Raw genomic sequence first — 107150 nt, 5'->3', positions numbered from 1 at the left:
ATAAGCCCGACAATTTTGGGTTAGCTATCTTATATAAATTTCTCAATTCTAAACATAGCCCCCAATAATTTGTTATGGCCCTATTAGGTAAAAAGATATTTGAGGACAAAACTAATGATTTTATTCATATTAGAAAATTTCACTAGCCAATCCTCTAATATGATTTTATGGTAAAGAAAGGTTTAAATAATTGATTATGCTCAAAAAATTGAATTTGACAAAAATTGGGGGAGGAATTTTTTGAAATTAGAAGTTTGAAAATGAGTGGGGAATATTACATTTATGTCTTAAGGTTCTTGAAAATTGCATTTATAAACAATAAAAGTACAATAATAAATGATGTACATATCCTTATTGGTAATTTTATACAATTAAGTTGCAATCAGCTATCCACTTACTTATCGAACACTTTTATTGATACAACTTATACAATCAGCTAGTCAAACCAGTTAATATAATCAATTAACAACTATGAACTATTCGCTAATTCCTAAACTGGGTCAATACCTATCAAAGCCCTCGATATACCAAAATTATGGTTACAAAAACTCTTCGATACCAATCATAGCCATCAATATACCTAAGTGATCCTTATAACTCCCCTCTCAGATGTGCTTATCCCCCTTTCTCTTGAAAACATTAGTCTTACATTATGGTCGGTCTGAGATAATACTCCTCTGTTTCAAATTATAAGGCATTTTAGCTAGAAGAATTTGTTTCAAAATATAAGGCATTCTACAATATCAATGTAAGATTAAATGCAATTTTATATTATCAAGATAAGCTTATAGGTTATTTGGTATTATCAATATAATATTTAATGTCAATTCTTATTACCCATGCAAATCTAACTAAAATTAACTAAATTCTTAATCTATGTGCAAAAACCTTAAACGACTTATATTTTGAAACGGAGGGAGTATGTTCTAACTCCTAACTGTGACGAGCATTTTCTCAATACGGTCATCAATCTAGATTGCCATGCTAAACATACAAGGGATGCAGAGGAATCACGTTCCATCGACCAATACTCAAAACATTTGTGAAGAATATCATTGTACATTCCCATGGTAATGCAATTTATCCTAAAGTGACTACTTTCCTTCTTGAATTTTCATTCCCATTCCCATCCAATACCAACTTGTAGGTGGTAATGAGTGGTAATGAAAATTGCTTCCCCTTAGAGACAAAAAACAAGTTTAGGGGTGAGATTGCTTGCTAATGGAGAAAAAAAAGCCTCCCATGAAAATTTTATGGGTACTTACCTAATAAAATTAGGGTGTTGCTAAATGCAACCTCACTTTACTAACGCATCAATCAAAAAATTAGCAAAACGCATCAATCAAAAAATTAGCAAAACGCATCAATTTGCGCCAACCAGCCAGAATTTTTCAAAAAAATAAACCCTAGAACTAACCGATTTGCGCCAAAGTCATGAAATTTGGTTAAAAATCAAGACCCAATTCGCATTGCACGAAGCCAATAACACAATCACTCATGCAAATCTCCCCAAAAGATGGAGAATTGGATACAAATTATTCTTGAATCAGCCCCAATTTGTTCAACATCAGAAAAGGACGAAGAGGGAAGATGGAGAGATAGGAGTTGTTAGAGAGAGAAATGGGGAAATCGCCCCATATGATGGAGAATTGGGTACAAATTAATATTGAATCATAAACATCTTCAAGAGGACGAAGAAGAAGGAAAGAAGGAGGAGAGAGAGAGGAGTGGAGAGAGGAGTAGTTAGTGAGAGAAATGGATTTTAAGGTTAAGGGTATTTTAGATATTTTGTAGGGTTGTAGTAGTAAAGTGAGGTTGTATTTAGCAACCATGTAAAATTACACTTAAAATCCATTCGCATTACCGCAATTTATTAACGACTACCAAACGAGCCGATAGTATATTCCTCGTACATTCTCTTTCATACCTAATTATTCATATTTTACATATCGATTTTTTGATTTTTTTATATGGATTATATTCTTTGCATTTCGTTTTTAGGCTGTAAATTGTTAGTAAGTTTTCATAGACTTCATTAACAAAAGTTAGTTAGATAGAAATCATTCGTTAAAATTTATTAATTAGAATTTAGAAATCATTTACTTCATGTGTTTCAATTTAGTTATGATACTTTTAAAATTATGGACTTCTAGGCAATTTTTGGAGAGAAGAGAGATGGCAAAGGCTACGCATACACTCGATGTATGTGGGCCAAACTAGGGGTGCTTATCGAGCGAGCCGAGCCCGAATAGCACTGGGCTCGGCTCGAGCTCGTTTAAAATTTCCCAAGCTCGGCTCGGCTCGTAAGCTCGCCGAGCTTGGGAGATCCGAGCTCGAGCTCGGCTCGTGATGGAAATTTGGGGCTCGAGCTCGGCTCGCGAGCTCGTTTAGGCTCGGCTCGCGAGCTCGGCTTGGCTCGAAGTAGGTGAGCTTGTTCACTCACCCATCATATGCTTTTATAACTTGATTGCCCTCTTAGCATTGCTAAGATTTCAATGTGGGACTCCATGGTTTGTTAAAGAAATACAAACTCACTATCCCCATTTCAATGTGGAACTCCATGTTTTGTTTAAGATAAACAAACTCATTCTACATATGCTTATATAACTTGGAATCCCTCTTAGCATTGCTAAAATTTCAATGTGGGACTCCATGTTTTGTTAAGAAAAAAAACTCATTATACCCTTGTTTTGTTTACATATGCTTTTATAACTTGGAATCCCTCCTAGCATTGTTAAAATTTCAATGTGGGACTCCATGTTTTGCTAAAGAAAAAATTATCAAATATTTTAAGTATTAAAAAATCAACTATTCAAAAATATACTTCATTTCCTCTATGAAGAAAACAAAGTATAGTTTTTGTTTTCCAACCAAGGAGATACAAAATTAAACTTTAAGTTGAAGTAAGGAGTAGTAGCTATTTATAAAGAAAATAAGGTTGATCCTTGTTTTCTTAACCAATGTGGGACTTTAGTGCCTAGCGGAGTAGAGGTGAAGTTGGATCACAAATTAAAATATATAATTTGTAATCTAAATTAAAATATAAATTAGTATTAAATTTTTTTAATATAAAATATTTTTTAATATAAATATTTTTTTTAATATAAAATAATAAACAAGCTGCTCACGAGCTTTACGAGCCGAGCTTTGCCCAGCTCGGCTCGGCTCGTTTAAGTCTCGAGCCGAGCTTCAACGAGCCGAGCTTTGACCGAGCTTTGACCGAGCCGAGCCCGAGCTGCTCGCGAGCTTGTCAGGCTCATTATCACCCCTAGGCCAAACATACACTGGTGATGTGGCAGCTTTTTATTGGTGTTTGTGTTTAAGCCCAAATATGTATTTCCAAAATTTTTATTTGAATTTCAAATGAAAATTTCATTTCAAATTTCAAATCTGATTTTTTTTTTATGAAACAATTGATGCTCCTAATTTTTCAACTAACTTCTTATCTCTCCTTTTTTTTTTTTTTTTGAAGTAATTTTTTGGATTTTTTAACAAGAATAATACAAACTTTTACCCGTTCTCTCGCAATAATACAAACTTTTGATTATTTTTTAATAATACAAACTTTTGATCAAAATTCCTCCAGTAGGCCAATAACGGTCGTTAACTTGTTGTAGGAGGTAACAAGTTGAGGTGGTTCAGGTGGGTGGGGGGGGGAGGAGGGGAGGAGGGAGAAAGAAGAAAGATGATTTTGTAATTTTTTTTGACCTGTTTTACCGGTTACAAGTCAAATTGATCGATCTATTGGAGGAATTTTGATGTAAAGTTTGTATTATTAAAAATAATCAAAAGTTTGTATTATTGCGAGAGAACGAGCAAATTAAACATTTTTATTATTGTAGTTAAAAATCCTAATTTTTTTTGGGTTTGTTTTTCTCTATTCTCTCTCTTCTAATATTTTCATGTCCTTCATGTTATTGAATTCAATTATTTTCTTACAATGTATATATTTTTTATAATGTTTGAAAAATCTAATTTTGTTATTATTGTTCTACAATATAAATTTTCGTTTTGTATTATATGTATTTTTTTCTTTAAAGATATTGTTTCTTCATGTTTTGCTTAAAAAATTGTTTGTTTTTACGTAAATTCATATGAATTATATAATTTTCGAGAGATAATTTTTTTTAAATGATTTGTTCTTTGCTTTGTTTCAAAGATCTTTTTTATAAAGTTTCTTTGTTTAGATTTGTAGTAATTCTTTATTTAAAACAAAAAAAAAGAATCCTAATTTTTTATTCCTTTTGTTAAAAAAATAGAGTACAAAGTTTATTTTCCAACCAAGGAGGTACCAAATCAAACTCTAAATTGAGGTAAGGAGTAGTAGCTATTTATAAAAAAAATAAGTTTGGTGCTTGTTTTCTTAACCAATGTTGCGAGCCGCCCTGACTTGTTAACACCCCTAGGTGAGAGTAATGGGTTATAGGATGCCTGGTGATTCGAGATTTAGAGGGTTGATTTATATAGGTTTGATTAGGTTGTTGGAAAACAATAGGTTTTCAACAACTAGGTTTTCAAAAAGATTCTTATTGAAAAGATTTTATAAAAGATTTTAGATAAAGATAGACATTTTTGATAAAAGATACTTTGCAACTATTTTAAATGGGCTAGAAATTAGGTTTTAGAAATTGGGTTTTAGAAGTTGTGCTTTAATAAAACTATTTTAAAAGGTTTTTGAACATGTGCTTTTATAAAACTATATTATGAAAAACGTTTTCGAAGGTGCACTATTTTAAAATTATTTCAAAACATGTTTAGAAAGTGGGCAATTTTAAAACGTTTTGAAAAGTAGACTTAGTAAAGCTATTTATAAAAAAAAAAGTTTTCGAAAATGGGTCATTAAAATTAGAAAATAGATTAGGCTTAAAATATTTTATTTCAGGCTCGTTCTTTATTCATGCCTTGATACGGACCAATTAGAACGAGGTATTAATTATCATAGGTTAATCAGACACGATTATGTATCTACACCATGATGAAATGTCATTGTGAGGAAGCGGGTGCTCTGAATACTCTACCTCCTTTTATTGATTTAACTACTGAGATAACTATCTTCATTGAGGCTCTTACTCAACAGCAAGATGAACACAAGTTGTTTCAATTTTTGAATTGACTTGACAGTCTATAGAGCTCACAGAAGCAATATTCTCATGATGACTCCAATTCTTTCAATGGAAATTGTTGGTAAAGGGGCAGCGGGCTACAAGCAGCATACAAACACCTACATAATGCACTATGTGTAGCAAGAGTGGGCACACAAAGGAAAATTGTTGGTTTGTAGTGGGATTTCCAAAGAAGAAAGCAATAAACCAGACTCTGTCTTACAACAAAGGAAAAGGAAAAATCTCATATGGTCAGTAAAAATGGAGAAATGGTAAGCAATCTAGTGTTAAAGTGGTTCCAAATGCTCAAAATCAGAGTGACTACATGTCTATCTCTAGCAGCAACATTACAATTACTGCTCAACCGCTTGAGCAGCTTCTAAGACTCCTATCTACCCCATCATGAGGTGAAGATACTGAAGATGAGATGGATATACACTACTCAAGTATGGTTTTCTACTGATTCTATGAAAAATAGATGCTTGGATTATTATGGATTCTAGTGCATCAGATCAAATGACTAACACTTTATCTTTGTTAGAACATGCTATTGTCTTTAAAGACAATTCTTTGATTAATTTATCAACTAGTGAAACTTCCAAAATATCACACAGAATTATCATTCTTAAAAGCAATATAAGGTTGAATAATGTTCTATATATTCCAGCCTTCAAACATAAATATGTTATCTATGAACAAATTATGTGATATGAAGTGCAATGTCTTATTTCTTGGTAAGTATTGCTTGATCATAGTTTTTGTGACTGAGAAAATAAGAGGAGTAGGAAAGAGTGAAAATGGTCTTTATTATCTATTGAATGAACCAGTGGAGAAGACTCTTCAGAGAATCAAAGAACAAACAACTAATACCATTTAGGGAAATGGAAAGAAGGCAGTTATAAATGCTCAAAATTGCATTATGATTCCTAGTGTGATCAGAAATATCCCACAATTAAGAAAAGAAACTTTGTGGCATCACAACTTGGGCCATACCCTTATGAAAAAACTTGATATGAATGACTCCATTGATGTGAAGGGTGAATGCCAGGATGTATTTATCAAATGTCCTTTAGCTAAATTCACAAAATTGTCATTTGGTAATAGTTAGTCAAGGGAAGTGAATTGCTAGAAATGATGCATATGGATACATAGTAACCCTATAAAGTGAGCTACAAGGGAAAGCATAGATACTTTCTCACTTTGGTAAATGACTACTTAAGAGTGACATGGGTTCACCTACTGAAATTAAAATTAGATGCATTTAGTGCGATTGAGAATTTTGTGAACATGGTTAAGACTCAACTCGGGAAGAGTGTGAAAGTTATAAGGTCTGATAATGCATTGGATTTTGATGACAACAATGTAGACCTTAATTTGTAAAATTAGAAATAATTCATCAAACATCTTTCCCTGATAGGCCTCAACATAATGGTAGAGTTGAAAGAAGGCATAGAAATTTCTTTGTAATGGCAAGAGCATAGTCTACTTCCTCTCCACTTTCGGGGAGATTATTTGATAAAAGCAACTTATAAGTGTTGCTCATAAGGTTAAAATTTCATATGAAGTGTGCTATAGGAAGAAAACCAAGCTATAGCAGGGATGAAATGCTTTGGTCGTTTGGCCATGGCCTACGACCTTGAAAGGAAGAAGAAGTTTGTGCTAGGCGTACTCCATGTATTTTCATTGGATACTCAAACACACATAAGGGATACAAGCTTCATAATCTTACTACTTGAGTAGTCCTTTGTATCTAGAAATTGGAAATATCATGAAAACATATATCCATATCATATTTTGGGTTTGTTCATCTCATAAACCAAGAGTGAAAGTATGTGTGGAATGAATGCTTTGATGAAGAAAACATGTGATAAATGAGGAGATCACTGATGCTGAAAGTAGTGATGGTCCAGAACTTGATGGCACTGGAAACGATACTATATTCCTACTAAGGGATCTCTAAGAAGATCTAGAAGAGAACATAGAGCTCCTGCTTAGCATAGTGACTATCAAGTAAGAGCTAATTGTGTTCAAAGAGTGACTTAAACTCAAGTGACTAATCAATACACTTATTTTATGAGCAAAATAGAGAGAAAGCACAAGATCCCAAGTTCTTTAGAGTAGCTAAGCACAACTTCATTGGTTGAAAGCAATGAATTATGAAGAATTAGAAGCTATGGAGAGTACCAGTACCTGGGAAATAATAGATCTTCCTAAATGTAAGCATCCTATTGGGTGCAAGTGGTTGTATACAACTAAGTTTGATCCTCAGAGGCAAAGTTCTAGATACAAGTCTAGACTTGTAGTTCTTGGAAATAGGCAATAATATGGCCTAGAATATGGGAGAGTACTTTTGCCCCTGTGGTAAAATTGCCTACAGTTAGTCAATCCTTGTTGTTGCAGCAATACAAGGTTGGCATACACATCAGATGGATTTGAGAAATATTTTCCTACATGGAGATGTTGAAGAGACTGTGTATATGAAGTTACCATCTAGGTATGATAAGCAGGGGGTTCAGATTTGATGTTCATGGACTAAAAGAAGTTGTCACAACCAGCATTGACAATGTAATGGTGTGTAAGCTCCTGAACTTACTGTATGGGCTTAAACAAGCTCCAAGACAGTGGTTCACTAAGCTTGATCAACACTGAAATAAGATGGTTTTACATAATCTAGAGCTAACTATTCACTCTTTGTGAAGCAAGAAGGATCTATAATTACAGCGATCCTAGCTTATGTAGATGTTCTTATTCTTAATGGAAACAACATAACAAGCATTGATCAATCAAAGCAATTTTTTAACATTGAGTTCAAAATGAAAGATCTAGGAAACTTGAAATACTTCCTAGGAATTGAAGTTGATAGGAGTACTCAAGGCATTTTCTTGTCTCAAAATAAAATAATCACATACCTTCTTGAAGATTATGGATTAATGTAGTGCAAGCCTTTGAAACTTCCTATGGACACTCATGTGAAATAACTCACATCATCAAGAGGACCTCTCCATAATCCAGAGATATATCATAAACTCATAGGCAAGTTAATTTACTTAACTAATACTAGGCCAGACATTGCATATAATGTGCATGTCTTGAGCCAATTCATGCATGATCCGACCTATGTTCACTATCAAACTGCAAAAAGCGCCCTTAGATACCTAGTTGGATCAAGAGAGCAATGTTTTCTTATTGCAACTAAGTCTGCAACCCAATTTCAAGCTTATTGTGATAGTTAATGGACTGGTTGCACTAATATTGGAAGATCAACATATGGATTATCAATTTATCATGCTAGACAACTTTCCTCTTACATGGAAGTCTAAGAAATTAATAGTGTTGTTCCAAGGTCAATAGTTGAATTTGAATGCATGCCTCTTGCTATGACTGTATGTGAAGTAATATGGATTAAGCAGCTATTCAAGAATCTTAGGTGAAAAAACTTGAACACTAGTCCTATTCTTTTGTGATAATCAGGCAACCTTAGCTATTGCCTTTAATCATGTTCATCATGAGAAAACAAAGTGTGTGGTGTTATGTCCTAAAAATTTTGCTAAGCTGAATCTGCAGGATATACATCCGTCCTAGCTAGAAGTTATCAGGTAGCAGCTACAGCAAGCAGGAACGAAGGAAGTTGAATAAATTTGATTCAAAGAGCATTGGATACTGATCAAGATCAAGTCAAATAATGCTGTTGCGCCTACAAAATAGGGTTGACAAAGTCATTAAGCAGAAGTGGAGATACTCCTTGATATTAGGAGATCATGGCATCATATTAGGAGATTAGTTATGCAACGTAAACATGTAAAGCAACGTTATAATAAATGTATGGATATAAATAGGAGTGGAAGTATTGGGGAAAAGGCAGTTCATTAACATTGCTTACATTAGAACATTTCCATTTACTTTCACAAATATTTACAAATGTATTTAGTATAAGCTACAAGCTGCTAGCTGCTAGCTATAAGTTGTAATCTTCCTACATAGTGGATTGGTGGACTCAATTCCACCCGCGGTTTTTACCCTCTTCTTAGGGTTTTCCGCGTCACCATTTCTTGGTGTCTTTGTCTTTGCTTTGCATTCTCTTTCAATTTCGTAGCTAGTATCTTTAGTTGTTTGTAGCTGCATCTCCATTAGCTGTAGATCCTCAGCTAAGTTCTGCCTGATCAGAATTTGGCATAAACAGTTTGGCGCCCACCGTGGGGCTCTACAGCTAAACTCTCATCAAAATCTCAAAAAAAAGAAACACTTCAACCCAACTTTGAAATGGCTGACGATTCTGCTGAGGCAATGAAAGCGGCTTTGCTGAAGGCTCAGGAGGACCTTCACCGCACTCAATCTGAGGCCCAGCAGACCATTGACAGCCTCAGAAAGATTGGACTCTGTCAAAAGTAACAAAACACCCAAACAGCGTATCCGGAACATAATTCCTAAAGCGCTTATCTCGAAGATTCCGAGGCCAGCGAAGGTGAAGATGGAGCAGCTAGATCCGACGATGAAGCAGATGAAGCTGATCCCACAGCAGGAAAATGGCGCTCCTAGAATCTCAGAACAGGAAAATACTTCGCATGCTGACGAAGCTACCTGGAGCACCTACCCCTGTGGCTGAAGAATCTCCTGATGGCTACGCCCAATCCCCCTTCGTGGAAGAAATCGCAAGAGCCAGGATTCCCAAAAAGATCAACGTGACCCAGCCTCACAAGCTGTATGATGGAGCTGCGGATCCCTATGACCATGTGGCTCAATATAAACAGAAGATGTGGACTCTGTCCATTCCTGAGCATCTGCTAGAAGCCACCATGTGCAAGTCCTTCGGGGCCACCCTATCTGGACCTGCTTTACAATGGCTGATAAGTCTTAAGCCAGGTAGCATCAAAATTTTGCTGCTTTAATTAACAAGTTTTATATGCAGTTTGCAAGCAGCAGATCCTAGAGAAGCACACCGGCGACTTATACCGCATCACCCAGAAAGCCAATGAAGCTGTGAGGCAGTACCTGATCGATTCAACAAGGAAATGATCTCTGTCAAGAACCTGGATGTTCCCACAGCTATCGAAGCATTCAGGAGAGGACTAACCTATAAATCTAGATTGTATTATGAATTGACCAGGTACCCATGTGGCACATTCGAAGAGGTCAGGGCCAGAGCTATGGCTGAGATACGTGTCGAGGAGGACGAGGCGTCCAGGTACGTAGCGAGCCTAGCTAGATCGGAAATCCCAGAACCAGAAGAAGACTGATTGGCGCCATCAGCCATATCAGAAGCGCGAAAGTAATAACGTAGCCAGCAAGGCCACAGGTAAATCATCTAACAAGATTACCCTTCCATTGCTTCCTACTGTTTTAACGTGGATGCAGGAGGCGTAGTAAACGCATTAGAAAAGCTGGGAACCACAGTTAGGTGGCCTCGCAAAACGACAGACCAGACAGCGAGAAGGACACCACCAAGTGGTGTAGCTACCATGGCGACCATGGCCATCGAACAGAAGAATGCAATGCTCTCAAAAAGGAGGTGGCTGGCTGCTCAAGAAGGGCTATCTCGAGCACTTGATGGGGAAAAGGGGCAGCAAGAAGATAAAGCTGGCCCCAGCCAGCAACAGCCTCATCCGCCACCTGAGCCCCTGCACGATAAGGTAATCAATTCTATCTCTGGAGGTTCAGAAATATGTGGACTAACATACTCTGCAGCCAAGAGAGTCTCGAGAAGGTTCCAAAATGCACCTAGCCCGCTGAGGAGTGCTGAAGAGAAAAAGCTCAGAAGCATGACCATCAGCTTCGACGAAGAAGATGGAGATGAGAAGCTGATAATCATGACGGCCTCGTCGTTCTCTCACCGTCAGCAATTGCCTCATGAAGCGAGTCTTGATAGACAATGGCAGCTCAGCTAATATCATTTTCAAAAGTGCTCTAGAAAGCATGGGGCTGCAGGAAGCTGATATCCTCAGGAAAGCAACCGTTCTGTTCGGGTTCAATGGCGAGCCAGCTACAACGCTCGGAGAAATCGTATTGCCCACCTATGCAAAAGGAGTCAACCTCCAAACCAGGTTCAATGTGGTAGATTGTCCCTCAGCATACAACATCATAATGGGGACACCATGGATCCACAAAATGCGAGCTGTACCTTCACCTATCACCAGACTATTAATTCCCTACCAAGTGGGGAGTACAAGAAATCAGGGGCGATCGCAAGCTGGCTAGGGAATGCTATAGCATATCTCTAAAAGCAAAAAAGGAATCTATCTAGCAATTACAGCAAGGTCCAGCGCCAGCCAAGCCAACAGATCAAGATGTAGATGAAGTGGCGTTGGACCCAGCAAAGCCAGAGCAGACCGTGCAGATTGGGGCATCCCTGCCAGCTGAGGAGAGAACAGCGGATTATTGAATTCTTAAAGAAAAATGTAAGCTGTTTTGCGTGGAGCCATGAAGATGGTAGGCATTGAGCCTGACATCATCACCCATAAGCTAAACGTCGATCCAACTCAAAGCCCGTGAAGCAGAAAAGAAGGAAGTTTGCTCCAGAAAGAAAATGATAGTCAACGAGAGGTGGACAAGCTACTCAAAGCTGGCAAAATCCGAGAAGTCAAATATCCCGATGGCTAGCTAACGTGGTGGTTGTTGGAAAGAAAAATGGCAAATGGCGGGTGTGCATCGATTTTACAGATCTCAATAAGGCGTGCCCAAAGATCCATTCCCGCTGCCACATATTGATGCATTGTGGACGCTACAGCTGGCCATGAAAGGCTAACGTTCCTAGATGCGTACTCAGGTTACAATCAGATACTAATGGATCCTGCAGACCAAGAAAAGACCGCCTTCATGACTGAAAGAGGCATCTATTGCTTACAAGGTAATGCCCTTTGGGCTAAAAAATGCGGGTGCCACCTACCAGCGGCTAGTCAACAAGATGTTCGAGAAGCAGCTGGGGGACACGATGGAAGTCTATATAGATGACATGCTGGTCAAAACAAAGAAAGCAGAGGATCATGTGGACCACCTGCAAGAAACCTTTGAAGTCTTAAAGAAGTATGGGATGAACTCAATCCTAGCAAGTGTTCCTTGGTGTCCCAGCAGGCAAGTTTTTGGGCTACATAGTCACCCAGCGAGGAATAGAAGCCAATCCCAGCCAAGTGCAAGCACTAATCACATTCAGTCACCGCGAAACCTGAAAGAGGTCCAGAAGCTGACAGGAAGGGTAGCTGCACTGAACAGATTCATATCCAGATCATCCGACAAGTGCCACTTGTTTTACAACGTGCTAAAAAAGAATAAAGGATTCAACTGGACAGATGAGCATGAAGCTGCATTGCAGGATCTGAAGGCCTACCTGGCTCAACCTCCCCTATTATCAAAGCCATCCACAGGAGAGACTCTCCAGCTGTATCTAGCTGTTAGCAGCAAAGCGGTAAGTGCGGTACTAGCCAGGGAAGCTGAAAATCAACAACTCCCAGTTTATTACGTTAGCAAATCCTTGCTGGATGCTGAAACCAGGTACACATCACTTGAAAAGTTAGTGTTAGCTTTATATATGGCATCTCGTAAGTTGAGGCACTATTTTGAGTCTCACCCCATTCATGTTATGACTAATTACCCCATCAAAGCAGTATTACGAAAACCTGAGCATTCAGGGAGAATGGCCAAATGGGCCATATCCCTGAGTGCACATGACATTAGGTATCTACCCAGGACAGCTATAAAATCGCAAGCCCTAGCTGACTTTGTGGCAGACTTTAGCCCTGACTTAGCGCTACCGCTGAAGAAGAAGGCGCCACGTTAACAAAGTAGGTAAATCAGGCTCATGGCAGCTGTATGTGATGGATCTTCAAACTTCAGAGGGCTGGTCTAGGTATAGTGCTAAAGTCGCCACAAGGGGACATGATAGTACGCGCTATCTGCTGCGATTTTAAAGCTACCAACAATGAAGCTGAATATGAGGCCTTAATGCAGGTATGACACTAGCACATGATTTAAAAGCTAACAGTTTGCGTGTCTTCAGTGATTCGTTACTAATAGTAAGCCAGGTAAATGGAGAGTACGCAGCTAAAGACTCTAAAATGGCCTCTTACCTGAGCTAGCCAAAGACAAAGCCAAGTTATTCGAAGAGTTCAGCATAAACAGATCCCAAGGGACCAGAATACCAAGGCCGAGCCCTAGCTAACCTCGGATCAGCACTCAGAAAATGCGATTTCAAATCAATACCTATAGCCCACCTAGCTGAGCCAGCTATCAGCAAAGAGGTAAACATGGTGCAAACAGATGACAACCAGGCAGGAAGCACTAGCTGGACCCAGCCAATCATCGATTTTCTGGAGAGGGGCATCTTGCCAGAAGATAAGCTGGAAGCTAGGAAGCTGCGAATGAAAGCCACAAGATATCATGTTATTTCTGGCACTCTATTCAAAAGAGCTTGCGCCAGCTACGATCTATTACAAAGTGCTTAGAAAGACCAATGGGAGCCCACCTCAAGGAGTTCCATGAAGGTGAATGCGGTCTCATGCAGCTGGAAGAAGCTTATCAAACAAAATCCTAGCATACGGGTATTATTGGCCAACCATGCGTGCTGATGCTAAGAAGTATGTGCAAAAATGCGAAAGCTGCCAAAAACACGCAGGCATGACACATCAGCCAGCTGAGATATTGCACCCCACCTTAACACCCTGGCCTTTCATGAGGTGGGGCATGGACATTGTGGGGAAATTCCTGTAGCTCCAGGGCAAAAAGTTTTCATGTAGCACTCACGGACTACTTCTCAAATGGATCGAAGCTGGGGCATTCCAGCAGGTGAGAGATAAAGAAGTAATATCCTTTTTGCATACTAACATTATCTGCAGATTCGGGGTACCCAGCGAAATCATTTGTGATAACGGATCACAATTCATAAGTGACAAGACAAGGCAATTCTGTCACGAATGGAACATCAGCTTGATAACTTCCACACCTAGATATCCGCAAGCTAACGGACAAGCTGAGTCCAGCAATAAAGTAATTATCAATGGCATTAAGAGGCGCCTAAAAGCTAAGAAGGGAAGATGGGTAGAAGAGCTACCTAAGGTGCTGTGGGCAAACAGAACAACACCAAGAGGCGCCACAGGAAGAACTCCTTTTTCACTTGTGTATGGATGCGAGGCGGTGCTACCTGCGGAAGTAGCTGTCCCTACAGCTAGATATGGATTGATGACTCCTGAAGCCAACGACAAAGAGCTTAGCTACGACCTAGATTCCATCGAAGAATTGAGGGATAATGCATTAATACGAATGGCTGCACAACAGCAAATAGTGGCTCGTAGCTTCAACAAGAATGTCAAAGCTAAAGTATTCAAGGTAGGAGATTGGGTTCTAAGGAAAGTTTTCAGAATACCCAAGAGCAATGCAGGTAAGTTAGGGATCAGCTGGGAAGGCCCCTATCTAATCGATCAAGTAGTTGGAAAAGGAGCTTATCGCTAACTACTAAAGATGGAAAAGCATACCTAGAAGCTGGAACGCTTCTCACCTTAAGCTATATCATTTCTAACCTGGGGCACTACCAGGTTACTACGGGCCAAAGACGCCAGAATCTTTAAAGGCAACCACTGCTTTGCACAAAGCATTGGTCCACCAGGTAAACAACAACTTAATTTGTCTAACACTTAAGTATTTTATGCTCGTAGCAGCAAGCCATCTAAAGTCCACTTCATACGCAGGTAAACGCAAGGGGTTGCAGCACCCAGGTGGGTAGCTGGAATCTTGAGATCCAGCTACAAGGTCGTAGCACCAGCATCAAGCAGCTAAGGGTTAGTTCACCCAAACTTAGCTGATGGTCGTAGCACCAAGGAAACGGGCCCAACCTAAGTTGAACAACACTTACCCCAGGTAAATAAGTTGTTCTGATATCTAAGATCAAAAAGCATGCATGTAACTTAAGTATTTATCAAAGTATCAATAGCTAAGATCAAAAGGCAAAGCATAAGTTCAAACGATTAAATTGCTAAAAGGAAATATGTTCTTACAAAAACGCATTGCCCCCGTAGGCAATGGTAAAAGTGTCCAAGCTAATTAAAACTAAATGTTCCAGAAAGAAAGCTGATAAAGTCTAAGAAACTAAGAAGCTACGCTGGCATCATCACCAACAGTTCGTCCTTGCTAGCTGGAGCGCACCCTCTGGCTGGTTAAGAGTGGAGGAGATCCAGCTGTAGATTGTCTGAGTCATCTGCTTTCCACCAGTAGCTAGGCCTCCAAGGCAGCCATCGAGTCCAGCTTGAGGAACTGTCATATAAAAGTTGAACCCTTGTCTCCAGCTTCTTGAATTTATCAGGTATCAGCTTCGCAGTTTCATAATTTTTGCTTCAGCTTGAATGTCAAAGCCCTCTCCTCAGCTTCTCTACAGCTGCAGCAGGCGTGCATTTTCCTCTCCGCCTCAGCTATCTTCTCATCTTTTTCCAGCCTCTCTTTCTCCATTAATTTTTGCTCAGCAGCTAACTTGCTCTCAGGCATCCAGCCGGACTGTTTCTCCCTCTCCAGCTTAGCTTGGTGGCTCAAATTGTCCTTTTGCAGACGAGCCACCTTATCCTGAGGGTAGCAACAGTCCGCAAGCTGTCCCTGGCAGCTATGCAACTCTGGGAAAGCTGGCGAAGCAATAAAAATCATAAGTATAAGCGGCATTAATCATTTTCTTATTAAAGTAGGTCAAAAGATGTTACTAACCTGTAGGGATAGCTGGACAGCATGGTTCAGGATGACCTCAGGGTCCTGTCCCTTTAACCTCTTTTGTGCAGCTGGGAATACGAGCTTGTCAGCTGCAGGCCAGATCCCACCTTCTAGACCTTCTTCAGCTAGAAAGTCAGCAGGAAAGCTCACAAGGACCTCATCCCTAGGAGAATCAGTCGTGATGTCAATGGTGGTTGGGATGGAATGAGCGTAGGTTCTTGCGAGGAACTCTTTCAATCTGAGACTGCCCAGAAGAAGCAGCTGATCTCTTCCTATTCTTGAGCCTGTCCATTGCATCCTCGTCGGACAAGTTACTGGATCTTGCTGGAGCTGCATGAATGAGAAAAGGCCTAGTTATCTAAATTTGGACAAAGTAAACTAAATGCAACTAAAATTACCTGTCGACATCGAGTTAGTGCGAGAAGATGCTCTGGAATCTAAGGGTAGAACCTCGGTAGGAGCTGCGAAGGTGCGTTCCTCAACAGGAAACTTGAGCAGTTCAGGTAATCTCTCAGCTTGTTCAGGGATCTGGGAGATAACGGGGCCAAGACCTGCAAGAAAAACAAGGTAAGAACCTAGTTAATTCATTTTTAGGAGCAAAACGCAAATTGAACAGATAAGTACCTTTATTAGACCAACCCCCAACTAGATGGTTCCCAGCTTCGCCCAGCGAATCCTTCACTACGAAGAAATACCTAGTCTTCCATAGAGAGTCAGAAGCGATTGTGCCTTCTATCAATGGGGGGAGGGGAGCCTTAGCCCTAAAAGTTATGAAACCCTTGTTTGATTTTCTAACACTATAGGCGGTCAAAAGCTCGTTTAAAGAAAAGGGTTGTGCCATGTTTTAGTTAGGTCTCTAAAGTCGAGCAAGTTTTCCAAAAAGCCGGCATCAGCTGGCCAGGGGATAGGTGTAAAACCTCCATAAAGGACCTAGTGAGGGAGAAAACTCGTAATTATACCCTAGGTAGAAAGGATGTTCATAATAGCAAATGTAGTCTTCCGGGCAGATTTCAGGTCTGCATGTAGGAGTGGGGAGTATGATATGAGTATTTTCAGGGAAACCCCCTAAAACTTTGAGCACTTCTATATCTCGCTCAGTAACAGATGAAGCAACTCATCTATAGCTCTGCCCATCAGAAAAAGAGAAAGATCTAAAAGAAAATTCTTGAGGAAACAAACGAAAGAGAGAAGGTTTACCTGAGGAGAAAAGGAATTCGCAGAGAATAAAGTAAAGTTCAAGAAGGGCTGAGAGGTCTTTAAATACTGTAGCTCAACGGTAGCCTAAGCTAACGGATAAGTATTTAATGTTGCTTAAAATTTATCTTTCTATGTTGATAAGTAATCAATTATCTGATAGTTTTATCTTCTCCCAAGAAAATTATCTTTTCAAAAGGCTAGATGAGTTTATCTTTTAAAGTAGAAAATTTTTATCCACAAGCGTTTTTCCTCGAAGAAAAAGATAAAAATCTTCTAAGATAATACAAATTTATTTTTGAACTTTTTGCTAACAAGTATTTTGTTTTGGATGGTAACTTGCGATTTTAACTCAGTTGCGCCTAGGTTGGCATCACAAGTTAGGGGCAATGTTATGTCCTAAAAATTTTGCTAAGCTGAATCTGCAGGATATACATCCGTCCCAGCTAGAAGTTATCAGATAGCAGCTACAGCAAGCAGAAACAAAGGGAGTTGAATAAATTTGATTCAAAGAGCATTGGATACTGATCAAGATCAAGTCAAATAATGCTGTTGCGCCTACAAAATAGGGTTGACGAAGTCATTAAACAGAAGTGGAGATACTCCTTGATATTAGGAGATCATGGCATATTAGGAGATTAGTTATGCAACGTAAACATGTAAAGCAACGTTACAATAAATGGATGGATATAAATAGGAGTAGAAGTATTGGGGGAAAGGCAGTTCATTAACATCACTCACATAAGAACACTTCCCTTTACTTTCACAAATATTTACAAGTGTATTTAGTACAAGCTACAAGCTGCTAGCTGCTAGCTATAAGTTGTAATCTTCATACATAGTGGATTGGTGGACTCAATTCCACCCGCGGTTTTTACCCTCTTCTTGGGGTTTTCCGCGTCACCATTTCTTGGTGTCTTTGTCTTCTCTTTGCATCCTCTTTTAATTCCGTAGCTAGCATCCCTTGTTATTGCATCTCCATTAGCTGTAGATCCTCAGCTAAGTTCTGCCTGATCAGAATTTGGCATAAACATTTGGTAAGGAGCCCAAAAACAAATTTGTGCAACTCGGGGAATGTTCATGCAAAATTATTTATTTTTTCAAGAAGAAAAAGGACAAAAAGCCACCAAACTTCTTTGGTTGGTTATGCATTCGATTTTCATTTCTCCAACTACTAATTTTACTCTCTTCGACCATATGCATGAAATGGAAATTATCATTCAAGAGTACTCTTGTACCAAAATTCATGAGTTTGAAAATGACTATTTCAATCTTTTTCCACCATTAGCTGATTCCCACATGCTAGATGATACTCATAAGCGCCAATAGTAATGACCATAGAAATAATTAACTTAATTTGTCTAATTCTATGTTGCCATTATTATGTACATAATAATGTTAAGGTAAACTTTAAAACTTGAGTTGTACAGATAACCGAATTATCACTCTAAATTACCAAATTCATGGGAAGAAACAATTCTTTCTTGGCAAACTATGCAGTGGCATTCTTCGTCCATTATAATCAAAATTTTGAATTAAAGAACATTAATATGTGGTATGAGATCATGAAACGTTCTAGAAATAAGCCTTCAGATAACCTTCACAAATTTTACATGAAACATGATTTGACGAATGCATCAAAATTCAAAACCCAGTTTAATACAACTAAAAAAAATATGACTAAACAACAAACAGTTTGTTAGCAAACAAGAGAGATGACAACTGACACACACTCCCGGTCTATACCAATATCATCATATAAGTGGAATTACCTAAATGTCGTCCTTCAACCAAGAGGAAGCAATCCACAAGATAGTTAGGAGTGACAGCTAATACTCCTAACAAATTATCAGACTTTTAACAAACCCTCATTAGTCATGAAAAACCAAAATTCTGAGTAGGGCCCACACTATATTTCCAGCGCGGGTCTTTTTAAACCTCTGCCTCCTCAATCCTCACTTCCACAGTGCACACCCTTCCTTCCCATAACTTCCTACACTGAACTAAAATTTTTTTTTTGGCTTTTACATAACTTCTATCCATTTTTCTCCTCCGCCACAGCCGATTTCCGGCCGCTCAATTTTCTAGCATACCCACCACATTGTAATATTTTCTTTCTCTTACAGTTTTTTTACACTGTTTTATTCCTTTTTTTGCCACTATTTTTCATTTTTAAGAGTAAATATTTACAGCTAGCATAAAATTGAATGTGATTTATTATTTCTTTGTTTTCATTTATTTACTACATTTTTCGGTTTAAATGTGTTATTATTCAAGCCAAGTTTAAAGCTTTTTCTTCGGAGAACTTATGGGTATCCTGTTTTTTCTTTGTTTCTGTTTTTGTTTGATTTCTCTTTCATAAATTAGTATAGGAGTATTATTATTTATGTGTTATGTATATAAGTATCTGACAAAAAAATAATTAAATCTTTTGGAAAAACGCGTATCTGATCTTTTCATTGAATCCATTTTCTTGGGAAAGTTCAATTTTCTTGAAACCATTTTTTTGCTATTTTTGGGTTCATTTCTTCAACCCTTGATTTTTATCTTCAAATGTTAATAGGTTAGACTTTTGTTTTTACTGAATATACTCTATAACCCATTTCAATTTTCCATAATTCACTTAAATTAGAATGTGTTGAACACTCTTAAGAATACATTTTAGTCCTATAAATCTTTTTATCACTGAATTTTATACTTAAAGAAAATTCATTTTCACAGAAATCCCAGTAACAAATCTTAATTTCTGGTAATTTCTTTTGTTTTTTTTTTTTCACTAATTTTGATTTTCACAGAAATAAAATTATACCCAGTAGTTTTTTTTTATGTTTCTTTGTGAAAATGTTGAATATTAATGGTGATTTTTTTTTGGGTCTTAGGGAACATTTGATCAAAGGAATTGGGAAAAATGAAGCGACCATTTCATGGTATTATAAATGATTTTAATGGAAGATGGACATGTTACAAGCAAGATTGGCATGGAGGAATAAGATCTGGAATTGGGTAATTTTCTATTTTTTCAAATCCAATTTCTAACTCATATATATATATACATGAAAGTGTACTTTGTAAATTTTGAGTATATTGAAGTATTTAGTTTTATATAACCTATGATTTTGGAGTATAGGATACTGGCTCCAACTACCTACATTTTCTTTGCTTCTGCACTTCCTGTTATAGCCTTTGGGGAGCAACTCAACAGAGAAACAGGTGCTATACTTTTTCTTGTACAAGTTCAATAATTTTTGTTCAAGGAAATTTTTCTTAGTATTTTTGTTTAGGGAAAAAAATTGAGTTTTTTTGTGTGTTTTGGCATTATATTATGTATACATATATAGATGGAAGCTTGAGCGCGGTTGAGACATTAGCTTCAACAGCAATATGTGGGATCATTCACTCAATACTTGGTGGACAGCCACTTCTGATAGTAGGAGTTGCAGAACCAACTGTGATTATGTACTCTTATCTGTACAACTTTGCGAAAGGGCGGCCAGATTTGGGAGAACAACTCTATCTAGCTTGGGCAGGATGGTATAATTTCGATTTCTGTACATTGCATAAGCACATGATAATTTGGGTTTATGCAATTTCTTGTATCAGACAGTCTGACAAAAAAGGGATCAAAAGTTTGTCTATGAAAAAGTTATGCAATACTTTAAAAAGTTGAGCAAAATAGATACATAATGTTAGTGGCCTAATCTATTATATGGTGTAGTAGAAAACCAACTGTTAGGTTCAATGTTGCTTAACTTTTATATTGCCTTGAATCTTAGGGTTTGTGTATGGACCGGCCTTATATTGATTCTTCTTTCGATATTCAATGCTGCCACGATCATTAGTCGGTTCACAAGGGTTGCTGGGGAGCTCTTTGGCATGTTAATTACTGTTCTTTTCTTCCAAGAGGCTATCAAGGTACTTTCTACAACAAACTAATCTTATAAGGTGACCAAGCAACCTTAATTAGAACCTTAAACTTGTAAAACTGTTGTTTTCTTCACTTGAGTGTTAATGTTAGACATCTTGTAGGGAGTTGTAAGTGAATTTCATACTCCCAAAGATGAGGATATGCATCAAGAGAAATTCCAATTTCAGTGGCGATATGCAAATGGATTGCTTGGGGTAGTATTTACCTTTGGTGTTTTCATAATGTCCTTAAAGAGCCCTAGAGCGAGGTCATGGCGCTATGGTACAGGTCGTATGAGGGGCTTCATTGCAGATTATGGAGTTCCTTTGATGGTTGTGCTTTGGACCATTTTATCCTTCAGTGTTCCTTCTGGAATTCCGAAGGGAGTGCCTCGAAGGCTTTATAGTCCTCTGCCCTGGGAATCAGAATCTGTTTATCATTGGACTGTTGTGAAGGTAAATCATTCATTATGCAACTACCAAGTTTTATTGCTGTTTTTCTTATTGTTCTAGACTGAAATGGGAATGATACTTATCAAATTTTTGTTTTGTGGATCTGATTTTACTAAATGCAGGACATGTTCAAGGTACCCGTAGCATACATCTTTGCTGCAATCATCCCAGCTCTGATGGTAGCAGGACTGTACTTTTTTGACCATAGTGTTGCTTCACAACTAGCACAACAGAAAGAGTTCAATCTGAAAAAACCTTCTGCTTATCACTATGACATTTTGGTGCTTGGTTTTACGGTATGTTAAATCTTTAAATACCTACAAACCTTCCCATCTCAATGCAATTGATGGAGTGACTAATATCCATGTTCAATTATTTCACCATGTTATTATAGACTTTGCTTTGTGGAATAATCGGACTCCCTCCATCAAATGGAGTTCTTCCTCAATCTCCTATGCATACAAAGAGCCTCGCTGTTCTCAAGAGACAGGTAAATGTAGAACATCAAAGTGAATTTTTATAATATCATTGTTACAAACTTATCATAATTCAGTTACTTATATCATGTTGATGTGATATAATGGCAGTTGATGGGGAAGAAAATGGTACAATCTGCCAAAGACAGCATAAGGCAAAATGCTACCAGCAATGAAATATATGGCCAGATGCAAGATGTTTTCATCCAAATGGATCAAAATCCCGATGTAATATAGATATTTTATGAACTCTTTTCAAGCTTTGTATGAGAATAGGACCATGACAATTGTTGTGTGTTTTCAGCCACATGAAGTTGTGAGGGAGTTGGAAGATCTGAAACAGGCAGTTATGAAAGGAGATAGCAAAGAAGGAAAGGACAACAATACTTTTAAACTTGAACACATTAACAATTATTTGCCCGTTAGAGTCAACGAACAAAGAGTGAGCAACCTCTTACAGTCAGTTCTTGTAGGAGCTGCTATGTTTGCCATGCCTGTGATCAAGCTAGTACCCACCTCTGTTCTTTGGGGATACTTTGCATATATGGCTATTGATAGTCTCCCAGGAAGCCAGTTTTGGGAGAGAATTCTCCTCCTTTTCATTACACCTTCCAGACGATACAAGTAACTTCCCTTCCTTAACCTGAGTTTTATACTCCTATAGTCCTATATATATCATAGTGTTACTTTAGTTTTGATGTTTCTTGAAAACTAGTCAGGGTTTGAGAAACATGTTTTTCTGATGATCGAGTGTCATGGTTGTTACTTTGTGAACCTTCCACACTTGAAAACCGAAAACTAATAGTTGATGCTAAACAAATTTTTACATCATGTTGATTAACATACAATGGATGCAGGGTTTTGGAAGAACCTCATGCATCATTTGTGGAATCAGTGCCCTTCAAATCCATTGCTGCTTTCACTCTTTTCCAAATTGTATACTTGTTGATATGCTTTGGAATTACTTGGATACCAATTGCCGGAATTCTATTCCCCTTGCCGTTCTTCTTTCTCATAAGTGTACGACAACACATTCTACCAAAGTTTTTCCATGCATTTCATCTTCAAGAACTGGATGCTGCTGAGTATGAGGAAATTGCCGGTGCACCTAGACGTTGTCATAGCTTATCTTATAGGGTATGTGAGGAACATTCATTCAAGAAAAACAGATAACAAGAGCAATATTTTGATGTTATTTGGCTACAATTTTGTGTGTGTGTAGGAAAGTGAAGATTCAGAAGTCGGCGAGGGAGATGATTATGAGATACTAGATGAAATGACAACTAGCAGAGGGGAGTTCAAGATTAGAGCCATAAATTTTGATAATCCTCAAGTGAGAACTATACTTGTGTCCCTCTCTCTACACCCTATATTAGTAAATTATGCATGAATGAGAGCATTTCTTAACCTGTTGTATTCATTGAATCCTTCATTTCTGCCTTTTCAGATTCATCCTCAAGAGATTGTTCGTCCAGAATGAAAGAACAAGCAGTGCTACGCGACAGATGGAAAAAGGAGCGGCAAAGATGATGATAATGGTGAATGTTAGCTTCATTACAAAAGAAATGGAAGGACACTGCAATCTGCATACAAGAGCTTTTAGCTTGAAAAGGAGGATCAAACAAAAACTATGTCAAAATTCAAAGAGGAGAATATTCATAATCTTTTGGTCAGAATTCAGAATGGCCAGGAAAGTATACATATATACAGTCAAATATAACCAAGTTAGCAGAGCTTTAAGCTTTAAGCTTTAAGAATCATTGTAGAAAGACTAGTAGGAAACTGGGTGTAAAAAGTTTGTGCAATGTTTTTGCTGCAATAGTAAAAGGTAAGAATTTTGAAGGATTCAGTTTGGTTTAGTATCTACTAAGATTAGTAGGAATTTGAATTGGGAGTACAGACGAACAACAAACACAAAAGTTGTTACTGAATAATATTCGACGATTAAAACAATTGTTGCTTAGGGTGAATCCTGTGGAATTATCTCATTGTGAATTGAGACAAAGAAGGTTTGGATCCTTCTTTGATGATGTTTTTTGCTTGTAGCTCTGTTCCATGCACCACTGAGCTATGTCAAGTGAGTGAGTTTAAGGAATGAGATATGGGTGGGATTTGGATTCAACTCAGGAGCTCTGTTCCTGCTATTCCTGCCTTTAGTATCAATTGTATCAATTTGTAATTGTTTATTATTCTAGAATTTGAAAAATAATCCTACTCAAGTTTTAGAAAATTTTCAGTTTGTCATAAACTATACCCTTTGGTACTTATTCAAATACTTTCTTTATTATGTTGATCTAGCATTGAAGACAATTATTTCTATTATTAATATTTTGAAATAGATGTTATTTTGTTAAAGGTTAAGAGTTATTTTGAAAGTGTTATTATCTCTCTAATGATATTATTATTACATTTCCAGCAACTATTCTTATATTGTTGTATTACAAAGTTGGTAAATAATTCTAAGTCAAGTTTTAAGCCTTAGCAAGTTACGGGGCGTAACTTCTAAGGGGTAGAATGCGATAGAGTTTCGCACTTTTATCTTAAAACGTTTGGTTGTTTTATTATTATTTATAAGCCCACTTGTATAGTAAAGCTTGGTTGTATAAAACCTTTTACGAAAAGCAATGAGCAGTAGGGCAATATATTCATTCTTCCCTCCTTTCCTACATTTTCTTTTCCATCATCTTCAAAAGAGAGAATGAGAGGGAAAAAAAAACTATGGAAAAGCTACATCGTATACGCTTAGCCTCATTCACCCTTGTTTAACCATGACACTAGAAGAGATGAACCGTTTTCGAGACGACTACATGCAACGTCTGTTGAGCAAGAAAAAGCTTCACTTGCTACTTGATCTAGATCATACGTTGGTTCATACAATACTATTCGAGACATTAATGCCTATTGAAAGAAAAAGAATCGAAAAGATCGATGATGCGTACAAGATTTTTGATGGTAAGTATGTGATGAAGTTAAGGTCTGGTTTACGTGAGTTTCTTAAAGAAGTTAGTACAATGTTTGATGTGTCGATTTATACCATGGGAAGTCGGTTTTATGCGGAAGGAGCGATTAAGTTGCTTAAGATTGAGACTGTTTTTCCGAAAAATTCATGGGTGATTAGTAGGGAAGACTGCATCATAGACGGACAAAAAGCATTAGATGTTGTATTGTCGCACAAGAAAGTAGCTGTTATTGTGGACGATATAGAAGAAGTTTGGGAAGAGTCTTGTTTGAACAATCTGATAAAAATTCGTCGTTATAAGTTCTTTCCAGTTGAAGAGGGAATAGAGGAGTTAGACAATGAACTTGCTAGGATTTGAAACATTTTGAAGGCAGTTTATGGTGTTTTTTATGATGATAATGTTAAGGATTATGCTACGAGAAATGTTAATTGTTAGGGAACTTCTTTTGAAGGCAATTTTGGAGACAAAATAAACTTTTGGAGGAATGAACAATGACTTATCTTGGGGATAGATAAATTCTTAGTAGAAACTAATTTTAATTTTGGAGGATTAATTAGGTTTAGGAAGACGAATATAAACTTCATATTCCCCCTCTTTCCCCTCCTTTGCACTTCATTCCCCCATCACAAATCATAATGAGTAAGAGTAAGTTTAATGGTGTTTCTCAACTTTCCTTTTCCGTTCTATTACAAACTAAAGGTTTATATCACTCTTAACTGTTTAATAATTCAAAAGAATATTTTTCACAAATTTCAACCATTGATGAAACTAAACATTTTCAATCATAAAAGTAATAATAAAATAAGTCACAGGGAGAATATAATAAAACCATGAGTACTAAAATAGATAGTATAAATAAACCAGATTATAACACATGTCTATTCATCCTATAAACTCTTGTCTTAATGTCAATAAATAAAAGTCAATGGAGGCCAAAACAAAAGAGACATATTACTCAAATAGTGCTCTTACATTTTTATTTTTTTTACAGGATAAAATCAATATAATTAAAGCTGCTCTTTTCTTATCATCCTTAAGGCAAGATTGTGAGCTTTACTAATCTTGTTACGGCTAACATGTGGGATTCTAACATTTCCTAAATTACTAAGCATTCCATCTATATTCCTAATACTAGTTCTAATTGTCGTATTAGCGCTATTGAATTTATTTAACGAATTTACTAATTCTTTCCAGTCTGTCCAAATTTCGAAGCTTGTAATGTTGAACGTCTCCATATGTTTCAAGCTCGGTCTCAGAGCCTCAGCATCAGCTTGTAATGGGGAAGATGCGAAACTCCTTCCCCCTCCTTTCCTTTTCTCGTGGTTATTATGATTTAGGCTCCATCCATAAGCAGCTATCCAGGATAATAGAGATTATGCAAGAAGCAGATGACAAGCTGAAAGAAGCGTTAAGAAAAGCTTCGAAGATGATGGAAGTACGTAGGACATGTGAAAAGAAGAAGGAAGTTAACGAGAGAGAAAAGATCACAAAGATGGTTGATAAGTTGAATAAGATAGGAAGTAACTTATTATCATCGAATTCCAAGGACGATGACAAAGAACTAATACTGATCAAGCGAAAGCGAAAAAATAATAATGTTAATGTTGAATTTGTTGACGAAGAAAGGAAGAAGTTGATGAAAAGGCAACAAATAAGATTAGCTGAAAAGCAGAAAAGCAGAAAATTGAGAGTATGAAACAAACAATTTTCTTTGATGATGTTGTTAGTATTAAGAGAGACTTTGAGCATTTGATTGACTACCTTCCAACATGGTTCGATTGATCATAGCATTAGGTAATTAACAACTCAACTCACCTTTTACGTACTATAGTAGTTAAATAATATTTGTTTTTCTTAATCTTTTCATTTCAAACTTTACTTTTCTTTGATTTATTTGATCATAGGTCCAGTTCTTGTAATTTTCTAAACTCAATTGTGTCTTTTTCTTCCTTCTAAAAAAGCCAACTTCTGTACACTTACAGGTTTTTTGTTTATAAACAATTTTTGCCTTAAGGTGTAGAGAAGAAGACAATTTTTGACTCAATAGTTGTAGTATTATTTTGCCTATAGTGTAGACTGTTTTTTTTATGTTTTTGTAATTTCTAAACTCAATCGTGTCTTTTTCTGACTTCTCTACACTTATAGATTTCTTGTCTTTGAACAATTTTCGCCATAAGTGTAAAAGATATATTTTTTTCAACTTTTTCCCTTGTATTGAAAACCAAAGGTTTATATTACTTTTAATAATTCAAAAGAATATTTTTCACAAATTTCCGCCATTGATGAAACTAAACACTTTCAATCATAAAAGTAATAATAAAATAAGTAATAGGGAGAATATAATAAAACCTTGAGCTTATTAAATATTAGAACATTAAAATAGATAGTATAAAACCAGATTGTAACATATGGCTATTCATTAGCTCTTAGCTCAATGAAGTTAATTGTTGGGTTAGGGTTTATGGTTAGTGGTAGGATAGTGTTAGGATTAGAAGGCTTAGTTAGGGTTTAAGATTAATGACTAATTGAAATTAGAGGCTGGGAATTTGACTTTTTTGTACGTTCTAACAAAATTTAAATTTAGGTTGGTATATGCCCACAAAATTATGCTTTATTACCCTGATATATCTCTCCAAAAAAAACTCTTCCTGATATGCTTTATTACCCCCGATACATTTTCCCCTATTCGTTCCCATCACAATGATCAATAAGTTTAACGGTGGTTTGCTTATGCAAGAAGCAGATGACAAGCTGAAAGAAGCCTTAAGAAAAGCTTCGAAGAAGATGATGGAAGTACGGAGGACATGCGAAAAGAAGAAGGAAGTTAATGAGAGAGAAAAGATAACAGGGATTATGCAAGAAGCAGATGATAAGCTGAAAGAAGCGTTAACAAAAGCTTCAATGATGATGGAAGTACGTAGGACATGCAAAAAGAAAAAGGAAGTTAACGAGAGAGAAAAGATAACAAAGATGGTTGATAAGTTGAATAAGATAGGAAGTAACTTATTATCATCGATCGAATTCCAAGGGCGATGACAAAGAACTACTGATCAAGCGAAAGCGAAAAAATAATGTTAATGTTGAATTTGTTGATGAAGAAAGGAAGGAGAAGTTGATGAAAAGGCAACAAGTAAGCTAGGTTAGCTCAAAAGCAGAAGATTGAGAGTATGAAACAGACTATTTTCTTTGATGATGCTGTTAGTATTCAGAGACTTTGAGCATTTGATTGGCTACCCCCAACATGGTTCGATCGATCATTGCATTAGGTAATTAACAAACTAACTCAATTTAACACAGTAGTTAAATAATCTTTGTTTTTCTTAATCTTTTCATTTCAAACTTTACTTTTCTTTTATTTCTCTGATTTCTTTGATCATAGGTTCAGTTCTTGTAATTTTCTAAACTCAATTATGTCTTTTTCTTCATTCTTTAAAAAAAAAAAAAAAAGCCAACTTCTCTACCCTTACAGGTTTCTTGTCTTTGAACAATTTTTGCCTTAAAGTGTAGAGGAGAAGACAATTTCTTACTCAATAGTTGTAGTATTATTTTGCCCATAGTGTAGACGGTTTCTTTTATGTTTTTGTAATTTCTAAATTCAATTGTGTTTTTTTCTGACTTCTCTATAATTGTTTCTTGTCTTTGAACAATTTTTGAAGAGTATATTTTTTCTAACTTTCGTTTTCCCTTATCAATTGGTTTTACAAAAATAATTAAAAGAGACGGTCTAATTTTAATATAAAAGTAGACCTAGTAACTAAATGGATTAAACTAGTGACCGAAATAAATTAACCTAGTCACTATTGGGCTTTAATATTGGGCTTAGCATTGCCTAATTGTAATTTAAAAGTAGGCGGTCTCTTACAAGACAAACTCTTGGTTTTAATAAGTACAAGTACATTTTTATGTGTTATTTTCTTTTTTTTTTGCCATTTTTCACTTTAAAAGGTGACTTTTTTTATTTATTTTCCATTTTATCTGTCATGCTTAAGTTCGTGTCTTTGTTATAATTCTAGAATGGCAATATAGCTAGAGCAAACCCTTAGCAGTTTGGTCAATTTATATAAATATTCACAATCTATTTTACTTTGAATTTGTTGTCAAATATTTTACGAAGTATCACATGATGGTAAAAATCAAGTTTATGAACAATAGAATTCTACTACTCTAGTAAGTCTATAAGAGCTTAACCAGTTTATAGTAACTTGATTTGCAAGGATTCTATCTAGTCCAGCACAAAATCCGAATACAATCATATATAATTCACCTTTGTTAATCTTATAGACCGACTAAACAAAGCCTTAAATAAGAAGAAGCAGCTGAAATATGTTATCTACATTTAATTGATCTGATCTCCAAGATTCAAGAAAATAATAGAAACGAAAGCAATGGAAAGTTCAGCATCTTCTCCTTCATCTCCTGTCTATACACCATCATCACCTTCACCTTCGCCATCTCCTGAATACTCACCAGAATCACCCTCATATACACCTTCAACTCCAGAGTACTCGACAGCACAGTCCTATAAAGATTACTTACTACGTGATTCACCAGTACACCCATACATGTCGTCTACTGAATACTCTCCGCAGTCGTCGCCTTCATATATGCCGTCGTCTTCACCAGTTTATACTCCAGCAGAGTCCCCTGAATACTCGCCACAATCGCCATTCTATACACCATTGTCCCCTGAGTACTTGCCGCAATCGCCGTTGTCTCCTCAGTACACGCCAGAGTCTCCCGAGTACACACCGCAATCACCATACTATACACCGCCAGAGTCTCCTGAGTCCACGCCAGAGTCTCCTGTGTACACACCGCAATCACTATACTATACACCGCCAGAGTCTCCTGAGTACACGCCAGAGTCTCCTGAGTACACCCCAGAGTCTCCTGAGTACACGCCAGAGTCTCCTGAGTACACCCCAGAGTCTCCTGAGTACACGCCAGAAACTCCCGAGTACACGCCACAATCGCCATACTATACACCATTGTCTCCTGAGTACACGCCAGAGTCTCCTGAGCACACGCCGCAATCGCCATACATTTGATCGGATACCTCCAACATGGTACTGTTCAATCCATCATTGTATTAGGTAATTAACATCATTATTCATTATCATCTTTAATACGTAGGTAGTAGTTAAATCATCTTTGTTTTTCTTAATCTTTTCATTTCAAACTTTACTTTTCTTTCTTTGATTTCATTCATGTTTCTTTGTTTGTTTTTTTTTTACGTTTTCCTTTCCTCAAGCTTTTGTTTGTTTTTTTTTTTTTACGTTTTCCTTTCCTCAAGCTTTTTTTTTTGTTACATTTAGCTCTGATAAAACTCCATTATATCTTTTTCTTCATTTTTTTTTTAAAAAAAAAAAACAAAAGTTGACTTCTCTACCCTTATAGGTTTCTTGTCTTTGAACAATTTTTGCCTTAAAGTGTAGAGGAGAAGACAATTTTCGACTCTATAGTTGTATTTTCTGACTTCTCTACACTTCTAGGTTTCTTGTTTTTGAACAATTTTTGCCTTAAAGGGTAGAGAAGTCTATATTTTTACCAACTTTCTTTTTCCCTTATCAATTGGTTTTATTAAATACAAGTACATTTTTATGTGTTATTTTCTTCTTTTTTTTTTGTCATTTTTTACCTTAAAGGTGGCATTTTTTATTTCTGCAATTTTATCTTTCATGTTTAAGTTCTTGTCTTTGTTATAATTCCAGAATGGCAATAAATGTAGCTAGAGCAAACCCTTGGCAGTTTGGTCAATTTATATAAATATTCACAATCTATTTTACTTTGAATTTGTTGTCAAAAATCTGTAAATAACCCTTACTTTATCTAGTAATAAAGCTTGCAAGTAAAGTAAAACACACACACTTGACACTTTAATACCTTATGTTGACTCTAAATGTTGTGGTATGCCAAGGGAAGACACTGAGATTTCTTACTAAGTAACTACACTTTCATGGTGACTTTCGCTATTGTTTGGTTACTGGAGAAATACTTGAACATGTTGCCTAAAAAAATACCATATAAATAAATTGAAGAAAGTGCAAGTATAGTACCTCATCTATAATAAAAAAACCAATAATAATGGGAACTACTTGCACCTATTCATATAAAAAAAATACCGACAATGCTTGGATCAACTGGGTGGGAGTGGTTCTAGCTTAACCGATAAGGGAATGCAGCAGCATTGGTAGGGAGAGCTAACCCCCCTTCGGGGCCCGTCTCACGGCTCGATCGGACTAGACCGATTGTCAGCATGGGAAGGTACTCCTTTGAGACCAACAGTAGAGTATGCAATGAACATCCGAAAGGATGACCCAAGCATAATGTGGTGAAAATGCCTATTATGCTGGAAGTGTTAGGAATAAAGTGGAATGAATTAGTAGTCCAACTTGGTATATCCCAATGTTGACAAGTCAAGTACTGGTAAACATGCACTAAATAAAGTTTACTTGTAAGCTCATAAACATAAACATTCAAGTAAGGTGGGAATTTGATGACTGATTTGATGTTCTTTTTATGGATATTATATTGAATAACAAACTGCCATAGGTTTGGCTTGTACAAGCTATGAAAAAAAACTTTTTAACTCCGCCAATGAGTATTTACCACTCATTGCCGGTCCCAAGCCCGGATAAAAGGAGGAGGGTATTGCCAATTGCCATTCTTTTGTTTCTTTGTTATCTCACGTTGCTCTGTTGCACATTTATATATGGTTCTATGTCTGTCATAGGTCTGTGTTTGATTTATCTCTTTGAATTTTTATTGAACTCATATTCTGTCTGCACATAGCTACTGATTTGATTGGAAGGTTTAGTATTCAAACATGAGCGATGATTAGAGCCTGGATAGTTACTAACTGAACCTCGAAACTCTCTGTGATATTTAAGGATTGTATGTAGCAGAAAACCAACTGTTGGGTTCATGTAGCCTGGATAGTTTTTTTGTTTGTCTGTTTTGGCATTATATTATGTACACATATATAGATGGAAGCTTGAGCATGGTTGAGACATTACCTTCAACAGCAATATGTGGGATCATTCACTCAATACTTGGTGGACAGCCTCTTCTGATAGTAGGAGTTGCAGAACCAACTGTGATTATGTACTCTCATCTGTACAACTTTGCGAAAGGGCGGCCAGATTTGGGAAAACAACTCTATCTAGCTTGGGCAGGATGGTATAATTTCGATTTCTGTACATTGCATAAGCACATGATAATTTGGGTTTATGCATTTTCTTGTATCAGACAGTCTGACAAAAAACAGATCAAAAGTTTGTGTATGAAAAAGTTCTGCAATACATTTTAAAAAGTTGAGCAAAATAGATACATAATGTTAGTGGCCTAATCTATCATATGGTGTAGTACAAAACCAACTGTTAGGTTCAATATTGCCTTGAATCTTAGGGTTTGTGTATGGACCGGCCTTATATTGATTCTTCTTTCGATATTCAATGCTGCCACGATCATTAGTCGGTGCACAAGGGTTGCTGGGGAGCTCTTTGGCATGTTAATTACTGTTCTCTTCTTCCAAGAGGCTATCAAGGTACTTTCTACAACAAACTAATCTTATAAGGTGACCAAGCAACCTTAATTAGAACCTTAAACTTGTTTTATGGATCTGATTTTACTGAATGCAGGACATGTTCAAGGTGCCCATAGCATATATCTTTGCTGCAATCATCCCAGCTGTGATGGTAGCAGGACTGTACTTTTTTCGACCATAGTGTTGCTTCAGAACTAGCACAACAGAAAGAATTCAATCTGACAAAACCCACTCTAACTATAACAGAATATCAATTCTGTTATACTGTAAGTAACATTGTGAAGAACTTTTATTGAAAAGAAGAAAAGTAAGATAATAAGAGCAATATTATGATGTTATTTGGCTACAATTTTGTGTGTGTGTCAGTGTGTGTGTAGGAAAGAGAAGATTCAGAAGTCGACGAGGGAGATGATTATGAGATACTAGATGAAATGACAACTAGTAGAGGGAAGTTCAAGATTAGAGCCATGAATTTTGACAATCCTCAATTGAGAACTATACTTGTTTCCCTCTCCCTACGCTCTATATTGTGCAAAAATGACAGCATTTCTTGACCTGTTTGTATTCGTTGAATCCTTTGTTTCCGCCTTTTCAGATTCACCCTCAAGAGATTGTTCGTCCAGAATGAAAGAACAAGGAGTACTACGCGACAGATTGAAGAAGGAGCGCTAAGGATGATGATAATGGTGAATATTAGCTTCATTACGAAACAAATTGAAGGATACTCTGCACACAAGAGCTTTAACCTTGAAAACAAGGATCAAACAGAAACTATGTCAAAATTGAAAGAGGGGGATATTCATAATCTTTTGGTCAGAATTCAAATAGGCCAGGAATGTATACATATATAGAGTCAAATATAACCAAGTTAGCAAAGCTTTAAGCTTTAAGAATCATTGTAGAAAGATTAGTAGGAAACTGGGTGTAAAAAATTTGTGCAATGTTTTTACTGCAATAGTAAAAGGTAAGAATTTTGAAGGGTTCAGTTTGGTTTGGTATCTACTAAGATTAGTAGGAATTTGAATTTGGGGGTACAGACGAACAACAATACGTATAAGACATGATTACCCTCTTCATTAATTTACAGCCACCACATAAATTGCCCACCTAGTTCCCAAGTCACAACTTCCATCATCTTCAATTTTTTCCTTCTCTATACCTACTTCAGGCTCCACTTTTCTACCCCACAATACAATACGTAGGAAAAAGACCAGTTTTGTACTCCTAAAATCTCCTCATTCATCAACAAGATAAATTACACATTTACTGTCTGTCAAAAAGTTCAACCACAATCACAAAAGAGTTCTTCATGCAGGATTGTGCATGGCTGTTGCTTGAATAATAATTAGTAGTAATTATCAACTGGATAAAGATCATGTAGAGATGTTGAAGACAAAAATTCGAGCATAGGTGCACCAGAAGAATGTATTAGGCTTAAACTTTCTGATTCAGTCATCTGACTTTGCCAACTCTTAGATGTTCCATACATCCACTCATGACCAAATGAGTTATTAGGCTCCAAAATTAGTTCATCTACCTCTATGTTTCCTTCAAGCATGCTTAGCGCCTTTGACATTGTAGGTCTAAGCGATGGAGATGGATTAAGGCAGAGTAGCGCAACCTGAATGATCGTTGATGCTTCTTCTTCGTCGAAATTTACTCCCAATGTTGGATCTACTAGCTCCGTCAAGTTTCCTTTTCGTTGAAGAACAAAGGCCTGAGTAGGAATAAAATTAGATTTTGTTTATTCTAGCTAGTACTCTATATTTATCTCTTTGTTTTATCTCAAGCACCTATATTTGAATTTTGATCATCGGCACTTTAACATGGGTACATACACTTCTAGACTTTATTTTAGGACGTAATCATGATTTTTTTTTCTATAAAATAGCTACGTCTCATACGATCATACTTGGACACTTATGTAGAACCAATCAACTACAAATCTTCGTCAACTTTTGATTAATCTCTTGTTATGGTTTTGAGTTTTTGATTATATGTAGGAGAGATGTATGGGCTCCTGCAGATCTGTGGATCAACCTAGAGATACATTTTACGCTATATGAAAAAATTCATCTAGCCGTTTGATACCAAAAGAAAAAAAATTACCCAATCAAGTAGACAAAAAGGATCTCCACTTGGTTGAAATTTCATGTTGCTTCTTCCAGCTACTATTTCTAATGCGAGAACTCCAAAACTATAAACATCAGCCTTGTCTGTCAAGTAACCGCGCATTGCATATTCTGGAGCCATGTATCCTCTACAGGGAAAAAAAAAAGGAGGAAATCAGAAATCATGATGTTTTTAGAAATTTGAGGATAGGATAAAGTATCTAGCTAATATCGATCTAGTTTAAAGAGGCCAACTTACATTGTTCCAGCAACTCTAGTGCTAATATGAGTATTTTCTTCTTCATTGAGCTTGGCCAATCCAAAATCGGAGATTTTAGGGTTAAGGTCACGATCGAGCAATACATTGGTAGCTTTAATATCTCTATGAACAATTTTAAGTGTTGATTCGTCATGCAGGAAGGCCAAACCCCTAGCAATGCCTACACAAATCTTTTTCCTTGTTGGCCAGTTTAATCTCAACCGAACATTATTTGAACCTTCAGCTACAAAATGTTTCAATTAGAATCTTGCGAAATTATAATAAATTTAGGCCCTACTCACTTCACATGATTTATAGTGAACTAACTTTAGTTTTACTGATTAAAATGATTGTTAGTGACTATAACTTATTTCACTGATTGATGTTGATTTTTATAGAAGAAAACTGATTTTTACTTATTGAACTTGATTAATATTGATTCTGTAAATGTTATCTTATCTTGTTTACCTGTTTTTAATTTATTTATTCTGATTCTTATTGATTGAAAGTGATTTTTGCTTCATTTTTTTTTATGTTGAAGTGAATAGAGCCTTAACTATACAAAATAATAAACTTCTTACCAAATAATGCATGTCCAAGGTCATTGTTCTCCATATATTCATAAACCAAGAATAGTTGTCTTGTATCAACGCTACACCCATACAATCTTACAAGGTTTGGATGGAATAAAGTAGAAATTATGCCAATCTCATTCACAAATTCTCGGTTCCCTTGGGATGATGTAGAAGAAAGTTGTTTCACAGCAATACGAGTACCATCACCCAATTTTCCCTACAGAGAAAGATACAAGCTCTTATATAGTTTTTCGGATACCTATTCCATTGGTGTTTAAAAATTGTTGGTAATGGTAATAAATTTGGTGAAAGAAGCTTCATATAAATATGCATGGTAATGCTTGTCCATTCTCGAATACATTTTTAGTGATGGACTTTCATTAATTTGTTCATTGACATGGAATTATCCTTACAAATTACACATCGATGTGTTATCATTAATTACCATCATTCTTACCGGGTAAGGAATGAATTGGCTCATGCATCTCTTAAGTTGTCTATGAAAACAAGTGCAAGATAGATGTATGTACCTTGTACACACAACCAAATCCACCTTGTCCGATCTTGTTAGCAGCATTAAAGTTGTTACAAGCAGTCTTGATTTGTTTGTAAGAGTATAAACCAATTTTCGGATTTTGTCCAAGCAGATCTGAGCAAGACCAAGACACCATATCTTAGATTTTGTCTTTTAAGAGAAAACTTGTACAAGATTATTTTGTACGTTTAAGTAATGGCTCATATATATCCTACTTAACAAAGTTGATTGATTCAATACAGTAGGTATAGCAATTTAACAATGTTCAAAGTAGGTTTTGAAAAGAAAATCAAGAGGGACAAACCTTCTTAAGGCAACACACTGACTCACCTTGTTCCCTTAATGCTATTTCTGCCAAACGGCGCTTCCACCAACATATAGCAAGGACAATACCGAAGATACACAGTATAATCCCAATTAAGATCCACACAAGCATTCTCCAGTTAAAAGGAGGGTCGAATTCTACAAAGAGTAAGCAAGAAAGAATCTTATCAGTTAAATTAACCTTATTTGAGGCCATATATGGTTTAAACTATGCTAATGTAACTCATACAATATGTTACAGATGAAGATGTTTTGGTGAGTCATGTATAAACTATAATAACTTGCAACGGCAGATGCATACAAGAATGTTAAGTGGCAGGAAAAACAATTAAGAGTGAATTGTTATTGCGTTCAAGTGATCGATATACAAATTTTTTCAAAAATCTCAAATTAATAATGAATTTTTAAAAAATAATCATATTCAAGTATGCCTTTGTTCATAATGTGCATCCGTCCTTGGTCACTTGTTGAAATATCTACGAAAGAGCTTACTTAGATTAAAGTGATAGGGAAGTCCTAAAACCATGAATGCAGACCATCTAATTAAGAATGTGAGCAAGATGAGCAAGATCTCGAAAATGTTTAAGACGACCCTATGTGATTCACTACTCACCTGACTGTACCGAAATTGCGGAGATAAGAGGACCATAATTTCCTCTTACTGGTATCTGCCAGCTCCCTTTTCCTGCATAGTAGAAGCGAATTTCCACATAATTGGTAACAAATATATGTGGAAAAGACATTGTAAACGCCTTATTGGTTCCATTTGCCGCTTTCTCGATGTTAAAGTCCTTGACGACCAACTTCTCCTGCGTTAGATTCAATGCCTTTGTATTATGAAATGCTGCGAACGTAAAATATCGTAATACTATCTCTATTACTTTTTATTTTCAACCAAGTTTGACTTTCATATTTACCAACATTGTTGAAGCTATGATGTATAATGTACAACACATGCGAGTATCCAATATTAATAAAAGAAGAGAATGAGTTCATTTTATAAGGCAAAGGAGCTACTCCCCTTATTACCATATGGTTTTAAGGTTCAACTTCCTTAGTCTTGTGAAGTGGACTCTCTCTCCTTATGATGGATACGGCCAAGATCCATATTTAACATGGTATCAAAGCCATACTCACAGCTGGGACCGTTAATGTACTCTGGGCTAATTGTAAAAGGGACTTCACATGTGAGGGGAGTGTTGAAGCTATGATGTATAGCGTACAACACATGTCAGTGTCTCACATTCTTTCTCTTTGTGATGAGTGCGGCCTAGGCCCATATTTAACAGATACAAAGTGCAAAGTGTTCAGATAAATTTGCAAAGTTTTTTGTTGGAAACATACCTGAATATAAATATCAAAGAATCGTCGTCCGAGACTCCAAAATGAATTGTTGTTACGAAAGACAATCTCAGAGAAGTAAAGAGTTACAGTGTAGTTTCCTTTTGCTAGGCAACGAGCGTAGTAAGTCAGAGACGTAGCAGCAAGTCTGGCTTGCTTGTAAAGCTCTGTATCGTTCATTGTTAGTGTAGAATTGTCTTGCGCTATATAGTTAGCGAAAGGAAATCTAGGATTCCAAAACTCCCCACTACTACTGTATCCCCACTCTGCTTTTCTTGGAAGAAATTTTGCAGCACCTTCAAACTCATCATCTTGTTGAAAGGTAGTATTTCCAATTCTGGTTTCTTGTCCTCCACAATTGATATGCAACGAGTACCGAACTTCACAATGAGAACAAATTTTAACATAAATGTACAACTCTAAGCTCAAGTTGTAGAAAAGAGGTGAATAAATTGTTTCGAGGATGGAAAGGACCGGACTAATGGAACCTCATATCATACTTCCTCTATTCTGAAATAAATGAAACGCGATTCTCACATAAAAGAGAGAAGTGTCTCATTTATTTCATAAAGGAAGTACTATCATGCCTACATTTAGAGAACAACCAATAATTTACCTTTAGAACATTTTAAGCTTCTGATGCACACACTCGAATCTCTTTTTTGATTTTCATTATGAAAAGGCATACAGCAAAACGCATTAGATCAAACAAATATACTATGTATTATACTCCATGTCATGTGAACAAAATGAAAATTTTATTTTTGCTTACAAGTTTGATTCCCTTGCATTGCTTCTGTACAAGTTTCTGAATAGAAAGAAAGAAAAGAAAGAATTTAATTTTTCTTCATATGGAGGATACTAAAAGGATAATAGAATTTGCAACATGATATTGATAGTAATGGAATTAAATCACTTACAGAGTTACTTTCTCACAACGCGATGGTAAATAACTATCATCAAAATTGTTGTAAGAAAGATCTATACGGCTGAGACAAAAAAAAAAAAAAAAAAAAAAAAAAAAATCGAAGTTTTGAGAACGAAAACAAGTAAAAGAATAATGTACAGTGTACACATAAACAGAATGTTTCAAAATTTACTTCATTAATGCAGCAAAAAAAAAAAAGCCAACAATATAGAAGTATAATCATTGACGAAAGACCAAACCTACTGTCATCCGAGTCTGTGATCCAGCTTGGAACACCTCCAGATAACATATTGCTTGTCAGATACCTGACCATGAGTAATAGGCTGTCAGTTTAATTCTATTCAGTACATTTGAACAAAGATTGAATATGTTCCTCCAATAAATGAGAAATATGAACTCAGCATAACCAAATTTCAAGCAATAATGAAAATTTTGTCACATTTTATGTTCCATATTGTCATAAGCAATTTGTAATTCTTTGATTCCTCCGTAAGATCCATCATAATGAGGCACATTGAAGCAGACTGCCATCTACTGCATGACGGTAAAACAGCTATGGCGTGCATGCGATGCATGATATGAAAGAATTTGTCATATGTTACCATCTGGACAAGTTGCCTTCAGAAGAAAAGAAGTGCTTACATTAGTCTACGTTTTCGTGCATGATTATTAATAGTTTTAACTATGGTCTTTCTTTATTCATAGTAATCCCAACTATGAATGCTGTAATCTCAAAATGGTCTTTTATATCAAACTCTAATTGGCTAGATAATCAGAGGAAGTAACGTGAGAGATAAAGCGGAAAAAAAAACAAGCCATTGGTTAATTGGGATCGTACAGACAAGGCATATCCTATAATATCAGGGACTATAGTAGCAAGACTTCACATAGTTACGACTATTCATGTGATTTTTTCCTAAACAATATTGATTTGGTCATGATACCCACATAGCTGCTCAATCACGTCTATGGTTTGTTTAAGGATCTGTCTTAGTTGCTTACAGTTTTCGCAATAAGTACAGAAGTTGGAAACTATCTGGAATCCCTCCGGTGAAATTGTTGAAGCTAAGATCTCTACAAGACAGCAAGGAAGGTGTATAAATAGCACTTCAAAATAAAGCGAAGTAGATATATAAATCGAAAATCAACATTTAAAACAATCATATCCATTGCAAGAAAAAAAGGGGAGAGGAAATACAAGTGGATCAATTGCGGCATATATTGTCCTATATATGGGGGAATAACTCCTGTGATGTTGCAATTCCTTAGAACCCTGAAATAAAAAGCAACAATACATTCTCAAATTATGTTTCACTTTACAAAACATGTTATTTCTAAGAGGAAATAACCAATGTTACTCAGATTAAGTGTCTACTCAAATAGGGTGTCCAAGTGTGACTCGGCTATTTTATAGAAATAAAACAAGTTTTTAGTTTAAAAGGAAGTATTTAAGTGTTGTATCGTGTCCGAAACAACACACAATTCTTGAGGTGAATGAGGGGGTCGAAGTAAACATAGAATACCCACAATGTTGTCAATTTTCTCGAATTTTCCAAAGGTGGAAACTTAGAGCCATCTCCATTCAAGTCAGTGATTCTCCTGCAAAAAATATGGTCAAATACTCCACTTCATTAGTCGAGTGAATGAAAAGATTAAAAGCTAAAATTATAAAAACAAAATTTCTTACAATTCTTGTAGATCATGAAGAAGAAAAATACTAGGTGGTAATGGCCCTTCAAACCCACTACCTTGAATTTCTCTGCCAACACAACCATTAAGATGGGTTAGACCTTAGAACTATAGTTGGAACGTTGCGATTTGCAAGTTTTTTAAGTGAATCAACTTACAGGGCTCGAAGTTTGGTCCAATTCTGAAAATAATTAGGTAGTCGTCCACTGAAGTTGTTACTGCTTAATCGACTAAATATACACACACAAAAATTGGCATAAATAATCACAGCTTTTATTGATCTTCTCAAAATAATAACTTTTGATGATTAAATCGTATCAAAATAATCCAAAGTGTTGTTTTTTATAAATCTAAAATGACTCGTCAGGGACTAAAAAGTAACACTTGCATTATTTTGAGAAGGTCGCCAAAAACATGAGATTGTTTCCGAAATGATCAAAAGTTGGAATTATTATAGAAAGAACAAAGATAACATCTACGCTTCTCTAAACTTAATACGTACAGTTCTGTCAGATTATTAAGTTTCTTTAACTCAACTGGCAAGGATCCTGTAAGCATGTTGTCGCTTAGAGTTCTTCCATCCACAACATGATCAAAGAACACAGAAAGAAATTTAATAACAAGCATCAGCATACTGTATAATGTAGATGTCACAAGATAATATTTATATTTATATATATGATCATATAATAAGATGAAATTTGACCTACAGGTTGCTCAAGTTGATTAAATTCCCAAGCTGAGAAGGAACTGTTCCATTGAATTGATTGCTTTCCAGGCTTCTGATTATTTTAGGCACGCGACATGTTTAGCGAAAAATCAACAAAGTAATTAAGAAATAACCTAGATATATAGCTAGATTGTCAAAGAGATGGGAGCATACAAATATGTTAGGGTGCTTATGTTTCCCAAATAGTCTGGAATTCGTCCTGATAAACAATTCGCGAAAACGGACCTGAAACAACACATCCTTTTAGTATGACAGAATTTAAGCACAATCAATAACATTATTGGAGCATGAAAATGGCCAATTTCTTACAAGTATTCCAACTTTGTAGCAGTCCATTCTTGTGGGATTGTTCCCGTAAGAAGGCTTCTTGCAAGATCACTAAAAAAAGGTTAACAAATTGTTAAATCTCACCTTTAGATTTATATACATGAATCAGTATGCCAAAAAAGGTGCTTTTTAACAGAGGAATTATAGTGTGCTTACAAAGTCTTAAGGTGGGGAAGCTTTGCAAGAGATCTTGGAAGGACTCCTTTTAGACTCTGGCCTTTCCATGAACTGTTTTACAGAAGCAAAAATATGTATTTGCATTAGATCAATACACCTATTTAATTTTTACACGACAATCACCATTTAACGCCTTAAAATTTCATACTAACGCCCTAAATACGTATTTTTATATTGTATTTGTATATCTTTCATTTCTCTCCATTAAACTTTCCCTCTCTTTTCCCTCTTTCTCCCCTTCCCTCACTTCCCCTTCTTCCACCACCACCACCACCACGACCCACCACCATTACACCTCATATATTACACCTAAACCTAGCTAAACTTCAATTACATTCATACATTAATTATATGCACATATTCAGACATAAAAGCAAGATCTTCCATCTTTGCCCACCCTCATTCCTTCGACAAGAATATACTCAATTTTAGTTCTCTCACTGTCAAAGTACATAGCAATCAAACCATTCCCATCAAACAAATTCAAGTTAAACCCAACTCTATACACAGCATCATGAATCTGCAGACCAACCCACAAATTCTCTGACCCAGAACAAGCTTTCAAAGCACACGGGCATGTATAATCATCAGGTCTAACTGCAAGTCTAGACATACTCTTGAACACCCAAAGAACATCTTGGTAAATGGTACTGTTGATGGGTCACATAGCTCCTAATCATAACATTGAAAAGGATAACATTTCTCTCAGGACTTTTGTCGAACAGATGGCAGGCAACACCAAAAAATTGATTTAATTTCAATTTTAGGATTCTCAGCAGTCGGTAATAATGTCAAGCTCGTCGGAAAATTGGTGGTGGTGGTGGCGGCTCTAGTGGTGCAAATGTGCAATTCATAGAAGAAGGGGTACGGGAAGTGAGGGGAAAAGTAGGAAGAGGATATACCAATACTACAACAACAACAACTAAGCCTTATTCCCAAGGTGATTCAGGGTCGTCTAACATGAATCGTCAACTGAAATCATGACCAGAGGAGATGGCATCGTCAAGAGTGATAAAAGTTTTTTTTTTCTTTTTTGAAAACAAGGTTTACACCAAAAAGTGTTTAGAAGAGGTTTTCAGCAAAAGGTTTTAATACCACCACAATTGAGAAAAACAAATAAATGCAGTAATCAAACCCTTTCCTCCACTATAAAATACGTATTGGTATTTAGTAAGAAATTTTAGGGCGTTATTTTGCAACCCAGATAGTTTGAGTGGCTTACATGTTTGTGACATGCGATATGCCGTTGATGCATTCACAAGAGATTTGATTGACATAACTATGCTGTATTGGATCAACATGGGTATACCAGCATGTATCATTTCTGTCACAGGGATCTGTAGTACAGTTCCAGTCAGGCTTCTTTACTTCTCTAGCAATTTCACGAAGAGCAACCACTGCACACAAGTACATATACAGTATCAAACATATGCTGTGCACTTTATGTTTGGACACATCTCACTAAGCACAACTCTAGAGTTTACCAATCTACATTATACAGTATGCTGATGCTTGTTAATTTGTAATTAAATTTCTTTCTATGTTCTTTGATCATATTATATCTTTGAAAGCAATCGTTATTGTATGGACATATATGTGAAGGATTGTAAAAATATTTTAATAGGGTAATGTAAGATGGCCGTTGTGTTCACAAAAAAAAAAGAAAAAAAAAGAGCAATCGAAATAATATCCTTCGGAATATCATCCACACAAAGACATTTACCCATCTCTCAAGGTTGAAGATGAACTAAAATCAAGGCACGCACACGTACAGTTGCATCTAAGGGTGAAATGTTATGGAGGAAGATGGGAGTAGGGATGGCGGCAATGGGTTCAGGATCCTACCCAGATCCATCCAAACCCTACCCTAAAATTAGGGTATGGTTTTATTTTTTTGGACCCTATGATTAAGGGTAAGATATGGGTCTTGGTCCTATCGGGTAAGGGTAGGGTATGGGTCCACCCCTCAAATACTCATATCCTAATTCCTACCCATAGACCCATCTAAATAAAATATATATTTTTTATTTTTTTAAATTAAAATAAATATAGATATAAACATAATCTTTCAACTTCTAGTAGACTTCTTATAAATTAAAACTCTATCCCTCCCTCACTTAATAGCTGCAAATCTCACTTCTATCAAACTCACAGTCTCTCTCGCATAGAGTACACAATTTCCTGTGATGTTTTTTTTTAGAAATGAAGTAGAAGTATAGAACTAATAAAAGCTAATTGCAAAATTAATATATAAAATTGTGCTTAACGATTATATATACATGTGATCATGTAAGCGGATTTTTTTTTTTGTGTTGGACCCATTTTAGACCCTAGACCCTACCCAGACCTTATCGGACCCTACGGGTATGGGTGCGGGCCATAAAAAAATTACCCTATAGGTATGGGTCTACATCCAAAAATTAGGGTATGGGTATGGGTATGGGTATGGGTATGGGTATGGTATGGGTCTAGCCTTACCCTATCCAGATTATGCCCATTGCCACCCCTAGATGGGACAGGGATGGCAATGGCAGGGTCTGGGTAGGGTAAGGCTAGACCCATACCCATACCCTAATTTTTGGTTGTAGACGCATACCTTATCCATACCCATAGGGTAATTTTTTAGGACCCGTACCCATACCCGTAGGGTCCGATAGGGTCTGGGCAGGGTCTAGGGTCTAAAATGGGTCCAACACACAAAAAAAAATCCGCGTACATTATCACATGTATATATAATCGTTAAGCACAATTTTATATATTAATTTTGCAATTAGCTTCTACTAGTTCTACACTTCTACTTCATTATATTATTTATATAGTGAGAATTCAAAACTTTACCTGGCTCGGCTATTCGACTAACGATGATTGAATGGTCACCGGTGGAGAGTGATCAGAGACAGAGAGTAGACCAAGAAAGTGCGAGAGAGAGATGGTGAGTCTGCTAGACGTGAGATTTGCGGCTAGTAAGTGAGGGAGGGTAAGGGTTTTAATTTGTAGGAAGTTTGCTGGAAGTTGGAAGTTTATGTTTATATCTATATTTATTTTAATTTTAAAAAATAAAAAATATATATTTTATTTAGATGGGTCTATGGGTATGGTCTGGGTAGGGTCTGGGTATTTGAGAAGTGGACCCATACCCTACCCTTACCCGATAGGATCAAGACCCATACCCTACCCTTACCCATATGGTCCAAAAAATTAAGACCCATACCCTAATTTTAGGGTAGGGTCCTGGACCCATTGCCATCCCTAGATGGGAGTCACAGGCCAACCAACTTTTGAATTTTCTAAAAATTAAGGTTGAAAATGTAAATTTTTTAAAAAAATAGGTTAATTTTTATATATATTTAGCCTCTTTAAAAACCCAATTTATATCTCTAGTCCTCCTAAAATAATTTTTAATTCCGCCCCTGATTGTGTTGTAATATCTTCATAGTACTATATCAAGTTGTTATTCTTCCAACGAGAAATGAACATATTAAGTAAACAAATTCAGCTCAACAACATAAGATACTATTAGATTGTCTAATTTATGTGTGCGTAGATTAACTACTAGATAGATATAACTATCTCTACTACCAAATTAATATTGAGTTGCTAAATGTCATTCTTTAGTGATAACAATAAAAAAGACTCCTCCATTTTCTATTATTCTATTTCTTTCCATTTTGTTTGACACATTTTTTGAAGGAATGAGTTTAGTGTGAATCACGAAGTAGATAGTTGACTTCAAAAACAAGATTGGATATATTTTAGTATTTAATTATTTTAAGGAGTAAGATATTTTTGTAGATCACTAAGTAAATACTCCATCCGTCTCATAATATAATGCCTACTTCATTTTTGGTGGGCCAAATTTTAAAATCTTTGACCGAATATTCTCATTTGTATATATAAAAAAACATATTCATGTGGGATCTTGTTAGATTCGTCTCTATGTGTAGTTTCATAATATCAACTTTTTATATTTTTTGTTAATACGAAATTGAAGATATTAAAGATCAAAGTTACGTCTTGGAGACCGGGTAAAAAATAAACAAGCACTATATTATGAAACGGAGGAAGTAGATAAGTAATTAATTATTATATTGACCCGTTCTAGATAAGGAAATAAAAAATTATTTTAAAATATTCTAAAATGAAATATGAATAGAGTAGGAAATTGTTATTCGGATGTACTATACTCCCAATTCCCAAATCTAAATCCAAATCCAAATCCAAGTTCAAATCCGATCCATTTGTGAGAGATGCATTCAAACTTGTATAGTATATTTGACCAGTCGAGGAGCGTAAAAAGGCAAATTTAGTACGCATATAGATAGCCTTTCTGGCTTAATCTTGTCTATCTCCATCGATATAGTCCTTGATAGTGAAACCTCTTGATTGAGAGGCTATTGTATTAGAAATCCTAACTAATTCAACAAAGCTGAAAAGTCTATAATGGTGAAGTTGTTGATTTTGGATTATTCTGGGTTGAACTAAATGCTTTATTGAAAATTGAAATGTTCTCTACCCAGCCATAATAATGGATTGATTAATTTTTAATTGCACAACCTCGTTGAAAATCTAGATACGGCTAGAAGCATCACTTGACACTGTACGCATAAGGTTGTGACTGCACAAGATTGTGTATTGAAGTATCCCCTCCTGAAAACGTGTGGTAAATTATGATAGAGTATGAAACTATTTATGAGACTTTAATTTTAAAGTTGATCGCTTTTGGTTGAGTTGATAACTTGACAGTTGACACTTTAATGATTATAATAATTTCTTCCATTATATAATTAATCGGCTACTTTTTGTTCGTTTAATTTATTCAGCATTTCTGATATATAATGCAAGTTGGATTGGTGATATGAGATGATATATAACACGTACAAAAATGTTTATATCTCAATTCTCAACCATCTTGAAAACGACCTTCCTCATCATGTAAGTTATAATTAATCACCAATTACGAAGCATATATACCACCATAACTATTCATGTGTGATGTATCCATGGAGGCCTATTGTTACGAGGCTATGTGTATTGCTTAGAGTAAATTCGACTTTAGGGCAATGATACCTCGTCACGACGTGAAATTAGATAATCTTGTTCTATAATTTATTGCTAATAACAGTAATTTCTACAAGCGAGATGCAAGATGAAACATTAGATATAGGACAACTAATTAATCTCAACCCACCTACGCTACTTGTCCTACATACCCGTTCGTTCTACCTGGGTTAGGATTCTTTTGCATCTGTCGAAATACATATGATGGTGGAGTTTATAACATGCTTATGACCTTAACCTTCCCTGTTCGTATCCTTGATTCTAGTTTGATCTTCGATGCATGTCACTAGCTTAACCGGTATGTATGTGGAATTTTAATTATAGAATTAACAAAAACTATGTAATGATCTTAAAACTATTAATGTCTTAAAGTAGTACTGCATACAATCATAATTCAAAGGCAGAATTGACCTCAACCCCCTCAATTGTAGCTCGGTTGCACCCAACACCACCAACTACGACTAGTAGCCTAAACACCACTAACTATGGGGTGGGGGTGTATTCCAATACCATAAATGAGGTTGGATGGGAACCTAAAATGTTGTCGAAAAAGGTGGGTTTATGGTACAGACTGCACCCCACCCCCGTAGTTGGTGGTGTTTACTGTTTAGGCTACTACTCATAGTTGGTGGTGGTGTGTGCACCCAAGCTACAGTTCAGGGTGTTGAAGCCAATTTTACCTACATCAAAAGCTTGTTTCTTTCGTGCACCTGCAATCCAGGATCCATACATGAATTGTATGCTAAATTTAATGAGCAGAGGATAGAAAGTATGCATGCTATTATATGATGATGAAGTGCATCTAAACTAACACTTACAAACAGAAACTAGCTAGTGAAGTAAGCCAAAATTCTAACCTTCCTCAAGAGGTGTGTTTGGTGGACAAACATCTGCACATGAGATGAACGACGGAACAAGCAATAACAGTAACACAGAAAAGAATGGTAGCATCTTTAAAGAGGAATAACAACTCAAGCTTACCATGATTTCCAGGTGTGTACAAGTGTCTTTGTTTTGTTAAACTTCTTACGCTGCCAACAAGGAATTTTATAGTGCAAACTGTTTGGACTAATTTGCACCAAAATGATAAAAGTCAATCCGCCTTAAAATAAACAAAGATGTTATGTGCAACCCTAAATGTTAAATATATATAGATGGAGATATTATGTAATCATGAAACATTGATTACAACATCGGTCAACATGCAATGCATGTTATCATAAATTCAAACTGATATGCAAGCTAAGGTTACTTTAAGGACTCTAACTTTCACAACGTTAAGGGTTAAGGACCTCATCTTTTAATTATTAGAGGCAAAAGCTAACCAACGTTTCGCGGATGCTAGATAAAAAATACATTATTTTGCTTAATTATTTATATTTATATAAAATAATATAATAATATATAATTTCCTAAAAAAAAGCATAATTCATGAATGTTGGAGATTGGCTCCACCCAAACACCTCGGCTTAAAATAGGCCACTGATTTAGGATAAAGCTAGCTAGTCTTGATATGATCGGTGATCATCTCTACATTATAGTGATCTTTAGATTATTTTGGATTATCAAATTTTTCAAAGAAAACACACACACATACACACACATGTGCATGCTTGCAATTAATATTTAAAATATATAATTAAATAATTTTGTGAGCATGGTAATTACATCATTCAACTTTAATAAATGAAGTTTTGACAAAATTATAATTTTCATCCATTTGAGGTCTCTAACCCTAAACATTAAAACATGAGCTCCTTAACCCTAAGTTTAATAAAAAAATTAAATCCTTCAAGTAACACCCTTACCTCAAAACTATTAATATCAATATAGAAAATATATACTCCCTCTGTTTCAAAATATAAAGCATTCACGCATTACGAAAATTTGCTTTGACCACAAATATCTCTCAAATACGATAAATAAAAATTATAAAAATTATACAGTTACATTCGTCTTGAAAAATACTATAATAATATTATTTTTTAGAACGTTTTATCAACATAAATTGAGAGTAATTAACGGTCAAAGTTCAAACGGCCTCGAACATCGTGCGTGCCTTATATTGTGAAACGGAGGGAGTAAATGCTTATGGTTGATGCCTAGAGCTCCGTGTATCAAAACCATGAAATAAGTTTCACATTACAATTACGATTGATACAAAGATTTTAGATCAATTGCTACATATAGATTAATTAAGAAGTTGAAAAGGCTATAAATTATAGAAGGGAAAATTATACAAAGAAAAGGTTAGCTTTTGAAGTGAATTGAAATGAATTAAAATTGCGAGAGAAAACTAATTGAACTAACTGAATTTTTCTTAATTGAACCAAACTGAAATGAATTTTCATTAATTCGGTCCAAAAGAACAGAACTTTAGAAAGTATTTTTTTAGGGAGAGTTGGAAAGTATTTATACAAGAGTGCGTCTTAAGCTAGGGTATAGCATGTTACACTATAACTTATTGTGTAACAAAACTTCATACGTACATAATGACACATAATGACATGACTTCAAAAAATGACATGGAATATAAAAATAATGACATGAATTTGATGTCACTTTGTCATTTATTTCATGTCATTTGAGTTCATTTACAAAAAAAAAATGGTGGATTTTGAGTTGTTATACACGATAAGTTATGACATAACAATTACACCTAAGAATTTGTGTTTATGCAAAGAGAGAAACCGTTTTAAGTTTTTAAAGACTTTATTAATGAATGTGAAGTTTTTCTGAGATGAATGGTCTAATAGTCATATTAATAGATATTATTTTTGGTGAATTCATATTACTAGATATGAACATATGACAAACGCACAATCGTTCTCCAAGTTGCAAACAAACCACGAGTTGACAAACTGGCGAATCTTGACATAATGAATTAATTGTATTCGTGTATATGATGGACTTATGAGAGATCGCGATTTAGGGGCATTTCATCTAACAATATTTTGAAAATGATTATAAAATAAAGTTAACAAAGTGAGCTACACTGTTTTGTACGGTATGCTTTGCTTATATTTATTTCCATCTCTAAATAAATCGCAGTATTTGCAAAGGAGGCGTCTTTGAAAAGATTGAGTTCAATATGCCACGCAGTAGTTTTGTCAATCTCTATTATATAAGGGAAGGGGGAGCAACGGTGTCCTCTTTTGAAATGCCTAATTTGCCCCCCTTTTCTTTCTAAATTACAAAAGTAATGTCAAAATCAAAATCAACACTCAAAGAAAACTAACGAAAATTAATTTACAACACTCACTCACAAATCACTTAAAAGACTAAACTTTACAAATCACTCATACAATTGGGAAAATCACGTTATAAATGCAAATCACTCAAATAATCAGGAAACTTTATTAAAACTGAAAATTAATATACAAACTAAAATTAATAACCTAAAACGTCATTACATACAAAAACATTTTCAACAAATATTTACAAATCACTATTCTCAATAACCATTCACAATTACATACTCACAAAAGTTACCTATAAACACAAATCTGAGAAAAACATAATATTTTGACGGTGATATCACACATTCATCCATCGGCAATTTGCGAACTTCCAAAAAGGTACACAATTCTTTTAACCTTCAAAATTATTTCACATTAGTTGAATAAACAATAACAACTTAGTCGACTATTATGTAGTTAAAAAAATGGAGATGATATCAATGAGTTCAAAAGGGCTTTTATACAATCAGACTTAAATTTAATTCATTTTCATATAAAACAAATTTAGTTCTTTCTATAAAAAATGCCAATATTAAAATTTTTGCCTAAAACTTTTGCAAAAAATCCATGTTCAGAATTATTATTTTTTTAAAAAAACAATATCAAACTTTTTACGAACAACTTTTGCAAAAATCCATTTTCAGAAAAAAAAAAAACTACATTGATTTGCGAAAAGTAACAATTTTTGTTTTTCTAAAATAAAAACCAATATCAAATTGTGTATGAATAATTTAAAATTTCATTTCAAATATAATTGAAGCTCAAAGTGTTAAAATTTAGAAAAGGACAAATTTTAAAATGATGAAAATTATAAATATCAATGTGTGAAAACAGAATTTAGAAGTTAGACAAGGAAAAAAAAAAGGGAATTTAGTTTATACTTTCCGGTTACAATTTTGGGATCATGGATCAAATTTTACCCTTGCTAATGCCTAAAAAAGGTAAAATTTGTGTTTAAAAAAATGAGGTATGCATCGCGTGCATAAATTGCTAGTATACATATAATTAAGCTACAAGGGATAACATTTCTATTGGAATCTCATTACATGTTTCTCTAATCTCAAATAATTAATCCAATTTCTTTTTTGATAATCTTTATCGGTCGCCTTATAAGAGATCATCTACTCTTAATTTAAAATTACACAAGGGTACAAGTCCAATATTAAGCATAGAATGGATCACTTTTCTGAATATAATGAATAGTTTAATTTATTTAGTGATCAATTTTTTCATTCAGTAATTACATTCTTTAGTATCTAGTAGTTAATCTAATCTATTTAATGACTAGTTTAATCTTTTTCGGTAAGATTGTCGGATTATTTTTTAAGTTGTTTGTTGTAGTTCGAGATTCAAAGCGAAACAAAGGAAGGAAAAAAGAATGTCAACTATGTTGGTGCAAAAAGTCTAAGGATATAGTATAGTGTTGGTTGAGAGTGAGATGGAATTGACATGTTCGGTGAATGAAGGCTTGGATTTATACATAAAATTAGACCGCTGATTCTAATAATTTATGTAGTCCTTAATAGATTGCTCGATCAATCTCCTTTTAAGGTGATATGATCCCATAATTTTTGTTTCTTTTTCCTCTTACTCTATATAGAAAATACAAAATCGTTTGCATATTTAATTAATACAAATGTAAAATGAATCGTTTGTTATTTGCACGTCTAACATGTTCTATTGAATAGGGCATTGCCTTTCGAGGCAATGCAAATGGTAACAAGTACACGCGCAGCGTTACAAGTCATGTCAGCAAGGAATGTTTCGGGAGAATATATGACCAGGTCCGTAGAAGTCCTAAAATGTCCCAAAAACAGCCAAATTGAAAGGTATAATACACACTTTCTGACTTCTCGGCGCCCGAGCTCCGAACGCCGCGGATGCCTCCTAGGGACATGGTACGTCATTGGAAAGGAGTCATGTGGCTTGGAACAAATATGTGGATGTCTTTATGTTCATTTCGAGTCAATTTTGGGTTTCACGAGAAAAGAAAAAATGGAGTGTTCACAGGCTTTTCGAGACAATGCAAATGGTGCCAACCACCCGCATAGCGTCACAAGTCACAAGTCACTCCTAGGAATGTTTCGGGAGAATATATGACCAGCTCCGGAGAAGTCCTAAAATGTAGCAAAAAAAAGCCAAAATCGAAGGTTATAATACACGCTTTCGGACTTTCCCAGAATCCAAGCTCCAAACGCCACGGGATGACTCCTAGGGGATTGGGATGTCATTAGAAAGGACTCATGTGGCTTGGAACAAATATGTGGATGCATTTACGTTCATTTCGAGTCAATTTTGGGTTTTACGAGAAAAGAGCAAATGGGGTATTCACAGGCTTTTCAAGGCAATGCAAATGGTGCCAAGCACCCGCGCAGCGTTACAAGTCACGCCGGCACTCCTTGAAATATTTCGATAAAATATATGACCAGGTCCGAAGAAGTCCTAAAATGTCGCAAAAAAAAAGCCAAAATTGAAGGTTATAATACACGCTTTCGGACTTTCACGGGATCCGAGCTCCGAATGCCACGAGTTGACTTCTAGGGGCTTGCGAGGTAATTGAAAAGAAGTCATGTGGCTTGGAAAGAATATGTGGATGCCTTTACGTTCATTTCAAGGCAATTTGGGTTTCACGAGAAATGAACAAATGGGGTGTTCAGAGGCTTTTCGAGACAAATAAAGCAAATAGTGTCAAACACCCGAGCAACGTTACAAGTCACGTCGGCTCTCTTATGAATGTTTCGGGAGAAAATATGACCAAGTCCGGAGAAGTCCTAGAATGTCCCAAAACAGCCAAAATTGAAGGTTATAATACACGCTTTCGAACTTTCTCGGGGTCCGAGTTCTGAACGCCACGGGATCACTCCTAAGGGCTTGGAAGGTCATTGGAAAGGAGTCATGTGGCTTGAAACTAATATGTGGATTCCTTTACGTTCATTTCCAAACAATTTTGGGTTTCATGAGAAATGAACAAATGGGGTGTTCAGAGGCTTTTCGAGGCAATGCAAATAGTGCCAAACACCCGCGCAACGTTACAAGTTACGTCGGCTCTCCTAGGAATGTTTCGGGAGAGAATATGATCAAGTCCGGAGAAGTCCTAAAATGTCCCAAAACAGCCAAAATTGAAGGTTATAATACATGCTTTCGGACTTTCCCGGGGGCTGAGCTCCGAACGCCGCGGGATGCCTCCTAGGGACATGGTAGGTCATTGAAAAGGAGTCATGTGGCTTGGAACGAATATATGGATGCCTTTACGTTTATTTCGAGGCAATTTTAGGTTTCACGAGAAATGAACAAATAGGGTGTTGAGAGGCTTTTCGAGGCAATGCAAATTGTGCCAAGCCCTTTGTCCGGTCTTCTCAAATTTTGGGTTTCACGAGAAAAGAAAATTGTTCGTTGTAAAAACAAAAGGATAAATTGATGGAAATAATCCCACCTTTGTCCGGTCTTCTCAAATTAGTCCCGACTTTTGATATTCCAGCAATAATTCCACCTTTCGAGAGGATCTGCTCAAAAGGGGTCTTTACCTGTTAGTAACCTTCAAATCTAGGTAAACTATCCTAATAACGTAATTAACAGCTACTTAAGTACATTTTAAACCTAATTTCATAATTAAACTCTAATTCTAATTATAAAAATTATCACTTTACTTTTAAGAAAAAGAAATCTACAAACCCCAACCAGTCAGCCAACCCCCACCCCAGCCTAAGCATGCATCACCCTTCCCCTGCAACCACCCATCTCCCCACCTTAGCCCAACCCCTCCCTGCCCCTACCACCCTTTCTCAGCCCTTCCGCACACAACATCGCTATCCCTTACTACATCTTCTTCCCCAAATCTCCACCCTTGCTCACATTCCCCACTCAGACCAGGCCCGGATTTGAGGGTAGGCAAGAAGTGCCATGGCCTAAGGCCCATCAACCAAAGGGGCCCAAACTAAAAATAACAAGTCATAATTAAGCTACGTGATATAAGCTTCCCATCATCCATAAGCAAACTGATTATTATAGAAGAAGCCAGGAAGGAAAAGGAATGTCAGAGAGAGAGAAATCATTAATTTCCTCCTATTTTCAAATTCCAATATTCCATGGCCTTTCATCTCCATCTACTGTTTTTCTCCAAATCTCATTCAATTCCTCTCATATTCCAACTGATTTCACCATTATTTCTCATGGAAAATATCAAATGCTTCCCAAAAATTGAAGAGTCGAAAACTTTCTTTGCCTACTTTCCCAAATCAATGTTAACGGGAAAAAAAAATTCTCCAATTTAACATTCCTTTGTATTTGAGTTTTGTTTGAAGATATGTTATTAACATGATGCAATAAAATATACTACTTTAAATTATATTTCTAGCGTTTCTATTGAAATCACAATTTTAAAATTATTTTAGATGGGGTCCATTTTTTTTATTTTGCCTAGGGCCCATAAAATTTGAATTGCATGATGCACTGACTCAGACTCGTCCCCACTAATAGAGAATTGCAAAAGCCATTAGAAATTTAAGAATAAAAATGGGTGGGGGTGGGGGTAATGTGAGGTGTCATGGAATGGTGGTGTTGTCTGGAAACCAGATGGGAGTTGAGTGAGGTATCGAGCTAGAGGTAGCGAATTTGGTGTCGGAGGAAGGCTGGTGGTGTCGAGAATGGGTGGGTGGCTTTGTGCGATCAGGGGAGGTATGAGGCATGGGTGGGTGGCTACTGGGGTTGGGTGGGGCGGGGGAGGAGGTGGGGTTTGGGCTAGGCAATTTTTAAAAGTGAATTAACAACTTTTAAAAAAAGTCAAAACAATTTTTAACTCGTCAAACAGGTCATAGGTTGAAAAGACCTATTCTGAGCAGATTCTATATAAAGGTGGGATTATTGCTAGATTATCAAAAGTTAGGACCAATCCAAGAAGAACGGACAAAGGTGGAATTATTCTTATCAATTAATCCAAGAAAAAGGGCCAATAAGGCGATAATGTTGTAGAAAATAGAAATATTACCTTTTTATTTGTTCGGTTTCATTGGAGCAACAACGAGGAACATTTTTTTTGTACGGTAAGGAGAAAGCGTCCTAGTCAAACCGGAACCTTATTCAAGTTAACCCAACTCAGGTTTGCGGGCAAGACCTTTTAAAAATAGATCGAAAATGATTAGGAGAAATCACGATCCTTAAAGTATCTCTAATGAATAAATTTAATCCTACAATCTCAAAATTGTGAGATACATATCAAATTACTTGATCAAGTACTAGTTGATTACCACGGGGGACATTGAGGTGGGTAGACAGATATTAAACCAAGTCAGTTTTAGAAACAAACAAATAAGTAGTGATGAGAAAGAGTCCACGTGTTACTAAACTTAGTATAAGCAAAATTGCAATTAAAATAAGAATGAAAAACTCTATCTATATCTTGTTAAGATAACGAGAAAGTAAAAACGCGGTAGCACGTAGCAGCTAATAATTGCATGGCACGTATGACGTATCATGCAACGTGTCGAAAGCAAGACACGTGTCTTAATTTAAACAAGCATGCAAAGTTTATAAATAAGGAAGTGCAACCAAGCAGCACCTCAACTCAAATCAAATATTATCAACTTCACTTTTATTCAACAAAAAGCATTTTGATATCGTGGTTTCTATAGTTTTTGTTACTTTTTGTTTGTTCATCCGAAACCAAAAAAAACAAGTGAATCATGGCATCCCACCGTCAAAGCTACAGGGCTGGTGAAACTACTGGCCGAGCCGAGGTAATTAATTAACACTTGCATTTTCTTAGCTTAATTTTATGATTTTATATACTTTATCTTATAGTTTATGGAAATATATTTTAATTTTCATCCATATTTTAATATTTTTTTCGTCTTAAAATATAGTTTTTGTTACTAATTTGGAATTAAACTTTAAAAACTTGGAGTATATATTTTTACTAATGTTACAATAAAATATCCGTGGATGTTGTTAGACTAGTCTCAATGTATATAATTATAATATTAATTTTTTTTATATTTTTTAATATAAAATAAAAGATATTATAGGTTAAAGATACGTAGGGAAGATTTTATAAAACAAAATAAGAAGTATATTTTGGAATGGAGAGAGTATAGAAAATATAGATGTATGTTTTACATATGAAAAATGGTTGTAGGAGATGGTGTTATTATTATATGATAGAGTATAAATTTATTTTTGGGGTCTTAATTATCAGTTTGAATTTCTGGTTGAGTTGGTCATTTGACTTTTTTAAGAGGTGATGACAAAAAGGTTACGGGTTCGAATCTCATTCACCCTTCCTTTGTTTTTCTTAAACTTTTGATTGAGTTGGTCCTTTGACATTATCAATTTTGTTTTAATTTTTGAACTAAATGCTCCTTACTCCTTAGTCCTTAGTGGCGGAAAATATCCACTACCACCACTGTAAATCCTATATTTGTCAACTTTAATTTATCATTGTTTTTCACATTAAATTTAAGAATGGCTTGTTAAACGATTGAATCTGGAATCATAAAATAAATAACCCTTAATATGTTAGAAGAGTTAATATTTGGAGCTGTATATCTATACTGAATATAAAAATGGGTTTGTCTAGCTTAGACCATTAAAATTTCTATATAAGATAATATCGTATAAAAAGTTTATACTAAAAATCTTACATGCTATTTTCTATTTTCAGAATTTATTTTTATTTATTATTTCTAAATAAAATCTTATTGAATTACATTTCATTTTTGATAAAGTCTTTGAAACTTTTAACCTATGTATAAAAATTTTAAAGAAAGAAACAAATCCTGATTATTAATTTAACAATGATCATTGGGCTCATTCACAGGAGAAGACTGATCAAATGATGGGTAAGACAAGTGAGGCAGCTGAAGCAATGAAGGACAAGGCCCAACAAGCCAAGGACAAGACAATGGAGACAGCCCAAGAAGCAAAAGACAAGACATCTGACAAAGCCCAATCCACTAAGGAACAGGCCCAAAGGTCCAAGGACCAAACCGGAGGGTACCTCTCCGAAAAGGCCCAAGCAGCGAAGGACAAGGCGTATGGTGCGGCCCAAACCACTAAGGAGAAGGCCTCCGAAATGGCGGAATCGGCGAAAGAGACGGCGGAAGCCGGTAGTGAGAAAACAGGAGGAATACTCCAAAGGACAGGTGATCAAGTGAAGAGCATGGCTCAAGGTGCTGCTGATGCTGTTAAGAGTACTTTTGGAATGGGTGAGGCTGAAGAGGAGGATGACCCAAATTATCAAGCTACTAAAACTACTACAACTAGGACTACTACTAGGCCATAAACAAGTCTGTTGGGCCTTTTGATAGTAATGGGCTTTTGTTTTGTGTTTTAGTTGTTTGTTTCTTTGGGCTTTGTTGATCTTATGTTGTGTTTTACTTTTCGTTTGGGCCCTTTTGGGCTTTGCTGATTACAAAAAGAGTATAAAGAGTGACACTTTTTTATTTGTCACTTGGTAGGAATGAAGGGTGTGATTGTAATGTTGTTTCTATCAAGATCCTCTTCGGATGAAATATATGGTTTTAGTTTTTGTTATATGTCATCGATTTATATTCTACTGTTATATGCTTTTGTGAATCAATTAAGCTGAAAAATCGTTTCGGAAAGGAGTTTTTCTTATAAGAGATCGTTTACTTTTAAATTCAAATCAGCAAATGGTAAGTCTAATATTAAAAAGAGAATTAGCTCAATAATGACTAAGTTAATTTTTTTCTGTGTTCAATTCATTTAATTATTAGATTTATTTTTATATTGAAATTAGATCGTTATTTTTTAATAATTTTGGTTCAGAAAGAGAACTCTCGAAATACGATATAAATAAAAGTTACGACCTTGTAAAATAAACGGTTATGATTTACACTCTAGTATCAACTTTTTAAAGACTATTTCTTTCCTTTGATAGAAAATACCAAAAAGTAATTATCTTTGCATACTTTTTTTTTTCCTTTTTGAGATCGGTGGTAAGATGAATTTTCTTTAGGCTGACCTCGTATTGGGTTACTTACACATAAGTTTAATAAGCTCCAAACTCTTTTACTTCCACCAAAATTTAAACTTGCACAACTTTTGTCTCTCACGTGAAAGATAAAAAGCCATATATGTGTAACAATGAACTCTGCTAATCATCTATAAACACAACAAAACCTCTACGTCTCTACCATAGAGTCATTGACTAGATTAACTACACACGACTAATCGTCAAGCTAGTATTTCAGGCGCAAAACATATAGAGTTTGGTGTCATGAGAATAGCTTTGAGCAGCATTTTAATTTTGTTGGCATAGGCTCTTTTGGTTCCCCTAGTTACTTTCCTGATTGTAATCCCTATTTTAAACCTATGCTATATATATATAAATCCAAAACTTATATAAAAAAAAAAAAAAGCTGAAACACAAGATGTTTTCTAATTTTTATTTTTTTTGCAGAAAGTAAAAACGAAAGCCGTTTTAATAACATTGATATCTATTTACCTCCAGTTATGTCGTCTATTTATTAGGTTACACAAATAGTATACGATGCAATTGTAAATTGTTTACCAAAAAGAATGCAACCAACTGAAACACAAGATGTTTGCTATTTCTTTCTAACATTCTCTCCGACTTACATTCTGTTTAAGTATAACTAGTCTACTTTCTCTATTCTCATTTACTTGCAACACTTTGATCCAAAGTGTGAGAGATTTTTGGTCAAAGTGTTGCAAGTAATATTGAACGAAGGAAGTATTAAACTTCCAAAATTTCAGTGACTTTCGTCATCATCTCTTTTCAAGCAAAATAGTCGAGTTCTCCTAAAAACTTCACTATGGTGTTAAGTTGTTTTCTCTGAGTTTGATATAGATCTTGTCGAATACTCTGCAACGAGTTTAGCAAACGACGAAGACTTGTTTTCTAGCAACTTCAAAGGAGAATCACATTCCTCAACAAGCCCATGACTTAAAAGCACTACCATATCACTATCAATAACGGAAGTAATCCGATGAGCGATGATTATAACCGTTGAATCTGAGAAATGTTCCCTGAGTGTATGCTGAATCAAATTATCTGTTGCTGTGTCGACGGATGCAGTTGCTTCATCTAGAATCAATACTTTGCTTCTCTTAAGAAGCACCCGGCCTAGACATACAAGCTGCCTCTGCCCCATGCTCCAATTCTCTCCATTCTCTGTAACTGAAATTCGGAAGATGAATCTCAGTAAGTGGAAAATGGGGGAAAACAAGCCGAATTTATATAGTTTAACCATATACTTAAACTTATTTTTCTCGAATGACCTGTACTTGCTAGGCATTTTCTAAAATAACACTAAACATTGATAATATTCGAACAAATTATCTAGGAGAACCCAGAGATATCTTATTGTTACAAGGTTACCATGGAGAATTTTCCTGTGTTAATAAAAAAAATAAGTAAATAAGTAGATGAACTGATGAAGGAACAAACCTATTGAGTCAAGCTTCCCTTCTTTCTTTCTAACATCATCTCCAAGTTGGCATTTGTCAAGGGCCTGACAAAATAAGAAAGTGTATTAGTTCCGGGGAGAAAAAAAAAAGAGAACTTTTCTTTAAACTTATTGAGGATGGGGTAAAATTTACCTCCCAAATCTGTTCATCAGAGTATTCTTCAAGGGGATCCAAGTTGCTCCGTACAGTTCCTTCGAACATTGTGGGATCTTGTGGTATTATACTTAATCTGGACCGTAAATCATGCAGTCCAATGGAAGATATGTTGATACTATCTAATGTTATATTTCCAGCTGCAGGTTCAACGATGCGAAAAAGTGCCTGGATGAGGGTAGATTTACCACTTCCTGTCCTCCCTACGATGCCCGTCTTCTTTCCCCCTTGAAAGACGCATGTAATACCTCGTAACACAAGTGGCATATGTGGCGCATAACGAATCTGCATATATCCATCACAATGTGTTTAAGGAAAGCGCGCATTTCAATTTTCTGTTGTGGCCTTACATGTTATGCAACGAAAGCAAGTAAAATGAAACCAAAATCACCTGAAGGTCTTGAACATTGACTTCTCCATGAGAAGGCCAAGACGGGTCTGGCCTAGTTTCTTCAATAACAAGGGGAGGTTCACTTGGGATAGATGTATACTGAAGAATCCTCTCAACTGAGATGATTTTATTCTCCATATTACATAAATTCCATATCACCCAGCCTTGTAGCATGTTCAGATTTAGCCCATACGTAACAGATAAACCAGCAATCCCTTGAAAAAAAAAGGAGTTTTTTTTTCTGTTAAGACGGTTTCCAATTTAAGCAAGACCTATTTAGATAGCAAGTAGACTACTTAATGAGGATCACATACCAGGATCAATTAATCCTACAGGAATAGATATGAGAAATATCAATGAGGCAGCAAATGTAATTGAAGACAACAAGTCCAAGCGAATGCAAAGCCATTCCATTGCAGCAGCATTGTAAAACTTTGGCCTTGAATATCCATTTACTAGCTTCACGCTTGTTTTAACGAATCGCGATTCTTGATCGAAGCTCCTAATAGTTGTTGCTCCAGATATAGTCTCGGCAAAATGCTGTATCACCGGAGCTTTTGTTAATCCAACCAATCGACAAAGTTCTCGTGCTGAGGGAATGTAATATTGCTGCAGAACAATGAAGAAACAAGATGTAATATATTGAGAAAAGGAAAAGAAATACTTCATGAATATTTACACATGATTCAAGGAACCAGTAAAGAAAAAAGAAATCCTAAATATACAGCAAAGATGCTGAAGGTGAAATGGGAAGCTGAATATATCGTGTGAAAATATATATATATATATATATATATATATATATATATATTATATATATATATATATTATATAATATATATATATATATATATATATATATATATATATATATCATGGGAAAATCATAGGTTAATTCAAAATTACGCTTTAATAATTGCAGGAAAATCAGCCTTTTCTTGATTCAATAACATTTACATCTATACACTAGACAGCATTAATAATAGATTACAGCCTTATTTTGATTCAATAACACAGGGCAAACCCTATTCTTTGATGCTCCCTCTCATGGATCTTTAAGTCCATGATCTTTACTATGAAAATTTTCAAATCAGAACGGATCTAAGAAAATAACACCTTCTAAGGCTCAATCGAAGAAAGAGGATAAAAGATAATGAGTCATCAAAAGCTCCTCATCTGACCAACAGATAATTTGATGCCTTTCAGCTGTTGCAGCTCAGATTCACAGACTATATAGTTCTTGTGAAATAGAAGGTTTATACTGGAATCTCTAAACCTAACCAGCTATTTCTTAAGAAAACCTAATAGAAATTAACCTAATTATTAAAATTCAAAGAGCCAAAGGTATTAATATATTAATTCAACCTTACACAATAATCAACTAAATAATTAGCGTCCATTTGGAATTACAATGGTGTAAGCTTGTAGCAATATGATACGTATATCACCTACACTAATGGTAAGTTAGTGAACAAAAAGAGAGAACAAAAAAGTAAGCTAAATAAGCTATATGGAAAACCACAAAATTTCAAAACCACGATCCTGCTAAACCCCAAAGCAATTTATCCAGTACAATGACAAGCGTCAGAAGCTCATCAAAATTACCTGATACCAAAGAGAAATTGCAATGACGGGGATGAAAATCACGAAAACCTGCCATGCAACTTGTGACATCACCACAATGATTCCCAGAAGTTGTATCAACGCGAATGCAAATGAACCAACTTGAGATGCAATGTTCATATCCACAGCACTCTGATCTGTAGATGCCTGAATCATACAGGACATAGTTCAGCAAATTTCTTCATCACACTAAAAAATGCAGCAGATGATGAATTAAATGACAACAGAGAAGAAGAGGGAGTATATGTACCCGGTTTAAGATCCGCCCACTTGGGGTAGAATCAAAAAATGACATTGGAGCACGGAAAATGCAAGAATGCATCTTACTAAAAAGTGAAGTAGCTGTTTTATATGCAGCTGTCATAAGGAGAGTCGCCCTTGCTAAGATACAAAAGGCGCTTCCAATGGCCAAAGCAACATAGACAAGTATTAAAGTTTTCCCATCAACTGTTGGTTTAGCATCAGAGGAGACAGGGGTTGCCCAAGCCATCCAGTAATTGCTCAAGATTTGAAGAGTTTGGAAAAGAATTTGAGCCAGCAATATTAATGGTACCAATGCTCCCCCATATGCTGTTGTCATATATTTCCAATAGACTATAAGTCCAACTCTACCCTTCTCTCTTTCCTCTTCTTGAACAAGTTGTCCCTTAGGCACCATCATATCATCGACTTTTCCAACATTGCCAACATTGCTCTCCTCTTCTAAAGCTTTCTTATCACTATCTGCCTCATTATTCATTGGCTTTATTACTCCAGGCTCAATTGAATCAATTGCAGATAAGGCTTTTTCGTGTGCTCCTACAAGTTCCATGAAGTCTGTGCCTGAAGCAAGAATATCATTGTATTTTCCTGCTTGCAGTATCCTCCCCTTTTTCATGACCTTATTAATAATACATAAGAGTAATCATAAGTCATTTAGAATACAAAGACATTTATTGTAGAAAGAAACAGATTTGTGACGATTTACTCACCAAGATTAAATCTGCAGCAGGTAAGAACTCCACTTGATGTGTGACATATATCACAGTCTTAGATCCTAAAAGACCAAGCAGACATTCCTGCAAATGAAATTATACTAATCAAGTAATATCCTACGTGTTGTAATCAGGCAGTATCAAATTAGGTATGTCCCCTAGGACAAGAAATAACCATAGATTCCTATCAATCCTATGTCACAGCCTCACAGGATGGCATAGCCGCATAGACCAGTAGCCTGTAGCGATAACGATTTTAGTAGCTATAACTATAACCTCATATACTTCATTTATAAGGACAACTCTGGAAAGAAACGAGATTCAAATAGATGCATTCTATGGATAAGGAAAAAGCAGATACCTTGAAGAGATGACTACCCGTGTGCGCATCAACAGCACTGAAAGGATCATCAAACAGATATATGTCAGCATCTTGGTATAAAGCACGAGCAATTTGTATCCTTTGCTTTTGACCACCACTCAGATTGATACCCCTCTCACCGATAATAGTCTGATCTCCAAAAGACAAGATTTCTAGATCTTTCTTCAAAGAACATGCCTCCAGGACCCTATCATACCTTTCACGATTCATTTCCTGGCCAAACAAAATGTTATCGACTATCTTGCCACTCTGGATCCAAGGGGATTGTGGTACATAAGCCTTGGATCCACTCAATCTTAGAACACCAGATATCTTCGGCACTTCTCCCAAAATGCAAGAAAGTAGGGTTGACTTGCCGGAACCAACTGTACCACAAATTGCCACCCTCATACCATGTTGAACTGTAAGATTGATGTCCTTCAATGATGGACTTGGGACTGATATATCCCAACTAAAGTTTCCTTCATTTATCTCTATTGCAACTTCAGAAGTACCCCTAGGAAGTCTTTCTACAGTATCCAGCTCCAAGTCATCAAGGGAAAGGAAAGAGGCAATTCTATCAAGGGAAACTTTAGTTTGAATTATCATAGATATGGTGTCTGGCAGATTGTAAATGGGTTCCTGAAGAATCCTAAATGTTGCAAGTGCAGACAAAATCTTTCCTGATTCAAGAGGGATACCTATCAACATACATGTCCCAAAAGTAATAACGGACACAAACGTTGGGGCACCCCAGAACACAAAAGTTGTTATGGCAGTAGTATAAAGGAACTTATTCAACCAATTATTCTCGTTATCTCTTAGTTCAACAATCCTCGACAAGAATTTCAGCTCCCATGCTTGAAGCTTCAAGATTCTCATGTTCTTCAAAATCTCAGATGTAGCCTTCATTCTCTTATCCTTGCATTCCATTAGGTTTTCCTGATACTTCTCAAGCAGTGTTGACAAAGGAAAATTGGCCAGCATAATGATCACGGTTGCAACAAGTGTAGCAATTGATGCAAGACCTAGACTTTTATATAAGATCATCAAGGCCAATACAACTTGTAATATGACCATCCAAGGATCATGCATGTACCAACTAAAATCACCAACTCTCTCGGCATCAACAGACATAAAGTTGATAATCTCCCCACTAGTATGACCTTGCTTGGATTGACAAGAGAGGGTTAATGCCTTATTATAAATGCTCTCTATAAGCATAGCCTTCGCCCTAATCCCAACTACTTGAAGCCTAAAGAACCAATGTCTCTGAGAAAGGCATTCCACAAGCTTAGCAATGAAGAATGCAGCAACTAGAAACAAGCCTTGATTTTTAAATTCCCTTCTCCCATTAAGGTACTGGACAAAGGTATCAATGAGGTATGGACCTACATAAGATGCTAATGTATTAAGTACACAAAGGAAACCGGTAAATAGGATATCTACCCATGTTGTGAAGATCAAAGATTTCACAAGCTGCATAGTTGTCACCTTCTTATCACTACCCTCTCTACCAGAATCCATAAAATTACTAAAAACCATATGAGATACACTAACATCATCCATGCCCGAAAGCGAAGGTACATCCTCTAGGTCCAAAGTTTTCTTATAGCCTTTGGAAATTAAAGAACCCACCCAAGTGAAAGTTAGGGTACTAAGCAAACCAGCATTCGTATAAGGACTGATTCTTTCACTCGCTTCACTCTTACTAGAATCAACTCTACCATTACAATTCAAAAGGGGCTCTTGAAGATCACTATCCTCACTAGTAACCTTCCCCCAAAACCCAACACCACAAAGAATAATTCCTGATATACTATAGACAATATCAGAAACCAAAATTTGAATTTGGAAATCTTGGTTCCTCCTAAATTGGATAATTTCAATCACAAGGCAATAACAAGAAACAAAAAGGTAAAAACCCCACCAAATTCTCAAAGAAAGTGGAAGAATTACACCATTTGAGAGATTATGAAATTGAGTATGCAAGTAAATAGAAACTAGCAACCAAGTTAACACTCTCAATGCTAAATCCAAAAGGGTAGTTAGCATATCATCTGACCAACCATTTTTATACCAAAAAAAGCAATTCAAGCAAAACAATACCATACTATATAACGAAAGACCTAAAGAAGGAAAAAGAACAGGTTTATAATACCAAAAGTTTCTATCTTTGAACTTGTTGTTGTTGCTATCTCTTTGAAACAATTTGCATAGCCAAGAATAAGTTAGACCAAATAACAGAATTAGGTGTATGAAAAAAACAGAGGATTCTCGCAAAAAGATTGGATTTTGAAGGAAATTATGAACTGGGTATTTCAAGTGAGTGAAAGACAAAGAGATTGATGAAATACCCATGTCCATTTTTAATGATTGATTGTGTTTTCTTCAATGGAAAAATTTGATTTTTGAGTGAGTAGAGAAACTTGACATTTATAGTGAAAGTGTTAAAGGAGGAAAGGGCGGGTGGTGGGAAAAAAGAGTCAAAGAAAAAAGGGGTTTGAGACTGAGGGTTTAACATCAACTAGAAAATAATTTTTATGAGAAAAATTATAAATTTACACACCCAGGAAAAACATGAAAAAGAAAAGATGAAAAATCAAGTTGCATAGCATGGGTGGGGATATTCTGTAGTCAATCAGGATCTCAATGTGATGCAAGATACAAAATTCGTTTCCCCATGAATTTTACAATCTCGACTAGATTCTCAATTTAAGAAAAAAAAAAAGTACTTTATTTGAATGAGTATAGCTGTAGGGTTAACATATATTTTATAACTATCAATGATGTTTTGGCCTAGTGGTTAAGATTGAGGTGTGTTGTGAACCATAGGTCACAGATTCGAATCCCCACTCCCCTACTTTGAACTGCCTTTGTGGCTCATATGAATAAAAAAACATATATTATAGCTGAAAAATTTGTCAAAAAAAAACTTTTAAAATGTTCAATTTTGTGAGATCAGAAAAAAAAAAAAAAACTTTTAAAGCATTCTTTGTGAAAAATTCACAAAAGTTAATTTTTCTTGCAAGATGAACCCTATTTCTATTTTTCGATGTGATTTTTTGAGATGAATAGGGGTGGTGCTGTAGTTAATGGAAATAGGGGGTTAAAGAAGGATAGAAGGGTCATCGCTGAAATTGAGAAAAAAACACACCGGGAAATGGGAATAGGTTTCTTCTTGCAAAAAAACTTTAGTTTGTGGTTTCTTTTTGCAAAGAATGCTTTCTAAGTTTTTTTTCGTAAAATTGAACCTTCAAAAGGTGTTTTTTGGCAAATTTTCCTTTGTGATTTTATGATTTTCCTTTTTTTGTGTAAATGGCGACTAAGTAGAGTAAATTAAAGGATTGGTACGACTCCCATCAGCTTTACCAACTAAGTTTATTTTTAATTAAGAGCGTGATAGTTGATTTTTTTATGTTATTTTACATAAATGTTGGTTGTATTATATATTAATCTTATAATAATAATTTTTCCGATTTGAAATAAGTGAAACATTTCTCTCAAAAAGGTCTCACGTATAAGAGAGAAGTGTTTCACTTATTTTAAAACAGATGAAAGTATGTTTTTTTTTTTGGAGCTTTGCTTTTTTGAATATGTTATAATATGCATTTCCGAAATACTCTTACATGATTAATTGAATATAAATGTTTAAATATTTGCCTTGGAAAACATGAAGATTATACTTGTTTAAAAAAAAATGGATACTTAAACAGCCGAAAGTAAATGTTGATACTCTTACTATATATTTCCTCCGTTTCAATAATAAGTGAATCACTTATTATTTTAGAACATTTCAAAATAAGTGAATCGTACCTTAAATGGAAAAAAGAAAGTGACAAAATGACAAGAGTATCCATCACAAATTTGTGTGTTTTGCTTTTCTTTCTCCTCCTTTTGATAATGTAAAGGGTATTTATTACCTTATAGCTTTTGAAAGTGATGTTTATTAAAAGTCTTGTGCCCAATTTTTATGTTTCACTTCTTATGGAACAGAGGATGATAAATCTATAACAAGTAGACATTTTTCTTGCATCTCACACAATAAATTGGTACATAAAGTGGATTAGTTGGTACCAATTTGAGTATGGTTGGTACTCAAGTGACATATCTGATACCAGCTAAATTAACCACTCCATGTACTAATTGCACTACATTATGTACCAATTCATATTTTTTAAGCTAAAAATTGTCACTATGACTGCTAACAACCACGTTTTTTTTTTTTGATAATTTGAGGGGCTTTAATTTCATTGCAAAAAATATCACAAAGGATTACAGGGAGCCATAGCTCCTACATAACGCAAACGGTTCCTCAAGAAAGAAAGATAAGAGAAGAAAATTAAAGCCAAGCAATAAATTCGACTCTTTTACATAATCCTTGCTTGGCCAAAGAGTCTACGATAAAATTCAAAGCCTGATATTTGTGAGTTATTAAGATTGATAATCATTTCTTCCTTGCGTGTCTTATGAAGTCAAGATGGAAACTCAAATTCCATGGGCCCCATCATCACTGCTGCACCAAGAAACCGCATCAATATAATTAGATTTTATGATAAGATGAGATTGACGGAGCTAACTGTTAGCCAAAGAAATTGAGATGGCACGGTAAATTGCAAGCACTTCTGCGCAATTAATCTCCATGGGAGGAATAAGAGATGAAAATAGGCATTCAAAAAAGCCTCCATTGTTTCAAAGAACACCATATATCGCTGATCTTTAAGAGTAACTATTGTTTGTTAAAATGTTAAATCTAACTCCAATCGCTAAGGTAGGACACAATGTACACATCTAATAATCTAACAAGTTTTTAGGCTCCCCGAATAAGTATACCTTTCATTTATTAATATTTATTTTGAACTGATAACATCAAATTTAATTTAGTGGTTAAAACCGAATAAGTTTTTTTTATTTTGTTTCGAGGGTGGGGTAGGGAGAAAGGTCAAACTTTTATTATTACCTTTTTCGTAGCACCAAAAATGAGTGCTTGTATTTGCTACTCTTGCTCCTCAAGCAAAAGACCATAGAACACTTTAGACTTTTCCACTTCTGAAGTTGCATTTAGAAGAACTTGGCCATAAAATACGACGTCACAATTTGCTTGGGGATCAAGTACATACTTTAAAACTATAAGAAAGTTATGGCATTGAAACATTTGGACCTAAGAAAACCATATCTACATCACTTCAGTGGAATCTGCCAAAAGCCAGCACAGAAGCTGCGCCGCAACTCACAATCATCGTTCATGGAAAAATTTGAAATCTTACCTCCACTAGTTTTAAAATAAAAACTTAAGGTTGATAACATATAATAATATTAATCTTACATGTACATAATGCGTGGGATAATAACGTGTGATAACAAATGAAGTAGAAAATAGTTCATGGTAAAGTGTTTAAATAACAAGTGATGTATGATTGGACTCTTCCGAAATTAATTGGATAGAAAAATTGTCTTTACATTTTGTTTTCTTAAATAACTGATGTTCAGTTTAAATGTCTTACTTTCCGCCTTTCTTCGTTCAAATGAAACAATTAGTTATCCTCTATTTTTTTTTTTCTTTACTTCCTTTTTCTATTTTTTTGGTGTCCCTCATCTGTTGCCTTATATAATAGAGATACTCCATCCGTTCTAGTCATGGCCACTTGTCTTTTAAAGCTCTCGACTTAACCAATGGCGATCCCATATATAGTGGATCCCTTTTTTGCATGACCCACCACCTACTATACCAGCTTAAAAGGAATCCGTTTTGAAAATATGTGACTGTGTTGTTTATTTACCCTCCAGCTATTAGGAGTGAAAGTTATTCGGATAAATCCAATCCAATTCAAATTAGTAAATCGGATCGGATTGAACTATGTTCGGATTTGATTTGGATTGAGATTTTTTGAAAAAATGGATTTTCGATCGGATTGAGGGTAATTGGATCCAAAAATCAATTATAACTGAATAGCAATATGCCTTGTAATATGTATCTGAATTGGACTTAAGTACTTAACTAAATATTTTTAAAAAAAGCCTAGTCCATAGCCCAATAGGTGTATTACTTCAACCCTTATCCTAAAATCCTAATAATACTTAATTCCTCATTTCCTAAATCTACTAGGCTATTGTTTTGTTTAATTTATTTCATCAAAAAACTAGAGTTCTAAAAAATCGAATTTTCGAATCGGATTTAATCTAGAGTATGAAAATTCGGTTTGAATTGGATTGGATTCAAACTCTACTCGTTGGACAAGGATTGGAAAATTGAAATTCAAATTTTTTCCAAATTGGATTGGATTAGACCCTAATCCAAACCGGACACCAAACTTTCACCCCTAGACCCTAACAATAGCCTGTTTATTAGGTTACACAAATACAATGCAATTGTAAATTGCCTACCAATAAGAATGCAACCAAACTAAAACACAAGAAGTTTGATACTTTTTTCTAACACCTTTTCCTTAAATGCATTTTGACATTATGAACTACCGCCACATTCTCTCCAATCTTACTTTCTGTACAAGTATATAATAGTCTACTTCCTCCGTTCTAAATTACTTGCAACACTTTAACCAGAAATGTGAGAGTTTTTGTTCAAAGTGTTGCAAGTAATATGGAACAAAGTATTCAAAATTTCGGTGATTTTCGTCATCATCTCTTTTCAAGCATTATAGCCGAGCTCTCCTAGAAACTTCACTATGGTGTTAAGATGTTTTCTCTGAGTTTGATAAAGATCTTGTCGAATACTCTGCAACGAGTTTAGCAAACGACGATGACTTGTTTTCTAGCAACTTCAAAGGAGAATCGCATTCCTCAACAAGCCCGTGACTTAAAAGCACTACCATATCACTATCAATAACAGAAGTAATCCGATGAGCGATGATTATAACCGTTGAATCTGAGAAATGTTCCCTGAGTGTATGCTGAATCAAATTATCTGTTGCTGTGTCGACGGATGCAGTTGCTTCATCTAGAATCAATACTTTGCTTCTCTTAAGAAGCACCCGGCCTAGACATACAAGCTGCCTTTGCCCCATGCTCCAATTCTCTCCATTCTCTGTAACTGAAATTCGGAAGATGAATCTCGGTAAGTGGAAAATGGGGAAAACAAGCTTAGCGTAACCATATACTTATAGACTTATTTTTCTAGAATGACCCTAAACATTGATAATATTCGAACAGATTATCTAGGAGAACCCAGAGAGATCTTATTGTTGTGAAATAATTGATAGATTGTCTGAAGTACAAGGTTACAAAGGAGAATTTTCCTGTGTTGATAAAAAAAAAAGTAGATGAACCGATGAAGGAACAAACCTATTGAGTCAAGCTTCCCTTCTTTCTTTCTAATATCATCTCCAAGTTGGCATTTGTCAAGGGCCTGACAAGATAAGAAACTGTATTAGTTAACGGAAGAAAAAAAAACCTTTTCTTTAATCTTTTTTAGGATGGGGAAAAAGGAAAACATAATTGATAAATATGTAAAATTTACCTCCCAAATCTGTTCATCAGAGTATTCTTCAAGGGGATCCAAGTTGCTCCGTACAGTTCCTTCGAACATTGTGGGATCCTGTGGTATTATACTTAATCTGGACCGTAAATCATGCAGTCCAATGGAAGATATGTTGACACCATCTAATGTTATCTTTCCAGCTGCAGGTTCAACGATGCGAAAAAGTGCCTGGATGAGGGTAGATTTACCACTTCCTGTCCTCCCTACAATGCCCGTCTTCTTTCCCCCTTGAAAGACGCATGTAATACCCCGTAACACAAGTGGCATATGTGGCGCATAACGAATCTGCATATATCCATCACAATGTTTAAGGAAAGTGCGTGTTTCAATTTTTTCTGTTGTGGCCTTAGATGTTATGCAACAAGGAAAATGAAACCAAAATCACCTGAAGGTCTTGAACATTGACTTCTCCATGAGAAGGCCAAAACGGGTCTGGCCTAGTTTCTTCAATAATAAGGGGAGGTTCACTTGGGATAGAAGTATACTGAAGGATCCTCTCAACTGAGATGATTTTATTCTCCATTTTGCATAAATTCCATATCACCCAGCTTTGTACCATGTTCAGATTTAGCCCATATGTAACAGTTAAACCAGCAATTCCTTGAAAAAAAAGAGATTTTTTTTCTGTTAAGACAGATTCCGATTTAATCAAGACAGTATTTAGATAGCAAGTAGACTACTAAATGAGGCTCACATACCAGGATCAATCAATCCTACAGGAATCGAGATGAGAAATATCAATGAGGCAGCAAATGTAATTGAAGACAACAAGTCCAAGCGAATGCAAAGCCATTCCGTTGCAGCAGCGTTGTAAAACTTGGGCCTTGAGAATCCATTTACTAGCTTCATGCTTGTTTTAACGAATCGCGATTCTTGATCGAAGCTCCTAATAGTTGTTGCTCCAGATATAGTCTCGGCGAAATGCTGTATCACTGGAGCTTTTGTTAATCCAACCAATCGACAAAGTTCTCGTGCAGAGGGTATGTAATATTGCTGCAGAAAAATGAAGAATACAAGATGTAATATATTGAGAATAGAGAAAAAAAATACTTCATGAATTTTTACACATGATTCAAAGAATAAGTGAAGAAAAAATAAATTCTAAATATACAGCAAAGATGCTGGAGCTAACATGGAAAGCTGAGGATATTGTATGAAAAAATATATAACACGGGAAAACCATAGGTTGATTTAAAATTACGGATTAATAATGGCAGGAAAATCAGCCTTTTCTTGATTCAATAACAGTTCCATCTATACATAGACAACATTAATAATAGATTACAACATTATTTTGATTCAATAACACAGGGCAAAAACCCATTCTTTGATGCTCCCTCTCATGGATCATTATGTCCAACATGATCTTTAGTATGAAAATGTTCAAATCAGAATGGATCTAACAAAATAACACCTTCTAAGGCTTAATCAAAGAAAGAGGATAAAAGGTAATGAGTCATCAAAAGCTCCTCATCTGACCAACAGATAATCTGATGCCTTTCAGCTGTTGCATTTCAGATGCACAGACTAAATAGTTTTTGTGAAATAGAAGGTTTATACTGGAATCTCTAAACCTTACCAGCTATTTCTTAAGAAGAACCTAATAGAAATTAACCTGATTATTGATATTAAAAGAGCCAAAGGTATTAATTTCTTAATTCCACCTCACACAATAATCAACTAAATAATTAGCATCCATTTTGGAATTACAATGTTGTAAGCTTGTAGCAATGTGATACGTATATCACCTACAGTAATGCTAAGTTAGCGAACAAAAAGAGAAACAAAAAGTAAGCAAAATAAGCTATATGGAAAACCACAAATTTTCAAAACCACGATCCTGCTCAACCCCAAAGCAATTTATCAAGTATAATGACAAGAGTGAAGCTCATCAAAATTACCTGATACCAAAGAGAAATTGCAATGACGGGGATAAAAATCACGAAAACCTGCCATGCAACTTGTGACATCACCACAATGATTCCGAGAAGTTGTATCAACGCGAATGCAAATGAACCAACTTGAGATGCAATGTCCATATCCACAGCGCTCTGATCTGTAGATGCCTGAATCGTACAGGACATAGTTCAGCAAATTTCTTAATCACACTCAAAATGCAGCAGATGATGAATGAAATGACAACAGAGAAGAAGAGGAAGTATATGTACCCGGTTTAAGATCCGCCCGCTTGGGGTAGAATCAAAAAATGACATTGGAGCACGGAAAATGCAAGAATGCATCTTACTAAAAAGTGAAGTAGCTGTTTTATATGCAGCTGTCATAAGGAGAGTTGCCCTTGCTAGGATACAAAAGGCGCTTCCAATGGCCAAAGCAACATAGACAAGTATTAAAGTTTTCCCATCAACTGTTGGTTTAGCATCAGAGGAGACAGGCGTTGCCCAAGCCATCCAGTAATTGCTCAAGATTTGAAGAGTTTGGAAAAGAATTTGAGCCAGCAATATGAATGGTACCAATGCTCCCCCATATGCTGTTGTGATATATTTCCAATACACTATAAGTCCAACTCTACCCTTCTCTCTTTCCTCTTCTTGAACAAGTTGTCCCTTAGGCACCGTCATATCATCGACTTTTCCAACATTGCCAACATTGCTCTCCTCTTCTAAAGCTTTCTTATCACTATCTGCCTCATTATTAATTGGATTTATTACTCCAGGCTCAGTTGAATCAATTGCAGATAAGGCTTTTTTGTGTGCTCCCACAAGTTCCATGAAGTCTGTGCCTGAAGCAAGAATATCATTGTATTTTCCTGCTTGCAGTATCCTCCCCTTCTTCATGACCTTGTTAATAATACATAAGAGTAATCATAAGTCATTTAGAATACAACGGCATCGATCGTAGAAAGAAACAGATTTGTGACGTTTATTCACCAAGATTAAATCTGCAGTAGGTAAGAACTCCACTTGATGTGTGACATATATCACAGTCTTCGATCCTAAAAGACCAAGCAGACATTCCTGCAAATGAAATTATACCAATTAAGTAATATCCTAGGTGTTGTAATTAGGCAGTGTCAAATTAGGTATGTCCCCTAGGACAAGAAGTAACCATAGGTTCCTATGTAACAAGATGACATAGCCGCATAGACCAGTAGCCTGTAGCGATAGCGATTTTAGTAGCTATAACCATAACCTCATATACTTCATATATAAGGACAACTCTAGAAAAAAAAGGCATTCAAATAGATGCATTTTATGGATAAGGAAAAGCAGATACCTTGAAGAGATGACTACCCGTGTGCGCATCAACAGCACTAAAAGGATCATCAAACAGATATATGTCAGCATCTTTGTATAAAGCACGAGCAATTTGTATCCTTTGCTTTTGACCACCACTCAGATTGATACCCCTCTCACCAATAATAGTCTGGTCTCCGAAAGATAAGATTTCTAGATCTTTCTTCAAAGAACATGCCTCCAGGACCCTATCATACCTTTCACGATCCATTTCCTGGCCAAACAAAATGTTATCGACTATCTTGCCACTCTGGATCCAAGGGGATTGTGGTACATAAGCCTTGGAACCACTCAATCTTAGAATACCAGATATCTTCGGTACTTCTCCCAAAATGCAAGAAAGTAGGGTTGACTTGCCGGAACCAACTGTACCACAAACTGCCACCCTCATACCATGTTGAACTGTAAGATTGATGTCCGTCAATGATGGACTTGGGACTGATAAATCCCAACTGAAGTTCCCTTCATTTATCTCTATTGCAACTTCAGAAGTACCCCTAGGAAGTCTTTCTACAGTATCCAGCTCCAAGTCATCAAGGCAAAGGAAAGAGGCAATTCTATCAAGGGAAACTTTAGTTTGAATTATCATAGATATTGTGTCTGGGAGATTGTAAATGGGTCCCTGAAGCATCCTAAATGTTGCAAGTGCAGACAAAAGCTTTCCTGATTCAAGAGGGATACCTATCAACATACATGTCCCGAAAGTAATAACGGACACAAATGTTGGGGCACCCCAGAACACAAAAGTTGTTATGGCAGTAGTATAAAGGAACTTCTTCAACCAATTTATTCTCGTTATCTCTTAGTTCAACAATCCTGACAAGAATTTCAGCCTCCATGCTTGAAGCTTCAAGATTCTCATGTTCTTCAATATCTCAGATGTGCCTTCATTCTCTTATCCTTGCATTCCATTAGTTTTCCTGATACTTCTCAAGCAGTGTTGACAAAGGAAAATTGGCCAGCATAATGATCACGGTTGCAACAAGTGTAGCAATTGATGCAAGACCTAGACTTTTATATAAGATCATCAAGGCCAATACAATTTGTAATATGACCATCCAAGGATCATGCATGTACCAACTAAAATCACCAACTCTCTCGGCATCAACAGATATAAAGTTGATAATCTCCCCACTAGTATGACCTTGCTTGGATTGACACGAGAGGGTTAATGCCTTATTATAAATGCTCTCTATAAGCATAGCCTTCGCCCTAATCCCAACTACTTGAAGCCTAAAGAACCAATGTCTCTGAGAAAGGCATTCCACAAGCTTAGCAATGAAGAATGCAGAAGCTAGAAACAAGCCTTGATTTTTAAATTCCCTTCTCCCATTAAGGTACTGGACAAAGGTATCAATGAGGTACGGACCTACATAAGATGCTAATGTCTTAAGAACACAAAGGAAACCGGTAAATAGGATATCTACCCATGTTGTGAAGATCAAAGATTTCACAAGCTGCATAGTTGTCACCTTCTTATCACTATCCTCTCTACCAGAATCCATAAAATTTCTAAAAACCATATGAGATACACTAACATCATCCATGCCCGAAAACGAAGGTACATCCTCTAGGTCCAAAGTTTTCTTATAGCCTTTGGAAATTAAAGAACCCACCCAAGTGAAAGTTAGGGTACTAAGCAAACCAGCATTCGTATAAGGACTAATTCTTTCATTCCCTTCACTCATACTAGAATCAACTCTACCGTTACCATTCAAAAGGGGCTCTTGAAGATCACTATCCTCAACAGCAACCTTCCCCCAAAACCCAACACCACAAAGAATAATTCCTGATATACTATAGACAATATCAGAAACCAAAATTTGAATTGGGAAATCTTGGTTCCTCCTAAATTGGATAATTTCTATCACAAGGCAATAACAAGAAACAAAAAGGTAAAAAGCCCACCAAATTCTCAAAGAAAGTGGAAGAATTACACCATTTGAGAGGTTATGAAATTGAGTATGCAAGTAAATAGAAACTAGCAACCAAGTTAACACTCTCAATGCTAAATCCAAAAGGGTAGTTAGCATATCATCTGACCAACCATTTTTATACCAAAAAAAAATTCAAGCAAAACAATACCATACTATATAAAGAAAGACCTAAAGAAGGAAAAAAAACAGGTTTATAATACCAAAAGTTTCTATCTTTGAACTTGTTGTTGCTAACTCTTTGAAACAATTTGCACAGCCAAGAATAAGTTAGACCAAATAACAGAATTAGGTGTATGAAAAAAACAGAGAATTCTCGCGAAAAGATCGGATTTTGAAGGAAATTATGAACTGGGTATTTCAAGTGAGTGAAAGAAAAAGAGATTGATGAAATACCCATGTCCATTTTACTGGTTGATTGTGTTTTCTTCAATGGAAAAATTTGATCTTTGAGTGAGTACAGAAACTTGACACTTATAGTCAAAACTCAAAGTGTGATTAAGACTTAAGGAGGAAAGGGCGGGTAGTGGGAAAGAAGAGTCAAAAGAAAAAAAAATGGGTTTGAGAGTGAGGGTTTAACATCAACCACAAAATAATTTTTATGAGAAAAAAATAAAGTACAAATTTACACACCCAAGAAAAAAATGAAAAAAAGAGATGAAAAATGAAGTGGGGATATTCTGGAGTGATCAGGATCCCAATGGAAAAAACAAAAGTCAATGTTGAAAATCCGCATGAGTTAACTGTAAACAACAAAATGGTAAAAATAAGGTAGTTTGAGATAACGATTTTTTATAAGATAGTTTCTCGCAAAAACTTGAAAGTTAAAAGTAATTTCGGACAAAAAATCCAACATATAATAATTTAGTTTTTTAGCCACGACGACATATGATATATACAAGATTTGATTCTAAGTATTGGATACCATTTTCCAAGACATTAACCTCTATGCTAGTTGACATCCACATACATATTGCGATACTATTTAGGCTTTTTTCATAAACAATTATGTTTTTGATTGGTTTTCTTAAATAATTCCAACTTAAGTTAACTTAGAATAATATGCATTTTCTGGTGAAGAAAGTTCAAAGTTGGCCTAATAAGTTTTCCATCCTAAACAAAGTTCATGTATCGCATGGCTAATTTTTATTTATTTTATTTGGACTATAAGAAATGAAACTAATTACTTATTTCCTTTATTGTCGTTTGATACCTTTCCTCCTCTTTCCATGCTTCAACCAAATGGCAAATACCCAGCAAACATAACAAATTCTTACATTTTCCTCTATTGGATTTCTCTAGTTTTTCATACCATAGCTTAAAATTGAACCAATAAAATGTACTTAATCCAGGCTTCCTCATGAGGAAGGAATCCTAATTTATATTTTCGTCTTAACTTAATAATAATAATAATAATAATAATAATAATAATAATAATAATAATAATAATAATAATAATAATAATAATAATAATAATAATAATAATAATAATAATAATAATAATAATAATAATAATAATAATAATAATAATAATAATAATAATAATAATAAATGTACACTACTGATCGCCTGTAATTGTTTACCTAAAAATAGATCAGGTTGGATCGTATCAGAGCCTTGATCCAGCCGGTTATGGTGCTTCTCTTGTCCCGATCGAAGCTGGCAACAGACTCGACTGGCCCTTCCACATATGCCCAGACCATGAACTTTGAGCAACTATAAAAGTAAGTTATGTGGCCTCAATTTGAGACTTTAGGATACCAGCCTCCAAATACCTTAGCAATGAAGCAGTTAAACCAACATTACAACTTGGAAGTACTATTCCTCACAAAAATAATTGAAGTGATTATCAGAGGTAACTGAATTCTAGCAAAAATGTTTGAGACTCGATTCTACATATTCCCCATTTTACCGCCAATTACAACACAATTTTCCTACAACCTGAGACCCAGAAAAAGAAAATAAATAGTAATGTCACATATAAGATACATAATTCATTCACTCAAGTCCTCACTTAGATCAGCATCGCTTATACCACTGAAATCTTCAGGTTCTTTAGCCTCTTCATCAGTTTCCATTGCATCCTCTTCGGATTCTTCTTCCTCACTTTCATCCCTGTCCTCGTAAATGGCCGGAGGGGCGGAGTCATGCTCATCAACAATTTCACCATCAACCTAATTTGAAAAGAACGGGTAATTAATGAACTTGTACTCCAGTCCCAACATATTCTATTAGTAACCCACTAGGGTTAGGGACTTAGGGTTCCCAAGCTTAGCTCTAAAAATAGCTGCAAGCAGTCCCAACTCCCAATCGTGACCACTTGTCTTTTAAAGGTCTCGACTTAACCAATGTCGATCTCATATATAGTGGATCCCTTTTTAGCATGAACCCACCACCTACTATAGCAGCTTAAAAGGTTTACTAAATAAAATAGCACGACCAAAAGATTTCCACTTCTTTCTACTTCAGTTTTATACTTCCTCCATTCTGGAATAAGTAAACACTACTCTCAAAGACCTCTCATGTAAAAGAGAGAAGTATTTCACGTATTTCAGGACGGAGTAAGTATACTTCTTTCTTAAAGTAATACAATATTTGCGAAATTCTATGTTTTTATAATAAACTTAACTTCAATCTATATCTGAAGTTGCTACTTGCTAGTGCCAGTAGATTAGTATAGATTCTGACGACACTAGAAAAATATATTGAAATATGTAAACCTGCTTCTCGTTGAGTATTGGTACAGCACTTACCCCAGCAAACAGGAGGTCCAAACTGCTAGCCAATTGGAGTGCAGGATCCAAATTTGCAACCCTAGATTCAATAAGCTGCCAAGAACCAAGAAGAAACTAATCAGCAACATCAAGTAGAAGACAACTTAATAGTAAATAAAAATAGTCGGATTGCTTTCTGGCTGTCAGAACAAAGAGCTACGTTGTTGGATCATGGATGAAGGAACATACACCAAAGCAAATACAAAGGACTATACGATCATTTTCAGAAAAAAAATTCTCATCTAGGAGCCATAGTTTAGTTTTTTTCCCCGCAAGTCATCAAAAAAATATAGTATACATGGGTAAAGGTTTTATTTTCTTATGATAATAGATTAAATTGCAAAGGAAGTCTAGAAAGTCATTAGTAGTCAACAGCAAATTATGTGAAATGCAAGATAGGAATCTTTACCTGATACAAAGAATTAAGAGCAGCTAATGAAGACTCTTGGGACATTATCCAGCTAGAATGCTGGAGAAGTAAACTTCTTAGCCAAGGAAGCACACATACCAAAACTGCACCCCTGTAGCATAATGTCATGACAGAACAATACCAATTAACACCGTGAAATCTGAAGCTATATATAATTTAATGCATTCAGATAACTTGAGCAAGAAACCAACAGGCTACATCATCTAAAGTCCTACAACTTTGCTTAAAGCTTCTTGCTAAATAAAAAACTCATCCAAGGTCTTCACTCTTCACAAGTATCCAAGATCTAAGCATATCATGATATCACCTTCAACAATGTTACTTTTGCTAGCTAAACATTCAGATTACAGAACGTTCTTTTCATGTGAATTTTGCTGAAGTTGATTGAACTGAGCTGAAGAAAAGGTGAGGGTTTACAATCCTTCTATTTACGCATTACCATGCTTATTTGTACTTTTTTTTGTTCCAGATTATCAGCTTATAATACAGATTAGACAATTTGACTAAATAGCTGATAATCTTCCTAATCAATCAATGTCTCTAGCAAAAAGATGGGTGGGAGGCTAATCATCGGAGCATCAATTTTAATCATTGTGCAAGGCCAGACTTCAGGAGGTTGGGGAGGCAATAAAATGGAGATGATAAGTGAAGGATAACATGTAACCAGCAACTCACATGATACGTAAACTGGGTTATCTTCCAACTAGAAAATATTAATAGAAATGCAGTCAAATGGAAAAATGATGTAAACGCTGGTCATCTGAAAGTAGATAAATGAAAGTGGTTCGCACAGATATAAAGGTGGTGATTGTTGAAGTTTCAGAAATCTGAAATCTCTAGTTTTTTTTTTTTTATCTTAGTATTGAATTTTAATTTGTATGAATTGAACTGAATTGATACAAACTGCTACTTAAAAATAACTTAAAATGAGCAAGGCCTCCACTGTAAAGATAGTGCAGAAGAATCCTCTCACTACCAACCAGCAGACATCATCTGGGATTAGCATGAAACTCAACACCCTAAGTTTAGGCAAAGACAGCTGATTGTTATTCTATTAGAAATCCTAGAGTCAAACCTTGCAGATACTTCACTTGAAATGGTCAAGAAGCCAGTACGCATATAATTCACATGTCTTTTCCACTAAATTGTTGCATAGAGCATTGAAATAGAAAATCACATGAACCTAAAGGACTTCACGCTAATGTAAAGTGGAAAAAAGGCTTTCTTAGCAAGCTTTGAATGGCTTGATTTCTTGCTTGAATCTACAAAACATAGAGTCAAGGAAGTTGGAGTTTATTTCCCCCTAGATGCAGGAGATCTCATCTGCTACTTGTCAAATTCAATAGCACCAAAGTTTCTCTCAGTGGACAGCTGATTAGATCGTATGGCTTGAGAGCGAATAGCTTTTGTTTAGATTTGATGCAACTTCATAGGGTTTTGGTTGCAGTTAGCTTTTTTTTAAAAACCGTTCCAATCCAAACTCCGAATCGTTATTTTTACCTGGAGGTGGCACATAGTCATCCTGTTGGGGAAAGAGGGGGGGGGGGTTGAAGTACACAATCCTCGCAACTATGCATCCCAAACCATATTTGAAAATCATATGCCCCACAACTGGTAAGACGATAGTTAAGGAAAAAATGACTACAAGTGATAAAATTGAAAGGCCAATGAGAAGAACTCTCCAATTGACAATCAAATGTCTAAAGCAAACACTCTTCCAACGTAAGCTAGCTACATTTCAATAGCACAGACTGCAGAAGCAGCTAGAAGAGAAGTGATACTCCACTTCCATTATGATGCATAATGAGCAGGAAATACTTAGCAGTCTAGTTGTTCAGCTATTATGTGGGCTATGTTAGGAAAGGAAGGCAGAGTCTATCAAATAAGGTTTATAACATGCCTCCAGGTGGAACAGAGTTGCATCCAAAGCTTCTCCCTAGACATGCACAACTAGGGCTTTCCCAAAATGTCTTTAACGCACAGAATGATTGACACAGAGATATTGTTTTGACTTGTAGATGAAGCACTCGTTATCTCCAATTTTACGTTCATCCTTTCTAATTACTGAATTTCTCGTCTTTAAAAAACTATTCCGGAAATGTTCATGATAACACAAAAGTATTAATGCACAAAAATGACTAATTTACCTAGACTGGACGATAGATAAAAGGGAATCCAAAAGCTTGAAGATATCAACTGTCTTTAACTGTGAAACAGTATTTGCAATAACCTGTCATTCAAAACCATCCCGGTTAAAATATACAATAATGGACCCAAAAACCATGCATATATTAATAAATAAAGGAAATGAGAAAACAAACCTTCTGATCTTGATTGTATAAGCAATCCATTAGAAGAGGTCTATCATTTGCATGCAGAGCTTGTTTTAGCAAAACATGTACAGAGTCTGCACTGGGAGGCTGTGTCTCAAGAGGCTCAGGCCTTTCCTGAACCTCAATAAGACCTTTCTTTTCAATATCTAAAGTGGCAAGTTTGTCAGCCATAGTAGGCTCATTATCATCAATCTGGGTCCCATCAGCAGCTTCTCCTTTATCTGTATCAACGGCAGGTACATTTACAAATTGAAATTTGAAAGTGTCAAAAAGATTAAGAGCATAAACATCATTGTAATACAAATAATGAGTAGCCATGCTCTGATAGTTCACTTTCACTAGAACCCCACATCACCTCCCTCCTATATATATATATATATATATATATATATATATATATATATATATATATATATATATTATATAAAATTTCAGGTTCAAGATTCAACAAATTGCAACACATTTAGATGACTTAACAGAGAAAATTACCAGACTACATGCCAGTAACAAACTCACTAATCAGACTGTCCAAAAGAACCCTACCTAATCAGATACTATACTTCCAGAGAAAATCAATATTCACAGACCATGCACTACTTTAGATGCCTGCACAAACTTTCACCAGCAAGAACAGAAATATAAATTATTCTTAAACGGCTATGGGCTTGCTAGAGAAACTGTGACTCTGTGAATTCTATCTTACCAGCTACTCTTAAGCTATTTAAGTTATTACAGCGTGTGATACATATTAGGTTGAGCTGCAAACCACCAAAGACTCTTTTTTTTGTATCATGTACACAATCTATAGCACGTCCATACTCACGAATTGAATCAAAAAAATAAAACGATTCAAGAATAGCCATATTGCAGCATTAACATTGCATAATATTCTAGAGCAAATATATGAGCATGTTGTAAGAATCTTATATACAATTTTAAACTGATCTACATTAGGCACATAGTATAAAGTTTGTTGCATCAAACAAAAAATGGCAGGAGAGACACTTCAGTGAGGACTTCCCACCTCTCCCTCCTCCCAACAGCAGCACTTTCGTGAATCATCAGCATGTTTGGAAGTTCTCAGTGACAAAAGGTGCTTACGGTCCCAAGCCGTCAATTGATTAAATCAGCCTAGAGCTGACAAAGCTGACATCAAAATTATTTCTCATCACATAACGCATTGTGCTCATAGAGGTTAGATCCCCATATGTCATATTCTTGCTTTACAGCTATAGAAAGTTCAAAATTTTCACCTAACCACCAATTACCAGATAATCCATATATTTCATGAAAAACTACAAATTACAACCATCAACTCCGCAGTCCCAATGCAGCACACACTTCAGACAAATACCAAAAAGAAACACAGAGAATCAGAGTGCACCTAGTACATTACACATAAACATAATCAACACTGCTAAATCAATCAATCGATCAATCCATAAGAGACAAAAGAATCCCATAATGTAAATAAAAATAAAACAAGTATAGTTATAAACCAATACCCAAAGCTATATCCTCAATAACTTGAGCATCATCTTCAGGTGCTCTTCTCTTTTTCCTTGATTTTTTCTTAGAGCTCTTCTCGGCAGATGTTTCCACCGCCACATCACGGCGTACCATTTCAAAATCTTCTACTGCCACACAAAACAAAGGCTACTAATATAATATTTCCATTTGGGTAACCACCTGAGCCAGGGCAGGATGGACGGCCACCCTAAGCTCAGGGATAACAGGTCATTCATTCCAGATTTCCTGCCACAATACTTCAAAAATTGATCTGATGAAACAAACAAGAACAAATGAAGAATCGCATGAAAATATGGGCATCTACAAATTGTAACATAAATTTTCTAATCGTTTTGTTCCATTTAACAAACATAACAAACATGAATTACGAAGTCATACCAGAAATTCGAATCATAAGTTTATAACATGTAAATTATCCATCCCTAGAAACATATATGACAATAACAACCGCATAAAATCAATCACATGAATATATCACTCACATGAAGTATATATCTTAAAAATCGCAAGAAATTTCACATGAAAAATCGCTAGAAACAAAAGACTTTCTAAACAAGTAGATTTATCTAAGGAACAAAAAGAAAAACCTGGAACAAGCTTCAGCAATTCAAGCCTTGAGAATTCCGTATGAGTGACAGAGTGCGGGAATTTCAGCTGAGAGGTTTCTAAGTGTAGGGTTTAGGGTTTTATGATACAAAAGATATATAGTTACACGATATAGTATATTATTATTAGTTTTATATGCACATAAAATTATTACTAATTACATTCAAAGACATAATAAATATAAATTGAGTTATAATATTATTATTCTAACTTTTTATTGCTGTCAAGTGGTAGATACTTTCTTCAAATAGTACCTTATATTATTACTATTATTATTATTATTATTATTCCATAATAAAATATTTGACCACATTCCTTTCTAACAACTTGACTCCAAATTACATAATAGTGATAATACAAATAGTCCTGAACCACAATATCAAATTTCGATAAAAGATCACCCATGAATGTTATTACTTCTCCCTCTAATTTTAAAAATATATTTCCTCCGTTCTGTTTTAAATGAAACATTAGGTGAAATAACACTATTTATTGATCAATTTTGACTCCAATTTATCGCCATTATATAAGAAAAAACGTAGTCAAGTGAGATGTTTGTTAAATTTGTCTCGATGCAAACTATCAAATTATAACTTTTTTATATTTTTTTATGTGTGCACAACTAAAGATATTAATGATTAAATAAAGGTGTTGAATTACGTAAAAAAACAAACATTTCAATTTAAAACAAAATAGAAGAATTATTGATCGCTAATAAAAAGTTTTAAAGTTATATGTATAATATGAATAATTGACCATTCTCTCTGCTTTTATGACATAATCCTACATCAAATTGTCACCACATACAAACTATTCACAGTTTACAAAAATTAACACAAATAACCCAAACATCGCCTAGGACATTCACTAATTTAGTTAAATAAAATTTAGTTAAATAAACTGCAGTATTCTTTACATCCACACCTCTTGCCATGTAGCAATAGCCAATAAGTACACAAAAAACTAGATCGAGTACCAAAAAAAAAGCTTTTATGTCGATTCTATAAAGCTACTTAATTGTATGAAATAACCTACATTACAATGTGCCTCCTGTTTCACAAACCTTACTATAGTAACTTTAATCTCTTTGAAGCTCCTTCACCATTCATTGGCCAAGTCTTCACATCTTCATCTGCAAGTACAACCAGTGTCACCGTATCCAGTTCATTCATCCAAAGCACCTACGAACTTCCACGTTAATAAAACATACACTAAACAAGATTAAATGGTCATTCATTAATCTCCTTTGCCCCTTCCATGGCATATATTCATAATCTGGTCCCTTAGTTTTCTCATTCGTTCGCACAATATCCTCAAACCCAACAAGTTCTTCCCTTGAACGGTTAATACCCCTTGATTGTTCCTCCAATGAGCAGTCTCTTGATCATGAACTTCTACAGTCAAAAGTAGAGGATAACACGGGATCATAACAATAATCTCATCCACATCATTTATTCATGCTTGTTGAACATAGATATCTTAGTGTATATTCATTTGAGGAGCACATCTCTGCCAAATCCTGATGTGAACTAATTATTGCTTTCTGCAAAGATTTCAAAGCCGGAAGCAATTTTTTGGAATTTTGTTGGATAGAATGACCATGAACTTTGCAGATCTCCTGCCAAACAAAAAGCAGAAATCAGCGTCAGGCTGCATGATAAAATCACAAAGCATCTGCAGACCAATAAGTCCAAAGTTTATTACAAACCTGACACCATCTAAGAATGAACTCTAAAAAGGGGCAACCCTCCAAAAGGTCGGTCAATGCATCAAATAATCTTTGCAAGTATATGACAGGGATTGATGAAGCAACAGATGGTATGTCGGCAGGATTGACTGCAAGAATACATTTTTTCAAGAGTGAATCTTCATTTAGTCTAAGACTAAGGATTAGAGCTCTGCTTGGTTGATCTTCATTGAGTGCTGCATCAACTGCCTGAAAGCGCACAAAGAGATTTGCATTGAATGAAATTTACTATGACAAAGAAGGGTGTTCACCCTCTCACAAGAATAAAACTATAGGAAAAGAAAGTATAACAAATCAAGTTAATTTGTAAATAGAACATATTAACAAATAGATGAAATAGAACATTATTCAACCATTACAAGGTCTGTTCAAGACATTCCCTGCCCTCCAAAACAAGGTAATATAGCTACTAAGAATGGGGATGGAAGATGAAACATCATCATTCTTCCAGAGAAAGCAACAGAAGATTAAAAAAAAAAAGGTAAAGATGCAGATGGAAATTAATGCAATTGGAAAACAAAAGAAATTCAAGTGATTACCTCAGGAGTAACATCTATGTCAAGATCAGTGGGATCAAAAATAAAGGATTCATCCACTGAATATACCAGCACTCCTTCTGTCGTTGCTGCCGCAAAGCTGCGTCCAGTAGGTGCAATTTTCAGGCACTTTGTTCGAATAACAGGCCTCCCACGGTTAGGCGTAGACCCTGGCAAATCCAAACCCAGCTTTCCCCGTGTTTGTTTGTCAATGCCTTCCTCTGTGTCACTATTATTGTCATCAATTAAATCAAGTGGACCAGCTTCTGTCATCTTTTTTGAGTTTAAGATGTCTAGGACCCCATCAAGTGAAAGGTTGTGAGTTACTTGAAACCTACGCAGTAACACCTGAGGCCACAAAAGATATACAAGAATTATCATCAAGTTAAACTGCATTAGAAGAGGCTCAATGTAATCTAGAGCATCTACTATAACTAAGATTCCAGTAGAAGACTCAGAAGCAGCATTCAGAAATTGACTTCATTCTAAGCTTAAGTTTCACGTGTTCATATGTAGAGCCTTACATCAAACAGTTCTTTGAAGTTGGAAATTTGAAAAGATAATGAACTTAAATAACTTTTATCCAGAAATCCCCTGATCACAGTAACCTTAAATAACATTCACGGCCCCCCATGCATCATAGACGTAATTAATGCAGCAGAAAAGAGAGAGCTACATATTCCACAAATAAGCAATAATTCTACATTTGGATAATCAAGCCCACAGAGCCATGGAATTAAACAAAAGCCTGAAGGGAAGATCTTTGGCCTTAGCTACATGTCTCCATTCTGCAGAGCACTTCAGAAACCTATTTGCTATTTCTCTCATCTTTGCTCTCCTATATTTATAAGCTTCTATACTTTTTCTCTCCATTTCCTTTATACCATGGTTGTGGAGATTAATGTGATTCTTACATAAGATGCAGTTAAAAACATTTTCCCCCGTATCCTACGAGGAACAAACAGATTGTTATTATACTTAGGTCAGGTTCTTTACACTATACATGGTTATCTTAAGTAGGACAGAAGAAGTATCATAAAAAGAAGTAGAAGTACAAGCACCACATGAAAATTGAAAGCACGGAAATTGAAACGAGAAATAAATGCACAAAAGCTACACTGCGGGAGAAGCAGAAGAGGACATACCTGCTCAGCAACATCATACATACACATAAATTTACTATTCCCACCAGCCAGTATGTAACTTCCATCAGCGGAATAGCACAAGGTTGTAAAGTGCTTCCCTGAAGTGGAGTTAGCTGCTGATCTGCGATCAGTCATCAAACGACCTCCAGCAATATCTCTACGGCCCTCAATTGTATACATTAACGAACCATCAAAGGGATCCCAAAAATTAATTTGTCCATCTAATGTGCTGCAAGCTAGTTGTTTACCATCTGGACGGTAAACAACAGTAAGAACATCATGAACGTGCTGAAATGTCTCAACAGAACCCTTCCCTTCAAAAACATCCCATAACCGTACGGTTTTGTCCCATGAAGACGAAGCTAATATTGCCTGCAATTTAGAATGTCATAAATTAGGATCCTGTCAAGTTTTCAATATATACAGAAATATAATATAAAGTGCAGACACAACGATCCTTCTTTCAGGCACTCTGATTTGTTTATTACTTCCTACTATTTTGTCTCCGGGTGTTGTCCTTCATCAATACGCTTACATAGATCAAACAAGAAAGAAATGCCAATTCTACAAAAGCCATCAGGCAGGCAACAGGCCCAACCCTGCCTCCAAAAAGGAATCAAAGAGCAGTAAATATTTAGTATTCACAAGAAACCCTCCCCCACCCTCATCACAAAATTATCGATTATTACACAGAACAACTCCAATCCTCTCACCCCCGTCCCCCGTCCATATCCATCAATGCTTGAGATAAATCCGTCATCAAAAGCCACAGAAAAAAACAAAATCGTATTAGTTTCATTTGAAGTTCAAATTTGGCTCAAAACTCAGAAACCATATATCACAATTTCAATATTTGAACTCTTAACTTTACGAGCACATTCAGGGAGGTTTAGGCTGGCCATTCCGCAGTCCACGACATGGCACATTTCCAATTAGGTATTCATTTCTCGTACTGTTTTATTAAAAAGGTGGCCGAGTACGGCCAACGACCCCTCTCCTATCACTTGTGCCAGTATTGCGCAGGTTTCCAGTACATATAGCAATGGTTTCAAAGATTGCCTTGTTACTGAGAATTTTAGAAGCAAAAAGTTCAATGGTGGTGGAGAAGTTGAGAGCTAATTCTTGTTCGAATTTCTTCCTGCTGTTTGTACTTCAAAAGGCAAGGGTTGTGCATAAGAGGAAAGCGAAACAGAGAGTGAGGAGTTCAGTAGTGGTGAAGAAGAGAGGAGACAAATTCATTGGTAAGAACTAGAACCACAACAGTGGAGAGAAATAATAAAGGATGTGAGAAGATAAAGAGAAACCATAGTGATGGTGCTAATACATGACTGAAGACACTCTTGGTGTTTAGATAAAAGTTGTTTCTATTTACTACGACTCCATGTACTCGTGCCAAGGATATTAAGATTCCAGACGTCGAACTCGGCTATATTATGAAAAATAGGCCCAAAATGAAGTGACGACATGACATACTCATACCAAAGGGTCAAGGAAGTGACATGAGTACTTGAGTTAAAAGTGAAGAGGCCGAAAAGCAAAGGTCGGGTGTGGCAGTTAATTAAATGCCTACACAGGTGAAGAGAGGAGAAAATTTGAAGGTGTATATGGGTTATTGCAACAAAATGTTGAGTTCTTTATTCAATGGCTTATCGCAACAAAGCTTTAATTTTTTTCATTCAAGATTAGATTGGGTAAATAAATAAATAACCATACTTCTATGTGAAAGTATTGAAGGCAGATAAGGTCAGCGGTCTGCCCCATCCAATTACTAATAGTTGGCAGCTAAGAAATGGATGCATCTAAAGAAAGAATACGCACATTTGTTGGAGAAAACATTAATCCATGAACAGGGCCTTCATGACCGCTTAGAACATCAAGCAAGCGTCCTGTTTTCATTGACCAAACAAAAATCTGAAAAGAAAAAAGAACATATTGTATTAGAATGATATAAACATTATACTCCCTCCGTCCCATAATATAGTGCTTGTTTCTTTTTTCACGGTCTCCAAAACGTAGCTTTGACCTTCAATATCTTCAATTCCTTATTAATAAAAAATATAAAAAGTTGATATTATGAAACTACACATTGAGATGAATCTAACAAGATCTATTCGGTCAAAGATTTTAAAGTTTGACCACCAAAAATGAAATAGGCACTATATTATGGGACGGAGGGAGTACTACGCAAAACCTAATTACTAAATATGTACCTCAAATGAATCTAAAGTTCCAGCACATATCACTTCACCACTCTGATCGGCTGTCAAAGATACAAATTGTCTAGAAGAAGGTGTAGTAAATGTCCTAAAGTTTCGATACCGGAAAAGGTCCCATGCACGAACTGTTCCGTCCAAAGATGCACTTAAAAGGCTATGATTGTTAGCCATAAAATGCAGGGCTGTGACTGCATTCGTATGCTCAGGAAATGTTACAAAACAAAAGCCAGATGAAACATTCCAGACCTGCAAAACAGAAGTAAACTTGAGCATCTAGTTACGGAAGCCAATCATGCAGCGCAAAGTGCTAAATTTGATGCCAGATGCATACATCTGAATTCAAAAGCCAATATCCAAAGAAACATTTCCTAGATGATGCAAAATTACATGATTATAGCAGTTCAAATGGTTCAGAGCTCAAGATCTGGCAAAATATAGATACCAACGTGTCACAAAAGGAGGGGGAAAGCAGCAGCTTAAAACTAAATAGGGATTATGCAGGAAAAACAGAGATACAGACTGCCAAAATATTCAAAGTTGGCTCACCTTGATTTTGTTATCATCAGCTCCAGTAGCCAAAAGCTGAGAATCAGGAGAATAAGCAAGACAATTCACGTCAAAATAATGGCCCTGCTGCTTCAAAATATAACTTTCTGACTTCCACTCCCACACAAGCAACTGGCCAAGTCTTGCACATCCGAAGGTCAACCAGTTACCCAGATCATTAAAAACAGCGGTAGTGATCTTCTCTCGTGATATTGACAACAAATGAATGCAAACAAAATCAGGCATTTGGTACAACCCGAAAACCCCGCTTGAGAACCCCACAACCACTAGATCAAGCCCCTGGTGATAATCACAGGCTGTTACTTTAGCCGGTGCTTGCTTAAAATAATCTTTCTTTAGCAACTCCCACTTAAGCTTATGCAAGAAAACCTCACTCTCCTCATCCTCAAAGTCCTTTTCTTTCCCATCAAACTCTTTCCTCTTTTTCACATGCTCAACACCATTAGCATCACCGCCACCAATACCACCTTCCTCGTCCATCTTTTCAGGCGTCCCAGGAGAAGGCGGGTCAGCCATTTCCTCATCCCCCTCTCCTAATCCACCCAACTTACCATCGAAATCAGAGCAAACCCAACTAAACAACCCCCCATCACGCGAAACACTATAAACCCGCAAAACCTTTCCCGTCTTCTTATCAACCCCGAAAAATGTACCGACAATAACATCTCTATGACCAAGAAACAAAAAAGGCTTATTACTCTTAACCTCATCCAATCTCCTCAAACAAAACAACCTAACAGTTAAATCCCTCGAACCGGCAATCAAATACCTCGAATCGGGGCTCCAATTCAAACAAGTAACAGTATCATCAAAATCAGCAAAAGTCCTAACAAGCTCAAATGGGAAAAAATCCTTCCTAAAACCAGGAGACCGCCAAATTTGAATTAATTTACCAACAGAAACAGCAATAAATTGACTATTAGGGCTAAATTGAAGGGCAGAAACTTTACCCTTGAAGGTAATTCTATGAAGAACAATCCGACGGTGGAGATTGATGAATTGAGACCTACTATTCTCATCAACGGCCAAGATGAAGTTTCCGTCAGGTGATACGCATACACGAGAGATGTTAGCTGAAGATTGACATGGTAAAGTTATTGTCTCCGATTTAATTAGGTCAGTTACAGAAATACGATTTCCGACTGATGAAATTAAGCGATTGTTGCCGGAAACGACGACGTTTCCACCCCTGTATGGAGCTCCTAGGAGATTTTGGAACCTGTAATTCATGGTGGTAGAATTAGGGCTTTTTAGAGGAGGAGAGAGAGTGAAGTGTTAAACCCTGAAATTTTCAATTATGGAGGTGGAAGGAAGAGAACGACGGAGTTGTTAAACCCTAAAAATGAAATTGGAGGGTTTTAGTGTTTAGGGGTAATTTGAACGTGTAAGGGGAGTGTATTATTCATTCAAATTAAGCCTTGGGAAGAAAGAAGTATTCATGGAGAAATTTTTTTAACTACGGTTTTTTCACCAAATACTTCTGACAAATCAAAAAATTCACAATATACCCTCAATGTTTCAACAATTCACTGTATACCCTTGAGTTTTCGAAAACGTGCACCAGATATCCTTTTCTTAACTTCCGTTAACCCACCGTTAGCTTTATTTACGTTTTTGCCATCATTAAACCCTAACCCTAATCTAAACTAACCATAATCCTAATTCAACCCTAATCCTTCCCCTGAACCCTAACCCTAACCCTACCTCTTTGGCAGCCCCACCCCCTCCCCTCCACCCCACCCCAGCCCCTACCCTTCCCCCTCCCCCAGCGCCGACCTCCCCCACCGCCGCCCTCCCCCACCGCCGGCGCGTCTGTCACCGCCGGCTTCCCCTCACCCATTCCCCGCTGATTTCCCCGACGATTTCCCAGCCCCTACCCTCACCGCCGATTCCCAGCCACCGACTTCCCAACCCCGTCGATTTCCTAGCCCCGATTTTACAACCCTTCGAAAAATCCCACCCCTCCCCTCGAACGCTAAACCCCCACCCCATCGATTTTCCCGCTCGCCGGAGCTTTACTTCCTCGCGTTGTGTCGCTGCTTTGCTGCTTCGTCGGAGATTTTACAACCCTTCGAGAAATTGACGGCGAGGGAGTAGGGGAGGGGCTGCAAGGCTTGCGACGGTAGAGGCGGTGGAGGGGGAGGGGAGAGGGAGCGTGCTGCGGCGGTGGGGGAGGGGGAGGGGGAGGGGTGGGGGCTGGGTGGGGTGGGGGGCTGGTGTAGGGGAGGGGGTGGGTTAGGGTTTGGATTTTAGGGTTAGGTTTAGATGTTAGGGATTAGGGTTTAAATTAGGGTTAGTGAATACTGATGGCAAAATTGTAAATAAAGCAAACGGCAGCCTAACGTCCGTTAGAAAAAGGGTATATGGTGCACAAAAATTAAAAGTCAGGGGTATATGGTGAATTGTTGAAACAATGAGGGTATATTGTGAATTTTTTGATTTGTCGGGGGTATTTGGTGAAATAACCGTTTTAACTATAATATACTTATGTCATCAGAAGGATTTAAATATGCTTAAAATGAACATTTATTTATCGAAAATGAAATAGATTTACTAGATGCATGGTATGCAACGTGTTTCTGGGAGCACAATATAATCTATATAAATATATTAAAAGGCGTATTATCTCAAGTACATATACTAAAGTCTTACCCACTAGACTAAGTTGTATTTAATGTTATTATCATAAAATATTATATTAATAAATGAATTTTTTTTTCTTACCAGAAGCAGAGCCTGGGTCTAATAGTTTTCAATTAAAAGGAGATTCAGGTTATGAATAACTCTAGTTATGTGATTTTGGTCGAGTCGGTCATGTCATTATAGCATGAGAAATTAAACTAAATAGGTGAAGCCGAAGACAAGTATTTTTTAAAATATATATAATTTTTAAGTAAATTGACATAAGTTGTACCTTGAATTAGATAAGATTGTAATTGTTTGGTTTGACTTTGATCTTTTTGTTAGTAGTATTAGGAAGTTAAACAAAGGCTGGTATAGGGAAATATTTATACTAACTATACTTTTGTTTTAAATATGTTATTTGTCACCTTAGCAATGATATGACATTATATTACACGTTTAAGTTTTAATCTAGACTCTTATAATATCATGACTTTCATTTCATGTAAAGTGGTAAAAGTGAATTTAATTGATGATAATGTAAATCGACCATCACCCCATTACCTATGGCAGGTTTGATTTTCATCCTCATATCCGTCCAACCACCTACAAAGAACCTACACCCATCCCCGCTCACTAACATCCCTAAATTCTAAGACTTTGCCCTTCATTTTGCAATTGAAGAGAAGAAAACAATATTGTCATTATTGCTTTATAACATGTTTATTCAATCTCTTATTCTTTTGCGTTTTTGTCTCGCCTTTACGATATCATCCAATCTTTTGAAACTAAATGACACAATGTCTTCTTCCATGGATCACAATATTCATAATAAAATTATAGTAAAAAGTTACAAGTTGTACTATTTTGAAACCTTTGTAATGCAGCAGATCAATAACTAATACTTTCCATGATTTTTGAAATTAGTATGGAACTTTGAATTTTGTGTTATCTCTATTTTTCTATCAATTTTTAATATTTTCGTTTACAAAAAAATAAATATATTAATGATTAAAATTGTGCATAGAAAGTGCGGAATTAAAGCTAAAGTGCTAGTATATCGAAATGAATGAAGTAGTATCGTTTTGACTATATGAAGCATTTAGAGGTACAGGAGAATCCATAATCAATGTATGATGAGAAGCCAGCTACAATACACTAGATATAAATTATGTAATCATATTTATAGAACAACCAATCTCATTAGCTACATCCCTAGAAATCAATCCCAGAAACTGATGGGGGAAAAAATAACTCTTACAAAAAGTTACATAAAACTTATTGGATAACAGGCTGAAAGCCGAAAACGTATTATAGAATATCTGTAAACCAACCTATACTGTATGCCTTTCAAACTATAATTTTCAATCCACCATCCCATATTTTCTTGTTTACATAAGTTAGAAGTCTTTTCTTATGATGCAGGAGCAAAAATTTCCAGATTAAGCCAGTGTATGGCTTCAACGGAAGCATTCGAGCCCCAGCCTCGAAGCCAAGAAACTGCAGACTTCATCCATCTCCCTAGGCAATGTGTAATGTCCAAGCCTGCACATTGGCCAAATAACATTCATCTTTATAGTTGAAAAGATTGAGAAACCAAACAAATAAGAAAAGAGGAGGATTGATGGAAGCTTATAAGTTATACCCATCATAAGTTTTGAATGTGAGATTACGAAATCCAGCTGAAGTCAAGGCTTGGGCAGATTTCTCCCCAAATTTATATGCAACTACTTCATCAGCTGCAAGAATAAACAATTTGAATATCATTCACAACTGTTTTCATCTGGAAATGAAGTGTAAATGAGACGAGACAGACACCAAGGGACTTACATCGCCCGTGACAGAGGAATATGGGCAAGGATGCTGCCCTCCTTGTAGCATCATGTGAACCTCCTATCTTGTTCTTTAAGGTCCTGCATGATCAATGGACATCAACTTAGGAACATCAGAATAGTAGTAAGGAACCAACATTATGATGACCTTATTGTCCGTTATGTTCCTTCTCAGTTACAACTTGCTGATATATCTGTGTTTCGAGATTTTGAAGTCCAATCTATATGTGGGACGTGGGCTTCTTCAACACAGATGGAGGGGGTGTAATCGAGGAGTACAAAGGGTAAATATGATGTAATCGTTTATTACTATTTATTAACAGTGCCAGTACTTTGCTCTAGGGTGAGCAATCTCAATTCTTTCTTTTGCATTTATGTCATGCTCGATCAATGTAATCATATTGCATAGAGTAACTTATAAGAGCGTACTATTATACCTTGCACCTGGAAGCCAACCACTGAGTCCAACTATTGCCCTTAAATTGATTGGATAGAAGTTTCCATTAGCATATTTCCCGACAGCGAAACAGGATGCTGAGTATAGTGCTACAGCAGCACCCATACTAAAACCTCCAATACCAAGTTTAACTGTATAAGAGAAGGCAACAGATCATCAGATTAACAGATGTAAGAAATATCTTGTCTTGAATTTTGGTTGGATTTTTGCGGGATGATTGACATTCATTGTAAACTTTTTGCAAATCATATGCACAGTTTCTGTTGTTCATATAACTGATGATTGTTTCAGTGAAAGAAGTTCAGACAATTACCATCAGCAGGTTCTGTTGACAACAGATTGGCAATATGTGCTGCTGAAGCATCCAATCCCTCAAGATCATCTTGACTATCCTCAGAAATCTCGGTTACATCAAACCCTATAAAATAAAGGAACTTAATAAGATGATCCTCTTCACAGTAGAAGCTAAAATTATAGTATGAAAATGTTCAGGAAAGCATGGCTTACATGCTGTGCATGCAAATCCACCAAGTAATGCGACAGAACGAGTCGGAGCAGTTGGACATATAAATTTAACCTGCATCATACATAAATGCATATTCTATGAGGATAATAGATCAATGTATAGCCTCAATGTCAAGTTTTTGGCATAGTACATATATTGAAGTTTTGAACTGTACTGTAAACAAGCTGGGAATGAGAGAACATGCTTACATTTGGAAGTGGAAGAGATTCCAAGAGCTGACATGCACTGCAAGAAAATCAAAGCCACAAAAATGAGGAAATGATTCTTTTTCATGATTGATCTTGTACTTCAATAGAACATTAGGCTACCCCCATATTGAAAAGGTGTAAACATAGTCAAAAAAAATAGTTGAAGATAAGGAAAAAGGTACTAGGCCCCAAAACTTGAGAAAAGGGTAAAAGAATAAAGGACAATAGCAACAAAATTATAGCCTAGCTACTAGCTAGATTAAAGTGTAGTAATACAAAATGATTTTCTATGAATTACTATTACCATGTACTTCCTCCGTCCTATTAGTCGTAACATTTGTTGTTTAGAGGTTAAAGTTCACCAACTTTGACCATATTATATGTCCGATACCCAAAAGTTTTTCATTGCCTCTCAATTATGCAAGAGAATTAGTGTACGACGGTCCCCTACTCGAGCAATAGGTATATATTTGAGGATTCCAAAATAATCAAGCACCTAAAGGAGGCAAGGATAATAGTGTATGAATGATTATCAACTCCAGTCTCCAATGTAGTTCTATGATTTTAATTGCCCTTAAACAAATACCAATATATGGAAGACTAATTTCTGGAGAAAACATGGCTCTGTAGTATAGTTCAATATTACGCCGTGATTTCTGTTTCTGATTAGCAAGAAAGGACTATATCATTGACAATTTCATGAAGCCAGAAAGATCAATGATTAAAAAAAAAAACAGGATTTTGGCTTGAAGTATTAATACTCCTATGTTTTGGTCTTGGAGTCCAATCTTGTGATTAGTACCAATGTCATGATTTGGAGCCTAATAATCATCGTCCGGGCCTAATAACTAGTTTAATCACATAACACGCCACAAATTGTTTACAATATTGTTTCTTCATTTTATGAAAAAAAGAAGAAGGTTTCGATCAATTCCTTGATTTCTTGTCATTGTAATTTGTAACAAATGAACACACACACACACAAAATAACAAGAGAGAATGAGAATCACCTTGCACCATTATCACCAAGTCCATGTAACCAAACAATTGTGGCTAGGTGCCTTCCTTTAGGCCTTACCACATGTGTTCTACCGAACTCAAAGGTTCTCCTCGCGCCTCTTGCACCTAATAGTTTCAAAAAAATGAATTCAAAAATTCTGAAGATGTTGTGAATAATTCAAATACATATATCATCATACAATGTCAAGTCCAATCCTCGAACTAGTCATGAAAAACCCCAAAACACCCCTATATATGTTACGACTATTAAAAAAACATAGATATAGGATATCTTTTTGCTACTTCATTATACAATGACAAGTCTAATTCCTGAACTAGTAAGGAAAATCTAATAGAGTATAAAACTATTCATGGGACTCCAACCATCAGTTTAAGTTTTTAGTTGAGTTGGTCCTTTGTCATGGTACTAGAGCCAACCTGACATAAAATGTCACAAGTTCAAATCTCATCCACCCCTCCTTTCTAAGTGGAGTATTTGGAGTATTTAGCGCCGGGTATGAGGACAACATATGTTGCATCCACACTTCAAGCCCAATGAGCTTTTACGTGAGAGGGCGTGATAGAGTATAAACTAACCAGAACTAGTAAGCTAAGAAAGAGAAACATATAAACCAACAAAACGTACACAAAAAAGAAAGACCCAAATGAGAATCATGCATGTAGAAGTAAAAAAGGTTATGAGGGAGTAAAACTAACCAGAACCAGTTGAGTAATTAGAATAGCTCATATTTGAAGTTGCAAGAAAGTGTACTAGCAAAAGTTGTTTTTTGTAATTACTCCTGTGTGTGTGGCTGTGTCTAATAAAAGTAGAAGGTGAATGCAATGAACAAAAACCAAATCAAAGGACCTATTTATAACCCAAAAAAGGGGAAGAAGTTCTGAATATGCATAAAATCAGTAGGTGGTGTAAAAACTAGCTGAACTTTGAGCCTATAAAAGGAGCACAAAAGGAGAGGTATACATGAAAAGGAGAGGAAGATAATGACAAAAGCTGGAAATCTTTTATGGAAAGAGAATCAAAACCCATTAACATTCCAGAGAGAGCACATTCATGTCTCTGCTAATATCAGAAAACTCTCTTCTTTCTTTATCCTTTTTAATAGTTGTTTATTTCAATTCTTTTTCTTTTCTCTGTAGAGAGGTGTGTTGGATTGCAGTTCTTGCAGTTGAGTGAGAATCTAATACTTTGGACAGTGGCAATAAAAATTAAATGAGCCAACACTGATTAAACCAGAGATGACAACATGTAGGGTCATGACAGAGTCGAAACCATTAAATCGTTTTTATAATTTTTTAAACTTTATATGTTTGATCTTTTGGGACCGGACCCGTTTTCTCATTAAGCGAAGGGTACGGAATAAATCAATCGAAACCATTAAATTGTTTTTATAATTCTTTAAGTCTTATAGGTTTGATCATTTGAAATCGGACTCATTTTCTCACTGAGTGAAGGGTACAAAATGAATTCGATTGATTTTTCGATCAAAAGTACTACGTCAAATCCTTGATTTTTCTTCTTCCTTTATACCTAGGTCATCGAAAAGATCTCAAAGACCCACCAAAGCACGAAAGCCAGGATCTTTCAGAAAATAGATTCCTATTCGATGCAAAATTAGGATACATACCTTAATTTTTCGAAGTCGATCCATATCTCAGCCAATTACATATGGTCGGTTGTAAAGAAATTTAGACCCTTACCTTTACCTAGAGGCTAGGGGGTCTAGCCAATAGGTCTGAGTCTGAAATGGATCAAAACTTACTATACAAGTATGGAGAAGGGTTTCAATTCACACCATTGTTATCCCCTGAATTCAAACAAATTAGAATTTTCCTCCACCAATTTTTTAAGTTTCATAGATGTATACATTTGAGTTTCAAATATTTTAATACAACAACACAACAAGCTTTGTTGAGATTAGATAGTAAGTGAGAGAGAGAGATGAGACTAGGTAGTTCATCATGGTAATATTAATTTGTATAAGTGTATATAAACATCTGTTTTTTTAGACTGAATGATTGGATTGAAGTAACCTAAAATGAATTGAATTGAACTAAAACTATTAAACTAAATTAGCTCAATTAAATTGAAGCAAGTTGAACTAAGACTAAACCCAAAAGAACATGAGGCTAAATTAGGAGTTTTTTTTTCCAATATAAGTTTAAGTGGGTATTTCGATAATGTCTAGACCTATCAACATTGGACCTGGACCTTTAATTTGCTTGATAATATTAAGACTCATATCCTGCCTAGACCCATAGAGTATTGAATGATTAAACTGTTGAACTATGCCTTGAATTAATTATCTTGCAAGCATTAACCAAGTATGGGGTCTCGTTGCTTGTGAAGCGAGTTGAGGTCCATGGGTAAAACACCTTGGTGGGGGTTAAGGGGCAACGACCCCGAACTTTTTGGTATATGTTGTTTACTATATCGAGTTTGTTTTAATTTCGGGTTTAGACCCATTTGTTTAGGTTAAATAGTAGGGTAATATATAAACCATATAACTAACTTCTGCTTCCGTATTCTAATATTTTACTCTCTCTTAAACCTAATAAAATGTTTATCCTCTATTTATAGACATAGATAATACATTGTTAATGAACCACGTTAATTTTTATATTTGATTATTTTTTAATTCTTTGTTAACATAAAGTCACAAACCAATTCTCTTAGTAAGAGTAGAGTCCAAAAGGACCTAGAACTAGGTAGTGTTCTGGGCCCATTGTCATTCATAGCGAGCTGTAATCAAACAATAGCTGATTTTTTTTTCCTTTCAAAATAAAAAAGGACTGTGTCGATTTTTTCATATGCAAAGGTGGAAGCAAAATATAGAGATACTTTAGAATATTGAAATGGGTTTATTTCTTATAATATATGATTGATTGATGCCCATTAAAGACAAAGCAAAGGTTCGATTTTTTCAGTTCATAATGGAACAATTTCAATTTTATATTTAGAAAAAGAAAAAGGCAAAATTGGTAATGAAAAATTAGTAAAGACAAGAATAGTTTGAGAATTTGGTAGTACTTTTAATTATCTTTGGGTGGCTGATTAAAGTACATATTTACACTTTTCCTCGTAAAAATAATAAATATTTACACTTTCCACAAACTTGCACACGAGAACACACGTGCTTCTCTATAACATTGTAAAGCCATAGCCCATAGGTGGTAGTTTAGTTTCTCTTTAAAATTAGTGCTAGCTAGTTGATCCATAATTTTACATTTGGGGTAGGTTAGGGCAACATTTTTCATATAGGATACTCAAGTTAACCAAATCAACTGGGTGGATTTTGACTTTGTTCAGCAAATAAAGTTTAAATTTTAATCATTAGAATTTATAGTCTTAGATTTGACTTAACACATTTATGTGTTTGGCAAAAATTTAGTTGATTGTTAAAAACTAATTACATGTTGTTTGTATAAAATGATATTTATGAACATATTAACTAATATGTTAGTATTATAATTATGGGATAAAAAGTCATTCGCACATTCTCTCACCTAATCCCTCTAAAGAAAAATATCCAAGTAGGAGTTTTTTCATTTTGAGAGTCTTCACCCTAAAACTCTCTCTTGAATCTCTCTTTATCAAACACCCCATAAAGTTTTTGAGTAGTCAAAAACTCTAAAAGTGAAAATCTCTCTTTTTGTCCTAAAACTCTAATTGCTAAACACCCCTTTTAATTTCTATTTTCAAATTTTGTCAGTTACGAGATTATTAAAGTATTAACCTATATGTGAGCTTGTTTCACATTGAAAAAGAGGAAAATAGAGGATAACTAACATATAAGTTTGATGACTACTTCTTTTATTACCAATTATTTTTTTGATAGAACTTCATTTAACCTTTTTTGTGATCATACTCTCCTTCGGACTAAAAAAAAATCTTTCAAAAGCGTGTAATGATGGTCTTCCGACTAAAAGTCGTTTAGAAAAAAAACCACATTTTTTTACCTCAAGATTGTGTGTTTTGTAATAATACGGGTGAATCGATTGGTCACCTTTGTTTTGCATGCCCTTTCACGTTTGGACATTTTCATGCATCTTAATGCTAGTTTTGACTGGCCTATTTCTCCTTCTTGCCTTAATTATCTTTCCTCTTTTAGATATGTGTTGGAAGCTTACCTTAGTCTTTCTTCTAAGACAGATATTTCTAAGTTCTCCTTTGTCTGGTGGTTTACTTGGTTTTTTTTAGGAATAAACTTGTTTTTAATGATGAAGTCGTGTCTTCGAGGAAGACTAATTTTATTATTAGTAATTATGCTTCTTCCTGGGCTAAGGCTCTTATTTCGGAAGAAGTGGGTTCCTTACCCTGTGAGGTTGTGGCTCCTAAGGGGGATTCGACAAGGGGTGGGGGAGAGCGGGGGGAATTCCATAGGGTGGGGGAGCCGCGGGAGAGTAGGGGAGCTGCAGGTACAGGGGTGGTGGGATCGGATGGTGGGGTGAGGGTAGACCTGGCAATCGGACCAATCGGATCGGATTCGGACCGGACCAATTCAGATCGGACCGTTTTCGGATCAAGTTACATTCGGACTGAGATCGGACCGGGTCGGACCGTTTCGGATTGGGTCATCGTTCGGACTATTATTTCGGATCGGAATCGGACCGGACCAATTCAGATCGGGCCGTTTTCGGATCAAGTTACATTCGGACCAGGATCGGACCGGATCGGATCGTTCCGGATTGGGTCATCTTTCGGACTATTATTTCGGATCGGAATCGAACTATGGTGAAATGAATGGAATACTTATGGCAATGATATTTTTTTATATAAAAAAACGGGTAAGTTTCGGGTATTTCGGATCAAAGCCTAATCGAAACCAATAATTTCGGATCGGTTTACCTTCGGGTCGGATCAGTTTCGGATCGGGTAAGATTATATCGGATCATTCGGATTTCGGATGAGTTTCGGATCGGGATCCGGACCGGATCGGGACCGTTTTGGATTCGGATCAAGGTTCGGACCGTCTCGTTCGGATCCAGATCGGACCACGGATCGGATATTTCGGACCGGATTTTCGGATCAGGACCAACTTTGCCAGGTCTAGGTGAGGGGAGGGCGGCTGCAGGGTGGGGGTGGGAGTGGGGGAGGGTGTGGTGTTTGGGTTAGAGTTTAGGATGGGGTGAGGTGTTAGAGGGTTAGGTGGAAGGGTTAGGGTTTTAGGATTAGGGTTAGAGGGTTTAATTTGAGTTAGAGGGGTTAATTAACCTTAATGACTAACATAAACTTGACGCCGTTAGCCACTAAGCGCATTTGGTGCATTATTGAAATAGTAATACCTAGTGCATTTTTTAAAAAGCAGGGGTACCACATAAATTTTGAAAAACCACAGGGGAATCTGGTGAAAAAACTGTAAAATTAATTACAACCTTGTCATGTTATTGGTATTACTCTTAGAGGAGGTCCCCCCCCCCTTCCCGTACCCCTCTTCCCTCGACTACTATTATAGATTGGGAATCCCCTCCTCAAACTTTCTTCAAGTTAAACTTTAATGGTTCAATTCGCGGTTCGAATACAACGGTCGGTATTATCATCCGTAATCATGAAGGTTGACTATTACACGCCAAAGCTTTTAATCTAGGCCACACTTCTATTCTCATTGCGGAGCCACAACTCTTCATCAAGTTATCAAGTTAGCCCTACTTTTACGTATTCAGAAATAAAAACATCATTATTGAAGGTGACAACATGTTGGTCATCAACGCCCTTAAGAATCTTTTGCCTACTCCATGGAAGGTTGCTAGCTAATATTCTTACTGATTGCAAAATCATGCTCACTCAATTTGCCTCTTGCCAAATTCGTCATGTGTTAAGAGAAACTGACCGTGCTGCTGATTATATAGCCAATGTAGACACCTAGTATTTTCTAGTTTCAATGTATCCCCTTGTAATAATTATTCACTTACCCTCATTATTGAATCCGACACATTAGGTACTTCACTTGAAAAGAAAGTAGTCTAATGTTCTTTTCTTACTTTTGCAAACACCTCTACAATGTCTTCCTTTTATTATTTGTTTCCGAGTACATAAATAACCTTTCGATTTCCCATATGTAACAAACCCTTTGAAGCACCTTAATTTGCCTATTGATGCTTATTATGAGAAACAGCTAAATAAACGCACCGTCCATTTGTACAAATTATTCTGTTTGTCATTCACTAAAAAACTTTGATACATATACGATTAATGTACCAAATCATCTACTACTGTACATAATTCAACAACCAAACAATCCATGAACGTGAACTATAAACTTAATTACCAATGACATTTCAGTTCTAGCTAAAAGTTTAAAGGCCAACTTTTCATGTGAATGCGTTGACTTAAATATGTATGTTTTTTTTACTTACTTATATACATTACGCGTTGAGATAGGTCCTTTAACATCACTAATTAGCATCTAATGATCTTTATTAAATAAGTCAACATTATGACATTCCTTTCCTCTCTTTAGCAGATGGGATGGAGAAACTTAGGTTAGGCTTTTTAAAATTGTCAACTTAATTTGCACTCTACCTTATATTATGAGAAGGAATATCTTTACTTGAAGATAATTAATTTATGCATGCACGACATATACCTCAGTTGAGGGTTTTGTTTATCTTATACTACTGTGTATGGCAATTTATGCTGTTGTCACTAAGTTGTGGCAAGTGGTATTATTTAACAAAATATTTCAACAGAGCGTATATTCTCTTGTATATTGTCGCTTTGGTGTAGTGGATTACTGTTTAATAAGGGGTGCTCGCTCAAAGGTAGTCCGGCCCGACCCGGAAAATGTCTAGGCCAGGTTTGGGACTGATTTTGGACAAGTCGAAATTAGTCTAAATTTCGGTCAGAAAAGCTCGTTATTTTTTACTCGAAAAGCGGGCTTCTGACAAAAAATATTGGGCCTAATTTGAGCCTGACCTGTCCCGAGCACAACCCGCTATTTAACCACCTCTATGTTTAATGGAAGTCAAAGTCATATAAGGTGGTATACAAAATTTACAATTAGAACGACTCCTCTACGTCATTATTAGTGTGTTATTGTCTATAACACGAGTTTAAGTTGAATTGGTTGAAAAAGTTGAACCCTATCATTGTTTAAACATGGTTTGAATTGGTTGAAAAGAGTTGAATCCAATGCAAATTAGGCTTATATAGAGTAAAGATATACTTCCTCCATTTCGTTTTAAATGCAACAGAGAAATATTTTATATCTCACAAAAAATATCTATTTGTTACATTTAATTAAAACGAAATGGAGGAAGTATATTTTTTGGGGGGAAACTATCTGAATATTGTGTCATTATTATGTTGGTTTGAAGCTAAGAATGATTCTCTAGGGACGGATTTAAAAATCCGTCTCTAATTTAGAGACGGATTTAAAAAATCCGTCTCTAAATAAATTTAGAGACGGATTATCAATATTCCGTCTCTAAATTAGAAACGGATATATATCCGTCTCCAAAAATCCGTCGCTATATAAGCTTTTTTTTGTAGTGGAAGTGCATAAATTGCATGACAACCTAAATAAACTTAGCCTATTTTTAAGAGAGGGGGAAACACAAATTTTCTTTGTTAGGTTCTTTAGTTAGGTACTTACATTCAAAACTGTAAAACCAATGAAGTATTATTTTTCAGGGATATTGTAAAAGCAATTGGTTATGAATAAATAAGTTGAAAAAAAAAGTGACTGAATATCTGCATGAAAGTACCATCTAGCAATTTTATAATGAAAAGCTAAGAGTTTATATTAGGTTGCGCAAGAAACCTGATCTTGCCTGAATTAACGCACTAGGAAACCCAAAAGCAGAAAGAATGAAATGAAAAGATCCATAAAGTGGTCGAATTTCGTATTGAAAAGATGGATAAACCATAGTAAATTATTATAAGGAGCATAATTAATAATATAATAAGAAAAAAGGATTAACTAATTATGACCATTAACCATCAATGTCTTGGAATAAGGATCTATTGAGACATGTTTTTGAATAATCTATTGCACGAATCTTGTATGGTTTTGTGATAAGAGAATTTGATGTATGGTAATATTATGGACGGCTGAATATAGTGTAGAAAGACAAATGAAAGGAATAATCTCCAATTTTCATGTAGGAGATATTGTGAGTTGGAGCAACTTAATTGTCCCACGTTAATGAAGAAGAAGAAAAGGATGATTATCATCAACATAGGAGTGTAAGTACAACGTTAGTGAGTTGCTCGATCTATTATTGATTTATAGGTTGCTCTAGTAGTACTAGACCTAAGCATGGGCCGGGTCAAGCGGCCTGTTCACGGGCTCGGCCTACGGGCTTGGGAAAATGGCGGGCCAGGCCAGGCCCGAGCCCGTGAGTGGCGGGCCGTGTTTAAAATTTTCAAATTTTGTCCACGGCCTGTGGGGCTCGTGCCTCCTGCGGGCCTGGCCCGTTTTTTATGTTGTTTTTTGACAGTTTTAGGCTAAAAAACAAAGGAAAGGAGCGTTCGGCCCATGGGCCGGCCTACGAGGGCTCGTGCCGGTGCGGTCCTGAAATAAAATTTCTTGATCGTGACAGGCCTGCGGCCCACTTAGCGGACAACGGGCCGGGCCTCGAGCAGGCTTGTGCCGGGCCCAAATCGGGCAGGGCCGGACCGGCTAGGCCCAGGCCCACCTCTAAGTAGTACCCTTGTTCTCTTCCAAGGTCGATATCCCTATTCGATCTTTCGGAGCAACAAAGATGGGTGTGGGGGTGTGGAGATGTGGGTTAGGGTTTAGCTGAGCTCGTTGGGCCCTATTGCATCACGTGGCAAGAAAAAGATATTAGAATAAATTAATTAAACTAGCTAGCTAAACTTGTATGATTGTATATGTCAGTATGTGGTCGATTTATCATTTGCTATAACCCAAATTTATAATTGAAAATTGGAGCAAAAGAATTGTTTGAACATTTAGATATATCAAAACCACAAGAATATAGTAAAAATCTAATGACTTTTTATTGATATCATTTTAATAACATTATACACTAGTAATCACTCACCATTAATCACCATATATAGAATATGTCCATGCCCTCAAATCATATGAACATAATACTCCTTCCGTTTTTTTAGATATAACATTGGACTTTTCACATTTGCCGAGACTAGTGATGGCCACTGAGGCGGGCTGGGTGGGCCAGACCGTGGGCCATAGCGGGCTGGGCTCAGATTTCACGGCCCAGGACCAGACCATGAAATTCATGGGTTGGGTGGGCTGGTCCGCGGGCTGAAAAATCTTGGCCCACATCGGTCTGTTACCGTTTTTCACGGTTCGGTAAGCGGTTCTGACGGTTCGTGGGTCTTGTGGGCTGGACCGGGCTGGCGGGCCGACATGAGGTTTTTTTTCCAAAATTATTTAATCATTGAAATTATTCATTATTGTTATATAAAATCTTTAAAATGAATAAAAAAATATATACAATTATTAAAATGAATGAATAATTTCATTATTTTAAAATATAATTGAATTATAATATATGTAATTTGATTAAAATATATAGAACTTGATTAAAATATACACAATTTGGTTCAATAATAACTTGGACTGGGCTGGTCCGGTTTCGTGGTCCGGGCTGGGCGGTTTTAGTAGCGGGCATTAGTGGGATGGGCTCAAGAAATCTAGCCCACGACCCACCCACCAATTTCACGGTTCGAGCTGGGCTGGATCGGGCTTTTTCCGAGCCTAGCCCACACGGCCCACGAGGTGGGCTGGGTTGGATGGGCTGGATTGGCCCGCACTGTCGGCCATCTCTAGCTGAGACACAACTTTGACCGATAATATCTCCAATTGTATAAAAGTAAAAATTATAAAAAATATATATTTGAAAAGTGTATACCATGACGAATCAAACAAGATCCCACATGACTATATTTTTTCTTATGTATAAATAACAATTAGTGGTCAAAGTGTATTGGATGAATAGTGCCCAAAGTCAATATGTTACATCTAAAAAAAACGGAGGGAGTATTTAACTTTTTTATCATTTACTCCTTCCGTTATTTTAGATGTAACATTGGACTTTTCACATTTAATTTGTCGAGACACAATTTTGACCAATAATATCTCTAATTGTATAAAAGTAAAAATTATAAAAAAATATATATTTGGAAAGTGTATACCGTGACGAATCAAACAAGATTCTACATGACTATTATTTTTCTTATGTATAAATAAAAATTAATGATCAAAGTGTATTCGATGAATAGTGCCCAAAGTCAATATATTACCTCAAAAAAAACGGAGGGAGTATTTAAATTCTAAAACCATTGATAATCACTAGATTTTTCATAATCATACTCGTTATAATTATACTTTTTATTCATATCATTTTTATTTATTAATGTATGTTATCCATGGTTATCATGATCGTACTTAACTTAGAATACTTTTGTCATTTCATTAGTCTTAATCACATTCACAACTGTGAAGCAACCTCAAAAGAAAGCAGTATTGTTTGGAATAAATAGATGTGGTTGTCCTGCCTTTTTTGCATTACAAACTTAAAATTGTTCATACTCCAAAATGTCCACATTATAATAAGGAAAAATGGATCAGAATACCCCCAACTTCGGCCCGTCCGCTTTTAATACCCCCAACTATGAGTTATTTTTAAATACCCCCAACTATTGAGGAGGTCCACCAAAAATGCACCCAGATGACTTGTAACCTGTTAACCAGGTAATTTTTTTATTTCTCGTTTATTTTTAATTTCGACTCCTACCCACCACCACATCAACCACCCTCTCCCCCACCCCAGACCCTCCCTCTCTCCTCCCCGGCTGCAAACCCTCTCCCCCTTCCCCAGACCCTCCCTCTCCCCCCACCCCAGACTCTCCCTCTCCCCTCCCTGGCTGCAAACCCTCTCCCCCCACCCCAGACCCTCCCTCTCCCCTCGTCGGCTGCAAACCCTCTCCCCCCACCCCAGACCCTCCCTCGCCCCCCACTGCCCTAACCCCCGTCCCAACAGCACCCAGTCCCCACCCCCATTCGACACCACAAGCATCCCACCCCCTTCGACCCACCACCACCCAAAACCTCGACCCAACCACCTGCCACCAAAAACCTCGCCTTAACCACCCAGAAACCCTGACCCAACCACCCACCACCCAAAACCCGCCTTAACCACCCGAAACCCCATTTCAACCCCCCCCAACCACTAAAAACCACTCAAAACCTCACCTCAACCTACCATTACCCACAACCACCGACTCAAAATTTGAGCAAAAACCACCCCCATGTTGGTGAGAATGGAGATTGTGGTGATGTTGTTGTGGTGAAAGTGGAGATGGTGTTGTGGTAGTGTAGGTGGAAGGTGTGGCGGTGTGGTGGCGCAGATAGGTGGTGGCGGTGTTGTGGTGCGTGGCAAGCAGTGGCATGGTGG

General features: G+C 36.0%; 9 protein-coding genes across 13 annotated transcripts; 3 read left to right on the top strand and 6 right to left on the bottom strand.

The window, feature by feature from the left end:
• Positions 1 to 19867: 19867 nt before the first annotated feature.
• LOC104904612 (boron transporter 4) lies at positions 19868 to 23772 on the top strand. Its single transcript, XM_048636499.2, has 12 exons — positions 19868 to 19973; positions 20098 to 20180; positions 20309 to 20501; positions 20744 to 20882; positions 20997 to 21329; positions 21449 to 21622; positions 21721 to 21816; positions 21914 to 22030; positions 22107 to 22426; positions 22660 to 22939; positions 23025 to 23135; positions 23250 to 23772. The coding sequence occupies exons 1-12, from the start codon at positions 19879 to 19881 to the stop codon at positions 23280 to 23282; spliced, it is 1974 nt and encodes a 657-aa protein (XP_048492456.1). The 5' UTR covers positions 19868 to 19878; the 3' UTR covers positions 23283 to 23772.
• Positions 23773 to 24570: 798 nt separating this feature from the next.
• Positions 24571 to 25119, top strand: LOC104905034 (RNA polymerase II C-terminal domain phosphatase-like 4). Its single transcript, XM_019251673.2, has one exon. It carries the CDS (start codon positions 24571 to 24573, stop codon positions 25117 to 25119), a length of 549 nt encoding a protein of 182 aa, XP_019107218.2.
• An 8016-nt stretch (positions 25120 to 33135) lies between these two features.
• LOC104904611 (probable LRR receptor-like serine/threonine-protein kinase At1g07650) lies at positions 33136 to 47382 on the bottom strand. 3 transcript variants are annotated; one of them, XM_010692908.4, is made up of 24 exons: positions 47220 to 47382; positions 42527 to 42701; positions 41284 to 41355; positions 41110 to 41178; positions 40954 to 41025; positions 40781 to 40852; positions 40573 to 40644; positions 40229 to 40300; positions 40069 to 40140; positions 39909 to 39980; positions 39580 to 39654; positions 39384 to 39455; positions 38621 to 38686; positions 38374 to 38442; positions 38226 to 38261; positions 38070 to 38110; positions 37457 to 37833; positions 36726 to 36921; positions 36119 to 36250; positions 35784 to 35902; positions 35260 to 35470; positions 34679 to 34922; positions 34418 to 34568; positions 33136 to 34025 (listed from the first exon to the last, which is right to left on the bottom strand). In XM_010692908.4, exons 1-24 carry the CDS (start codon positions 47344 to 47346, stop codon positions 33654 to 33656), a joined length of 3036 nt encoding a protein of 1011 aa, XP_010691210.2. In that variant the 5' UTR covers positions 47347 to 47382; the 3' UTR covers positions 33136 to 33653. The 3 variants fall into 3 exon arrangements, with proteins under 3 accessions (XP_010691210.2, XP_048492453.1, XP_048492454.1); XM_048636496.2 differs by having other exon boundaries at positions 34679 to 34916; XM_048636497.2 differs by lacking the exons at positions 42527 to 42701; positions 47220 to 47382 and adding an exon at positions 41920 to 42468.
• A 7773-nt stretch (positions 47383 to 55155) lies between these two features.
• On the top strand, positions 55156 to 57130 carry LOC104904610 (late embryogenesis abundant protein Dc3). The gene is made up of 2 exons (XM_010692907.4): positions 55156 to 55333; positions 56413 to 57130. The coding sequence occupies exons 1-2, from the start codon at positions 55280 to 55282 to the stop codon at positions 56875 to 56877; spliced, it is 519 nt and encodes a 172-aa protein (XP_010691209.2). The 5' UTR covers positions 55156 to 55279; the 3' UTR covers positions 56878 to 57130.
• A 906-nt stretch (positions 57131 to 58036) lies between these two features.
• On the bottom strand, positions 58037 to 65621 carry LOC104904609 (ABC transporter C family member 3). The gene is made up of 9 exons (XM_010692906.4): positions 62551 to 65621; positions 62187 to 62273; positions 61466 to 62095; positions 61198 to 61362; positions 59907 to 60201; positions 59593 to 59807; positions 59181 to 59486; positions 59029 to 59092; positions 58037 to 58758 (listed from the first exon to the last, which is right to left on the bottom strand). The coding sequence occupies exons 1-9, from the start codon at positions 64915 to 64917 to the stop codon at positions 58400 to 58402; spliced, it is 4488 nt and encodes a 1495-aa protein (XP_010691208.2). The 5' UTR covers positions 64918 to 65621; the 3' UTR covers positions 58037 to 58399.
• A 3250-nt stretch (positions 65622 to 68871) lies between these two features.
• On the bottom strand, positions 68872 to 76643 carry LOC104904606 (ABC transporter C family member 3). Its single transcript, XM_010692900.4, is given in 11 exon segments — positions 68872 to 69598; positions 69850 to 69913; positions 70025 to 70330; positions 70431 to 70645; positions 70744 to 71038; positions 71947 to 72111; positions 72214 to 72843; positions 72934 to 73020; positions 73280 to 74184; positions 74187 to 74213; positions 74216 to 76643. Coding segments are annotated over 11 exon segments (4170 nt in total). The 5' UTR covers positions 75333 to 76643; the 3' UTR covers positions 68872 to 69239.
• Positions 76644 to 76991: 348 nt separating this feature from the next.
• LOC104904608 (uncharacterized) lies at positions 76992 to 83038 on the bottom strand. 3 transcript variants are annotated; one of them, XM_010692901.4, is made up of 7 exons: positions 82888 to 83038; positions 82276 to 82407; positions 80759 to 80991; positions 80585 to 80667; positions 78417 to 78528; positions 77987 to 78061; positions 76992 to 77407 (listed from the first exon to the last, which is right to left on the bottom strand). In XM_010692901.4, exons 2-7 carry the CDS (start codon positions 82391 to 82393, stop codon positions 77228 to 77230), a joined length of 801 nt encoding a protein of 266 aa, XP_010691203.2. In that variant the 5' UTR covers positions 82394 to 82407; positions 82888 to 83038; the 3' UTR covers positions 76992 to 77227. The 3 variants fall into 3 exon arrangements, with proteins under 3 accessions (XP_010691203.2, XP_010691205.2, XP_048493351.1); XM_010692903.4 differs by having other exon boundaries at positions 82276 to 82404; positions 82888 to 83035; XM_048637394.2 differs by having other exon boundaries at positions 82276 to 82426; positions 82888 to 82997.
• Positions 83039 to 83746: 708 nt separating this feature from the next.
• Positions 83747 to 90493, bottom strand: LOC104904605 (periodic tryptophan protein 2). The gene is made up of 7 exons (XM_010692899.4): positions 89097 to 90493; positions 88545 to 88796; positions 88153 to 88245; positions 86335 to 86706; positions 85193 to 85537; positions 84615 to 84842; positions 83747 to 84524 (listed from the first exon to the last, which is right to left on the bottom strand). Exons 1-7 carry the CDS (start codon positions 90345 to 90347, stop codon positions 84354 to 84356), a joined length of 2712 nt encoding a protein of 903 aa, XP_010691201.1. The 5' UTR covers positions 90348 to 90493; the 3' UTR covers positions 83747 to 84353.
• Positions 90494 to 92898: 2405 nt separating this feature from the next.
• Positions 92899 to 96883, bottom strand: LOC104904604 (uncharacterized). The gene is made up of 9 exons (XM_010692898.4): positions 96459 to 96883; positions 95753 to 95867; positions 94743 to 94779; positions 94536 to 94605; positions 94342 to 94446; positions 94009 to 94159; positions 93570 to 93652; positions 93385 to 93478; positions 92899 to 93284 (listed from the first exon to the last, which is right to left on the bottom strand). Exons 1-9 carry the CDS (start codon positions 96487 to 96489, stop codon positions 93200 to 93202), a joined length of 771 nt encoding a protein of 256 aa, XP_010691200.1. The 5' UTR covers positions 96490 to 96883; the 3' UTR covers positions 92899 to 93199.
• Between the last annotated feature and the right edge of the window lie 10267 nt (positions 96884 to 107150).

Source organism: Beta vulgaris, chromosome 9, assembly GCF_026745355.1.
Source record: "Beta vulgaris subsp. vulgaris cultivar EL10 chromosome 9, EL10.2, whole genome shotgun sequence".
Lineage (NCBI taxonomy): Eukaryota > Viridiplantae > Streptophyta > Magnoliopsida > Caryophyllales > Amaranthaceae > Beta > Beta vulgaris.
Note: the sequence above shows the minus strand (reverse complement) of the source record. Positions and strands in the feature narration are given on the sequence as shown.

Coding starts and splice junctions, on each gene's coding strand:
- LOC104904611 (XM_010692908.4), bottom strand. CDS start 47,346: ATGGTAAGCTTGAGTTGTTATTCCTCTTTAAAGATGCTACCATTCTTT. Junction 38,443..38,620: donor ACAGACTCGGATGACAGTAG/GTTTGGTCTTTC, acceptor TTTTTGTCTCAG/CCGTATAGATCTTTCTTACA. Junction 36,251..36,725: donor CGCAATTTCGGTACAGTCAG/GTGAGTAGTGAA, acceptor TACTCTTTGTAG/AATTCGACCCTCCTTTTAAC.
- LOC104904612 (XM_048636499.2), top strand. CDS start 19,879: ATGAAGCGACCATTTCATGGTATTATAAATGATTTTAATGGAAGATGG. Junction 22,031..22,106: donor AAATGGATCAAAATCCCGAT/GTAATATAGATA, acceptor GTGTGTTTTCAG/CCACATGAAGTTGTGAGGGA. Junction 23,136..23,249: donor TAAATTTTGATAATCCTCAA/GTGAGAACTATA, acceptor CTGCCTTTTCAG/ATTCATCCTCAAGAGATTGT.
- LOC104904609 (XM_010692906.4), bottom strand. CDS start 64,917: ATGGACATGGGTATTTCATCAATCTCTTTGTCTTTCACTCACTTGAAA. Junction 62,274..62,550: donor CGGGTAGTCATCTCTTCAAG/GTATCTGCTTTT, acceptor TTTCATTTGCAG/GAATGTCTGCTTGGTCTTTT. Junction 61,363..61,465: donor GTGGGCGGATCTTAAACCGG/GTACATATACTC, acceptor TGTATGATTCAG/GCATCTACAGATCAGAGTGC.
- LOC104904605 (XM_010692899.4), bottom strand. CDS start 90,347: ATGAATTACAGGTTCCAAAATCTCCTAGGAGCTCCATACAGGGGTGGA. Junction 88,797..89,096: donor CTGATGATAACAAAATCAAG/GTGAGCCAACTT, acceptor TCTGTTTTGCAG/GTCTGGAATGTTTCATCTGG. Junction 85,538..86,334: donor TGTATGATGTTGCTGAGCAG/GTATGTCCTCTT, acceptor TTGTGGCCTCAG/GTGTTACTGCGTAGGTTTCA.
- LOC104904608 (XM_010692901.4), bottom strand. CDS start 82,393: ATGGTACGCCGTGATGTGGCGGTGGAAACATCTGCCGAGAAGAGCTCT. Junction 80,992..82,275: donor TATTGAGGATATAGCTTTGG/GTATTGGTTTAT, acceptor CCGTTGATACAG/ATAAAGGAGAAGCTGCTGAT. Junction 78,529..80,584: donor TTATCTATCGTCCAGTCTAG/GTAAATTAGTCA, acceptor ATTATGCTACAG/GGGTGCAGTTTTGGTATGTG.
- LOC104904604 (XM_010692898.4), bottom strand. CDS start 96,489: ATGAGCTATTCTAATTACTCAACTGGTTCTG. Junction 95,868..96,458: donor TAATTACTCAACTGGTTCTG/GTTAGTTTTACT, acceptor TGAAACTATTAG/GTGCAAGAGGCGCGAGGAGA. Junction 93,479..93,569: donor ATTCCTCTGTCACGGGCGAT/GTAAGTCCCTTG, acceptor TTATTCTTGCAG/CTGATGAAGTAGTTGCATAT.
- LOC104905034 (XM_019251673.2), top strand. CDS start 24,571: ATGACACTAGAAGAGATGAACCGTTTTCGAGACGACTACATGCAACGT.
- LOC104904610 (XM_010692907.4), top strand. CDS start 55,280: ATGGCATCCCACCGTCAAAGCTACAGGGCTGGTGAAACTACTGGCCGA. Junction 55,334..56,412: donor AAACTACTGGCCGAGCCGAG/GTAATTAATTAA, acceptor GCTCATTCACAG/GAGAAGACTGATCAAATGAT.